The following is a 144179-nucleotide window of genomic DNA, read 5'->3' on the forward strand; positions in this document are numbered from 1 at the left end:
CCTGTGGGAAGTCCAAGGACCTCCCACCTCCTTCCAGGTCTAGGAAGGTGAGCATCCAAACTGCCTAGGCTCCCACAAAGCCAGTACGTGCAGTAGGATCAAAACCCAGTGCCATTGTTCTTGACTTCTCAGCAGTCCTCATTGTCCGCTATGTTCAGCGAGTCCGGTTTTATCCCATGCTTATTCAGACCCAGTCCAGCTGGCCTTGGTGAGTTCCCGATAGATCATTCCCATTGTCTCAGTGTGTGGGTGCACCCCTCACGGTCCTGAGTTCCTTGCTCGTGCTCTCTCTCCTTCTGCTCCTGATTTGGACCTTGGGATTTCAGTCCGGTGCTCCAATGTGGGTCTCTGTCTCTGTCTCCTTTCATTGCCTGATGAAGGTTAATATCCAGGAGGATGACTATATGTTTTTCTTTGGGTTCACCTTCTTATTTAGCTTCTCTAGGATCACGAATTATAGGCTCAATGTCCTTTATTTATGGCTAGAAACCAATTATGAGTGAGTACATCCCATGTTCCTCCATTATTATATCTCTTCATTGTCATTCAAGAATAATAACAAACAACCTGCCAAGTATCATGCTGATGGGGTAGAATTTAAAAAGGCATTAAGGGGCGTGCTCCGGAGCTACTCCTGTGTGGAGGGTACGCTTATACTACTCTTAGACGACGTCAGCTTACTTCCCCAGTGAGAAATTACCGGGATTTTAAAACATAGACTCAATTATTTTGTCTAGAGTTCAGTTGCTTCCAATCCACCTAGCCAATGAATTAACTCATTAAAGATCTAATGCGTTGAGAATAGCTGAAGTGGTTAGTGTCTCAAGAGATTCTCAGCCCCAGGCCAGGGCATTTTCTCTGAAAATATAACCATAATCATGCACATGTCAAAACTCATTTTACCATGAAATTGATAGTGGTTTTGAAATTGGTTAGTACTTGTTGAAGAAAAGGTATTGAAAATCTTTCCAAGAGCCCCCCCCCCCACCCCCTTTCTCTGCTTACCTTTAAGTGCCTGGTGTCTGAAGTGCTTTGAAATCACATCGCTACATTCTATCTTGAAATAGTTAATGTGAACTTTAAAAAAAAAGGGGTTTTGTTCCAAAACTGACCTAGAATGGAAACTTAGAAGACATCCCACATTACAAAACTGTAACCAGGTCTCATGTTAGACTTGAAAGGACCAGGACATTTAATCTTATTTACATTAAACAATGGAATAAAAAAAAATCTAACAAAGCCTCGAGCATTTTAAAGATTGTTTTTGGAAATAAGAAAAGCTTAATTTAAGCGGTAAAGATAATTATCACGCTTAAAGAAAAATAGGTAGCAGTGAATCACCAAGGGCCATTTTACTATGAGTCATAATGGTATGTGGTCAGAGGTATACTTAAAAAAAAAAAAAGAATATCCTTTGGTGGTTTTCTTCTGCCTCCAGATTGTTCATAAATTGGCATTACTTTCTGGGGCTGGGACTTTCATCTCTGGAAGATTCACTACATTACAAATATAGCCCTTGTGGTCTGTCTAGTACCCAGGGTTGATCATACACGAGTCCCCTGCCCTGTCACCTACTCGGCTCCTTTCCCCACTCCATCCTGTTTGACGAGCAGACACATAAAATGTTAGGTGCATAAACAGGATGGCATAGTGTGAAAAGCAAGGAGAAGTCAGTCTAACGTGTGGTGAGGGCAGGTTATTGCACCTTTGCGTTCTCCCTTTGACTATAATAAGAAGCCAGTACCAATTTTCTCACTGAGAGAATAAATGATTGACCCTTGGGAATGGTTTGCAGCATCTCACTGCTCACATTTGAGAAAACAAGGAATTAAAGCAAGGTTGTGAACAGGGACTTTTGAATAAGCAAATAATCATAACGTGTTCTAAAACATTTAACAGTGCATATAAAATGTATTCACATGGCTTATCTCCTATGCACCTCCCGAAGTCCTTGTTAAAGAGGCAGGTGTTATTATGTGTAGCGTGTAAAGGTCAGAGATGAGATGGCAGCATTTTCCTTCAGTATCTCAGTAACAAAGCAGCAGCGTGTGGGGGTGTCTGTCAAATGGATAGCATATCATTAGCTGTGGTCATTGTGGTGAGCAACAAACCAGTCCAAAGATTAGAATGACACCAGCTTAGGGCTGAAATAATTAATGTAACAAGCAGCCTTTTATGTACATGCGGACAGAGTGGCGGGGACTGGATGGGATCAAAGCTTCTAAACGACTGTTACGTAAACAATAAACATTTCATAAGAACTTACTTCTTGTTGGGCACTTTCCTCATAATCCCCTTCTCATGCATATTCTTTTCTACATTTTACAAATGAGGAAATGGAAGGTTCTCGGCTACCGAATGACTTCTTTGAGACCCCACAGCCATGCAGGCATAGAACTCCAATGCTCAAAACCTATGATGAAAAGTCTTAACGAATTTGAAGTGTGAAGAAGAAAACCCATGAGTTTTACAGATCAAGTAGGCTGAGGTAAAGTCCAGAAGAAATGCAGATTAGAAATTTGAACAGTGTATACAGCAGGGCGGGAGTTCTGAAGAGAGCAGAGAGCTCGAGCTGACCTCGAGAGGCCAGCAGTACAAGGGTGAGCGTGACGCCATCGTATGAACCACAGAAGACTTTCACAGCCACTAGGAAGAGCTGTCTGCTGTGGCTTAAGGAACGAAGCTATCTATATATGTGAGAAAATTGGGAGAGACATTAGCATGAGGCACAGTGAGTTAGAGGTGCCCATTGAGGACCGGATTTGCTGATAAAGGAGATGCCTAATCTCACAGTCACTTCTAATAGACTATTAGAACTTAGGTATGTGTCAAGGAAGAAAGATCAGTCAGGGTAAAAACACTACGAGTTAATGGTGTGTTTTAGCAGTCAAAGCATCGATATGGGGTTTGCAAAATGAGTCTTCAGAGAGCGCCAGGACCTGTTAAACACAGGTAAAGAAGGCGAGGACAAAGACATAGGAGGGACCAAGACACTAATGGTGAGGCTGTGGGAGGATGTTGTTTTTCTATCTACAAAGGAAGAAGCCTACTGGTTAAGCCAGAGCACCTAAAGTAAAGCCACTGAGCACAGGAAGTGGGAGAGAGTGCCCAGTGGAAGTGGACATGGAAGGCCTAATGTCTATCTTCCCCTTGCCATAGATGCTGTTCGCTCACATTTTAGGACTTCTAAAATTGGAGTGCATTTATAATCCTAAAGTCATCGGCAGGGAGGAAACAATCATAATGCCTTTGCTACTGCTTGAGCAAACATTAACTGGTCGTAGCTACTTAGACTGTGGCTGATTCCATCTAATTTACCCGAGTTGCTGATGATAATCGATTTAATTGTAATAGGAGATGATATTTTAAAAATGTATGCTAGCTGGGTGGCGGTGGCGCACACCTTTAATCCCAGAGCTTGGGAGGCAGAGGCAGGTGGATCTCTGTGAGTTTGAGGCCAGTCTGGTCTATAGAGCAAGTTCCAGGACAGGCTCCAGAAAGCTATAGAGAAACCCTGTCTAGAAAAATGAAAAAAAGTATGCTATTATTTAGCATTGAAAATAAAGGGAAGTGTGTATAAAGAGAGAATGTAAACCAGCCAGCAGAGAATACACCCAATATGGATTGCATTTCTTTTCTATGGCTTGAATGACAAATTTATACAAACTTTGTGGTTTAAGACAACACTTGTTCTTTATCATACACTCTTATAGGTCTAAGAGGCTTCATGAGGCTACAACTTAAGTTGTTGATATGACTGTGAACAGCTTCCTGAAGACCTGGAGGAGAGTCCGTTTCTTTGCCTTTTGCTACTTCTAGGGTCCGTCCACATTCCCTGGTCACAGTTTCTTCCTCCTTCTTTAAACCCACAGTAGTAGCCTGACTCCTTGAGTCATACCTTTCCAACATTTCTGCTGTCTGCTGGTTAAATACCTCCCTCCGATTCTGACATTAGCTTGGGAAAGTTTTCTGCTTTTATGATCCCATGTAATTGGAGCTCATGTGATAGATTAAGAACTCCTGAAATCACCTAACGAAAAGCAAAACCAAAGAACAAAGCCAATGCTAACCAAACAAACAACTAACCAACCAATCAACTAACCAACCAACCAACTAGCCAACTAACCAATCAACTAACCAAACAAACAACTAACCAACCAATCAACAAACCAACCAAAACCAGGACAGTCTCCACATCTCAAAGTTCTTAATCTTAACCACACAGGCAAAGTCTCTTTCTCTACATAAACAAATGTGTTCTTACATCTGGAAGTCAGAAACTGGACATCCAGGGAAGCTGTTACTGAATTCAACATGTTGTAAAGCAAAGTTCTTCTGAAGAAGAGCAGTCCACGTTTTCTTTCAAAGCAGTGACCAACACTTTATGCAACCTCAAAATAGTTTATCACGAACATCATGCACATGAATTACATTTTATTAGAGATGTATGCAGAAGATTTTATTGCAAACTGGGCAGTATAATAAGGTGAAGCAGTAATGACATCATCCTTGAGAAAGAAGATAAGCTGTTTCAAATCCAGGGGCTTCTCATAGGGCGAACAACTTTCGGTGCTGTTTATCTCGTCAATTGGGGTCTGAATGAGTCCATTTGTGCCCACTTCAGCATTAATACATTTCAGTTTTGCTTTCATAAAACTCCCTTTGCCTCTTGACCTCTTGCTATTATGAGACTCAAACAACAAGACAAACTTTACAAGTCTGGGTATGTGTTATTCCTGGGCCAGAGTACGTTAGTGACAATTTCCAGTGTGGGTGGATCTGAGGTTCTAAAGGATGAATGAATCTTTCCAGTTTGCTTTTCTATCAACATCAAAGGCTCTCTTGTCACATCTGCCCCACTTACTTCGGTCTCATGCCTGTTATATAAGAAGTTCTCAACCCTAAGATCTTTTACAGAGGTCTTCTTTCAAGCATTCACGTCTGCAGTTAATTAAAGGAAGGCTTTTCTACTAACTACCCATGTCAGATCTGCACAAGAGGCTTCAATATGTGTTGACACATTGCATTTAATCCCCAGAGTGCATCCTGGGGCCACAGATGTCAGTCCTAGGGGCTGAGTCTCATTTGTCCCAGCCATACCCTCCAGGGTATCACTCACACACGCTACAGGCGAGACTTAGTTCTCAAATTGAGAGTGTAATGTTGGCCATGGTTAGCATTATCAGATCTCCTTCAGTTGTCAAAGATATGTCCAAATGAAGATGCCTAGGCTGAGGTAGACATTACAATGCTTGCAGAGCCCCTAAGGCCACCACTGTACATGACAGTCATTTACACAACTGGCTTTCTTACTTTTACTAACCAAGGAAGCTATTTCTTAGTTACATAGCATAGAAATTGTAGCTAAAACTACCAACTCTTTATATCTAATTCTCTAGTCCCTTTTCATTTTCTCAAAAAAGCTAATAAACTCCATAAAGAAGCATGACTAAAGATAAAATGCTAGGCATTGAAAAAATGTGAATTAGCTACTTAGATTGTACTTAGGAAAATAAAATAATATGAAACTGGTAACTTGTTTATACAAATTTCCAATTTCTCTCCCAGAATATGTGTTCACATTTTCTGTTTGTACTAACCCTTTCCTTACATACAGGAGGTATTGGCTGATGAGGGATTAAAAGACACGGGGCTAGAGGCTTTAAAGTTCAACCAAGGTTTCACAACAAATCAAAGAACTGGACTTATACTAGTGGAATACCAGAACTAGAGAGACCAGAGCGGGTATCTCCTGCTTGCGGGCTGGGGGGGGGTGTGACCCAGTGGCTGGTACTCACCTGGATGTGCAAGGCCCTGGGTTCCACCAGGAGCACAACAAACAACAAACAGAAAATAAAAACAAATTCCTAATTGAAGTTCTTTAAGTCCTCATTTTGGAACTGTTTCTCTTACTTTTAGCCATATATTGGTCTAGACAACAGAAGTAAACTTCACATTTTTTAAAATTTATTTTATAGGCAAGCATTTTGTGTCTATGTGTATTGTGTGTGTGTGTATGGGTGAGTATGTTTTTGCTTTTTTTTTTTTTTTGGCCTGTTTGTTTTCTAAAGAGAGGGGGAAAGAAGGCACGAGCTGGATACAGAGAAGCAGAGAAGCAGAGAAGATCTGGGAAAAGGCAAGGGAGGGGAGACAGCCATCAGAATATACTGTATAAAAGTTATTTTGCCGGGCAATGGTAGTGCAGGCCTTTAAGCCCAGCACTCAGGAGGCATAGGCAGACAGATCTCTGTGAGTTCAGGGCTAGCCTGGTCTATGGATCAAGTTTCAGGACAGGCTCCAAAGCTACACAGAGAAACCTTGTCTCAAAAACAACAACAGCAAAAATTATTTCAATTAAAAAGAAAATAATAATATAAAAAAAAAAGATGCCAGGTAGTGGTGCACAAGCCTTTAATCCCAACACTCAGGAGGCAGAGGCTGGTGAGTCTTAGTAAATTTGAGGCCAACCTGGTCTACAAAAGCTAGTTCTAGAAGAGGCTCCAAAGCTACAGAGAAACCCTGTCTCAGGAAAAAAAAAAAAAAACTAAGTCAGTTTCTTCTGGAGAACCGTTTGTGTAAGATCTTATTCCATGAGGTCTCTGATGACATGCAACCTTGTGCAAAGAGGTTCTCCTCTGTGCCTCCCATTACGATAGGCAAGAGTGGTGAGGCATTATTTAAGAAAATCTGTGGGTATGAAGCTATGATATGCTAGTGCCTACCAGTCCAGACTGGCCACGAGATCTGATGGGAGCCCTTCCTCCCAGTTCAGGATCAGGGACTTGATCTTGGTAGCATGAGTTGGACATGGTGATATGGCAGGAGGAATATATTCTTTACCGAATTACCATTTAGCTGTTATCTCAGTAGGCTTTAGGCTAGATCCGCTGCAAAAATAAAATCTCCAGAACATGTCAAGATTACACACAAAACAAGAATCTGAACAAATATCTGAGTGCATTCCAGGAAGGAAGGAAGGAACTGCTTTTCTAAGAAAGCACTCGTGGCCTGAAGTTTAAAGGGACAGTGAGGTTTTAAACAGGGAAGGCTGTGAGGGGTTCACTGGCATGGCGCACAGTAGGTGGTCAGGGAAAATCAATGGGGGAGAGGGTCAGTCACGTTCTGCTTCTGTGCATGGATCTCCATTGAACAGTGTCCTGGACAACCTGGGCTTCTTTGATTTCGAAAGCCTGTTCCCCTGGGATGACAGCTGGCGGCATCTTCCTGGCCCCTCTCAGTTCTCTCTTAAAGGCTGGTTTTCAGGGACCGTTGGCACCTGCTGGCTGCAAGAGCGCCAGCTCTATGTGAAATCACATGGCCGGAGAGCCGAGGTCTGTAGCTGCACACCAACCACACAAGTAGCTGTGGTTTGCCTAGTGGTGGTGATGGTGGGGGGCAGGGGTGATGATCCTCTAACAGCCCAGACACTGGCAGGCTGTGGAGCTGTGACACGGTCTGTATTTGTGACTCATGCTACATCTTGTCCCTTTGCTGTACAGTTTACAAAAGTGAAATATTCTCACTGAATAAAGAACACAGGCATATGATCATGTTTAAAGTAGTAGAACTAAGGGATGGCTCAGTGGTTAAAAACAATGACTGAGCCGGGCAATGGCTTTAATCCTAGCACAAGGGAGGCAGAGACAGGCTGATCTCTGTGAGTTCAAGGCCAGCCTGTCTACAGAATGAGTTCCAGCACAGGCTCCAAAGCTACAGAGAAATCCCATCTTAAAAAACAAAAACAAGCAAACAAACAAAAGCCCCAGGTGATCTTCCAGAGAGCCTACATTCTATTCCCAGCACCCTCATGCTCATAACCACCTTTAACTCCAATTCCAAGGGATCTAATGCCCTCTTCTGGCTTCCTTGGGTGCCAGGCATGCAAGTGGTGCACAAACATATATGTAGGCAAAGCATCCATACCCATAAAATAAATAATGAAAATGGAGAAATAATAATATTTTTTTTAAAAAATCTAAAATAGTCAAACTTGGCCTTTGAATGCAATGTCAGTGCACTTTGCTTTCAGCAGTACAGACTAACTCTAATACATATTAAAGGGGCTTCTTAGCCTTGCTGATGGGAAGAGGCAAGGGGAAGGAGGCAAGACGCAGTTGAACTTCTGCGGGTCTGTTGTGTAAAGCTGGAGCACATCTGGGAGGATAATCTCTAGGTTGGATATGGATGGAGAAAAGTTGTCCTCGCCCATCTGGTATTTTATGACCCAGCTGTGCTAACCTAGCCATCTTGGTCCTCTTAGCTCTCAACTTCTCTAGCTTTTTCTTTTTAATTGAGTTTCACAAAAGGATAAGAATTTCCAATGTTGCCAGGCGGTGGTGGCGCACGCCTTTAATCCCAGCACTGGGGAAGCAGAGGCAGGCGGATCTCTGTGAGTTTGAGGCCAGCCTGGTCTACAAGAGCTAGTTCCAGGACAAGCACCAAAGCTACAGAGAAACCCTGTCTCGAAAAACCAAAAAAAAAAAAACGAATTTCCCATGTTAGCAGGGCGTGGTGTCACAAGCCTTTAATCCCAGCAGAGGCAGGCAGATCTCAGGAAGTGTGAGGCCAGCCTAATCTATATAGTGACTTCCAGGACAGCCAGAGTTACATAGTGAGACCCTGTCTCAAAAGAAATAAAAAGTGTTGCTTAAATATATTTTTTAAAAAGAGATTTGTATTTGTTTTCTATCGTTCTTGTCTTCATTTTGCCGAATGGCTTAACCCTGGAAGCTATAGACAGTCTTTGATGGCAAGCTGACCACTCCAATCTTTATTAGGGACTTACTGCACAAGCACAGTTCCTGTCTGCCTTCAGACAAGTCTCTGAGCTCAGGGAAAAGGGAGCTTGGCATAGAGGAGTCCACTCACCTTGACATTCCTCCTTGGTACGGACTACTCTTCCTTTCTAATCTCTTCACGATCTTTGAAGTAGAGATCAGGCAGAAACTTTCTGGGTGCTCACGTGAGTTGATGCCATGAATGGAGATTCCAGGAGCGAAGAAGCCAGCAGTAGAAGTGACTCTGATGACAGCCGTCAAGTGAGGCACAGCTTGCCTGCCAGGATTCCTCTGGGAAGACACACTGACAGCAAAGCTTCTCCAGGTCTTCTTAGGCCAATGGTGTAGACATTACTTCCTGTTCTTTTATAGATGTACAGTTTCTTGCTATGGCCGCCTCTTGCTTATTTCGTAACTTTCCCAGGTCATTCTGTAAAGTCTGCAGGTTTTTTTCATATAGGGCTCAGCTCGGTTAGCTTAGTGGTCAGCTAATTAATGGCCAGCGAACAGTAGGTATTCTACCCTTTGCTGATTGACTCTGTGTGTGTGTTTGTGTGTGTGTGTGTCCCTGAGCCTCACTTACAACTCCAGAGGTTTTTTTCCATGTAAATTTCACGCCACAAATCTTCCATGTCTCTAATTCACAGCATTTTTTTGAATCCTCAAGACACTTTGAAACAGCGAAACTCAGTATTTCTTTTCTCTAGTTTTTGCAGACTTTTTTTTTCAATAAAAAAGCAACAGCCTCCCCCTTTCTGTGCTCAGGCATCCTGAGGACCATGCAGCAATGCTTACTAAAAGCTTCCCACAGAAAAACATTGCTGTTCATGGCAGATGTATCAGGCTTACATTAGACTGAGAGTGTAAATAATTGAACAGATGGGTCAGTTAAATATTGTTCTTGATACCAAACATGTTGTTGTGAACTATGCTTGCACGAATATACTATAGTATTGCAGGGTGCCCTCAGACATATGGAGCAATGGTTTTCAAAGCACTTAAAAAGTACTCTCCTGTGTTTGACATCATTTTGTGTGTACCCTGAGGCATGATTAGACAATTAATGTTTTTTAGTATCAATAAAACTTCTAAAGGCTGTAACTATGAGGAGTATCCACAAAAGGATATTTAATCTAATCTAAGATAAAAGGTTTTTAAGTGAAATTTATGGATAGAATTTGATGACCCAGCTTCTGTACTTACTTTTAGACATCTCGCTTTTTTTGTTTTGTTTTTCTTTTTTTCAAGACAGGGTTTTTGTGTGTAGTCCTGGCTGTCCTGTAACTCACTTTGTAGACCAGGCTGGCCTCGAACTCAGAGACCCACCTGTCTCTGCCTCTCAAGTGCTAGGATTAAAGATGCGCTCCACCAATGCCTGGCAGCATTTTTTTAAAAATAGCAAACCACGAATTGAATGGCTAATTTTCATAATTCCCTACTCAAGAGATTGAGTGAGAGAATGATCTTTATAAAGAGCATTTTGGATACATGCATAATTAGTTTCAATATTTGTGACTTGTGTTTCCCACACGCCACACAACTAGCAATGCCTAGTTAAATCAGCACATACTTTAACAGAACTGAATTTTCTACCAAGGGTATGTATTGTCTTAAGTTTCTGAATCACTTAAGAGCTTGTATTATAATCTGAAGATATCAATAGCTAGTTAATAAGCAGCCTCATGAAAACAAAATGCAGCCTCTAGGGCTGGGGATACAACTCAATGTTAAGGTGCCTGACTTGCAAGCACAAAGGCCCTAGGTTCAATCTCTAGTATGACCACACACACACACATAGACACACACACATAGACATACACACACAGTAACTTTAGAGTTCACTTGTCTGGTAAAGTATTTGTGGAAGATGGTCTTCTAAGCTATGTCTTTAGTCCTGCCACACTGACTTTATCCCACCGAGTATGAACCACAACCATTCACAGCAAGTTTTCATTGTAACGTGGTAACAATGTGTGTATATATGTATGTATGTATATATGTGTATATATATATAAACAATGTGTGTGTATGTGTGTGTATGTATGTATTTATCTCAGTGATAGCAAGGATAATCTATTCTACAGCTTGTGAGCCACCTTGACTTATAGGATCAAAGAAATAACCCCTACGGCCCTGAACTCTACAACAACCTCATGAAGATGATGTCTTAACCCTGTTTCTAGTTTCTGTCTTTTCTTAGGCTAAGAATTAAATATCATGGATGACTTTTTTATCTTCAGTCTTTCTGAGTTGGTACTTGATCACCTATTTCCTCTGTTTTGATCAGAGAGAGAAAAGGAGACAGAAAGAGACAGGCAGAGGTTGAGAAAGAGGAGGATACGAGGGTAAAGGAGAGGGGAGGAGAGTGGAAAGAAGGGGAGGGAAAGAGAGAGGAGGGAAGGGGAAAGAAAAGGAGAGGGAGGAAGAGACCTAATAGACCAAGAACTAAAATACTAAAATAATGGCTGTATCCACTGATAAACAATGGCTTTCTTGATCATCTCACAGGCTCAGTAAACATACTGTGTACTTATTTCTGAGACAGTCATAAGCACAGACCAAGATGAGGCTGAGTTCTTTATGGACATGCCTACCAGCCAGGCAGCACTTCTGCCTTAAGTCCTGAGTCCCAGTTCCATGAGCCCTTGAGCTCCTAGGGTCTGTACTAGCCAAGTGGGGTCTCTGCTGAGACCTGAGACACAGCCATGCCAGGCTTCAAGGCTCTGGCAAGCCTGGAATCTTTTTGGCTTTTGGGTGGTGTCTTCTGTGGCTACTCTTCTCTGTGTGGTTTCCTTGTTTTCTTTTGATTTTTTTCAAACATCTCTCATATCTGACCAGTTTCTTTTATTAATGGTCTTCATTGACACCCTAATTTTCCTGACTGAGCATTCATGTTGCCAATATAGAGCCCCCAAGAAACTGACCCCAGGGGAGCTTGAAAAGGCAAGAAAAACCACTCTCTTAGGCTGAGAACGTGGTGGATGCAGAAAATAAACAAGAGCCCGTGTGGTCTTTAGTTGTAAGCCTTTAAATCCAGCACTCAGGAGGCAGAGACAGATAGATCTCTGTGAATTTTCATAGTGAGTATTGAACCAAGCAGGGATGAATAGTGTGACCCTGTCAAGGAAGGAAGGAAGGAAGGAAGGAAAGAAAGAAGGAAGGAGGAAGGTTTTTTTTCAACCCTAGCCTTTCTTTGTCCTTCTAGCATCTTCTATTAGTTGAGACTTAGTAGGGAGCCAGATGGCAAAGGTGTAATGTGCTTCATTGTCTCCATCCCAGCATACAAAGGGTGGTGTTGGAGCTGAGCCCTGATGGTGTCTGTGGACTTTGAATGATGGGCAGTCAAGTTCCACCACTGCAGTCAAAGTGCTGTCATATTCCTAGCTTTCTTTCAATTGATTCAGCTATAAAGAACTTGTAGAGAACCTGCTAAAGCCTTGGCTTCATATGGAAGACATTAGGGATGTGGTAGCCAATAACAATCAAAATGTTTATTGCTTTCAAATTCCCTAGGATAGGCAGCAAGCAAGAAGTGCAAAGGGCCTTTGGGTGTTATTATATGGATACATATCTGGGTTATAGCTAAGGTATTAATCCAAGTGTGCGGAGTTAGAAACGGTATTCCTGGGCCAGCCCACCACAGCTCAAAAGGACCAATTTCAATAGAGATGACTTCAGTCTCCAACTAGCACCTGCCCTGAGACTTACAAGGACCCTGCTGAGAGGGCAGCACAAAGACATTCCTCCATTGGAGCCACTCCCACTATTGGGGGGTTCCTTCCTTAACAAACCTACATTTGCCCCGACTTCTCTTTGTATCTATTTTCTTGCTTGGGGTGGTGAGAAAATACATTTGAAAACCATTGATTTAGGGTGGCTTTGATGACCATGATTGCCCAAATTCTAGTTTGCCAAGTTAAGCCCACCAAGAGTTGAGAAAGGCCCTGTCACACTTCAAGAACACAAATCTCTAGAAACCAAAATAAAGTCAAGCTTAATCTTTAAACCCAGTTGTTATGATTTTGCCTCTGACACTAAAGGCAGAGAGAAAAAGTAAGTGTATTTCAATATCTTAATCAAATACAAGGTGAAAAGTAAGACAAATATAAATTGATGGACAATTTATATTAGGAATAAAGACAATTATAAAGAATTCTATATTAGGATTAAAGAATAAAGTAGATGAGCTGCTTCTACTATGTGGGCATCACTAAGATCATCATTATCCATTGTCCTTGATTCCTATGATGTCATTCTCTTTGTCATTCTCAAGATGCGTACTGCCAAAAAGAAGAGCAAAGGGCTCTCTCCATGCGGAGCTCCTCACCTCACTTGAGTGTTCATCCATCCTGGAGTCATCATCTTCATGTATGTGAGACCTAGTTCCAGCTATGCTGTGGAGCATGACATGATAGGGGTCCACATTTTACATCACTATTTTTTCATGCTCAACCTCATCAATCTACAGTCTAAGGAGCAAAGACGTAAAAGGTTCAATGAGAAAGTTCTTTGAGAGAAATTGGTTTCTGGAAAAGTTACATTTTTAATATTAACTCAAAAAAATAAGGCTTATTGTAAGTCAATATGTTTATGATCAAAAATTAGGGAAATACTTCTGATTTTAGTTAATAATAGATTTTTAAAAACGTGTTTCAACAAAGCAGAAATGGGCTCCTTGGCACTGAACATTAAAATTGTCAGCACACAGTATCATTATTATAACCATAATTATGTTCACACAGGTTTTTAAAATAATATTTGAATATATGGCATTTTATTGCTTGCTTTTCAGTTGTGATTATGTACACAATATCCCATGATTTGGAACATCATCATATTCAATCATTGCAATAAAGATTTTTCACTCACTGTAAAAAATAACCATACTATCTTAGTCTATATAATTTAAGACAAACTCGGGTTCCAGGAACAAAAAAATCCCACGAGCAATCTGTCAAATAACTAATATACTCCTTTGACTCTGTGTGCTTTCTAATGTAGGGGACCCGGGGTTTCCAGGTTCTTGGCCTCTTATCCAAAGTATTGAAAGCAAGAGCTCACACAGCTTTGCAAAAGTGGTAACTAACTATTCAGAAAAAAGTAGTAAATTACAGACAGATAAACTATAAAGAGCAAAAGGAGTGAGTATTCAAGAACCCCAATTATTGCTCAGGACTTCCTTAAACTTACACGGTTTAAGAGGAGGGGATTTCTACAAATACCATAGTTTGGGTAAATCTCTGTTTTGGTTAAGGGACTCAGTTTTTTTCCTACCACACATGTCCCTTCCTATAATGATTTTGATTTTAATAATATGCACAACCAACTACACACAAGTGTAAAATGATAAATAGGGATTCTTCTTAAAAATTTGTTAGAGAGAGAATGCAGGTTCACCTTACTGTATATGGACCCCAAACCATTTCAGGCTTGATCAGCCCTTCTATTCTTCCTAAGGTGTACAATGGGAATATACTTACCTGAAATTTCTAAAATTTGACTGTTACTGAGGAGGTGGATCTTACACTGTTCTTCAGAGGTGGAAATATGTGTAACCTGACACAGCTGGGTGTTAGGGAGTCTGAGGGTGCTAGGTGCATTGTTTGACGAGCAAGGTGTCTGCATAGTCCATGTCAGTGAAGGAACTAGACTGCTAAGTGTGAGATGCATGCATGTGTGCACGTGTCTGCATAACCAAAACAAAATAACCAAACTAATCTATCTCTTACACTTGCCTGCCTCAGAGGGAGGATATGGTGGTTTGAATCAGAATCATTCCCATAGGCTCATATATTTGAATGTTTGGTAACCAGGGAGTGGAACTATTTGAAAAGGATTATAAAGAGTGTCTTCGTTGGAGGAAGTATGTCCCTAGGGGTGGGATTTGAGGTTTCAAACACCCATGCGAGACCCATTTGCTCTCTCTCTCTCTCTCTCTCTCTCTCTCTCTCTCTCTCTCTCTCTCTCTCTCTCTACCAGAATATAGCCTTCCTTCGTGCGCTCATGTTCCCCACTATAAGGTAATGGATGGAACCTCTGAAATTTCAAGGAAGCTCCCAATGAAATGTTTTCTTTTTATGAGAATTGCCGTGGTCATGGTGTCTTTTCCTATTAGCAGAACAGTCGTTAAGACAGAGGTATTCATTAAATATTTTCAATGAAGTTTAGTTTTTAAGATGGGCCTGTCAGAAACTCACTGTATAGGCCAGGTTGGCCAAGACCTTGAGCTCATTTGCTCCAGTTTCCCGAGTATGAGGATTACAGGTCTGTGTATTTCTCTGCCCAGCTGAGGGGCTAGATAAATTAAGAAAGCCTGCTTTCTAAAGGGAAGGACTTAATAAAAATTTCCAAACATTCCTACCTCAGTATTATTTGATTAGATTTCAAGGGAAGTTTCTCACATGGAAATGTATACAGCCAGAGCATCTTAACAAGTTATTAAAGAAGGTATAAATTGTAACCTTCACCTTCAGTTAGAGTCTACTGTGCTTGGACAGTAATTTATTTAAGTAAAGTCATATCACATATAAATCGTACTCACAAGCAATGAACATATCTGGGGCAAGAAAAGAAGAAGAATCTGGGGTAAGTGAGGAGGCCAGCATTGAAGAACTGAAGGTGCATTGAAGAACTAGCCCTCACTTCCTGCCATTACACAATCACAATACTGGAAACATGGAAGAGGTATAGTCCCAGTTTAAAACTTTATCCTTCCAGCTGCAATGTGAGAATGTAGCAGAACAAAATGTGTAGCCTCAACTTAAAAAAAAAAAAATCATGATCACAGCAAGAGCAAGGGAAATATTTCTTAAGATTAAATTTATCTAATTTTTCAGGCCAGCTTATAGCTTGTCTTCTCGGTTACACGCCACAAGGACTGAAAAAGACACACAAGACAGCGTTCTGTGTGGACCTTTAGAAAAGTTTCTTTCTGTCATTTTTTTTGCTAATATTTTCTTATTATCAAGACTGTGCATGCTTTTAACTCCCACCCGCCCCATCACACTTCTCTTCTTGGTTGAGGTCTGAGTGACAAGTTCATTGATACAACTGAATCATCCCTCTGCAGGCATGCCTTTGTTATCAGGTTGGTGCTCGAGTAGATTTGGGGCATTTTAAAAGAGCATCCGTTGAACAAGATTAGGCTTTGTATGATATGACATCCATCCTAGCAATGGCTGATAGGATTTTACATTTTCAGCACATGAAGCAAGCGAGATAGCGAGCTGACACGCTGCTGAGCACTTCCTTTCTTCCTGGTTTATCAGGTTAAGCTACCAGAATGGAGTCGAAAGAATACAGTCCTGAAAGTTTGTTGGGCCAGGGCCAAAGTCTCAACTTCTCATGATGCCAGGATTTTCTAACAAGGAAGCCAAGTTAGGTCTTGTCTCAATAGAAAGAGAAGACAGAAAAAAGCCTGACACCTAAGAGGTGAAGTGAAGAAACAAGATGAGACGGACGTTCGCTTCTTCTCTTTTCCACTCTTCCCCCTCCCTTCCCATCCTTCTTTTCTTCTTTTCCTCTTTTGATTTTTCTTTCTTTGTTTGTACCTAGGTATTTATTTATCTAAGTGGTGATGAATTTTGAACTCAGGGCTTCACACGTGCTAGACAGACGCTCTACTTCTCAGTTATATATCCCATCCCTCCCATCCCTCCCGGTTTTGAGATGAAGTGCCATGATGTTACCTATGCTGGCCTTGAACTCAGCTTCCCAAGAACTTGGATGACAGGCATGTGCCACTAACTTCACGGTGCTTCTACTGTGAACCTAAATAGTATCCCACAGAAAACCATGTAAAATATGAGGAAATTTGAAAAGATGTTTTACCAATCTAACTTTAGAAAAGAAAACATAATGCTATATAAAAAATGATTATGTTATATCCCCTAGTCATGATAATTCATAAATACAGAACAGTAACAAAATAGGTATCCAAAATATTACTGCTGGGAAAAGGGCAAGCAGACACAATTTAAAGAGACTTTATTTTAGAGATGCAGGGAGTTCTGTAACCATTTTTTAAAAGGTTAAGAATCACACTCTACCATATAGTGCCACTACACAAACAACTCTAGACATGTTTTATTAGCTTTTAAGGAAGTGAAGCATGACTTCCTTCAGTCATACAGCAGAGGACTTGGGAAGGTAGAGTGCAGCTGTTTGGGTTGGAATTTAACTAAGATGTGAGGATATTGTTAGCACACCATCTTCTTGAAATAGATTGTAATCGTTAACATGTGCACATGTGTGCCTGTCTTACGTACTTTCCAGAGAGGGGTTCCCTTTGGATTGATGACTAGGAATATCACATGAAAACCTTGTATGTAAACTCTGCAGGCTGTTTGGAGAGTTAACGTCCTCATCCTCCTGATAATCCACACATCACCTTTTCTACTCACATTTCCAACGTCTCAGCTTTGTTTTCCTTCTCTACCACTCCTCCCATTGGCATAAGTCACAAAATATAGAGAAGACAATGACCAGCGATTTATTCCATGTCCTAGTCTTCTTCCATCTAGATTCCTATCACATCGAAGTCCCTGCAAGCCTGTCTTCACCCTTTCTCCCCAGCGATGAGGATCAAGCAAAGTGTAGTCTCCTGTGTGCTGGTGATCAGCTCTGTCTCTGAGCTGTTCCCCCAACCCCAACGACATGTTTGAAAGCTCAATAGTTACACTCCTCTGCCACCACAGCAATTTTCTGATTTGTCTGCCTTCCATTCTGGTTGAACTGATCATTTCTAGTTGTATTTTGGAACAAGGCACCGATACTCAAAGTGAAGGTCAGAGAGCTTTGCTTTTCCTGGGTAAATGTCCTTACTGATCTTATCTTTCCCTATTACACCTTTTCTGCTTATTCTTCTGCACATTCTATTAACCTCTTTCTCTCTTTGTTTCATACTTTAAATCTCTTCCTGTCTTCGATTATTATTTTTAAAGATTTACTTTACCTATTTATTTATTGTGTGGTGTGTGTGTGTGCGCGCATGTGCGGCTTTCCCTGGATGACAGAGAAGAGCTGTGTGGAGTCCCTGGAGCTGGAGTTGCAGGTGATTGTGAGCCACCTAGTGTGAGTGCCAAACACCAAAATAGGGTCCTATGAGAGAGCAGGGAGTAGCCTCTAGTTAGCCATCCAAAGATAGAACCACAGAATAATCGCGCTTAAAAGAACAGCTAGCTTAACCCTGACCCTAAATCTAAAATGCTTACATTGTTAACAGAAAGTTTTTCATAATGGGCAATTCACTGTTTCCTAAGACTCTTTATTTCATTGCTGGAAAACTTTACTTACATTGTCCTCATTTTGACAGAGACCATCCCCTAAAAAACGTTCGCCCTTCTGCAATTACACAGAATAAAGTGACCCATTAACTACAGGGCAGTTCTTAAAGTACGGGTCTCTGTGTTTTCACCTGCTTTTGGCTTCCTCATCTCTTGGTGAATTAGTTTCAAGGCATTCATTTTTTTCCTTCAGCATGATGGTCGCTATCTCATACTTGGTTCCTAACTCAGTCTCAGTGAGTTTGTGCTTAATCGCACAATTCCCATGGCTTCTTGTTTTGTTTAGTTGGGCTATTATAGTAGCAAACAATGATTCAGTCTTTAGGGAGAAAGCACTTCCTAGTTTGTAGATATCCATCTTTTCCTGAGTCTTCATATGGAGAAAAGAGAGCTTGGTCCCTTTGATAAGAGTTCCATCATTATTAGTTAATTATCTTGCGAAGTCTTTAGCATCAACTACCTGTCTGAGATCAGACTTTCAGCATACTAGTTTGAAGGACACATAAACACTCTATGTAATATGATCTTTCATGGTCTTCCAGTCATTCAGTGTGAACATTTATCTGGTTATTTAATTTTTAAATATTTTAAAGTGTCCACATTTGTATACATTGCTTATAAACACTCTTGGAGCAGAGATTCCATTGTCCCTTATATTTCTCTCTTTTGTGCCTGTGTTCTGGCTATTTTTGTGTCAACTTGACACAAGCTAGAGTCATCTGAGAAAGGAGCCTCAATTAAAAAAAATACCTTCATGAGCCGGGCGGTGGCGGCGCACGCCTTTAATCCCAGTACTCAGGAGGCAGAGGCAGGCGGATCTCTGTGAGTTCGAGGCCAGCCTGGTCTACAAGAGCTAGTTCCAGGACAGGAACCAAACGCTACGGAGAAACCCTGTCTCGAAAATCCAAAAAAAAAAAATACCTTCATAAGATTGGGCTGCAATCAACTATGGAGGGCATTTTATAAGTTAGTGATATATATGTGGGAGGGCCCAACCCTCTGTGGGCCGTGCTATCGCTGGGCTGATGATCCTGAGTTCTTTAAGAAAGTAGTCTGAGTAAGCCAGGGGAGAAAGTCAGTAAGCAGCATTTCTCCATGGTGTCTGCATCATCTCCTGCCTCCAGGATCCTGTCCTGGCTTCCCTCAGTGGTAAACATCAATGTGGAAGTGTTAGTTGAATAAACCGTTTCTTCCCAACTTGCTTTTTGGTCATGGTGTTTTGTTGCAGTAATAGAAACCTTAACTAAGACAGAGAACAGTGCTCAACCTCACATGTGATTTCTCAGGCACTGTCCACCTTGGTTTTTGAGACAGGGTTTCACAGTCTTACTGGTTTGTCTAGGCTCACAGGCCACTAGGCCTCAGGACCTGCCTGGATTCCCCTCCTTAGTGCTGCAGTCACATGGACACATTGATGTCCCAGCTTTTTAAGTGAGTAGTGCTGGCACTCAAACTCAGGTCCCCACCCCTGTCCAGGAGCACTTTAGTACCGTAGCTCACAAGAGCTACTGAGTCATTTTCCCAGTCCCCAAACCCCTCTATCTCACAATCGTGACATATTAAAAGATGAGAAAAAATGGGAAAGCATTCACTTCTAAAATAATTGTAGAGATAGATATCAAAATGAGGCATTTTTAAACAACTTCTTCAGGGGAAATTAACATCTGTAATTGTCTATAGTTTATCATTTGTTGTAATCTATAATGGTCTTTGTACAGATGATATGAGATTATCTTGAGCAGTGAAGCTTGAACTATATTTGTATTTTCAGAGTTAGTGAAGAACTCCACGCATGCACGTGCTACTTTGGTTCTACTAGTGTGACAAAAGTAGAGACAAGGAGGCACCTTTGATGCCAACCCTCTGCAGACAGAGACAGGCTGATCTCTGTGAGTCTGAGCCAGCCTGGTCCACAGAGCAAGGCCTAGGATTGTCAAGGATGTACAAAGCACACAAACAAGAGGAATCAACGCGAAGAGCAGTGGTACAGTTTGGATCATGGTTCTTAAGTCAGCTGCTTTTGGAACTGAGGCGAGGCCCATGTGGTAGGGAAGATCTGATGATGCGGGGTGCTCACCTCATGGCAGAGCTTGGGAGGGGCCGGAGACATGATACCCATTCAGGGCCATGCACAAGGGATCTGCTTTCTTTAAGTAGGCCACACCTCCTAATTGTTAACTCAGTTGTGAATTTATGGATGGACTCAGTTGGTGAAATCAAAGCCCTTGTGATGCCATCCCTGAATGCTACGGAAGTGCCACATAACACAACTGCTTGGGGGAGCACTTTAGATCCAGATTATAATGGTGTATTTGCTGCTTTTACATTCAAAGACAATGGATGCTAGTATTGCTGCAATTCCAGGATCACATACATGTTATCGGGACACACATTAAGTACTAGACATTTGTCATGACTTGAAGAGGGCCATAGACTCACAACAATGGATTCTTCCTAAATCTCTTGTTTACCCATTGTGCTACACTGCCTCCTATGGCATCTGAGGAACATTTCCAGGTTTTCTCCTCTGGGTCACTTCCTTTCTAAACATTAGCACACCCCTGAAAGGTTGGGTTTTGTTGTTGTTGTTGTTTTGGGGTTTTTTGTTTGCCAAAGTCAAATGAGTTAGTCAGAAGATATATATTCTTGATATAAACGATTCCGATTTTATCAAGCCAACACTCCTGAATTCAGGGTTCAGAATAAAGCAGGTTGAGATAAAGAAAGGCAGTGGATGACTGGATCTTTCAATCACATGGTCCAATATCATAGTGTCTGTTAGACTTTTCCTGATAAGCACTTTACTGTTTCTCACGGAATTGCAACAAGCTACAATTAGAGGGTAAGGCAATTCTTACCTGCCCACTTAGCACATCCGTGAATTCTAGGCTGTCTTAAGCATGGGAACAAAATCACTTCGGTCTTTGCTTGTTCTGAAATACCTGGAAGGGAATAATTAATTCTTTGGAATTTTCCAGAACATTTGAAAACATTCTCATGGAGAATTGCCGTGTTTATTAAATTCGATCGGGACTGCCCTGGTGACATGATGAGTCACCTGTTATTTAATTTCCTGCTCTTTCTCAATCTCTAATCAAAAGGTAGCCTAAGGAACAGGCAGTCCTTGAGGTAGATCGGAATCAATTATCATCAGCGCCATCGAAACGAAGAAAGCCTATAGTCATTCAGAAAATCATAAACAACCCCCATTACCATCACTTGGGAATGAGAAACTTCATCAAAAGTTTCATTGTTGAGCTGTGACTTTTTTTAAAAGCATAAATCCATTTCTTAAAACTTTCAGGCAATTGATGTGTTGGGAAACGTGAAAGAGCAGGGACTACAGAATTTCATAATGTGTGTTTTCTAGTCAGCAAACCAAGTCCTTGTTACACATTCACCTTCCTGGGTCACGTCAGTATTGCATGTCAGTAGGGATGGAATAAAAAGTCCCTTTGTGAGCCTTCGTGGTACACCCAGGAGGCAGCTCTGAGAACCTGGCTTGTGTCTGAAGCTCATGAAAAGCCACACTTCCTACCCTTGGATTCTTGCCCCACAAGTGATCACAGTCAGTTGTATTTATTAAACCATTGAATCAATCGATGTTTATAAATTATGAGTCTATAGGCATGGAGCCTTTCGTTGACATATGTAGGTACTCATCTAATTTTTTTCTGTATTAATAATTATTCAAGTTATATATTACCACGTAACAAATCACCGTAGAAGCCAGTATTTTGAAATAAAGAGCACAACTGTGCTTGTTCCTAACTTCATTGTAGAGGATTGGAGAATATTGACTGTCTCTCTTGAGTTGACATCAGTTGGAAAGCTGGGAGCTGTGACATCTGAAGCCTTGTCATGGTTGCATCTGGTCATAGGTGTTAGTTGTCATCTGGACCCTCAGCTGAGGCACCACTAGAACGCCACATGTAATTCCAGGAAGTTGTTCAGTTTCCTTCTAATATGGTGACTTGCTTTCTACAGAGAGTTTTCCCAAGATGCCCCGGTGGAAAAGATATCATCTTTTGTTGCTTAGCCTTAGCAGGTGCATGATACCTCTGCCGCTGTCATCACAGGTTGACCGAGCTTTAGCAGAAGGAGGTGTCTCTCAAGAGAGGAATGCTCCCATTCTTTTCCGTGCAGGAGTACCAGCCTCACATGATAGGAACATTCTGGATGGGATATACTGAAGGGTCATCTTAGGAGAAGATAATCGACCACATGGTGGCAGGGAATCATAAGGCTAATTGCTGCCGGGTGTTCTGCGACAGAAGGACCAGTGCCCCTTCTATTTATTTATCTTTCAACATGGACATAAACCTTTTAGTTACATCAGTTTAGTGACTGACTCCTAACTAGGGTCCTAACTAGGGTCAGAAATCGTTCTTCCCTGGTTAACTGTAGAATCAAAACTTGTGAAATAAGAAGAGGTCTTTTTTAAAGAAATTGATAAAGGTTGTGTAATCACATTGAAAACTATCTGTTGTGTGGGGCTGTGGCGGGGCTGTGTCCCGTCACCCGGCTAGCTTTACCCGAAATAATTACACGGAAGCTGTATTCTTTTAAACACTGCGTGGCCCATTAGTTCTAGCCTCTTATTGGCTAGCTCTTACATATTGATCTAACCCATTTCTAATATTCTGTGTAGCACCATGAGCTGGCTTACCAGAAAAGATCTTAACTTGCGTCTGTCTGGAGTGGGAGAATCATGGCGACTCACTCACTCGGCTTCTTTCTCCCAGCATTCTGTTCTGTCTACTCCACCCACCTAAGGGTTGGCCTATCAACCTTTGGGCCAAAGCAATTTCTTTATTAATTAACCAATGAAAGCAACAGATAGAAAGATGACCCTCCTCCATCAACTATCTTGAGAGAGAGAGAGAAATTAGCGAAGTCTTCTAAATGAGCCCTATCGCATATATCAGTATCACATAACATCGGTGTCGAGTAACCTCTTTGTACTATGACCGTTTGGGGGAGAGTTTGCAAATCTACGGTCAGTACACAGGCTACATGGCTGAGTGAATGACCCATGTCTTGTTTTCAAGATGAGCAACACCTCGACTCTACATACATTTTCCACTGTGTTCCTCTTAAGAAAATCTAGACAGAGGCATCTCCAGAGGCTGAGGTGGTTTTGATTGACACCGTCCTTTATCTTACCTCTTCAGAGTTTCTCTAGATTTCAGCTCCAAACAACGCACTGACAATATATGTCACCCACTTTTCAAAGGCACAGAGCAAGACAGGGCAAGGAGGGGAAATTCCTCCAACAGCTCACTGTCCTAAATGACTTCTAAAGAGAGCAGAGGCTCTTTTCACCTTCCAAACCCTATCTTTTCTCACTTTAAATTGATTTATAAATTTTCTTTGCTTTGTATTTTTTCCCTTGGGATTTAAAAATGCTTTTCCCTTTGATTTTCCTGGTTAATATTCTGTTTGTGCCTTGAAGCATTTTGCCCTGTGGCTATAACTCTTTCTCATTGCTAAAGGATCATGTGGGTCCCTAAATGATGCATACACAGAAAGAGTTCACAACGACACCCACAAATGGGAAGTTGTGTATACACCAATAAGGGGTGTGCAACAAGTGTGGATAGAGCAAGATAAACACCAAGTTTATGTTTTTTATATTGGCTTTTACTGAGGTATTTTTTTTTTTTAAGAATTTTATACTCATAAAGAACAGTTCTCTCTAACCTGAGTAGTAGCTGCTAAGATGTCCAGGCGGAGCAGGCCACTGTGGTGGATGTCTGTAGTCTCAACTACTCAAGAGGATGTGTCAAGAGATGACTTGCGCCTAGAAGTTTGAGACCAGTCAAGACTACACAGCAAGATCTGAGAGGAGCGGGGGGGGGGGAGATTGATTTCTAGATGGGTTAGATACATCCTGGAGTTTTGAATGGTGGTTTTGTTTGCCTAACCTCCTTTGTACAAGCATGAAGTTCCTTACCAAAGCCCCCACTTGCCGTAGTGCAGAAGTGATGCTGAGAGCTAGACAGGAGAATGTGTGGTCCCTGGCTGAAGACTCTCATCAGTGAAGAATGGCAGGTGCACTAAATGTTACATCTGCCCCCAGAGAGCTGAGAAAGCCATGGAGAGCCATCAGTAGGCCTACAAAGGTAGTATACAAGTGAAGGGCCTCCCAGGTGACTCAAGCACCAAGTACCAGCCCAGAACCAACAGGGTCCGTCCTACTGCTGTGGAAATTAGGATGAGGGGGTGCTGGGAACAAGGAGCAAGTACACAGCTGGGCTACTTACATGACTGGAGCTGTTCTACATGTTTCCACGGATCCTCACTACCAATTAAGACATCTCAATTTCTACATTTTCCCCCTGGGGGATGATAATGAAGGCAGCTGATGGAGAAACAACTGACTCAGGATTATGACTGGCAAATGACAGAATGTGGTGTGTGACTTGGATGGCCTCTAAGCTCTTCAGTTATGGCCACTGTACTGGACAGGTCCGCTCTGCCTCCAAGTTAGAGAGGCTGCTCACTTCACTCCAGCAGACAGCAGAGACTCCTCCTTCCAACAGACTGAATGTTCCTTCAGCTTATGGAAAAGTACTTTTTTTTTTCATTTAAGGAACAATACTATTGCTAAGTAACAAATGCACTCCAGATACCATGTTAAGTGTAGAGTTTTAAAAGCAGCTCTTGTAAGGATAGTGTTGAATGCCCCCCGGCAGGACTGCTTGCAGAATGTTTTTGGCCAGCCCCGAAGCAGGCTTTGCTTATTAACTGTCATTCTCTATTCCCTCCCACACCCGAGAGCTCTACCCTTGCACAATCTCTTCAGCCCTGGGCAGTGAGCCTATACTTTTCTGTCTCTACAGCTTTGGTCATGTTGGATATTCCTTATCAATGGAATCATGCCATATGCAGTCTTTGTTAACTGGTTTCCTTCTTTAATGTATTGCTTTTGAGGTTTATACGTATTACAACTTACCATCATAACGTGAGCCCTTTTCACTTTCAAATGCTATAGTCTATTGTATGAATATCCAACATTTTATTTATTTAGTCATTGGTTAATGGAGGTTTCAAACCTACTTTTTGACTATTGTGGGTAATGATTCCATGAATATCAATGTACAACTTTTACATGGACTTACATTTTCATTTTGTGAGGCCATACACATAAAACTCTTTAAGCTTTCATCCTCCCCCAAATCCAGCCAGTAATATTGAAAACTTTCACATGTCTCAAATTTATATGAAAACATCCCTTCAGAAGTATTTGTTAGTGCCAACCTAGAATTCAGGAGAGTCACTGTGAGACACTAACAATGGAACAGCCTCTATTCTTGGGTTATTCACTTTCTTATTTTTTGCAAATGGTTTCTTTTTTCAGACTTATTTATATTAATGTTTACGAGTTATAAATTTTAATACCTCACGAAGCGTACTTATTTCCATCTTATGCACACATTCAAGTGCCATTTTGTTTGCATTCTGACACTCTTGAGACTGACAATAAAGTTTGCTTTGAATCAGAGGGCAGAGGTAACTAACTAGCTGACCAAAATTAGCCATAGAGGTTTTGGAGGACTGAGGACAGACTGATCCTTTTTACAAAGGAAGTAGTAGGGTGGAGATTAGAGAGGGTCTGGGCCTCTCTAGATTGAGGAACAAAAGAGAGCTGAGGTCAGAGGGTGGGGAGGTCATTGGTTGCTTTTCCACCACTTCTCTGGTCATTCAGGTTCTTGGCCCCATATCCGACTCCCGAGTTTTTTACTGATAAAGAATAATTGGATAAATGCTTCATTCGAGTCACTCAGCACGTTTTAGTTTATTTAGCCCAGTTTTGCAACAGTCAAGGTAATGGCTGCTGGAGGGACAAGGAGCTAAAGACCAGCCCTGTCTCTGAGGAACTCCTGTCCAGTTAGGAGGTTGACGGGGACACAAGCACAGCTGGAATACTTCTGATACACGCTCTAGCAGAGACAGACAGAGGGTAGTGGCGGGCACAGAAGAGACGTTCTTATTCTCACGGGATGTATCTCAGTACAGTAGTGTGACACTGAAGGCACTATCTTGAGCAATAAAGAGGACATGGCGAGGACAGGCTGAAGAAACACATCCTAATGCCCTGGGACAGAACGCACAACCAGACTTGAAACCTTCAGAGTAGGATCTGTGACCTGGAGTGCCACTGGCAGGGTTATAGAAGTGAGGTGAGGAACCAGGCTGTGATGGAGACATCATGGAAATCCTGTCTCTCTAGGGGTTTGAACTGAAAATGTTTTCAGTGAAAGGTTTTAATCTGGAGAATTAACGCTTACTCGAGCATTCAGGACAACATGAACTTTTGAAAAGTGAGTCTTGTAAAGAACTTGTGAAGTAGCTTTACGATTCTCTTTCGTGATAACATGATTGACAGGTGGATAGCGCGGGGTTGCGGCTTGAAAGCAGCCTGTAGAGGTTGGCGCGCAGGTGTTGCCGCTCTTCGGTCATCCCCCTGCAAAGTCGTGTCTCTCCATGGAACTCAGAGTTCTGTTTTGTTCTTGCAGGGATCACTCTGCTTGATACGTTCATGACTCACCGGCCCCTTCCCACCCTCTTAATACATTCCACATTCAGTCCATAAAGCCACACAGAAGTGAAGAGCACCACGGAGCCTTCTTTGAAGGTCTCTTTCAGCTTCCTTGGACGCCCCCATGTTTGTGTCTGTCCGCTGTCAGCACTTTTGTCAAGCGCCAGTCCGTGGGAAGCAGATCTTGGCCTTGCTCTAAGGACCTAGTCCTCCGGAGAGTGCCTGATTTTTACTCAGCTACGTTTCTGCCCTTCAAAAAACAAAAGGCAAAATAGAGAAACGCTGTTAGAAAAAGAAAAGGTAGTAATATAAGGGAAACGAGGAAAAGCCTCATGGAAGACAAGAATATCACTAGCTTTGACAGAAGGTTGAGGGAATAACTCGGAAGCTCAGTAAGAGAAAAGCTATTTGTTTATAGATTTTATAGATACTTAGCAACAATAGTACAGGCAAATAGATTTTTAGTTATGGCGTAATTAGTAGTCCTAAAATAATCAGCAAAGAACTACAAAAGTCTCAAAGAACTTAGGACAGTGTCAGTGTGTGTGTGTGTGTGTGTGTGTGTGTGTGTGTGTGTGTGTTTGGGTGTAGGTATGTGTGGCTGCCTGTTCACATTGGGAGGTCAGAGGCTGACTTTGGTGTCTTTCTCAGTCACTCTCCACCTTGCTTTTGAGACAAGGCCTCTCATGGAACCAGAGCTTACCGACTTAACTCTTTGCTGCCCAGACGGCTCTAAGGGGCCCCCCTGTCTCCACCTCCCTGGTGCTGGGATTATAGACACCTGCGGCACCAGACTTTTAATGTAGGTGCTGGGGATCTGAACTCAGGTCCTCAGGCTTGTACAGCAAATCCTTTACAGATTTAGTTATCTCCCCAGGCTCAAGACTCAGGACATTTTAGTTTGTAGTGCGCGCTAAACATTCCCTCGTGTTTAATTACAAAACTCTAGAACCTTGGGGAACTGTCATGTCTAATGTCATAATTATTAACTATCATCCCACCCACTTCCTTTCTAATGATAAAGATCACTTCCTTCATTTCACTTTAATAATTACAGAGTACAGAAATCACTATAATTTATTTTTAAAAAAGCATATTGGTATTTAAGCACCTGCCAAGAATTTCAGCCATAGAAAAGTCATTTTAATTTAAATTCCATGGATCAATACTGTTTATTTCGGAGTAGAAAAGAGAAACAGAAAGTAGAATAGACTGTTAAGAAAGAGAATAGACTGTTAAGTGACTTAAGTTTGCCTATCTCAAATGGTATGCTGGGAGGCATAAGCAAAACATTTAAAATAAATACATAATTGAAATGGATAAAACAGACAGGCATGGCGACACAGGCCTTTAATCCCACCACTTGAGAGGCAGAGACAGGTGGATCTCTGAGTTTGAGGCCAGTCTGGTCCACAAAGTGAGCTCCAGGACAGTCAGGACTGTTACACAGAAAAACCCTGTCTCGAAAAACCAAAAATAAAATAAAATAAAATAAAATAAAAAAGTTGTGCAAAAATTCTGTTTTCTGTCACTATAGAATAGTTAGTTGATCTTCCTCTACAAGGCTCTACAGGGATCCAGTGGTTGAATCCTTGCTCATAATATGTCTCGGAGATGTGTACATTTTTGCTTTGTTTGTATATCTGTAGTATCTAATTATTAATGTAATTCATCCAGCTCCATTCTTTGTTCTGAATATCTTGGTTATTTCAGGAATTTTACATCTAAATTACATTTTTTTAATTTAGGAGAGAGAGAGAGAGAGAGAGATCCAGAGATCAATGTCGGATGTATTTTTCAGTTACTATCCATCTTATTCTTTGAAGCACAGTCTCTCACTAAACCTGGAGCTTGCCCACTGGGGTGGCTGGCCAGTGAGCACTAGAGATTCCTTGTCCTTACCCTCTCAGCATTGAGATTACAGATGCACTTGGCTATTCTTGCCTGGATTTCTATGTATGTTCTGGGGATCCAAATAGTGGTCTGGCAAGCAGTTTACTCACTAGATCATCTTCCAAGCCCCCCTAAATTACATTTAAATTATGAAATGTAAGACTCAGAATCTGATTGCTAACTTGGGTAGATAGAGTAGTTAAATATAATGCTCAGGGCTCTGCATGCAGTCCCCAATACTGAAACAAACAGTGCAGAATCTGATGGATAATTCCCAACAAAGACTTGATTTTGTTTGGAATAGCAATAAATAGGGATCAATTTTGGGGGACGTAACATTCTATTATTTAACAAAATAATACTTTCAAGTCATTGACATGGTCCATTTGTCTTATTATTATTATTATCTGTTATCATTATCATTATTAACTTTGTATGTGTGCGTGTCTGAGTGAGAGTGCTTTCAGAGGCCAGATGAAGGGATGGGATCCCATGAACTGGAGTTCCAGGAAGGTTGGAGCCACACAACTTCGGTGCTGGGAAACCTAGTTGGTCCTCTCCAAAGCAGCAAGTGCTCTTGACCCGAACTACCTTTCCAGTCTCCATCTCTTCATTTAGCAGATTTTATTTTCTTCAGCAATGCTTCCGAGCTTTAGCTTAAATCTTTTACATCTTTCCTTATATTTATCTAGGTATCTCAGAATGCTATTTTATGCTAATGTGGCATATTTGGAAATGATAAATGCTTAACTTGGCTAAAAGAACTTAGGAAAAGTAGGACAAAGCTGGAATATGTTAATTGCATGCAGTGATGCACACCTTAAGCCTAGCACCCAGGAGGCAGAGGCAGGTGGATCTCTGTGAGTTCGAGGCCAGCCTGGTCTACAGAGCAAATTCTAGGCCAGCCAGTGCTACACAGTGAGGAGCTGCCTAAAACCAAGGGAAAGAAAAAAAGATTATTTTGTTTCAGAACTGATTAGGCTACAGTATTTTTGTTAAGCTGGGGTAACACTGGGGATCAATGGAACACAACCCAGCATCGGGAATGACACCCCACACAGAACCACTTTTGTGATGACCATGCAGAGGGGAGTCAGTGGAGAGTTCATTCAACAAATGGTGCGGGAACAACAAACAGCCATTTTTCAAGAAATGGGCTGTGATCTCAGCCTGCACCATACCCACCATTCAATTGAAAATGTATCATAAACCTAAATGTAAAGCCTCAAACTATCAACCATAAAAATAGGGAAAAAAATTTATGTGAGCTTTGCTTTGGTGAAGATCTCTTAGATGGAAGTCAAGAGCACAATCCATGAAAGCCTAAATAAATAAATAAATAAATAAATAAGTAAGTAAATAAATAAATAGTGGGACTTCATCAAAACAAAAAAAATATTTCCAAATGATCATATTAAAAGAATGAAAAGGGCTGGAGATACAGCTCGGTGGTGAAGCACCTGCCCAGCATCACAAGGCCCTGAGTTCCGTCTCCCACCCTAACAGAAGGAAAGAAAAGATGAGTTACGCACCAGGAGAAGTATTGCCAAATTATGCATCTGATAAAAGAACTGTATTCAGGATATAAAAATATTCTCCAGACTCAGAAATAAGAAAATAAACACCTCATTATCAACCAACCAAAAAGCCCAAATAACACTTCATTGAAGAACTCATCAGAACATCAAATACCTTCAGCTGCTGAGAAGATCTTGAGGGCTGTGAAAAAGTGCACCTTCATTGCTCAAGGGTGTTGACAATGGTCCAACCATGCTTGGAAACTGTTGGTTGCCTTCTGTTCTCTTCCTTTTTGTGGGGCTGGAAATCATAAGCATGGTTTTGTGTACACCAGGCGAGTGTTCTGTCATTGAGTTCTATCTTTAGCGTTGGCGTTTTTTCAAAAGGTGTCTCTCACATCATTTTTAAAAAGTAGACGTTATTTTTATACACATATTTGTAATGAATATTTATAGCAGTCTTATTTGCGGTAGTTCACACTGGAAATAAACAAAGTAGGTATCAATAGATTAATGGAAGATTTCAGCTGGCCCTTCTATGCCATTGTTACGGGGGTGTCCCCAGACGAGACAGCAATGCCCGCTGGTTGGTAAAGGGCATGGAGCTAAACCACTCTGGAGACAGTTTCTGAGAAGTGTCTGATTTGCTGCACGTGAGTAACCACTTACACAGTGAAAGCCTATGGCCTGTGATTGGTTAGCACATTAGTTCAGACTGGGTAGTGAGAACTCATTAGAGTCTCTGTGAGGAAGAGACACATTAGAGACACAGGAAGAGTCCAGGCTCTCTATGGGCCAGCAACCAACTATGCAGGCGACTTCAGAATTCAGTGTTCTGACTTCGGGGCAAGGTGTGCCATACTTCTTCTTTAGAAGCACCTTGTGCCAAGTAGGCTGGCCACGGGGCGATGCTTGCATTTTCTCTTAGTTTCTATACAATGGAACTCTTTCTGAAAGAAAGAGGAATAGACTGTTGACCCAAGCACCTATGTGACTGAATCTCACAATAGTTACGCTAATAAAAGAAGGCATAAAAAAAGAACACATACTTCCAGGTTTCGGCTACAAGAGATTTTTAAAAAATATAAACAGGTATTTAGTAACAGAAAGTCCATCATCAGCTGTTGCCAAAGGCTATGTCGGGCAGCCATGAAGGACAGAAGTATCCCTGGTAATTTTATATTCTGCATATAAACGTTTGAGAGTCTGCATATATTCATTGTCTTGACTGGGTTGGTGGCATTGCTGGAATTTACATGTATGTAAATATTTTTCATTATAGACTTTATGTATCGTTTATTGTTTTCAATGTTACTTCAATATCACTGTCAACAGGTGGCCTTGCAGCTTCGTTCTGTTACTGTGTTAAAAGACTGTAATCAAAAGCAGCTTAAGTGAAGGAAAGGGCTTACACTTTCAAGTTTCAGTCCATCACTGAGGAAAGCCAGAACGGACCACTCAGGCAGAAAGGGAAGCAGAACCTGGAGAATACTTCTTACTGACTCCCTCCTTGGCTCATGCTGGGCCAGCCTTCTGATATAGCCCAGGCCCACCCACCTAGGGAGAGTGCTCTCCAGAGGAGGCTGGAACCTCCCACATCAACCAGCCAGCAAGACAACGCCTCAGCAGGACAATCTGATAAGGCAATCTCCAGGTGACTCTAACTTTAATCGTGCTACAAATGGCACTCAAATGTTTGGGAAGAATTTCCACTTAAAGTCTGAGAAACTTTTTTTTTTTTTTTTTTTTAAGGACTCTAGCCTGACAAAAACAAAGTCAAGTGCAGCTTCTCGATAACCGTATTTTCTCTGGTAGACTATGTTTGCTGGTGGCAAGTTAGGTCAACTTGACGACACTAACAAAGAGTGTGCTATTTTCATTGATATTTTTCACAAATCAACCCAAAATGAACTGGTCCACAGAACCAAATACGTAGTCTCTTAGGCAGGACTGTTTTCTTATTCACTGCCCTGTATGACTTATGTGGTCAGTTCATAACTCATTTGCTCCAAGTGCTGCGTCAGTAAGTTCTAGTTAGCAGCGCTGACGATTCTGTGGGACAGGAGCTTCATTTGTGTTTAAGTTTTACAACTTCCTGTGAAACAGGATCTCAGATAGTGTGGGCTGGCCTGGACCTCACAGCGTAGCTGAGGATGACCTTGAACTCCTGATCCGTTTTGCTTCCACTCACCAAGTACTGAGATTAAAGGGATGAGCCACCATGTCCAGGGCATTTAATATTTTTTAGTGCTTTCATGTTCTGGGCTAAGTACTCTTACATGGGCAAATGTCGTTTACAACTTCACGAGTTAGATAATATATAAGTAAGATAATATCCTTACTTACAAAGAGATAGGCTTCAATGTAGAAATTACTTAAAGGTGTAAAATAAAACTCTTAAAAATCATATAAAACTAGCATCTACTTTTTTTGCATAAAATTTTGCCTTGGAGCCATGTTAAAGAATGATAGTTAAGAAGAACCATTCGGTAGTCAGAACTCAAACCTGAGCCATTTACAAATATTAATTTAATTTGTGTTTTCTCATTGTTGTGGATAAGAAAAGCTGAGTAAGGTAGAATTTTACGCCTGCCTTTTGATACAAGGTCTTGGCATTGCAAAAACAAGCTACAACAAAGCGGTTTGTTCATGATGATAATGAGGCTGTCTTTACACAGCACTATTAGCCTTGTGTTTTACGAAACGAGGATGTTTAATAACAGGTTATAGATTTATGTATTATGTATTACATCATGAGCCCCCCAGGCTAGTGCTGTGTCTGAAATGCTGTACTAAATGCTCTTAGCAAGTTCACATGTTTATGTACTCAATCAACGCCTAAGGCATCTTTCTTAATTAATCCACGTTAATGAAAATAGTTTACATAGCTCAAGCCAGACAGTTGTTTACTGGAGTTGTTAATGGAGGATGGAGCCCATACCTAAAGCCATGAATTACCACAAAACAAAGTGACCCGGTGCGGCGATATTTTAATTACTTGTTCAAAATGTCTTTCTTCCTCTAAAGCTTGGACTAATTACCATACCAGAGTCACACACGTTTGTGGATTGCCTGTCGTGTTTACCTATAGCCTAAAAGCTGAAACAGAGTCCTTGCTCTTACTGAGCAAAACAGGCAGCTTTTCAGACGATCAAAAACCAGATTTGGAAAATAATCCTGAACGCTGGTGTAGGTCAAAGATCACAGTTCGTCACCTTCACTGCAACAGCGTGGAAAGAGCTGAGAGAATTTCCAGCATTGAAATCCACGTCAGTCAACTCTCTGGTGGGCGGGGCCTCGCGCCGCCCGCCGAGTGCGCACGCGCTATCGGGAGGCCGGCTGTGACCCTGAGAGCTTGCCGTCGCGTAGCGCGCACGTAGGACGTCGCGTCTGCGCAGACGCTTGGCGCAGAGGCCTGGCGGAAGCCAAGATGGCGCGGAAGGGGTCTGCAGGCCGCGCTTGGCGCTTTCTCCGCGTCTGAGCCGAGTTCTTTGGAAGGGACTGTGGCAGACGCCCTTCGTGCCGCGATGGCTCGGCATCGGAACGTCCGAGGATATAACTACGATGAAGGTGGGTGGCAGGGCCGCGCTGGGAAGTCGTCTCAGCTGTTCCAGCTGGGATCCTGGCCTGTACGTACGCCTGGATGGGAGTGCGGACCCCGGAGCCACACTAGAAGTGGTGTTTGTGGTGAGGAGAGAAGGAAGGGGAAAGGGTAGGACATCAGAGTCCCAGGGAAGGAAGACAGCGTGGTTGCTGCCTTCTGGATTGACCTGGAGAATGTGGCAGCTCACGGGCCTACGGATGTTTGGCGACGTTGGGATTCGATGCTCTTTGGTATCCAAACGTTACCTCTTTTCTCATTGTTTCATTTGGGGACCCAGGTATCAGTTTCTAACTTCTGTCTCATAAGCCCTTCTTCAGACATGCCGCCGAGGCGTTACTTATTTTTAAACCCAGGCTGGCTTAATGCTTACGTTCAACCGACCTGCTAAAACTTTTTTTTTTTTTTTTTAAATTTTTGCCTGTGTTCGTGTGTTTTGACTGCAGAATTCTTGCTTGACCCGAATTTCCAGCGAATTTCAAAATTGGGGACGTAGGAAACAGAAAAGATTCACGTTTATAAGGATCAAGAAATTAAGTCGATTTGCTGATCTTCAAGCATATATTCAGTTAATGACCAATAATGTTAATGTATTTTAAAATGGAAATGAAAAACAACACTAGAGGGAAAGTCCTAGAAAAGGACTCGTTGGGTTTTTTTTTTTAAATTAAAAAAAAAATCTGTTTTCAAGGAGATAAGTTCAAAGTGGTTTTAGGAAGACTATATGCCTTGCAATGAATGCATAATAATAGGTATCATCAAGCATCCTAGAAGCTGAAAATAAAGACAGTGTGAGCTAATGCAAAAGGAGTAAGACCTACAGCTTTGTCAACTGGAGAGCATGCACTGTTGAAGGAGTCGGTTGTTATTGACAGCCCTGGGAGACTATGAGCATCGTTGTGTTCGGATAGGGTTGGACAGCTAACACCCTGTGCTGCCTTTGGAGACTGGGACCCAGTCTGCCTGGAATGTCTTCCTTTGCTGACATCCACTGTCTTGTAGCGGAAGTATAAAATGCCTTGCGGCCACGGCCACTGAGGAATGACTTTAGACTGGGAGAGATTTTGTAGATACGAAGCGAAGGACACTCTTCTCTTTAGTACCTTATTTCCTCCTTCAGTGATAACTGAGTACTGGGTACTACTTAAGATGTTAAAGACTGTCTAAAAGGAGCAGCTGGTTAACGTGAGAGGTTCCCCAAAGTGTAAGGCCAGTGTGGCTGGAGCCATGTAAAAGACAGCATCCAAATCAGAGAGGATCAGGATTTCTGTGTGAAGTATTTGACAAGAGTTGTGTGTCCTCTGAGACTCAGTGCTGAATACTTCCTTGCCTTGATACAACCCAAGGTCAGGTTATATTTCTTTGTAACAGTTGGTGACATCATCTTGTCTTGGCTACCTGAGGTCAGGTTATACTTCTTTGTAACAATTGGTGACATCATAACCACGCCTGTCCTGCCCTGTCATGGGATGCTTCTCCCTCCCTGCTTACAAAAGTATAATTTGTTTTCAATGTCTAGTTTTCTTCTCCCCAGTTAGGCATCCCTTTGGACTTTGAATAATTAAAAATTCATAAAAGTATTTTAACGTCCTTAGTCTGAGGTCTAAAACCTATTGGTTCCTCTTTGTAACACCTGCTTCTTTTTTTCTGTGTCCTTTGGAGTATTTTTCATGACTGCCTCAACTAGTGTTTTTGCTTGTTTTGAGACATTTTCAAGTAGCCTGTATTGGACTTGAATCCACTGTCTAGCCAAGGAGATGAACTCCTAATCCTCCTGCCTCTGATTCTGTTTCCCAGTTGATAGATGACAGCCATGGGCTTTCAGGTCTGGCTTATGTAGTACCGCCATGTGGAACCTAGGACTTTGTGCATAACGGGCAAGCAACTCTTCTGCATGTGCAGCCCGACTCAGCTTGTTTAAAAGCCCTGCTTAATCCTATGTGTAGTCCAGTGGCTGTTGCGATGCCGTGCGTATAGGAAACCACACCAATATTTTGTTTAAAATAAATGAACCACTTTAGGAAGATGGCAGGAAGAGTTTTCTCCCTATTTTTAATATTGTAGCTCTTTAGGTCACCTGAACTAGTAAAAGTGATTTGTTATATCAGAAAATATATTTTGGGGGGTTGTGAATAACATTTTTAAATTTGGGATTAAAGTCTTTTTTTTTTTTAACCTCACATTTTTATTCAATACTAGCAGTCATACAAATTTTAATTGCCATGATTTTTGGTCTTAGCCTTTAAGTATGCTGCTCCTGCAGCATGAGTGCCCTAGAAAGCTGGCTACTCTCTCCTGTGGAATTGGTTTGAATGTTCTATTCCTGGAGAAGTTCACATGTATGTTCCCAGATCACTTTATTTCTCTGTTGAGCACTCGTCATACAGCTTTGTAATCACTCTCTTCTGGGCTGCTAGGCTTTTGGCATTGACAGAGCTGGAAATGTGCTCACTTTGTCCTGAAAATGTCTCTTTAAGAGTCTCAGGTATAAATTTATGTTCCTTGCAGGGTTTTAAATAATTTGACTCATTAACTTGTGAATACATTAATCTAGTGTCCCACGTATGCCAGGTACTTGACGGAACTAAGTTTTTCCTAGAAGGAACAATAATTTCTTATGCATTGAAGACAAGAAGTCAGAGGTAAAGGGGCAGCTGGAGCCTTCCTAGAGAACATGCTCCGCCAAGGCTGACTTGCTCCACTTACATACTTCACTTGAAGACTCAGAGTCACGAAAGTTAGGTTTCCTGGTTCTCACAGAGAGTGACTTCGGTTGGATTGTACCCTACACTCCCTTTTTTGTAAAGATGTTTGCTTAGGGAGAGCAGCGGGTGGCTTACCTTACATTTTGTGATCAATTAGACAATTCATTTATAAATCTACTGGATTATTACTGAGTTTGATGTAGGAGAATTAAATAAAACCCAGTCAGCTTAAAAAACAGAAGGTACGTATGCTTTTAAAGAATAGACTGTCAGTAATTTAGGTTAAGTGGATGTCTGCTTTGTGGGTAGAATTCTTGGAATTTATGGAAAAGTAGACATTTAGGTTCCTTGGCAGTTGCTATTTTAATTTATTTTGTAGATAATTCAGGTGTTTCCTCATTAATATAGAAGACTGATTGAACTTGTCAATGAATCTGTTTTGTGTTTTAGATTTCGAAGAAGATGATTTGTATGGCCAGTCTGTGGAGGATGATTATTGTATTTCACCATCAACAGGTAAGTTGTAAAACAAACAAACAAACAAAAAAAACAAAAAACTATTTCTTTGATTTGGCTGTTTAAAAGGATCAAGTAAGTATGATTGTCATCCTGGACTAGACTCATAAGACTATAATACATAAGTCTTAAAAAGATAAGAAGCTGGTCAGTGGTGGCGTACACCTTTAATTCCAGCACTCGGGAGGCAGAGGTAGGCAGACCTCTGTGAGTTCGAGGCCAGCCTGGTGTCCAGAGCGAGTTCTGGACAGCCAGGACTACACAGAGAAAGCCTGTCTCAAAACAGACAAAACAAAACAAGATATGTGTATGTGTGTATTTATTTATATACTCACATTTTAAAATGTAAAGTTTTTATAATGGTTTATTTGAAAACAGAAAATAGATTTTATATATATAGTTCAGGGTGGCCCTGAATTCTTGGTGGTCCTCCAGCTTTGGCCATACTTAGATGGGTTTGTAAGTATGCCCCACCAAGTTTACCTGTAAGAGTTTCTTACTCATGAATAATTTTTATGAGTTTTGTATGTGTGTGTGATCTGTGTTTGTGTAGGTGCATGCTTGTGTGCATGCATGGGGAGTGTGGGAGAGCCTCAGGTACCTTGTGTCACTCTTCATATTAGTTCTTTGAGACAGTATCTCTCATAGGCTGGTAGCCAGCAAGCCTCAGGGATCCTGCTATCTCTGCCACCCAAAGCACTGGGGTTACAGACATGTACATGGCCACGCCTGGTTTTCATGGGTACTAGGGATTTGAACTCAGACCCTCATGCTTGTGTAGTAAGAGTTCTTACCCACTTACCCATTTTAAACAAAAATGAAGCAGTTTAAGGAAAGCTTTGAAGACTTATTTTTCTAATAGTCTCTGTATTACACAGTTGTATAAATTCATTAAAATGTCAGTTGCTCATAGTGAAATCCTAAGATCTCTGAAGGCAGATAGTAGTAAATTTTGATCAGGGGTATTTGGAGTATTAGACTGACATTTGGGAACCATTTATTTAGGGAAAGAGCAGTAGTGCTTAGTTATGGATTTGAGAGGCTTATAGAGTCAAGGTCTGCTAGGTGTGGTGGCATATGTCTTTAATCCCAGCACTCGAGTAAGAAGCAGGCTGATCTCTGAGTTTGAAGCCAGCCTGGTGTATATGGCAAGTTCTAGGCCAGTCAGGACTACAGAGACTTTGTCTCAAAGGCAAGTTGAGATCTACAAGGTTTGTTGAATATGTTTTCCATGAAAGTGGACTCTTCATACAGCAGTGATTGCTCACAATTGGTGCAAATTAATAGTTACTCTCTAGGTAGTACCTAGTGTGCTAACAGTACAAAAGTTACTCTTTCAGAAGTTGTTTTCTGGAGACTTACATGTACGGGCCTGGCTTACTTGATGCCTTGATCAGAGACTTCTGTGTGTCTCTCATGGCTTCATGTGAATCCTGCATTGTTCAGATTCTGGACACCCAGGCTGTGAGTTGTTTTTGTAGTTAAATAGTTTTGCTTCTTTGATAACTCACTTTTAACAAAAAAGCATGAGAATATGAATTTTTTTATTTTCTAGCACATTTACAGGGTGTGAAATATAGCTTAGTAGGCATGCATGTAGCTTAGTAGGCATGTGTGAGACCCAACACCACCTTGTAGGAAGACAGCAATAACCAAAACACTCCACCACAAACAGTCAAGAAGGGAAAGTGTGTGGCGTAGCAGTAGCATTAGACCAGAACACACTCTAGCCTTTGCTGGCTTGGATCCCAGTGCGCACCACAGGCTAACCTGCAGTCTGGAATTTGTAAATGGACGTTTCCTGTCCCCACTGCCCAGTCCCAGATAACCGACTCAGAAGCTTACTATTGCTTATAAATGCTTTGCCAGTAGCTCAGGCTTGTTATTGGCTAACTCTTATTCTTAAATTAACCCATATTTCTATTTATGCTTTTCCATGTGACTCATGACTCATTTTCTTCACTTGCTGCTTGCTGGGCAGCAGCTGACCTCTCCTGACTTCGCCTCTTTTTTCTCATCATTACCAGTGCTTTCCCGCCTAACTTCCTGCCCAGCTACGCCCTGTCAGCTTTTCGTTAACCAATGAGAGTAATACATATTCATAGTGTAGAAAAGCATTGTCCCACATCAGGGATTCCCTGTTTCAGAGTCTCAGAAGTTAGGATAGCAGGCCTGAGCACCATGTGCTGGGCCTAGGTTATTTTTTAATGTGTGTTTTCAGGTAATTTCCAATGAGAAATGAGTAGTTTTAGAATAGTTTCTGATATTTAAAGCAGCAGCCTGTGGCAGAGCTGTGGGCTTTTGGCTGCTCTGTGAAGCAGAACCGCCTCTTCATTACTGCTGTCATGGTTGCTGTCTGCCCCAGTTTGCTCCCTTGTGGCTGTAATAAAACACCAGGACAGAAAGCCACTCGGGGAGGAAAGGGTTCATGCAAACAAATGCCCCACAGACATGCTCGCGGGCCATCCTGGGTGGTAATTCCTCAGGTGAGAAGATCAGGCTTCTCAGTATCTAAATACCCTTTAGACAGTATGTCTCGTTTAGGGAATTAATGAACAAATGATGTATTGAGTAGCTCAGGGAATAAAACTCTAACCTTTTGTTCATTCAAGAGGTGAGCATACTGTACTCATGGTCTAATAAAAAGCCTTTAATTGAGTTGCTTTGCCAATTAATAGAAACTTCTAAACTTTAGTCACAAATATTTTGATTTCTAAGCATATTTTTCTTGATAAAAGGTGATTTTAAAATGTAACTCTTAAAAATTTCCTTTAAAAAGATTTTTCATACTGATTGTTGAATGATTGTCAGGGCACTAATAACAAGAGAACCAGGAAAAACAATTTGAATAATGTATTTTGTTTCAGTTAATGTGAGTTGAAAATATCCCTTTGATATATTTTAGTTCAAAATCAATACCCAGTATCAGTTTGTGTGTAAGACGAACACCCTTCTTCCTTCCCCCCTCTTTCTGGTCTTTTTACTGAAAAGCAGTGGTGTGAGGTCCTGTTCAGATAGTTAACTGCTGAATTCTGATGGGTGAAGAACATGCCTCAGCATGCTTGACAGGAGAGGTGCGTGGGCTGGGAAACTGGGGATGTGTGGGTAGAGTGGTGACTACTGAGTGCTGTCTGCTCTGGGAGATTCAGAGTTCATGCAAGTTATAGTATGGAAGAAGCCTGGGATGACTAGGAACCAGAACAGAAAATGGGAACCAGATTGTGAAAGATCTTTTTCATTTTATATCTGTCCCTTTTGACTGGAGGCATTTGAACAGGGAGGGAGTTTAACAGGTGACGGAGGATCTACAGTAGACTAGCAGACTACACTGGGCAGATTGGAGGTGGGGCTTGTAGGACAGTTTCTTTTCTTTCTCTGTTTTTTATCTGTTTGTCTGTTAGTTTGGCTTTTTCAAGACAGAGTCTCACTATGTTGCTCTGGGTGTCTTGGAACATACTATGCAGACCAGGCTGGCCTCAAACTCACAAAGATCAGCCTGCCTCGCCTCCCAAGTGCTGGGATTAAAGATGTGCCCATGTCCCGCAGGGCAGTGTTTCTCTTAAGCTTCCCTGCTGGTATGAAAGAAAGAGTAATTGTTAAATACAATTTTCCTGCCTTTTTTTCAGGGAGGATGCTGAGAGCTGTGTCTTTAATACGCACACAAATGTGTAGGAAATAGTTGTGGACAGTTTCAGGACTTAGAATTGGAATTCCTTGGACTTTCATGTATGTCAAATGGCTTGAATTTAAAAATTGCCATGAATAACTTTCAAAAAAATGCACTGAAGCTTAAGATTTAAAATTAAAAAAAATTCTCACTTTTATTATATTTTCACCCTTGTTTTGATTTATTTATTTATTTATTTTTGGTTTTTCGAGACAGGGTTTCTCTGTAGCTTTGGTGCCCGTCCTGGAACTAGCTCTTGTAGACCAGGCTGGTCTCGAACTCCCAGAGATCTGCCTGCCTCTGCCTCCCGAGTGCTGGGATTAAAGGCGTGCGCCACCACCGTCCGGCTCCTTGTTTTGATTTTTATTTGTACTAGTTGCCTTTTAGGCTTTGATTTCAACTTCAAAGTTTGGACTACCTTCTGTCTGCTGTGTCCTACCCTTTCTGTCTCCTCCTGACCTCAGCCTCTATGGTTCCTTATTCTGTTGGCCTCTGTTGCAATCCCAACCACTAGCAAGGGCTTCAATGGCTATAGTATGAGTTTGGAAATTGGAAGTTTTTGTTTGAGAAGGTGTAACAATAAGGAATACCCCCAGAAATAGAAGCTTCTAGCAGTTGGCATAGGAGCTTATAAGTAAGAACTTCTGCTTTGCTATGCAAATCTCTAGAGTGAAGTTTGTTGAAGGAAGTGTCCAATTTCTTATCCCAGTCAGCATTGAACTGATCTTCGATTTCTTGGACCACAGTAGTTTGAGACATAGTTGGAGAAATTGCACAGTTAATGTTGGACTAAGCAGAAAAGAGTTTAGGAAAGTCTGAAAAACAATTTGTAAATCTCTAGGCAGAAAATGACACCCTTTTTTTATTATAGCTGATAGAGTAAATCTAAAATGTCACAGATTTTAAGGATTTATTTTAGATCACTAGAAATAAAAGATTATCAATCTAAGTATTACATGATGTTAAGGTGCCCTCTGGTTATAAGACTCATCTCTATGAGATTTTTAACAGTGGAAAAGGAACTACAGAATCTAAAACAGGATGTTTCTTCAGTCTTTTATCTGTAATACTAATTTATCTCCTTGAATAAGTTACAGAAGGATATACATAGATGTAAATCATACGTGTGCCTTTCTAAAATACTTTGTGGTATTCAAAAGTAAGACTAATTGCAGGGATAATAAGATTAGTACAGGTCATTCAACCTAAGAAACCTAACAAAACCGTTAACCATTTTAGTGAAAGTGCTGGCAGGTCTAGAGAGATGCATTAGCTTCCAGTGAATACAGGTGCAGGACTCTATAGTTTACAAAGGCAGAAGCTTGGCTGATCGAGGTATAAAGTAATGGTGCAAAGGCAAATATTCACATTAAGCATCGTGGGACAAGGCTGTGGCTGAGAGTGTAGGAGTTAGTCCCAGTGTATTACACGGCAGTAGAAATCAGACTTCCCAAGGAATGCTGGCTTGTCAGAGTGGCCTTATTTATTTATTTTTATTTTTTGGTTTTTTGAGACAGGGTTTCTCTGTGGTTTTGGAGCCTGTCCTGGAACTAGCTCTTGTAGACCAGGCTGGTCTTGAACTCTCAGAGATCCGCCTGTCTCTGCCTCCCGAGTGCTGGGATTAAAGGCGTGCGCCACCACCTCCTGGCAAGAGTGGCCTTTTTTAAACTAAAGCATCTTTCGAGTATCCCCTCCTCATTTTTTTATATATCAATTTTGATGACCTAATCTGAGGAAAGGAAACATGCATTTAGTTCTCAGTTTTTCTGCATGTGTTGAATTTTCCCCTTGTTGAGTCTTTAGTTTTTTTATTATGTCCTTAACGTCCTTTATCGTAACTGCTCCCGTCTGTGATTAATTTGTTTCGCTAATACTTGGTAACTGTTACTCATTTGGATTTTAAAGTGTGACGCTACAGTTGTTTTCTTACCTGCTTTTGTGCCTTCAATGGGATTTCTCAGTTTCAGTATTGAGAATCAAACCCAGGGCCTTATGCACACTAGGGAAGCTTTCACCAATGAACTATAGTCTCATCTCCTTTATCTTAATTTTTGTTAAAAAATGAGAAAAAAATTAGGAACTAGCTATATAAATAGACCTGTTAGTCGCGAAGAATTAGAAACAGCTATCAAAAATCTCCCTTCCAAAAAAAGCCCAGTACCAGATGGTTTCAATGCAGAATTCTACCAGAACTTCCAAGAATAGTTAATACCTATACTCCTTAATGTATTTCACAATATAGAAACAGAAGAGTCATTGCCAAATTCCTTTTATGAAGCTACAGTTACCCTGATACCAAAACCACACAAAGACCCAACCAAGAAAGAGAATTACAGGCCTATCTCACTCATGAACATCAACGCAAAAATTCTCAATAAAATACTGGCAAACCGAATCCAAGAACACATTAGAAAAATTATCCATTATGATCAAGTAGGCTTCATCCCAGAGATTGCAGGCTGGTTCAACATACGCAAATCTATCAATATAATCAACCATATAAATAAACTGAAAGAAAAAAACCATATGATCATTTCATTAGATGCCGAAAAAGCATTCGACAAAATTCAACACCCCTTTATGATAAAGGTCTTGGAGAGATTAGGGATACAAGGGTCATACCTAAATATAATAAAAGCTATTTACAGCAAGCCGACAGCTAACATTAAATTAAACGGAGAAAAACTCAAAGCCATCCCACTAAAGTCAGGAACACGACAAGGATGTCCACTCTCTCCATACCTCTTCAATATAGTGCTTGAAGTTCTAGCAATAGCAATAAGACAACATAAGGGGATCAAAGGGATTCATATTGGAAAGGAAGAAGTTAAGCTTTCATTATTTGCAGATGATATGATAGTGTACATAAGCGACCCAAAAAACTCTACCAAAGAACTCCTACAGCTGATAAACACCTTTGGTAATGTGGCAGGTTACAAAATCAACTCCAAAAAATCAGTTGCCTTCCTATACACTAAGGATAAGGAAGCAGAGAGGGAAATCAGAGAAGCATCACTTTTCATGATAGCCACAAATAGCATAAAATATCTTGGGGTAACTCTGACCAAGGAAGTGAAAGATCTATTTGACAAGAACTTTAAGTCTTTGAAGAAGGAAATTGAAGAGGATAACAGAAAATGGAAGGATCTCCCTTGCTCTTGGATTGGGAGGATTAACATAGTAAAAATGGCAATTCTACCAAAAGCAATCTATAGATTCAACGCAATCCCCATCAAAACCCCATCAAAATTCTTCACAGATCTGGAGAAGACAATAATCAACTTTATATGGAAAAACAAAAAACCCAGGATAGCCAGAACAATCTTATACAATAAAGGATCGTCTGGAGGCATTACCATCCCTGACTTCAAACTCTATTACAGAGCTACAGTATTGAAAACAGCTTGGTATTGGCATAAAAACAGAGAAGTCGACCAATGGAATCGAATAGAAGACCCGGACTTTAGCCCACAAACCTACGAACACCTGATTTTCGATAAAGGAGCTAAAAGTATACAATGGAAAAAAGAGAGCATCTTCAACAAATTGTGCTGGCAAAACTGGATGTCAATCTGTAGAAGAATGAAAATAGATCCATATCTATCGCCATGCACAAAACTCAAGTCCAAATGGATTAAAGACCTCAATATCAGTCCGAACACACTGAACCTGATAGAAGAGAAAGTGGGAAGTACTCTACAACACATGGGCACAGGAGACCACTTCCTACATATAACCCCAGCAGCACAAACACTAAGGACATCATTGAATAAATGGGACCTCCTGAGACTGAGAAGCTTCTGTAAAGCAAAGGACACTGTCACTAAGACAGAAAGGCAACTCACTGACTGGGAGAAGATCTTCACCAACCCCGCAACTGACAAAGGTCTGATCTCCAAAATATATAAAGAACTCAAGAAACTAGACCATAAAAGGTTAATCAATCCAATTATAAAATGGGGCACTGAGCTGAATAGAGAATTCTCAACAGAAGAAGTTCAGATGGCCAAAAGACACTTAAGATCATGCTCAACTTCCTTAGCGATCAGGGAAATGCAAGTCAAGACAACATTAAGATACCATCTTACATCTGTCAGAACGGCTAAAATAAAAAACACCAATGACAGCCTCTGCTGGAGAGGTTGTGGAGAAAGGTGTACACTCATCCATTGCTGGTGGGAATGCAAACTTGTGCAACCACTTTGGAAAGCAGTGTGGCGGTTTCTCAGGAAAGTCGGGATCAACCTACCCCTGGACCCAGCAATACCACTCTTGGGAATATACCCAAAAGATGCCCTATCATACAACAAAAGTATATGCTCAACTATGTTCATAGCAGCATTGTTTGTAATATCCAGAACCTGGAACCAACCTAGATGCCCTTCAATGGAAGAATGGATGAAGAAAGTATGGAATATATACATATTAGAGTACTACTCAGCAGTAAAAAACAATGACTTCTTGAATTTTGCATACAAATGGACGGAAATTGAAAACACTATCCTGAGTGAGGTAAGCCAGACCCAAAAAGAGGAACATGGAATGTACTCACTCATAATTGGTTTCTAGCCATAAATAAAGGACATTGAGCCTATAATTCGTGATCCTAGAGAAGCTAAATAAGAAGGTGAACCCAAAGAAAAACATATAAGCATCCTCCTGAATATTAACCTTCATCAGGCGATGAAAGAAGACAGAGACAGAGACCCACATTGGAGCACCGGACTGAAATCTTACGATCCAAAGGAGGAGCAGAAGGAGAGAGAGCACGAGCAAGGAACTCAGGACCGTGAGGGGTGCACCCACACACTGAGACAATGGGGATGTTCTATTGGGAACTCACCAAGGCCAGCTGGCCGGGGTCTGAAAAAGCATGGGACAAAACCGGACTCGCTGAACATAGCAGACAATGAGGACTACTGAGAACTCAAGAACAATGGCAATGGGTTTTTGATCCTACTGCACGTACTGGCTTTGTGGGAGCCTAGGTAGTTTGGATGCTCACCTTACTAGACCTGGATGGAGGTGGGTGGTCCTTGGACCTCCCACAGGGCAGGGAACCCTGATTGCTCTTTGGGCTGATGAGGGAGGAAGACTTGATTGGGGGAGGAGGAGGGAAATGGGAGGTGGTGGTGGGGAAGAGGCAGAAATCTTTAAGAAATAAATTAATTAATTAAAAAAAAAAAGAAGTGGGAGGACCTTGATCTTCCCACAGGGCAGGGAATTTGGACTGCTCTTCAGTATCGAGAGGGAGGGGGAATGGAGTGGGGGGAGAAGAGGAGTGGGGATGGGGCAGGGGAGCGGCGGGGGGGGGGGGGAGGGAGCAATATGTGAGAGGAGAAGGAGGGAAATGGGAAACGGGGAAGAGGTAGAAATTTTAATTGAAAAAGAATAAAATAAAAGAAAAGAAAAAAATGAGAAAAAATTAGGAACTGGCTATATTACAGCATTCTTCATTTTGTATTCTAGCTGCTCAGTTTATTTACTCACGACGTGACAACCCTGTAGAAGAATATGGTTATGAAGATCTGAAAGAGTCTTCTAATTCTCTTTTGAATCACCAATTAAGTGAACTTGACCAAGGTATGGCTTTTTAAAAATAACATATCTTCATTAGCTGAAAATGATTAATCACCAAGTAAGAATTTATAGTTTTTTGAGATTATTCATAGTAATGAATATGAACAGTAATGATACAAACATATCTTATTCTTTGAAGGAAAATTTGCATCTTATTTAATGTGTCTATTGAGAAGTCTGTTGAATTGTATGAATGAGAATTTGATTCTATTAAGCCTATCAGCTGTTGAATAACTGGGCTTTTTGACAGAGTTTTCTCATTCTTTCATGTTTTACAAGAAAGAGAAATTCCAGTGATTTGTTGAAACAATTTGTAAAGAACTGTGGTCCATGAGGTTTTAGAAAGCTGATGACTAAAGGACAGGAATTGCTCTATGTACAAGAAGGGTAGCTTCCAAGCCGGGCGGTGGTGGCGCACACCTTTCATCCCAGCACTTGGGAGGCAGAGGCAGGTGGATCTCTGAGTTCGAGACCAGCCTGGTCTACAAGAGCTAGTTCCAAGACAGGCTCCAAAGCCACAGAGAAACCCTGTCTCGAAAAACCAAAAAAAAAAAAAAAAAAAGTATAGCTTCCAAGAAGTTTAAGGAAGAAACCTCTGAAAAACAGAGTAACCCAGAGTAACAACCGCAGCTGTTATGTCTGTGAGTGAAGACAAGATGGAACCTGTAAGGAGTAGCAGCACTGATTGTTTGCTTACTTTTAACTCTTTTAAAGACTTGAAAAGAATAGCTATGTTTCGACTTCCTTTTACTAATACGTTTCACATGTGACATTGCTTCAAGCATTTCTCAAACCATAGATTGATAGAGTAAGCTGGCCAGGTACGTGAGTAAGGCTGTCTGGAGAGTGAGTGAGGCTGAGCTCTGCCCCCCTTTGCAGTTGTACTTTTTCTATACATGTTGTTAATGTAAAGTTTATAATTGATTTGGAAACAGAAAGAAATGGGAGAAGATCTGTAAACTGATCTTTGAATATGTTAATAAAACAATTACTGGGGCCAGAAAGGAGGCTCAGTGGTTAAGAGCACTTGCTGCTCTTCTAGGAGACCTGGATTCAGTTCCCTGCATCCACATGGTGGTCCACAGAGCATCCATTTCTCCAGTTCCATGGGATCAGATACTTGCTTCTGACCTCTGGGGCAGTAGACTTGGGCATGATGCACATACATACATGAAGGCAAAACACTCAGATATAGGGAATAAATATTTTCTTAAATGCCAGGAGCTAACAAAATCAGGGTAAATAGAAGAAAGGCATAACTACATAAATCAGAAAACAGGAGAAATTAAATTTTGTCAACTCTGTAGATTGACTTGGACATCTGGTGTTAGTGACTTGGACAGAGGTAGTGCTGTCTGTACTCAGGAGTGTTAGCTTAGTCATGAGGGATAAGAAGGCAGTAGAGTAGAGGTCCTTTTTCTGCCACCTGTGCTTCTGTGGTCAGTGATTAAGTCCAAATTATTTGAGAAAGGAGGCTAACTTTCCATCCTGACATGTAACTACTTACATAGCAGGGATAATTGTGACCCATGTTAACTACCTGCTTAGCAGGCTCTCTAGTAACACACTGAATCTGCCTGGTTTTATTGGTAAGTTTTATTTCATAGGAACACGAATAGGCTATGGATTAATTAGGCCAGCCTGACTGTAGTCTGTACTTTTCACCTCCTTACTACTTTTCCTCTTTATGAATGTGTAGGGATAGATACTATGATTAATGATTAGACGTTCTGATACCTGTTCTGTTAAAGTATTGCCATCGAATTTCAGTGATTCATGTATTAGTTCAGTACATAATTCTTTCCTAGTAACAGGGAAAGCCTCTGTAAATCTTACACAAGCCAAAGCAGAATTGTCTTGGTATTTAAGAAATTTGTTTTTGTAATTAGAAAGTGCAGTATAGCTTTTACTATGGGAAGTATTGATAGTAGATGCCTTATCATGTTCAATACAGAAACTTATGGGGTGAATTACATTCTGTGACGTGTCTGGCATACAGAGTTTCTGTGAGGATTGAATATTATCAGTGTGAAAATTGCCAAGTGCATATACACAAATGAGTATCTGATTTGATTCTTTAGCCTCTAGGCACCTGGTCCCGTTTTAGCTCTTAAGGATGTAAGACTGATTATGTTATACTAAATTTTTATCATAGCTTAGTTATAAGAAAAATGAAAATCTTTAAGCAGTGCAATCCTAGGTTTAATTATGGTTTTAAACATGAACGTTCCTTTCCTTTTTTATTTCTTAGATTTGATTATTTTGGTCTTAAATTATTTTGATAATTTTAAAGGATGATATTTGTTGGTAATGGAGAGAGCTCAGTTAGTTTGGAAAAAAAATAGTGGTTCGTGACATGTAAGAAATATAGTTAGTGGTTGCCTGGGATTACCAGCAAGTTTATAATAGTCTCCACAATCCCCTTTCCTGTCTAGTCATGCTGGAAGTGATTGGGAGAAATTTCACCATGACAGTCTCAAAATGTTAGTGTGTCATTTGTATTTTCTTAGATATTTGTTATTTTTGATTGTGTGTATATGTGTATGCCTGTGTGTTGGCATGTGCACATGAGTGAAGATGTCTGGAGACCTCAAAAGAGGGTATTAGATCATCTGGAGTTGGAGTTACAGGCTGATCTGATTGACCCAATGTTGGTGCTTGGGAACCAAATTTGGGTCCCTCTGTAAGAATAGTACCTATCTGCTTTACCCTCCGAGCCTTCTGTCCAGCTCCATCCATTTGTATTTTTTAAGCAATTGGGAACATATAACCTTATCCTGTACTGAGAATATGTATTGTTGTATACAATTGATATGTATTTTTTCAAGTATTATTTAGAAACATTCATTACATTGATTTCTTCATTTATGAGATGTGAGACGACAGTGCATAGTAGATAAAATATAACCATTGTAAGTAATTTCTGCTGAAGGAAAGCAGAGTTTGACTTGCTAGTATAATTTAAAAGTCTCTGTTCACATGTGAAGATCTTTCACGATGAGAGCTCTTTGAAGATGCTGTATAGTACAGCTCTTTCTCTCTGTTGTGTGTTCTAGCTCGTCTGTACTCATGCCTTGATCACATGCGAGAGGTGCTGGGAGATGCTGTGCCTGATGACATACTGATTGAAGCAATTCTGAAAAACAAGTTTGATGTCCAGAAGGCTTTGTCAGTGGTTCTGGAACGAGACAATGTGCAGAATATGAAGGAGAAGAGCGAAAGAGCAGTGTCTGCAGGAAAGGCATCGAAAGGTATGCTTTCACTCCTCCTAGCTCTTCTGCGTGCTGAGCAAAAAGTTAATTTGCTTGAGTTGTTAGTTGGCTACGTCAGTAATCTCAGTTATTATCAGTTGGCTTTCTAGTTTGCACTTTTGTCAACGCGTTTCTATTTTATGTATGTGAGTGATTTGCCTACATTTTTATCTGTGCCCCACGTGTATGCAGTGTCTTAGGAGGTCAGAACGTGTTGGATCCCCTGAACTGGAGTTAAGGATGGTTGTGAGCCACTGCGAGGGTGCTGGGAACCAAACCATGGTCCTTGGTAAGAGAAGATTGACAATGCTCTTGACTAGCCAGCGCTAGCATCAGTTTAGGGATTTTTAATTTGAGTTTTGTGTTTGCTTCCATAACCAACAGCACAAAGGAAAGAAAATCAGATAAAAGAAGACATTTTCCTTCTTGTTAGTTTCTTATTGAACTTTATAAAATCCTAATGAAATGAGACAGAAATGAGTATCTAGCCATTAATGATAAAAAATTCCTCTGTGCGCCGGGCGTGGTGGCGCACGCCTTTAATCCCAGCACTGGAGGCAGAGGCAGGCGGATCTCTGTGAGTTCGGGACCAGCCTGGTCTACAGAGCTAGTTCCAGGACAGGCTCCAAAGCCACAGAGAAACCCTGGCTCGAAAAACCAAAAAAAAAAAAAAAAATTCCTCTGTACTTAGGTCTTAGATAATTATAATTTCATGTTATTTGAGTATCATTAAATAATATAAAGTATTAAAATTATACTCTTCATATTTCATTTTTAGCTAATGCATAAGAAAACAAGAATAGGTTTTTAATTTTAAATTTGTGGGTTTGGGGTTTAGAATTTTGTGGACATGAGAACTGAGGTACAGTTGTATTAATTGGCGTGATTCTGTTAGTGGGAATGTGGTCATTTGTTAACTGGATTGATATGTCCTTTAATCTTTGGGTTAGGCCTCTGTGAAATTGCATGCAACCTACCCCTGTGAAATCAGTATGTTTCTGCATGTGGGGATTGGGACTCAGGTGCACTTTTTTTTTTTAAGGTTTTTCGAGGCAGGGTTTCTCTGTAGCTTTTGGAGTTTGTCCTGGAATTAGTTCTGGTAGACCAGGATGGCCTTGAACTCACAGAGATCCTGCCTCTGCTTCCCGAGTGCTGGGATCAAAGGCGTACACCGTAGCTACCCAGCTCAGGCGTACTTTTATTTATTTATTTATTTATTTTGATTGATTGATTTATTTATTTTTTTGAGACAGGGTTTCTCTGTAGCTTTTTGGTTCCTGTCCTGGAACTAGCTCTTGTAGACCAGGCTGGCCTCGAACTCACAGAGATCCGCCTGTCTCCGCCTCCCGAGTGCTGGGATTAAAGGCGTGCGCCACCACCGCCCGGCTCAGGCGTACTTTTAATTGATTGTAATGATAATGTCTTCTCTATTAATAAAGTGTCCCTAGAACAAAGGAAATCACAGATGGTGTTTGCTTGTTGTTTTTAATGTATTAAAATACAGAGAAAAATGAACCCAGTTTTTTACTTTTTAAAAGAAGTTTTAAAAGTTTTAAAATTTAAAGTTTTAAAAGTTTAAAAAGTTTTAAAATGGTAATCATGGCAATTTCATTGTGATAGAGCTTCACATTCATGAAATCTATGATTCCATGCTAAGTTCATGGAAATTAGAATGTTTATTCACACACAGCAGTGAAAATAGTGTGAAGGTCATCTTAGGTTGTTAGAGGTAATATTCCTCTTTTGTTTTCCTCATTGTCCCTGTTGCTAAATAATGAACATGTATCGCTTTAGTTGTAATCAAAGGAAGCACTTAGTAATTAAATGCCTTATTTCATGTCTCCTTTTGGTTGCTGTGTCTGTCTTCTGCAAATGTCAACTCGCTCATCTGAACATTAATGGCTCTTGTAAGGTAAGGAGTCTTATTTTCTTCTAATGAAGTTTCAGTTGAAAATGTTCAAAATTCTTGCCCTCAATCAGAAAATCATTTGGATAGCAGTAGCAAATCTTTTGATTGTTCTAGTGCAATAGCAAAATATGGATCACATAATTCTTCACTTGTGCCAAGTCACTATTTACTTCATAGAAAAAAGAAACTTGACAGACCCCAAAGTGAAAAGGAATTAGAATCATGTAAGTTAACAAAGGAGCTGTCCCTGACGCCCCTGACTGATGATGTGCCAAGAGATCCTTGTGCACGGCAGCCGTCAGTCAGTCTGTCCCCCACAGTCAGTCTGCAGAGTGGGCCTTGTAAGACTGCAGATGCTCCTGCATCTGACTGTGCTCCCGAGGAGGATTTCACTCTGAAAGGAATACCAGACTTAAAGTCCTTGATGAGAGGGAACATGGCAGCCAGTGCTTCTCGGGGTGTTCAAAGCAGTGTGCTACCTGATTTTCAAAGCATGCCAGTGCAGACCATCTTGGGAAGTTTAAATAACCCGTTGCACTTACCTGTCTCATTGGAAAATAATTTTAATCCCAGTATAAACACTGAAGCTGGACAAAGTGCCAAGAATGTTGTAAAGAATAGCAGTTTACCATTTTTCCAGTGTGAAAGTCTATCCCTAGCTGAACTGGTTGAGGAACACAGAGAAAACTCTCCCAGCCAGTGCTTTACTTTATCCGACCCATGTAACCAGTCATCTGTTAGCTTGGGGTCCCTTCCCCTGTCACAACTGGCAAACCGCTCTCCGTCTTCTAATGAAGTATCAGAGTTAACAGGATCTCTGTCATCGTTGGCATTTTCCAAAACTTCTCCCACAAGAGACCTGGAGAATTTGTCCCTTTCTGATTTGATCGCAAAAACAATTGAACTAGACAAGTCTCCGATTAAGAGAGATTCCTTTGAGCTCAGTTTATCTGAATTGAGAAATCCTGGAATTGATTCAAATATTGATCTTAGTGTTCTGATAAAAACTCCAGAGTTTGTTTCAAAGCCTGTAGCTGACCCATCAGTTGTTCCAACAGCAGACACTAAAGTTCTAACTTCAAAGTTAGGGAAAAATTCCAGTTCTACTAAGGATAGTAAGAAAACTAAAAGAGGCTCCCTTACTAAGAAAGCACCGTTGTCTCTGGCGTGGACCAAGGCTCTTGCCGCTAGGCCTTCAGCTTTTGCTTCGACGCTGTGTCTTCGTTACCCGCTGAAGAGCTGCAAGAGGCGCACTCTCGACCTCTACAAGACTTTCCTTTATAGCAGACAAGTTCAAGGTGTATCGGACAAAGAAACGAGTCCTCTTGTAGCAATAACGCCATTTGACTTCAAATCAGCATCCCCAGATGACATTGTAAAAGCCAATCAAAAGAAAGCATTTACTAGAGAATAGTAATGAGAGGAAAACTCAGTTACTGTTGCAAGCTTTTAAATCTTAATGTAAAGTCTCTGTAGGATCATTTTCGATTATGGGATCAAATTGTGATTTTTATTAAAATTGTCTTAAGTCCATTTTAACAACTTAAGTTGGTAAGGATTTTTGCACTGAGAGTTTTTTTTTTTTTTTTTTTAACAATGTCTTTTTGGAGTAATGACTGGTTTCATTTGAATGCTAGCTCATAGGGTATGTTTACAATGTGCGTATGGAAACATTGTGAATTGAACATCAGATGTTTCATTTGACAAACAACTTTCTTAAGTTTTATGAGGAGATATTTTTTCTATGAACTATTTTGTGCTCTTTTTTTGTAAATGAATGTGCAACTATTTGGGCTTATAGTATGAAATTGGTTCTTAGGATGCATAGCATAGTTGAGATATGCTTATATTTTCAAGTATTATTGGCATCATTCCTAGTTTTATTATTTTTCTTAGGTGACCACTAACACTTTCCTATTAGAAACTTTTGAAATTCTTGATTTCTGAAAGTACTATGAATTATGGTTGAGGTGCATTTTTAATGATAAGATGAAAATCTTTTAAGGGACCATGTATATATTGCAGCTGAACTAATACATAAATTATTTTTATACATTATTTTATAGATTTTGAAGGCATCTTCTTTAAAATAAACATATAGAAAGTATTTGGAAGTATGTTTGCATGTTATTTTAATAGGTTTTTGCCAGATTTCTTTAATAGTTTCTTTACAGTAAATAATGAGATATGGACCCTTTTTGCTCCTGATGACTGTATGCCTGGTAGTGACCCATCAGAGGTGGCAGATCCCATGAGAGTGCTTGTAGTCAGTAGGAGAAGGCTATGTCTTCAGTAGTGCTGGTCCTAGAATTTGGGAATCACCCGGAGAAGATTTTTCTAAATACAGCCACTGTTACTGCTTTTCAGATGTCTGAGTTGGTTTCTGAGGATCCCTTGGGAATGTGGTTCTAGAAGGTCTCCAAGTGGTACTTATGTCTGCTTTTCCTGGAGAATTGTATAGTAAAATTTTAGTGCCAAATATATCTGACCAACTTAATTTCTAATAATCAGGAATATCAAGGAAAATTACTTATCAGGGATAATGACCTTTTGCCTAGAATAATAAAAAGTAGTGTTTATATTTCTTGCATAAAGCTATTTCTTAGTGAACATTGAGTAGCTGCCATCTAAGTAGAAATATTTTTTTTGGAAGCTATTTCGTTATTCCTTGAATTTTTTTTTTGTGTGTGTTGTATTCAATTTTTTCCAGTAGTTTTAGCTGTACATGATACTGCCATATCCAGTATTCTTCTGAGCCACAGCATGAGTCCCACATAGTATTTGTAACTGAGTATATCATTGTTTATAATGTCTAGGAGATTATAAAAATGAGAACATACATTTTAGGATTAGCATTAACATTGGGTTACCCCCAGCTACTCTTTGGTTGTCTAGTCTTTCACTAGTCTTTCACCATCAGTTCAGTAGCTGACTTCTGTATGTGACTAACCAGTTAGAGTTGTATAGGCAGTGTCCTGTTTAGAGTGGAATTGTATTCTGAGAGTTTGTGACACATCATTACTCCGGATAGAGTAAGCCTTATGCAAGTGGTTCTCTTTGCACATAAAGCCACAATTCTCACTTAATCCACACTGAAGAGTGTGATAGATAGTATTATTTTACTTTTTAATGACAGTGATTTTCAAGAAGAAAAACAATACTTTGAGAACTATACTGTTTTAAGTGAACCGTGTGTCTCTTTGTTGGCTGATTAGGATTGAAACTACCACTTGTCTTGGCTACTGGACTGTCAGACATGTGCTTGACAAGGCCTTGCCCTTTTGACTGTGGGAATGTCACAGTTTCTGAGACTCAGAGGGTGAAGCCAAGAAACCTCTTTGCTGCTTCCACTTGTGGCCATGGTCCTTGGCAAAGAGGTGTGCTCATTGATAAACTGCTGTTAGGGTGTTTACACCTAATGTATACTGGCTGCTGCTCATTGACCAATTGCTGTCTTTGTAGCTCAGGGATGTTGAGTGTGTAAGGCTTACTTTATTTTCTATTTCAGATATTCATGGTGACAAACAAAGCCATTTCTGTTTGTGTTATGATCAGATGTCTCTATTTACATAGGAATACAATAAAATTAGTCCTAAATTATGAGAAAAATGTTCAAAATTTTTGCTTTTTGCTCTTTTTGTTCTATTGTGTGCATGGGTGTTTTGTCCTGACATTGTAAAGGACAGAATTCTTAAAATTGACTGTCCAGAACCAGGAATTCATTCAGTACAGAACACTTTTTACTTTTTTCCCATTTGTGTTCTCACCTGTTTATCTCCTTGGCTTTCAACCTTTCTTTCCTGCGGTATCTGGGCCATCCTGCATCTAGTTGTCACCCCAATGATAATGTCAGAAAGGTGCTTTGGATATAAAAGGAAGCACTAAAGATGATACAGTGCAGAGAAAAAGAACAAGTTTGTAAATGGCTGCTATTTTTTAGATTGGCCTTGAACCTATATTTGGATGATTAAATTTTGGAAAAATGATGTATCATCAATTTTCTCTTATGTCCACAAATATATATATATATATATATATATACACATACACAATATATATATATATATATTTGTTGATAAAATTTATTTATAGTAAATGCATAAATATTTGTTTTTAAAATGAGTTCTGTAGTTATAAATTGTTTTCTGTTATTTTAATAATGGAATGTGTGTAAACAAAGATAATGTTGGCTAGAAAGGGAAGAATTAATAGGAATTTCTATTACGTTTGTACCTATAATTATATAAAACTTGGTAATTGTGTAAGTGATTTTCAGGCTGTTGGAAACAGGTCACATTCTGAGTGTATATGTACATTTTTATAAAAGCTATGTTGAAAGAAATTGCAACATAGGTTTTCTTACCCCTGAGAAGTTTCTGTAGAAATTTGATACTTCAGAATGTTATTTTGTAATTAATGTGGAAAGTACTACTGTTTCATGTCTCTATAAATGAACTAAAAACAGTCCGTCTTGGTGTGAAGAATTTCTTCTAATATTTTCATCATTTGTAGTTCTTCTTTTCTGTAGGATGTGTGTGCGTGCATGCATGTATATGTGTGTTATTTGATATTTTATGAGTCATATAGAAACATAATTAGCCATACAGGTTAGGAGTTAGGGTGAATATTGATTTCAGAGATTATGGTGGAAGGAGTAAGAATTGAGTACACATTTCCTGCCTTATCATGCTTGGGTTATATTGTGCTATTTAAAGCAGAACATTTTAGATGCAGGCGACATGCCAGGGTAACAGTGTGAGGATTCTTACTTCAAAGAGGTGGGTAGATGTAGACATGTATTTATAGCAAGTTGTAGCACATGTAATCCTGAAACTGGTGTCTTTCTTTTCCCCATCTGAACTGCTGCTTCCTTGCTTTTTTCCTGTCTTATCAGTCTCACCCTCTGTCTCTCAGATCAGAAACCTACCGTCATCTTTGATTCCTCTCTCACTGACCTGCTACTTATAACTGATTGCCACACTTATGTCTAATGTATGAGGAAGCATTTATATATGCATGCAGATAGTGTCAGTTCTTCTTATTTGGGGTAATCATTTCACTGAGTGATGGCAAATACTGAATTAGGATTTACTGAGACATTCTTTCTATATGACATATGTGATCACTGTGTCCTGTAATTGATAAGCCACTGGTTGCATGTCCATCAACCACTCAGCATATAACTTTGTTTTACACGTGCCTCTATTAAAGATACATTATTTAGTATATATTACTGTATCTCATTAATACATTGACCTTGAGCTCACAGAGATTCATAAAGTACTACTTCATCTAACACTCACTTTGTATTCATAAAGTATCTCATAGCTTTCTTATGCCTAGGGGTTTTAGGGATATCAATATTCTTCCAAGAAGGCAAAAATAGAAAAGCATGAGAGCAAATGAACCCTGAAAAGCACATGTTTACAGTACTAGAGCTGAAACAAGAGAATAGTGTTGCTGTGTTTGCCCTCACCTAGGAATTTATCTGTTGATGGCTCTAATTGTTCAGTGTTCCATGCAGGTTTGAAAGTGATGTCCGCGGTGCCCTGAGTAGTGATTTCTGGTTGCAGATATATGGTAGTGAAAATTTGAATACCCAGATTTGGGGTCCATGAATCGAGGGGATCTGATTCACTATTCCCCATCTTTAGTCATTTCTTTCAGGACTTCTAGCTTTTGAAGAACTACACTAACATCTAAGTAGTCTCTTGATTCAGTGCATTTTCTCTTAAAGTATTTCATACACTAGACCCAGAGTAAATTTTCTGAAGTGTTCATGTATTCTTTTTTTCTGCCTAATTTTTCTGCTTTTCTTTCTTAAGCTCTTCTTCTAACTGATATGTTTAGTGTTACACTGTGCAGTCTCGTGGGCACACCTCCTTGAGCCTCTTCTCCCTTCCCCTTCCCTCTTGTACCTGACTATGTTCTCTTCAGACTAGAGTTCATAAAGAGTTTTATAATATCCTGGGTCATGGTGTCTTCGTATGCATCTGTACCTCACTGTATTCTCTTATTTCCACCCCATAGGAAATTGTTATCACACCTGCAGATACGTACTTTTTCTATTGCCTTTCCATATTTTTAAGTTATTTGTATTCTTTTTAAAGCTGTTATTTCTTAATTTTCATCTACTTTTTTTCTGCTTTAATTTTAGTAAGTTTTAGGGATATGTGTATATGTATAAATGTATCTATAAATACACATATATATATATACACATATATATGTATGTATATATGCTACATAGATTAGACCTTATAATAATTGTTACTTCTGATTCCTATTTTGCCATGTGTTAAATTTTGGCTTTGTTTAGACAGTTTTATTCTATTGTCCATGTTGGCCTAGATTCACTGTGTAGCCCGTGCTGGCTCTAGCTCATAACCATTCTTGCCTCAGCCTCCCAGGTGCTGGGATAACAAGGTGTGTACCTTTACTTTCTGCTCTTAGGGTATATCTTAGAAGATAAACTTTTTTCAGTTTTCAAATCAAATTTTTTCTTTTTTTCTTAAGACCTTTTGTTTGAAAGTTTGATTCGTTATATTAATTAATATAGAGTAATTCAGTATTTTAATACCTTTAACAGATTCTTTTATTTTTAACTTTTGTGTCTTTGATTCAGTGACATTGAGGGCTAACAAAGTAAATTTGGTTTCCCTACCAGCATCTTTCCTCTTTATAGACAGGTAGGTTTCTTATAGACCTGTTGTGACATATACTATCTTGGGGCTCTACTAATACATTTTTAGGTCCTGTGGCTTTGAATTTCTCTTCAGTATTTTGTAGACTGGCTGACTTTCTTTCCTTTCTCTTCTCCCCTCCCTTTCCCTCTTCTCCTCTCCCCTCTTTCCCTCCTTTCCTCCCTTTCTTTTGTTGTCCCTCCCTCCCTCCTTTCCTTGTTTTTACAAGGTTTCTCTATATAACCGCTCTGGCTGTTCAGGAACTCACTCTATAGACCAGGATGGCTTCAAACTCAAAGAGATCCACCTGCCTCTGCCTCCCAGGTGCTGGGATTAAAGGTGTGTGCCATCACGCCTAGCAATAGTTTTTTCTGTGTTATCTTTCAAATAGCTTTCTTCCCGTTTTAAGTTTTTGAGAAAGATTGTTTAATGATTACAAAATGCCCTTGGAGACAAGAAAACGCTGTCTCCATGGATACAGATGGCTTTAGATAACATTAAGTATTACATTATTTAAGATGATATCCATTCATAAAATTAGTTTACAGTTGTTGGTTTCTAACTTGCTGTGTAGCTGAGGATGGCTCTCTTAAACTCAGATCCCCCTGCTTCAACCTTCTCAGTGGTGGAATTACAGGTCTCTATCACCATACCCAGCCCTCAGTTATTTTTTAAGTGGGTTGATGTCTTAATATTAGACCCTCTTTGTCTTTTCACATTGAATCCCTTTTCTTATCTTCCTTTCAGAATACTGCAAAACGTTTTTTGAGTTAGTAGTACATGATCATGATTTTATGGCTTATATTTTTCATGATAAATAGGAGATGGAGCCCCTTGTTTGCCTGGACTAACTCCCAGATGTTCTGCTCTTGTGTGTTTTTAGTGAATTAGTTAGTGTTTTTGTTGCTGTGATGAACTTACTAAGCAGCTTAGCGAGTATTTGGTTTCATGGTTTGTGGGTTAAATCCACAAGGCTAGCAGCACAGGTTATAAACCCTGTTTCTGTCCTCTTACGACCCACTTTCAGTGATGCTCCATCTCTGAGAAGTTCCAAAACCTTCCAAAGCACTGCCATCGGCAGGGGACCTGTTCTTTAAATGGACAAATCTGTGGGAATATTTCACATTTGCACAGCTAGCTAGTCTGAGTCTGTTCTGGCCTTTATTTCTGTAGCACTGTTCTACCCTTCCTCTCTTCCCGTGAGCTGTCTTTCGGATCTTCTTCCGTCTCTTTGATTTTATTTTCTTCGGTATGTTTGAGTCCTTGGCTGTACTGTATATGTGGGTGCATGGGGCCTGCTGAGAGCAGGAGAAGGCATCAGAACCCCTGGAATGAGGTGCAGGTGGTTGTCTGCCCCAATGGATACTGGGAAGCAGGTCCTGTGGAGATGAGGAGTGCTCAGTAACTGCTACTCCAGCCTCCTTTCTCTTGTTTTAAAAACCTTTTCTTCCATTTTTAAACTCTTCTTAGCCATAGTATTTTTACTATATTACGTATGGTAGACTATAAAAACAATTTCTTCTCTCATTCATGTTCTATATTCTTCATGTGCTTTTAAGTTGTTTTTTATTTTTTATTTTTCTTAGAGTTTCTTCCTATAACCTCTGTCTTGGCATGTTTGAATATTTTCTATTTGAGAAAGAGGGAGTTTAGTTTAAAAATATATTTATTTCATATTTTAAATGATGAGGGGTTGCATGTGCATATGGATGCAGGTGCACATGGAGACAAGAAGATGGCGTCAGATTCCCCTGGAGCTAATTTACAGTGGTTTATTCAACATGTGCTCAGAATAGAACTTGAGTTCATGCAGGAGCAGGACACGCTCTTAACTGCTGAACCATCTGTCCAGCCACTGGAATTTTACATTTCAACAGCGCCGTTGAAGAATGGAGAGCATGTAAGGCTGAACTGGGGCCATCTTGTATTCTTGACCTTGCTGTATTCTGTTCTTGGCTCATACCTAGTACAGCTTTGTAAGTATTTCATTTCTTTCTTGGAGGCAGAGCATAAAACTTTTACCTTTTTTTTTTTCTTGGTTCTTCAAGGCAGGGTTTCTCTGTAGCTTTGGAGCCTGTCTTGGAACTAGCTTTTGTAGACCAGGCTGGCCTTGAACTCACAGAGATCCACCTGCCTCTGCCTTCTGGGTGCTGGGATTAAAGGTGTGTCACCACTACCACCTGGCTCACCTTTTATCTTTTATAGTAATAAGTATAAATTCTAAGATAGTGTGCTAAATGCTAACATCTTTCTTAATTTTGATAATTGTGTTATCATGTATGTTAAATCATATTAGTAGCAAACACACATAGCCTAAGAATGGGTTCTCGATACAATTCTGTTACCGCTTATATGAGTGAGCTGTTAAAAGAGCATGTGGGAGAAGGCATTAAATCATGGGATAATCTTTCCTGATGTATTTTCCTCCTCTCATTTGTGGTGGCGCACACCCTTAATTCCAACACTCTGGAGGCAGAGTAAGACAGATCTCTCTGAGATCTCAGCCAGTCTGGTCTACATAGTCAGATAACCTGGCTTATGTAGAGAGTCCCTACCTCAAAATAAGTAAATAAATGCCGTGTTTTGGTAGTAGCTCTGTTTATTAGCAGACTTCATGTAATGTGTCTGTATTCCCTGCTGTGACTGCGTCGGCTGTGTTATTTAAAATAGTCTTAGAGCATAGCTGTCAGGATTTTCCTTAGAGGTGTCAAGAAATTGGAAGAAGCAAGCAGAACCAGAAGGGAGCACATGGCAGTAAGACCCTTTGTTTTCCTTGACTTTTCTACCTTGGACTGCAGGGTGATGGGGGAGCTAGGAGTGGTGTTAGGCATGCAGCCTCTCTTCTTTTTTCCCACCCCATCCTGTGATTGATGGAAAGACTGCTGTAATGAAGGGTTATTAATATGAGAGTCTATATAACCTTTCAGATATGCACTTAAATAATATTTTGTTTTACTGTAGTTCTTGTTTTGTAGTTTGTTAAAATAAGTATATCTAAATGACTTCTAATTTTCCATTGGAAATGTATTTTCTTGGAAAAATGTCACCAGTTTATCCATTACTATTTTTATTTAAACAACAATAATTTTATACATCTTGTAAAGATAACTTAAGAATGGCTCTGGGCTTAATATGTGGGAATTTTGAGAGGAAGTGGTTGAATATGGTGAAGCAATTTAAGTAGTTTGTAATGTTCTCAGATGTTTTAAGATTCTCTTTATATATACACCTACACTGGAAAACTTGAAGCATGAATTTCTTAATTTAAAAGTAATATACTTTAGACTCTTAAAGCTTTTTACTTAATGGTTATTTGGTTGTAAGTTGCTTGAATATTATGTAGTATTTTTTAATTGTAATTAATTTTGCTTTTTAAATATTGCCAATATTATAATTAGATCATATATTTACATATAATTTTTTAATTCTTTTGCAATAGGTGTTTAATAGAATAACTTTTGAATGCTTGTTTGATACTACTTATTACTGAGTTCTTTAGTGAAGGACACAGGGAAGGAAAGGACTAATTAGATTCAGTTCAGCCAACGTTTGATTATTTTATATTCCTTTTATAGGAAAAAAATCAGGAAATGTGTTAGCATTAGGGATCTATAAAAGATTATGCACAGGCTCTCTTTCTCTTAAGGTTTGAGAGCCTTGGAGGAGCCTGGGCTTGCTTCTCAACCCTCCCGTCTCCGCCTTGCAAATGCTGTAATTACAGGCATGTAGCACTTTATCTAGCTTCCTTAGAATTTTTCTAAGATTTTATTTTTATATGTGTGTGTTTGCTCGTGTACACATGCCTGAATGCAACACTTACAGAGGCCAGAAGAGAACATCGGATCCCCTGTAATTGGAGTTATAAGCAGTTGTGTGCTACCTTACGTGAGTGCTGAGACTTGAACTCATGTCCTCTGAGAGAACTATCTGTGCTCTTAACGCTGTCTCCAACCCCCTTAAGAGTTTTGTAGTATTCCATTGTTAAGTGTCTGGTTTAATTAACCCAGATGCCTCATGAATTGAAGTTGCTCATTTATTTACTACTGTAAGATTTGTGCAGTCTCAGTTATTTGCTGAAAGGTAGGATTCTGTAGTGCAACTGCTGAATGGAAGGGTTGGCTGCTGTGAGCGCTTAGGACATACTGAGGTTACCCTTCAGAAGTGCTACACTCATTTACTCCTTATATTTAATTTTGAATCTTAACAGCATCTCTGAAGCTTTTTAGTAAAGAATTTCATGCTACACTGATGGGTTTGAGTTTGTATGGAGGCTCTTGTGAATGAGTGGCCAAGACAGTTATGTGGCACTTCTTGGACTGTTGTGATGCCACTTGTATGCTCCCGAGAACTGTTTTTGTGGTACCTGGAGCTTTTTGTGAGGGATTAGCATTGCCAATGCCCCACTCTGCCGTTTCTGTGAGAAGTAGGCTTCCGTATGAATCTGCAAGCGTAGCATCTTGCAGATAGACAGTGCCGGAGACAGGTAACTGAACTTGGTTCTCATTCCAGTCTAGAACCGAGACGCTTGCATTACTAAGCTGGCTGCTGTGGAGGGTTTGTTTAGTTCAATTGCCTATAGGCTTTCGCCACTTGGCTCTTCTTTAGCATTCTAATATGCATTCTTTAAAGCATTCACATAAAAACATACGGGGAGTTTTTCCTAAAAAGAGTACACTAAGATATACTCAGTTTCCTACCTTTTATAACCTATTTTTAGTAGAGTGATTATTCCATTTTTTAAATGGAATTTTCATTTTAAAATGAAAATTTTTTTAAAAATGGAGTCATAATATTCTATGATTTGGAGGTACTGTAGTTCATTTAAGTCTTCTACATAGAAGCTCATTCATTTTATGTCATATGCCTATTTCCAGTTTTACCTCTGTTTGTAGAATATCCTTCAACATACTGTTACCAAATAGGGCTTTTATTTCTCCGTAGGGAAGCTCTAGGCTGGAAGGTATATTGCTTTCAATATGTATAGGCTGTGCTTTGATCTCTGAGCACTGTGGAAAAAAGTGAGGTTGAGTTTGTGAAAGTCTCTCTCTCTCTCTCTCTCTCTCTCTCTCTCTCTCTCTCTCTCTCTCACTCATCCTGTGTGTGTGTGTGTGTGTGTGTGAGGGGGGCGGGTTTCATGTCAAGAAAACTTAAATGGCATCGTGGCATATAAATAAAATGTTAATGAAATTAACACTTTGCAAAGCATCATTAAAATAGTTTGGGCGCTTGTTGGTTTGAACTGTGAACCTTTTTGCTGGTTTCTAGCTTTGTATACCTTGAGATTTTTATTTCTCCTCAGACTTTTTCTTTATCCAGATGGTCAGTATTCCTGAATTTGTGACTGGAAGTTGCTAATTCTCACTCATGTTTGGTCCATTGGAACTGGACTTATGGATGGTTGTGAGCCGCCATGTGGGTGCTGGACATTGGACCCAGATCCTGTAGGTCAATGCTGTTAACCACCGAGTCGTTTCTCCAGCCACAAGTTCACTTTCATCTTAGAAGCAGGCTACTAACAGTTCTTAGGGTAGTTGCGATGTTTAATGGTATCATTTATTAAGTCATCACAGCATTTCTTGACACACAAAATGAGCTTATCAACCTGGCTTCTATATTGTTGAGGTAGTTTTCAAATATGCCTTCTTGATGTTGCTCATACCTACTGTGCCTGGGCAGATCCGTATGAATTGCTAGGGAGAGGTTTCTAGCAGGTAATTCACGGGGATATGCAAGAAAATCTGCCAGAGTTTAGAAGAAATGAAACAAAAGCCTAAGCTAGAATGCGGAAGGGCAGCAGTGTACTTATCTAGAGGGCTGTTTTGGGAGGGGGATAAGGACTTTTATTTAGGCTCTTGTGCTTTTGGCCTAACAAACAAAATTTTTAGTCACAATAATAATAATAATGATATAAATATAAATAAAATTTATATTTATTTCTAACATTAATAAATAAATATATTTATAAATAAAATGTAATTTTTGTTCAGGTGTGTGTATGTTTTGTGTATGTTTGTGCAATATGACACTTTGGTGTCACTCCTCAGGAGCTGTCCACCTTCTGCTTTGAAGCATGCTCTCTCAATAAGACCCAGGGGCTTGCCCGTTAGGCTAGGCTGGCTGCCAGGTGAGCTCCTGCGGTTCACCCCTGTCCTGGCTTGGCTTTTCTGTGAGTCCTGAGGATTCATGGCAGATCTCCCTGCTTGTGCAGTGAGCACTCTGCTCGCTCTGTCTCCCCAAACCCAACTGTATTTGTTGAAGGATAATTGTTAGTGTACACTATCAAAGTTATTTCCTAAATGACCAGTAGAAATTGTTATTGCTGTAATGATTATAATTTTTATTTTGTGTATTAGAGTTTGTATCAAGACTTATGAAGCACAGATTGAAATTTATTTGCTGTATGTGTGTGAATGAATGTGAGTGTAATATGCTTGTGTGTATGCATGTTTTTGCATGTGTGTGTGTTTACAAGTGGGTGAACATGCACCTGTGTGCTCTATATGTGGATGCCCAAGGGCGATGTAAGGAATCCACCATCATTTTGTCCCCCTTACTCACTGAGCTGCGGTCGCAGTCAAACCGGAACTACTTATTGTTGATCTTGTTACCCAGCTTGTATAGGACCCCCTGTGCCAGCTCTCTGAAGCCATAATTACAGGTGCTTGGTCATACCCACTGGGCGTCTAGATAGATTTCTAGGGATCTGAAGTTTGGTCCTCAGGCTTTTGAAGGAAGCACTTAAACCTCTGAACCATTTCCCTGGATGTTGAAGTTTCTGTTTTCGCCAGTTAATGGATTCAATGGTACGTCCATAAAATTGAAACCTGGTCCCAGCAATTCTTTTTTGTTTATTCCCTTCTCGTTGTTGGAGATGGGTACTGAGTGACGATTTGATGGGGGTTTGTGCTCTGTAGCTCTCTTGAAATGAATAGTTCAGACCAAAGTGCAACTGCACTGTTAAAGGAAGTGGTCTAGTCTCTAGCTTTGTTGATGTGCTTTCTTAATGTACCTCTGATAACCAGAATTTCAATGTTTGCTTAGATTCAGTGAAATGACTTATTTGAAATAGTTTTTCTTTTGAAAATCAATACCAATTTCTTGAAATTTTGAAAATCTTAATGTGTGAATTATTATGGACTGGTATGTTGAAATGAGCTTTCAGGAAAGTGATTGGTGACAAAAAAAAGTACCTGGAAAACCCTATTGTTGCTTTTAATCTTAAATGTTTTTGAACTTACGGTGTTTTGATATGAAAAACTTAAAGTTCAGAATTTGTTTCACCTGAAAGGAGTTTAATTATGAATTTAATTCAAATGTTTCTGAAGCATAAAAATAGAAAAAAGCATTTCTTCTTTTGAAATTCCCAAGTCACCCTTCTGTGATGTGAAAGCAAAATATTTTTAATGTAGACAAAAGTGGGTGCTCTGGCACACCCCCAACCCCAGGAGTGTCCTGGGCTGCATCAGTGAGGCCTAGTCTCAGTTAAGAAGGTGACAGGTTGGGTCGGGGAAGAGTTGTCACTTAGCGTTTCGGAAAACAGTCACAGTCTGTACGTGTGTGTTCTTTCAGATCTAAGGTCATACTAACCATACAGTTTTGCATCCTGTTTTCTCTCTTTCCACGTGTGTTTTAAAATAAGGAATTAGCTTTTAGAACCTAGTTACTATTTTTTGAAAACGTTAAGTAGTGTAAATGCATTTTAAACCCCTTTCAGTATTTATTGGTGTGGGACTGGGTACTACATGGGAGGGGACAGTTTTCAGGGACCAGTTCTCTTCTCCCGTGGTGGATCCCAGGGATGGAACTCAGGTCCTCATGTTTAGCAGCAGGTGCCTTTGTGACCAGATCATTTCACTGACCTACATTATTAAATTAAAGCACAAATTAGTGTTCTTGCATCTTTCTGTGCACTCTATACATCTTAATCAATCCTCCCTCCCTCCCTCCCTGTCTGTCTTTCCTTGTATCTCTTTCCTGGTGGTGCTGGTAGCAAACCCAGGGTTTTCACCGATGGTTGAGAACCAGTCTAGGTTAAAATTACTCTGATACTATAGGTTTATATATAAAAACTGCCTTGTATTTCTTGCATTTTATTGTGGGTTTTATATAGAGGTGGGCAAAAGCTCCTTGGTTGTTTTTTTTCCCCTTAAATAGCAGTTTTTATTGTTTTGTACTTCATAGTGATAGTGTATGTTCAAGCATTTTTTTATGTTCAAGCATTTTGCAGTCATGTGAAGATTAATGTCTGCATGGAGGAAAGATTCCCATTGAACAGGCTAGGTAGTTATTTTTAAAAGAAAACTCTAAAGGCACAGACTTAAAAGGTCATCTAGCTGGATGGTGGTGGTGCACGCCTTTAGTTTCAGTACTCGGGAGGCAGAGGCAGGCAGATTGTTCTGAGTTTCAGGACAGTCAGGGCTACATAGCACAGTAAAACCCTGTCTTGATCTCCCCACCCCCCCAAAAGTCTCCTGATTTCAGTAGATCTGCATATACCTGTGGTAAAGCTGAAACCACTCAGTGGGAGGGTAGGTACCTCTGTTTGGCAAAGGTTATTAAATCAACCTGCAGATTAATCGGCACTGGTTTCTACTCATCAGTGAGAACAGTTTTCAGAGTGGAGGGAGCAGGGCGCCAGTGCGTGTGTGCACGCATGTGTATGTGCACGAAGATGCACAGCTAAGGCTTTTCACGTTGCTTAGAAATTATTCAGATAGTCACTTTTAGGATTTTGTTTTACCTGTGACCTAAAGTTGACAGCATCTCATTGGACCTGGATGCCTCTTTTCTACCTCCAAAAATTCAGAATGAACAGAAGACTGTCCAAGTATTTCCTAGAGGAACAACGGCTTATGTATCTAGTTTCCCAGTAGAAATTAAAATCATTTTATACTAAAACTTTATCTGTTTGGGTAGAGAGGGATCTAACTGCTAGACTAACCTCATTCAGTATATTCTTAAGAGACTTTGAAATTTAAACATTGAACCTAATAGTATAGTTAAATAATAATTTTAAGACAAATTCTCTCTGTGTAGCCCCGGATGTCCTTGAACTTGATTTATAACCAGGCTGGCCTAGAGCTCACTTACCTTTGCCTCCCAAGAGCTGGATTTAAAGGCATGTACCACCATGCCTTGCAGAAAGATTGATTTTAGCATTACTTTTTCAGAGTATCTCAGTAATTTATGATGTGCCTCAATAAATTCACAGGATCAAGATGTGAACAACACATTTTCATTTCCTCTAGGTTCTTGACTCAAGATTATTTTTGTGACTACTTTAAAATGACCCTGATTTAGCTTGGGAACATAAGTCCCTCATTCTGAGGAGATAGAATCAGAAGACACAGTGGAACAAGGGAAGATGCCTTGGGGGGAAATGAGGAAAAGTTACATTAACCATGTGTGTGATCTTGGATAGTCATTTAATATTTGTCTAAAATGAGGGATTTGACCAAATCGGCTTGAACAGATTTGATCCACAGTTCATGTTTGGGAAACTTGGCTCCGTTGAAGAAGTCGTTGGTCCGCAAGGAAAGTGAGTGAACTCTCTCTGCTGCCCTCTCGAGCATTCACATTTTCACTCGGCTGCTGTCTTGCCCTTCATGTTTTGTTCACTGTATGAGTCTTGAGTGACTTCAAGTGTTTTAATGGCTTGTGCACTAATTCTGCTCTGTAGCCATATAATCGAGTGTTTTTTGTGGATTTCCATTCATAAAGGAGTCTCAGCCGCCATGCATCTGTTCATTCACAGCATTTTGGTTAGTCTTAGCAGTCACTGAGGTTCCTGTTTGGTTCCCCCCTTCTACCACTTAACTTATCACCATATTCTATTAATGTATTTCCTTAGGATCTTAGCAGTCACAGGTTCCTATTGCTTCCCCCAGTGACATGCAATTCACCCCACAGTTTAGTGGTGCATTTGACTAGAGTCTTAGCGGTCACTGTTCTTCTGTTTTCATGTATGTGCTAGTACTTGCCCATATGGAACTTGTTTCTGTCTCTCAGAATTCTCTTAATTGCCCTATTTCTTTCCCTCTCATTTATCTTGATGTCAGGTACATCTCTTAGAGTGAACTGTCTGCAAACAGACTGTTGCTCCTGTTTTTTGTTCCCCACATCAGGACACTATCATAATTTAACCTGCAGAGCTCTGAAAGACTCAGTATGTAAACACTGTCTTATAAGATAAACTCTTTGGTGTCTTCATCATCTTTTTAGGTGGGAATCCTCTGTGGACTGCAGTCAGGTTCCCTCATCCCCTTTTATTCTCGTTGTTTTCCTTCAAGGTTGGGTAGAATCTCAAAACCCACCTTCCCTAATCTTTTCATCCTGGATCAATGCACCTCAGTGTTAACTCTGAAGCACATCCTGGCAGTTCCTTTTGCATTAGAATCATGTCTTACTCTTTGATTTGTGTACACAGTGTCACACACTTGGTGTTTTCATCTTTCCGTCATGAATGACTTGTTCCTGTGGCTGTCAGGCTATATGCTTTCTCTTGGGAGTGAACTTTTTTTTTTTTAAAGCACTGCTTGTAAATGGATTCATTGAGTTCCTTAGAAATCCCCATCACGTAGGTATTACTGCTTTCCTGAGACAATGTAGTAACACGGCTGGCTTCAAACTTGGGGTATGTGGTTAGCAGAGCTCCTATTTATTGATGTTACTAACCTCTAAGTGACTGGTAACTTGGAGTCTTTGACATGGGATAGACTTAGTACTCTCACAGGATAGCAGAAGTTTGCATAAACTTATGTACTATGTTTTATTACCTGTTACCTAGGGGAGACAGTTTTGTGGTCTTTACTTTAGAAGCTCAGCAAATCTCTATAGAGTGAATCCAAAGATGTTTCCTCATACAGTGCAGAAGTTGGCCTCCATGATTCATGCGCTGTTAAGAAGTATTGGTTTACTTGATTTCAAATTCAGGAATCTTTAATTTTAAATAAAAGAAGCCAATGTTTAGCAGCGCATGAATCATTTCAGTAATGAAACTACAGTTTTTTGTCAAAGTTAAGACACTTGCACAGAGCACAGATATGGTATAGTCATTGCTGTGTATATGAGGAAATAAATAGAGAACTAGTCTTCATACAGGAATTGGGGCTATGTTGCCAAGGACCACGGTTACAGACAGAGACACTGAATATATTTGAGTGTGTAAATGAGGGTGAAAAGATCCTGGTGACAGGAAGGAAATAGTTTGTTGAACAAGGGATAAAGGTAGCACCCTGTCAGACACCATAGGCACTTGGCCCTAACGATCTGAGTAGTTAATAAAGTAAGGGACAAATCTGAGTCATATCCATGAGAAGAAAAGGAAAGGACCGTATAGAAAAATTCTGAAGGAAGGAATTCTCAATAAATGAAAAGTTTCATGGTTGGAAGCTAGGAAAAGATTATTAAGGATTACTGGTTTGTGAGGAGTGGATTTAGATAATGGACGTGCTCTGCACTTTGCTAATTACTGTCTACTAAAGGAATTCTGCCCCACAGTCTGGAAAGATTTGGGCCGTGTTGCCAAGTATCTTATAGTGCTGAGGACAGTCCCTTCACACCAGCAAATGACAGCGTTCAAAATGTCAGTAACGCTGACGAATCCTTCTTCTGGAGGATTTGATGAGTCCAGAATGGATTTTCCTTTGTAATACTTGTCTGTAGGAGAAGAAGTCACACTTAAAATTCCCACGATCCTTCATCCCTCAGCCGCTTCTCAGAACATTGAAAGCTGGCAGGAAATGATTTGCTGGTTTGTGTGTTCTAGTCCCATGTTTTTCTGTGTTTGCTTCTTACTGGTTACTGTAGATAACAAACATACCAATATATCCCCACTGATGGTGTAGTTCAGATTCTCTAATTTATTGAGCTTTTCTTGTGACAGTCCCTGATTTTAATCACTCCAGCTGTTTTATAGAAAGTCATGATAGCTGCAAGTTCAGGTTTCATATCATTGTTCCCAATTTTGAAATGTTACTGCTCATTTTCTCACATTCACTTCCAAATGAACTTCAGCAAAACCATGCTTTTCTTCCAGCATAGTTTGACTGGATTTATACTACCAGGTTTATACTATTTTTCTTATGTATTCTAGAAACTTAATTGCATAATACTTAAGCAAATAAAAAAAATTGGGTTGAAGACAAGGTGTGTGCCCTGTTATTCTAGTGTTTCTTAATCCTATCATTGCAGTTACTTAGAAATCAAGGAAGATAAATGAACTAGAAATGTCCAAATCAAATACTGTAAAGATGAACTTCACTGACCACAAGCTTCAATAATTCTTTTCTTTTCTTTCTTTTTTTTTTTTTTTTTTTTGATTTTTCGAGACAGGGTTTCTCCGTAGCTTTTGGTTCCTGTCCTGGAACTAGCTCTTGTAGACCAGGCTGGCCTCGAACTTACAGAGATCCGCCTGCCTCTGCCTCCCGAGTGCTGGGATTAAAGGCGTGCGCCACCACCGCCCGGCCAATAATTATTTTCTAACTAAAGATTTTCTTCTAAAACAGCACTTAATGATAAATTAATAATGAAAGTCTGATTTGGGAATTTTTTTTTTGTGTGTGTGTGTGCTCTTGCAAATACATACCTTTCCACTTCATCCTGAAGTAGATACTCATTTTGTGGGCATGACAAACTCAGTTTTTGATAAGGCTTTTCCCTATGTATTTTCTGATAGCATATCCTTAGATTTCTATCCATATGAAACTTGTTTAAATTAATGGCTACTGGAGAGAAGCAGTATATCTGTGAGGTGTAAATGGAATTCTCAGGCAGAAACTTGAAAAGTCTGTTATAAGTGTGTAGATAAAAGAATTAATAGAATGTCAAGACGTAGCTTTTTAATGGGTACGTCACCATTGTCACATGTGGTTTCTATCGTTTTTCTCTTGCCTAGTTTTAATTGAACTTCTCATTTAAAAATTACCAGTTTTAGTAATTGTAAGAATTTTTAATACTACTTATTTTACTTTATATGTACTAAATGGAAAAGTTCTTTAGTATAAGTCTGCAAAAGTTCTTGTGTGTTTGTGTGAGAGAGGGAGAGGAAGGAGAGAGAAGGGAGAGGAGTATATATACATACATATACATATTTCTTAAAAGTTCATTTGATCTGTTTGATCAGTGTCTTTAGAGTTTTAGTTCTGTTGTTGCTCTCCCCTCTGCACCCCCCACACCTTTTTTTTCTTCTTCAGTTTTGGGCCAGATCAAAACTGAAGCCTTATGTACTCAGGCACACACTTTTAGTTTATCTTATATATTGCGTTCGTTTCAAATTTTTAGATTTTGTGTCTCAGAGTGGTTTATAAGCTTTTGAGAATAAGCACCATTAAATCTAGCAGAAATCGATAATGCTCTGTGCTGCTGTGGTGGTCTGCCTTTGCATCCTTTACAGAAGTACACGTTGAAGAAGAGCCTTCTGGGTAAGAGGCCCACAGTTTAGCTAGCAGGGAAGCAGGGGGAGCCACGAGGAAGCATCAGCTAAAGAGACAGAAGGTGCCATTTTTTAAGAATGCTTTGTTGCAGGGGTAACTGTAGCATGAAGAAGGTGAACAGGGTAGGCAGGCAGGTGATTTGATTTAGGATATAGACCCTGTCATTATAGTGAAATCATTTAACTTGTATGTTTTTTATTTATAAAGTGGAAAGCAATTTGATAAACTGAATAACATGTTTTAATGAAGGATGGACTACATAAGCAGTTTTTTCCTATTTTACTAGGGACTGAGTGCTATCATCAAATATGAACCTTCAGAATGTGTACCTTTAGATGACCTTGGTGTGGTCGGTGGTGGATCTTGCATGGTTTGGGCAAGGGTCTTGATAATCCTTTGGAGGGACACATTTTCCTTTCAGCTCTTAATCTGAGTTAAAGTAATGTTTGGAAGTCATACATACATTCACAGAGCTGAGTACCAATTTTTTGACCTCTTTGTGTAGAAACTTGTCATAACCATATCAGATTTCAGAGAATCAGCTTGTCCAGTTCTGGAGGAGTGCAACTGTGACTACGGAGGAAAATTTCAGAGGAAAGTTGAGTGACGGTAGCAAAGCACCAGCTGGTTAGGAGAAGGGCGGGCTGTGGGTTCAAGACCTGTCTGCTATCCAGAACCCACTGCCTGCTGTTGTTGCATTTTGTGTTTCCTGAAAATGTACTCCTTAATTCCTTGGGATTGTCTCAGGGTGAGTGGATTTTTATTTGCTTGGGGAGGATATGATTTTGTGTGTGTGTATGATTTGAACATTATTCTGTTGATCCATGACCAGCTCTTAGTTGTTGATGTGACCTCAGTAGAATTTGCTTCACATTCAGCCTGTTACTAAAGATGAGGATGACTTTGTATGTGAACACTTTGAAGTAGCACACAAAATCTTATGTGTATTTGCATATTTTTTAAAGTTAAGAATGGCCTGTAGTTTTTCTGGTTTTCTAAAGGAATGTCTTGAAGAAGGGAGAAGGAAGGGAGGGAGGAAGGGAGGGAGGGAGGGAGGGAGGGAGGGAGGGAGGGAGGGAGGGAGGGAGGGAGGCGAATAAAGTACTTTGATGAGTTTGGTATTGCTATCTATAGTACTGGCATCTTTGTGTTTATTTTTAATAAAAAAAATGTTTAAATGTTGAATCTTGAGTCTTACAGGTAAAACAGACCAAAGTAATATTTACTATAAGACCACACTGACTTTTCTCTGTGCTTACAAGGCCTTTAAAAGTAAAAATTACAGTATTTTAGTATACTCACTGTGTGAGTGAATCAAAAAAACCGTAGAAGATACTAAAATTAGCGTTAATGGGAGTGTGTAATTCTTCTCATAGGCTTTTTATTGGCACTTTCATCATGTACTTTTTATTGTTCTTACAACAGAAGTCAAAGTCCACCTTGTTTCCTTTTGTTTTACTCAGGTGTCTTCTCCCTCTTTTAGCACCTAACACCATTACTACTGTATCACAACCATCACAACCATCAGCGTCACTATCACTGTCATCACCACTATCATCACCAGCATCTCCACCACAGTACCATCATTACCACTATCATCACCAGCATCACTATCATTACCACTATCATCACCAGCATCTCCATCACAGTACCATCATTACCACTATCATCACCAGCATCACCATCACAGCACCACCATCGTCACTATTCATCACCAGCAGCATCACTATCAAAACACCATCATCACTGTTATCACCAGCAGCATCACTATCATCACCAGCATCATCACTGCCGTCACCGTCACTATCATAATGCATGAAGTATCTCTCACCTCCTCTGACACTTCTCTTCTGCTGAACACTTAATTGCTTTTCTCACCAGAAGCCAGCCCCTCTAGTTTTGCCACTAGTGTTTCTTGCTGTTATGCACTTTTGTGTTTCACTTTATTTGTAGCCATTTGGCCCCAGGGTCTAAGAATTAACTTGACCCATTTTCCTGCCCTTTCAGCATCTTGTTTCCTGTGCCTTCTGTCCCTCTGTCCCTCTGTCGGAGGGTCTTGTCTGTGGCCTGTTCTGCAGTCATCACTTGACACCTGGGCCTTGCGTTAAGTCTTCATCGTCCTGCACTGCTCCTGCATCCCCAAGTCCAGCACTCACATCTCATTTGTTTGTGGTGGCATTCACTTTGAAGAAGCAATTCAGTCTCATTTTTCCCCTCAAAATAACAGCTTACCCTGTTTTGACCGTTGCTACCAAGACCTTTTGACCTACAGACCCTTCTCTTCAGTATCTTCCATTTCTCATTTTATATGCCCAGATTAGATTTCCTGGTCTCTAAACAATTCAGTTTTTAGTTTTCAGAGAGCAGTATCTTAACTTAGGTTTTCCTTCCTCCTGGCATCTGTTGGGTAGAACCTTCACTTGGCATACAGCAGTCAGTACCTTTTCTGTTAATGTCTCATTCATTACCACAAAGTCTAAAAGGGGTCTAAATACTATGCCTAGTTTTTGTTGTTTGAATCTTTATTTGAAATGTTTTTAAAATGAAACAAGCGCATAACTTTTTCTGTCTCTCACAGCTATTCATCCTTGAACCAATCCCATGCACCCCCAAGTTGATAGCACCCTCCTCTTTATTACTGTGTATCTGTGCATGCACAAATATATATTTTAACACAACGTACTGAGTCTGCTTTTGTTGTTTGTGTATATATGGTTTTTTACTGACTACTTTACACTGAACAACCAAAAAGGGGGGGCTCATTCCTGGAAGAGACTAATTATTCTCGGCAGTCATTAGTGCCTGTTGGTCTGTGTTTAGGGGTAACACCTTCCCCCATAGATTCCCCCCTTCACATTAACATATCCATTGATATTGTGATTGTTCTGCTCTTGTTCATGCAGCCTTTTCTAAGAGTAGACTTAGACTTCCTGGTATTTGGCCTCTTACAGTCTTTCCACCCTCTTCCACAAAGTTCCCTGAAGCATAGATGCAGGAGCTATGATGTAAAAGTATCTGTTGGGGCTGGGCTCCCATGGTCTGGTGGTCTCTGCATTGTGTCCAGTTGTGGTTTCCTTGCTGGTCTCCATTTCCTGTAAAGAGGCTTTTATGGTGGGGGTAGTAGCTGCACTTATTTGTAGGCCTAAGGATAAGGATTAGAATGTAGTAAGGAAGGACTTAAGCTAGTTTGAGCCCCGGGTAGCTAAGTTTTCAGTACCAGACATGATTTCTCTCTCCTGTTGAGTAGGCTTTATATCTATTAGATATTGATTGCAACCAGCATGTGTGTGCTGCCTTTTGCACCTTTATGCATTTCTTGCCGTGCTGATCTTTGTTATGGTCCATAGGTATTTAAAGCTGGGTAGGACTGTTTAATTGTTCCCCTCTACCCTTTGGCAGCTTGCATGGAATTTTCTGGTCAGATCTTCAATCAACTGAGTTTTGTGTTCCAAAGTGTGTGGTGTCTTCAGCAAGAGGGGCCCACCTTTAATCCTTGAGAAGCATCCAGGGGCTGCATTTGTAATTTATACTGCTTTAGGAGTCATTTGGAATACCCTGACCAACCATTTGAAAGGTTTCTTGTGCCTAATACTGTTTTTGGTTAGTCTGTGGTTCTTGATGGGAGCATAGCCCAAGTGGCTTAGCCTTCTTTAAGATATGTGTGTGTCCATCCATATACACTTATGTATTGTGTTTAATTTCAGGTAAGCATAAAATATGGTTCCTTGAGGCTGTATCCAACAACCTTGGTGTTCACTTGCCCCTTGTCCCTCCTGTACTGACCACCCTTCTGTTACTCTGTTTTCTATTTCATATCTCCTGTATCCTGAGGCCCCTGCCTTCACCTCTTTGGTTTCTTTATAATGTATTAGTTTCTATGGTTACCATGCGTTATATGCTGACATTTGAGGATAGGGAGCTTCAAGGCTAAGGAAATAGTCAAATGAATAAGAAAGTTAAAGAATTGGAGAGAATCTTTGCCTGAATCAGAGAGAATTAATATCCAGAATATACAAAGAATAAAAAACACAAGGCTGAAAGGAAACAAATTATTCACTTTAAAAATGGGTTAGAAATCTAAATTGAGTATACTTGCTAGAGGAAATAAAAATGGCTAGTAACTATCAAAAAATGGAATTTGAGACAGCTTTGAGATTTCATCTCATCCTTGTGAGAATAGCTAAGATAAACAAAGCTGGATAGGACTGGGTAGCCGCAGATGGACAACAAATGCTGGTGAGGTGTGGAGAAAGAAAATACTGGTTCATTATTGTTGGGACTGTAAGTTGGAGTAGTTACTCTAGAACTCAGTACGGAGAATCTTCAAGAAACTAAATAAATCTACCACTTTACCCAGCTATGCCATGCCTTCATCTCCTGCTCAGCTGTGCACATAGCCACTCTGGTTATAATAGCCAGGAAATGCAAACAAACTAAATGTCTTGCAACAGATGAATGGACATGTCTGAATGTTTGCAATGAAATATTATTCAGCTGTAAAATATGTATATGTCATGACAGCTGCATGGATGCAATGAGTGGACCTAGAAAAGATTAGACTGAGGGAGGTAAGGCAGACCCAGAAAGGCAAATGCTTTGTGTTCCCTCTTCGTCTGCAGTTCTTAGCTCCTGATTTGTTTTATTTTATTTTATTTTATTTTATTTTATTTTATTTTATTTTATTTTATTGTCTTGGAACTCGCCGTGTTGCCTAGGCTGGCCTCAACTTCACAGAGCTCTTCCTGCATCCGCTGGGATTAAAATTGCATGCACCATGCCCAGCTGCACCTACTTTCTTTTTAAGTCTATTCTTTTGTTATTAAAAATCCTTTCAATTATTCATTATTTTTGTTGTTGTTGTTGTTCAGTCTCCGGAAGGAGTTAGTTATGAGAAAGTTTCATCTTTTAGTTCCAAAACATCAAAATCTGCCTTCTGTTCCTTTTCACCTCCAGCCCAGTGCCTGCTGTCCTTTGGTTCCTGATCCTTCTGCCTTCTTAGACGTGTTAATGTGAGCGCTCTCATTTTCCTTTTGAGTCCACACCATTCTACCGCTCTTCTGTTTCCAGCCAAGCATTCTTAGTCACTCTGCACACCTATGATGTTCGTCTCAAGTCCATGTGGCCAGATTGGCTTCTGAACCTTAGACGCTTGGATTGACAGCAACCTTTACATGTGCACACATGGGACTGCCAGTCTGATACCTTTACATGTGCACACATGGGGCTGCCAGCCTGATACCTTTACATGTGCACACATGGGGCTGCTAGCCTGATACCTTTACATGTGCACACACAGGGCTGTCAACCTGATACCTTTACATGTGCACACACGGGGCTGCTAGCCTGATACCTTTACATGTGCACACACGGGGCTGCTAGCCTGATACCTTTACATGTGCACACACGGGGCTGTCAGCCTGATACCTTTACATGTGCACACACGGGGCTGCTAGCCTGATACCTTTACATGTGCACACACGGGGCTGCTAGCCCTGCCTTTTGATTGTAACAGATGAGCTCCGTCATCCAGCACAGTGCTACCCCACTCTGAAATGGAGCTGTCTGACATCAGGGCTGCAGATAAACAAATAGCTTCATGTTAGTTCATGTCAGATGAGTTACTAAAACTTGGAAACTGCCCGTGACGGCGACTTTGCAGTTACAGGTGGAAAGAGAGAGCATGCACTTCTGCTTTCCCACTCTCCTGCTTCTTAACTCGCTCTGGCCTTTTCTTCTTTCCCCACTAAAGGGCTCCTATAAACTGCCAGTGACCTTTATCTAAAGTTAGCATGTCCCACTGAGTTTTCAGCCTCTTGTCATCTGATTGGTCAGCAGCCCCAGCTCCTGTGGACACCCAGCTCTATGCCACAGGCTTCTCTGTTGCCTTCCTTGGTGTCAACCTTTCGCTGGCTCCCCATCTCTGGCAAGTACATCTTCTGGCATTAAATGCTGAAGTACTTCCAGGTTTGTTCCTTCTCTGGCAATCACGTGTCTTTGTTTTCAACTTTCCAGTTCATTCCAGTTATGTACTCCTGAGTCACAAATGTGTACTCCAGTACTACAAGCCTTACATGGGTTTGGTAGCATGCCCACTTGTCGGTACTCACATGGTCTGGTTTCTGAATGCATCTTCTTGTCATCAGAAGGAATGTGTTCACATATTGTCCCTTAGTCTCCTCATATTCTCCTTCCTGCTATTTGGTGACATATTGTGGTAGTGTCCACTTCTATAGAGTAAGCATGAGGGTCTTGTGTGTGACCCTCTTCAGCTTCACGTGGTCCATTTGTTCTCTTAGAATGCCTGCTGCAGCAGTGTCAGTATATAGCCTGTCTTCTGGAGTGTCTTTGCTTTAATGGCAGTAGGCTTCTACAATTTTTCTATGTATGAGTGTATGTATGTATTTATTTACTTGATCATCTACCTCTGCTTCCTACTTTCCTAGAGATCTTGTGGCACCATGTATGGACTCTAATAAATTTTAAAAATCATTTTATGTTCCCCCCTCTAGACTACAAGCACAAACATTTTCTTCTTGTTCACCTTTTCATTTCTGGCAAGACTGGCCTAGAGTGGACAAATAGGAAGCATTTGTAGTAAATTCTGCACATTCAATTTTCTTTCCTAATTAACTTGGTACTCTCTGTGTATTTGCTAGTGTGACATACAGTTTTTTTGTTTTTGTGAATCTAATACTGTTGGTACTCCTTGAAAGTTAAAAAAATACATTTTAAATGTAGAGAGTATAAAATGTATAAAGAGTCAAATGCATGAAATCTTCGTTTGATCTGGCTCATAGCTTCTCCTTAATGGTTTTTCTACATTGTCCTGTCTCCTGTATTTATGGCTATCTTAGAGCTCACAGATTCTAGTACTGCATGCAAGTAAAGCACATGAAGTGTTCTAGCAAAATTCATCAAACTTTCAACTTGTTCATCAGTTGATAAATCTCAGGGGATCAAAAATAGTTAGCCATCTGCTAACTGTCCAGACAATTTTAGTATTGTGAAAGGGTGTGGTCAGAGAGGTAGGTAGAGGATCTAGGTAGAATGTCAGAATAAGGCCCCATGCAGAAACCACCTTAGCTCTTAATACTGAAACTCAACAGTCAGCTCAAAATTAGAAAGAGATTTTGGTGAGGTTAAACATGAATGTCCAGACAGTCGGGGATTTCCCAAAATAGGCGATAGTCTTTCTGCATCTTCATCTCACTGTTTGAAGACATGTTTACAAAGACATGAATTCTCTGTAAATTAATCACGATTTTCTAATTGATAACATGCCATTCATTTCTGGAAATTAATTGTCCTTTTATATTTTACTCCTTAATTAGGAAAATCAGTTGGATCTCGGTCATCTCAGAGTGAGTCTGAAATTGTGCCAAAAGTTGCTAAAATGACTGTATCTGGGAAGAAGCAAACTATGGGATTTGAAGTGCCTGGGTAAGACTCAGTCCCTCAGCCCTGACTCCTATGAATTGATGAGAACATCTTTTTCAATTTCCTATACTAAACTGATATCATTAAAGTGTCTCATGCCTTGTGTATAGCAAAGGACAGAGACGGAGTGAGAACTTAGTTTTGATTCTAGCTTTATCATTGTATGACTCACTATGAGTTTCCTCACATCAGTGATAGTTACTCTAACACCAAACAAAACCAAACTGCTTTGTAGTCTCTAGTACTATGAACTAAGACATTCTGAGCACCTCTGGGTGGTGCAGACAAGCAGCACTTGAGAGTCAGTGAATCATACTCGCTGATTTTTTAATAACTTGCCATGGGATGGAGATATGACTCAGTGGTGAATAACACTGACTATTTTTCCATAGTGCTCAGGTTCAAGTCCTTCAATTCCCAGTACCTACATGGCAACTCACAACCATTATGTAACGCCAGTTCCAGGGGATAATGGCACCCTCTGCTGGTTTTTGCAGTCATTGAACATACTTGCAGCGCATAAATGCAGGCAAAATATCTATACATACAAAATAAAATTAAAGGAAAAAATTGAAAACATAAAAATACTGCCTTAAGGCTCTTTTAACTCTTGTGTGTTTGCATATTTGTATGTTTGGATATAGTGTGTATGTGTGCGTGCATGTTTTGTTTGCACATTTGTGGATGTAGTGAGTGTATGTGTGAATATATATGTTTACACACTTGTGTATGTGGATATAGTGAATGTGTGTGTTTTCATATTTGTGGTTGGATGTAGTATGCATGAGTGTGTGTTTGAATATATTGAGTGTATATATGTGTTTGCACACTTGTGTATGTGAATATAGTGAATTTGTGTGTATATAGTGTATGTGTGTTTGCATATTTGTGTGGATGTAGTGTGTATGTGTTTGCACATTTGTGTGTAGATATAGTATGTATTTGTGTGTGTATTTGCATATTTGTGTGTATGGATGCAGAGTGTGTATATGTGTATGCATTTACCCATGCACACATGCAGAGGCTAGTGATTATTGGGTGTTATCCTTGCTTGCTCTTCACACCTTACTATTTTTTTATTTTCAAAGATTTACTTTTTAGATTATTGGTAAGTGTGTCTTTGTGGGGTGTGTGCCCATGAATGCAGGTACATGAGGAGGCTGGATTGAGCCACCCTTAGTTGCTGCTGGGAACTGAACTTGGGTCCTCTGAAAGCTTTATGTACTCTTAACCATTGTCTTACCATTTGGGCTAGACAACCTGCCAGGGTAGCCTGGGTCCACATGTTTCCTCTACCGGCACTGAGAATATGTGACACCATGCCAGCTTTTATGTGGGTGCTGGGGATCTGAACTCAGACCCTCATGATTGCACAGTAAGCTATCTCTCTAGCCCCTCTTAATTTTTTTGCTGAATAAGATGTCATTGTATCAAAAACACATGCAGTTAAGTCCTAGAATTTAGAATATCAAAAAAAATTACTGAGTCAACATTGGTAGTACTTGCTATTTTAAAATCAGTCTCTAGAATTCTAGGAGTTTTTACTAGAGACATGTTTCAAATTATGAAAGATTAATATTTAACATCTTTAAGACTGTTGACAATTTTTATTCTCTAAATAACACTTTTGCACTGTGTGGTAACAACACTTGTTGTTCTGACGTGGGGGTGACGGATCAGGAGTTCAGGGTCATCCTCAGCTGCACACAGTTATGGAGTAGCCTAGGCTACACCAGTCTCTGTCTTACAGAACAAAGCAAACAAGAAGTATTCTTTGTAAGCTGTGTATGCTTCAAGCACCAAAGCATGGAGGGAGCCATCAGATTTTTGCAAGGATGACTTTTATTTTCAGCATTTAAAAAGGAGTCCCGGGTGCCTTATTTTGTCTTTTTATAAAAATCTGTGGTAATGGTAGCATATGTCCCCTTGCTAGATGGGGAAAAATTTTAATGGTCTCCCACCAAAGTGTTTGAATTTGAAAGCAAGGTTTTATTCACTCAGTTTCAGGTTCAATGTGGAAAAGATCTCAGGCTGAGGAGACACAATTCCTCCAGTGTGTATTAGTTCAGGGATAGGTGAGATGGCACTTTGGTTGTCATCTGGTTGTGACTCAGTTATAAAGTTACTAATGTCCTTTCTCTCTTAATTAGGGTTGAACTAATGCACATACTCTTTATTTGTAATGTATTGTGTTATATTTAACTCTGTTATGGGAACCTTGTTTTGTTTTGTTTGAGAGAGGGTCTCACTGTGTAGACCAGGCAGGCCACAGACACACAAAGATCTACCTGCCTCTAACTCCTGAATGCTGGAATTAAAGGCATTTGCCACTATGTCCAGCTAGGGAGACTTTGAACAAAATAAATAAAATACACAACCCTTATGTTAAGTACATTACAGTCTAAATGTGGAAAGTTTCAGAAGTTATAACAGTCAGCCAATATGCTTAAGGCAATATATTGTATTGGAAATACACACAGACCTCCTAAACAAGTAACTAAAATACTGGATAACGTGATGAAGAAATAGAAGTATTCATACCCAAGGAACTGGTAAAGATCAGTGTCAATAAAGTATTCCTTTTATAAAGTCCAAACATTGAGCTAGGTGATCACACAATAGTTAATACACCATCACACATATACTCAGCCCTGACCATACCATCGCAGATACACCCAACCCTGACCATACCATCGCAGATACACCCAATCCCGACCATACCTTCAAAGATAACACCCAATCCTGACCATACCTTCGAAGATACACCCAATCCTGACCATACCATTGCAGATACACCCAATCCTGACCATACCTTCGAAGATACACCCAACCCTGATCATACCATCGCAGATACACCCAGCCCTGACCACACCATCGCAGATACACCCAATCCTGACCATACCATTGCAGATACACCCAACCCTCATCATATCATCACAGATACACCCAATCCTGACCATACCATCACAGATACACCCAATCCTGACCATACTATCACAGATACACCCATCCTGATCATACCATCACAGATACACCCAATCCTGAACATACCATTGCAGATACACCCAGTCCTGATTGAAGCTAAACAAGGTCAGTACTTGAATGAGAGAATATAAAATATACACTGACAATTCATTTCTCCATTTGTTTGTACACATGTATTCATTGTTTGGAAGGCACTCTGTTTTATCTACATTGAGAATTGTAGCAGTACCTATAGAATACAGGTAAATAGAACTGATTGAAACATCAAATGTAAGACAGATACTCTGTACTCAATCAATAGTATAAATTAGTGTCTAAGTACCCAATTCAAGGAGAAAAATTAAACCTGTAGATTTACAAAATAATGGTTTCACTTTTGGAAATTTGTTTAGAAATAAGAAATCCCATTAATTAGTTAAGATCATAAAATTACATGAGAAAGTGTCTGAAAAAAATTGTCCCCAATTTATTCTTTCAGTCATAATAGTCAATGTAGGCCGAGGTCCAGAATGGTCATTTTCATATCTCAGAGGCACTTGAAAGTTTAAAACAACATCTCTTACCTCATAGGATGCAGAGGTGTTGCTGACTGCAGCCTGACAGTGCACACCACCCTACCTGACTGCATCTTAATGTTGGTAGATGTCTCTCCTAGGATTCCAGGTCTGCAATTGTGTAGATTGGCTCTGGCCTCTCTCCATTTCCACCTTAACAGACTTGAATCACTTAGCTGAGATCCAAAATGTAAGGAATTACAAAAAGAGGCATCTCTGTGCTCTGATACAGTAGGACAGCAGTTGAAAAGGTTTCCTGACATTTCCTTCTGATCTTCTTTTTGTAGTTTAACCTCTGAGGAAAATGGAGATAGTCTGCATACTCCTCACAAAAGACCTCCTGGTGACGATGGCAGCGGTGCTTCTAACGTTCTTGAGACCAGCACTCATAAATCTGCACTCCTACCTCCCTCCATTCAAGCATCAGAAGAGCTGAGTTCAACTCCCACATCAGTCAAAAAGTCTGGCAAGCTGAGGCAGCAGATAGACGTGAAGGCAGAGCTGGAGAAGCGGCAGGGCGGGAAGCAGCTCCTCAACTTAGTGGTCATTGGTATGCCCTTGTTCTGCCGTGTCTGGAGGACCTGCTCCAGGCTTACAGCCCCTGGGGGCAGCATAGACTTCAGGCAAAGAGGCATTGCATCATAATGCATCCTAGCCACCCTGGGTGAAATGATGCCCTGTGACCAAGGGGGCATCAGACTTGGCTTATGACATTTTCATTTGGTGAATATATTGAAAATGGGAAGTATTTTTTTAAAAAATGGGGAAAATTGCCCTTTTTTAAAACAATGTGCACAACACCCCCCCCACATACACCCTGTTGAGATGTTTTAACCTTGATAAAAATTGGTATTTATTACTCCAAATACTTCCCTAAGCTATTGAATTACAATCATGCAATGCCTCAGTGTGAACAATCTGAAAATGAACCTGGTATTAATCCTGAATCAATCTTCCTTAGGTCATGTTGATGCTGGGAAAAGTACTCTGATGGGCCATTTGCTTTATCTGCTGGGTAATGTAAACAAAAGAACTATGCATAAATATGAGCAAGAATCTAAAAAGGCTGGCAAGGCTTCCTTTGCATATGCATGGGTCTTGGATGAGACTGGAGAAGAAAGGGAAAGGTAGTCATTATATTTCAAAATTTTCAGTTTAAATTGATAACAGTCCTTTAAAATAAATATGCAATGTGTGTTGAATATGTAAAACATACAAAATGTGTTAGAGAAAACTTAAAAAAATTCTTTTGTTTTGTACATTGTTCTGTGAGAATAGGTTAATATTTATCTAAAACCAAACAACAAAGACCAGAACCACCCACCACATTTCCTGCAGATTCCCTGCGATGATTTGTACAGAAGAGCTGGCAGTTGTCACTCCCTCAGGGTATCACACGCTCTGACTGGAGTTAACGTTGATTTGACTCAGTCTTGTATCAGGGTATAGATGCAGGTGAAGGGTAACACTGTCTTCTGCTACACTCAGAATTCCCAGTGGGTCCAGAACAGAGGCCTCCACAGCTTTCTAATTCGTGTTCTATGTTCTCATGAGACGGTCTAAAAGAAGCAATTGAGTGTAGTCAGTTTATCCTTTCTTGGGACTTAGTGCTCATTTGGATGGATGCTTACAGAAGGATGAAGATAATCACATATTTCTGGCCAGAGAGTCAGTGTTTCTTTTGAAGTAATTTAAAGCATAAGTGTATATCATATTTAAGTCTTATCAGAGATGGAGAAGTGGAGGCCACTTACGTAAAGTGAAATGACAGATAGGAACTACTGAGTCAAAAGAACAACTAACACCCATGAGGCCCTGTGAAAGCTCTTCTAAGTTAACAGTTGGGACATCTCTGATGGCTTTAATCAGAGTGTGGTTAGAGAGTGTACCTGGAGTTGCAGGCTTTGCTGCGTGTGTTCATTTCCCTGCAGTCCTCTCTAATGATCATGAGTCAGCTCTCAGTAAAGCAGGTTACATTAATGTTTAGTGCTCCTCATAACTGGTATTGGGATCATCGTGGCCTTTCTCCCTCATGTGGTTATCTTTTTCTCTCTATTATTGCAAAGCTGCTTTCTACCCTTTAACCTGTTATTTGCCATATTTTGAAAAACAGTGGAACTGTATGTGATGTCAGTATCAGAAGCCCGAGTAATTCTCACCTGCTTAACAGATTATTAAAGAATATGGCTTTTGTTTTCTTTGTGTATCCTGATTATGTGGATTAATAGACTGAGAAGAGTGAAATTGAAGCTAAAAGGGCTTAGTAAAATGTGCCAATTGTGTGTCAGCGTTGAGCTGCAAGTGAGCTATAATTCACTCATTCCTATAATGGCCAGGCATTGGAGATGTCCAGCTGTAACAGCTGCTTATTCGGTAATATTGTGGTTGCTAGCTTTCTTTCTCACCATGTTATGATTTAGACTATTCCTCCGTTCTGTAGACAGCGGAAATTTCTGAGTACATATTAGAAGGTTTCTTCTTTATGTTGCCAGATGACATTTTAAAAACTGACATGTTCTTTACTCCACCATGTTAAATATTTGGAAATTAATAAGCTGCATGATATTTTCATTTTCTTATGAAAGGCTATAAACCTCTAGGTGTGGGAGAACATTAAGCAGAATTAGGCATCACTTTGGCAAGCTCAAATGGCTTGACTAAGGAGACCCACATCCCTTTGCCATGGCAGACCTCTAGTTTATTATTGTAGTGTTGGACACTTGCTATGGAAGAAAGGCTGATCTTTTTCAGTTTGAATGGTCTAGAGCAGTGGTTCTCTACTGTGACCCTTTAATATAGTGACTCCCAACCATGGAATTATGTCATTGCTACTCCTGTTATAAACTGTAATATATGCAGCCCCTGTGGGGGTTGTGACTCATAGATTGAGAACCACTGGTCTAGAGCAAACCTTTTATGTTTCCGAGGTCACATGACTCAGGGCTCTTCTAGCCATTTCTAAGGATTTCTTCTAATTGAAAAAAGGATAAAGTGGAATATGAAAAAACCCTGCCATTTATCTCTCCTGATTTTGTTAAAAATTGGGCATCTGTTTTTTTTTCTTGTTTTCAAATTTTAACTTGACAAATTTGCAAGTGAAAGTTTTCTGTATTTATTTCTTTAATAGTGGACACAAACACTAGAACATTAGAAAAGCTAATTCCTCAAAAGTATAATTTGCCACATTATCTTTTCTCTATGTATTTTTCTTTCATCTAGAGATGCGTGTATATAACTTCCTTTGTTCACAATTATAGATTCTTGCAAAACATTGGGAAATGGGAAATAGCTATCATTTTGATTGAGTTTGCTATATATACAACCTTGGTTTCAAAGCATACAGGGATAATGGGTTATAGCTGATATTTCAATCCTGTACTTTATTATACAAGATAAATATGTAAAAGAGTTCCTATTATTATGAAGAATTTAGGTTGTCATTTAGTTTATTATTAAGAGGTCTAGCCCACATCAGTACTTATATAATAGATTTTAACCATCTCGTGTTTTGTTTAAGGGGAGTAACAATGGATGTTGGCATGACGAAGTTTGAAACCACAACCAAAGTTATTACATTAATGGATGCTCCAGGCCATAAAGACTTCATTCCTAACATGATCACAGGAGCAGCCCAGGTACCACTATCTCAACTGAGGGTGCCACACTGATCTTCAGTTCTTGACACCACCAAGCTAACAATTATGGGATTTTAACTCATAAAATATTTTCAAATTGAAAGTTTTACTTTTAGGAGGTTAAAAAAATGAGATACATTTTTCATGATCTACTTCTGTGTATCATCTAAGCTTCCTGCCATGTTTCAGCTGCAGAGGTATCAGAGATAGGAACTCTGGTGTCAAAATTAGGGTATGTAAGTGTAGATTTCTTGAACATCCCTCCACCCCATTTATTGCTAAAATTAAAGTCTAGCATGATAACGAACCCTTTGAAGTAGAATTAAGCTAGAAAGAGTATTTGAGTAAGTAAAAGATGAAAATATATAGGTTGTCCCTTCAGTGCCTGAATACTATTTTTGTTGTTTTGTTTTCTTGAGACTAGAGCTTGCTGTGAGTTTAAACTAACCTAGAATTTTCTATGTAGTCCAGACTCTCGATGTGACCTCCAACTCTGAGATCCGTTTCTACCTTCCGCAAGCAGGGTTTATAGGTGTAGGCTACCATGCCGAGCTTATGAGTGCTAAGTGTAATTTACATGATAAAGTTCTGTAAAGAATGTGGTATTTTGTGTAGCTTCTAGACTTACTTTATGATCGTTTCATATCATATAAGGATTATGTGATAATCTTTGTGAAATTCTTATAAACTACACAGTACAGAAAACGACAATAAAACCTGTCAAACAACTAAAAGGCTATTGTGAACTGTACCAAGAGGCCAGAGCACTTAATGGAATATCAACAGACCTTTGAGAGACAGTATTACCAGCCACAGATGGTTCATTAATTATTGTAATCTGAGTATCTCTGAGGACAGTTGTAACTCTAAGCAAAATCTGTGTAAGGGAAAATGAGCAGCATTCTTCGAAAAATATCCAGACAAAACATTGACAGAAATAATTGATAAGAACGGGCCTGGAAGAAGCGCAGTGGGGCATTTTTTTTCTTTTTTTCTTTTTGAAAAATTTTGTAAGCTATTTCCCCAAGATGGAAGTAGAATTGGATGAAGAATGGCTAAGCCAGGAGTTGTGGGAACCAGAAGGCTGACAGGGAACATGAACTTTTTCTTTCTGTCTTCTGGATTTGTATAGGAAAGGAGAAATGTCTAAGTCACAGGGCGGAGAATTTTGTGATACTGCAGCAAGCTTTCGTCAGCAGCCAGCTCGCAAATAGCGGCGTGGAGACTATTCATTATGAAGTCTGGCCTTTAGCTTAGGCTTGTTTCAGCTAGCTCTTATAGCCTATTTTATACTAATCTACATTCCGCCATGTATATAGAGTTACTCTTTTCCTGTTGCACCTCCTGCTTCCTCTCTATGTCTGTCTGGTTGGTGACTTGCCCTTCCTTCTCAGAGTTCTCTGTCTGTCCAGAAGTCCCACCTATACCTCCTGCCTGGCTATTGGCTATTTAGCTTTTTATTACACCAGTCACAGAAATGCAACTTCATCCAGTGTGCATAATCCACAAGGTTCTGTTTTAGTAGCTGCCGAAGATGAACTGCGACCTTTGGTGATTTGTGTCATAATTTGTCTTACTTTAGATAATATTCTGATATCTGAATATCTTTGTAGCATATTTGTTTTTGTAAGATAAATTCTTAAATATGGAATTGATAGGAAGTAAAATGTACAGTTTTAGGGCTATTGCTACTTTGAAAATGCCCTTTGGGAGGCTGTTTAGTCCCATAACAAATGTGTTCAAGAACACTTCCCTGTTGCCTCCAGTGAATCATTTTGTCTTTTAAATCACTAACCTGTAACATCTAAAAATAGGATCTGGGAATATGTAGTTTTGATTTTTTTTTTAAATGAGGGACTTTTTAAATTTAAACATTTTGGCTGTTTGCTTTTTTTTTTTTTTAGCAAATCTCTGGCTTATATCTTACCTAATTTTCTATAGGACTCTGTATCCCTTTTTTTCTTCATCTTTTTTGGTAAAGATGACACTTGAAATTATTGGTCATCTTTATGTCTTAATTTTATGTTCTCTTCCCCCCTTTTGCTAAACATTTTAATTTTTACTAATCAAGTATAGACTTTCTTATTGTTCTTTTTTAGTGTGTGTGTGTGTGTGTGTGTGTGTGTGTGTGTGTGTGTGTGTGTGACTGTGCTTGGGAGACGTCATTTGTATGAGGTCAGAGAACACATTGTGGGAATCAGTTCTCTCCTGCCACCGTGTGGATTGAGGACATTGAACTCATCTTGAGGACATTGAACTCATCTAGTTAGGCTCGGCAGCAAGTAGCTTTACCTACTGAGCCATCTTGCCCACTCTGTTCCTCTTGTTTATGCCATTATTATTGGTGTCACACAAGTCTATAATAGGTATTGAATTTTTTAAGCCATCATGGTATTCTCCCATTTGCTTTGGTGTTTGGTTTCAGGTTGGGGTCATGTTATAACCTGCTTTTCAATCTGACCAAGTAGTTCATTGAGTAACCTGTCCTTCGCATGAAAGGAGTGTGGTATTATTTCTGTCTTTGATTCTCTCTCCTTCCTCAGGCTGATGTAGCTGTGTTAGTTGTTGATGCGAGCAGGGGAGAGTTTGAAGCTGGATTTGAGACTGGTGGACAGACGCGGGAGCATGGCCTTTTGGTCCGTTCTCTTGGAGTGACACAGCTTGCTGTGGCTGTCAATAAAATGGATCAGGTAGCTAAAGGACTCTGTGAGAATTTGTTTCAGATATTGATTAAAATGATATTCTAGTGGCTGAAGCGATGACTCTGGGGTTAAGAGCATATGTTGCTCTTTCAGAGGACCTGGGTTTGTGTCCCAGAACACACATAGTAGCTCACAACCATCTGTAACTCCAGTTCCAAGGATACACTGTCTTCTGGCTTCTACAGGCATTAGATAGTCACGTGGTACACACATACATGAGGCTAAGCATTCATGCACATAAACAAATTAAAAAAATTCAAATGGGTAATATTTTGCCTATGTATAGTCCCACAGATATAAGTCAGGGATTTACTCCAGAAATACAAATTTGCTATCTTTTAATTAATGGAACACGGTATTATTAATTTTTAAGCAACAGTATCTTATTTTCAAAATGACTTTTTGGAAATTAAAACTTTTCAATTACCATTTCATTATACATCCATTGTACATTATATATACATACATTGTACATAGAAAAATACAATTTCATTTTTATAGATAAGGGTTTTCATTTTTTCTTTCTCCATCACAACCATTGGATTATAATGTTTTCTTGGATAAAGAAATTTTTATGGCTTTATTGTAGGCTATGTTAATGATATGATTCATTTAAACAATCTAATTTTGAAGACTTATAGTTGTTTTATGGGTATATATGAGTGTATATTTTAAAATGGCTTGTTCTCTGGGTCTTGGGCCATATTGCTTTTGAAACTTGCCAAATATGATGTGAGTGCCTTTGAGAAATGTGCTGGTTATGTACTCTTAGCACATGTGGTATGGTATATTTATGACCCTAAACTGGAAAATCAACTATTACGAAAAAATTATTTTTGAATTTAATATACAGAACATATTCATTTGTTAGCATCATTGTTTTATGTATAGTAATAATATTTAAGTATATTTTTCCTTTTGAAATTATTTGTGCAGTTTGCTCATTTTCCATTTTGATCACTTGGACATAAAAATATCTATTTTGCTTATTTTTATGTTTAGGTACTTTCCTTACCCTAGCTTCTGATAATATTCACCAATATTCCTTGTTAGTTTTTCTGTAGTTTATTATTACCTATAGTATTAATTTTTCTCTAGCATTTTTGTATGAAAAATTTCAAACGTAGAGAAAACTAGAAAAGCTTTTTCATATGTACTTGTATTTTACCCACCACATAAGAGTCAGAACTTCATTGCTCACACTCCTCTTGTGGTATGTATTTCCACATAATTGTAGGCACTGATGTACATAGTCATAAATTCTGCATATAACCTAGAGTTGACTCTCCATACTTGGTTAGGATGATTGGCAGAGGTGGGTGTTAGTCCTTATATTTTAGTCTAATGCTTGTTCAAAGCACTATTTAATAAATCAAATTCTCTCCTAATTTTAAATCACTTTTAGCATAACTAGTAGATTCTAACTGTTAGAAATTGTTGGCTTCCTGTTTTAGGAAAAGTTAATCTTAGATTATTAAAAGTTAAATAAAATATTAATGGTAAGATTTTTTCTGAGGTTTAAATTTAGCTTATATTTTATATATTTGGTTATGTACATTTTATTATAGAAATTTTGATTTTATGTGTCATATTCTCATGCATAATTCTAAGTATAAATTGAATCTTTGTCAGGTAAATTGGCAACAAGAAAGATTTCAAGAGATTACTGGAAAACTTGGGCATTTTCTTAAGCAAGCAGGTTTTAAGGTATGATAATTTTAAATTAAATTGGCTTAGTTATATCTCTAAGTTATTTTACTGATATAAGAAAACAAGTTATTATGTTAATATTCTTTTTTGGTCTTTAAAATTTTTATATATTATAATTTTTAATTAAAATATTTTATCATTTCCCTCACCCTCTACCTCCTCCAATCCCTGCCCCCTCCATTCACTCTCAAATTCAAGTCGTGGCCTCTTTTTTTGTCAGGTGTTATTATTTTGAGATATGTGTCATTTTGATATATATGCGTAGATATATAAGTAAAACCTGCTGAGTCCATTTAATGTTGCTTGTATGTATATGATTCCAGGGCTGTCTCTTTGGTACTGGTTACTCAATTAGGGGACTCTTCCTTGGGGAAGACCTCTTTTCCCTCTCAGCATTCCTTAGGTTGACTATTCTTCGTCTAAGGGTGTTAGTGTGGACATTGGTTTTATCATTGCTTGGGTCTTACTCAGCATACATATTACTGAGGTATCATGGACGTAATTTCCCTATCATGTCTAGGGGACAATCTTGCAGCAGACTTCCTGGTCCTCTGGCTCTTTGTTACAGTCTTTCTGTCCCGTCCTCCACCACGTTTCTTGCGCCTTAGGTGTGTGGGATTGTGTTGTGGGTGTATCAGTTGGCGCTTACAAATGGCACCCTACAACCATTTGTTCTCTTCATTTGGATCATTTATAACTTTTGTAATGGGCTCTATCTGCAGCAATGCAAAGCTTCTTTCATGAGGTTGAGAAGCTGCAGTTTTCTATGGATAAAAGAATAAGTATTTTGAATGCACTTAGGAGATATGCTGGTTCAGTAAAGTGGCAATGTTCTCTAAGATCCATAACCTCACTAACCGTGGTGGGTGGATAGTTCCAGTAGCAGACATGATTTCTCTCCTGTTAAGCAGGCCTTGAATCTAGTTAAACAGCTGTTGGTTACTGGTGAGATGGAAGTACCTCTGTTGGACCTTAATGTACGGTTATCGTCCACGCTGCTCAGCACAGTGGTTCAGAGGCGTCTCAGCTGGATAGGACTGTTGATTGCTCCCCTTCCTTGGGTGCTAGCTAGTTCACAGGGAGGAGGCTTTAAGGACAAATCCAGTTCAATCCCTCCTAGCCCCATGTCTGAAATTTGTGGGTCTTACCTGCAACTTCTTGGAGGCAGGTCAGTGGCAATGGGAAGCCCCTCTATTGTTTGGGGAATCTCTTGGCCTCCTGTTACCAACACTTGAAATGTTTTTTATGTCTAGTACTGGGGTTTTTGTTAGTCTATTGCTCTTAGGGTAGTATTATTACCCAAGTGGCATAATGTCATTAAAACTATACATATACACATACATTTACATATATTATATGTAATTTTAGAAAAATATAAAATAATATGATACCTCATGGTTTATCTATAAACCCTTAGTGTTATTATTTATACCTATTCCCACCCTTTCCTTCTGTATTGATATTATCTTGTTAAATATATTTAATTTTATTTTTTTCTTTCTCTTCTGGTGTATATATATAATATATTCTTTAAGATGCCTGACTTTTAAAATGTGCATGTATTGAGTATTTGGCCTGAGCTTTCTGTAAATAAGAGATTTCCTCCCACCTACCAGCTTAGGTAGTAAAGTTTAAGGATGTCATGGAGGCATGTTGGTAGAAAAGAATTTATCCAGCAAAAATCTGCAATATGCCTACATCACTAAGTAAATATGCTTTAATGGTGAGAAGAAAAACTTCGAATTTCCTCCAAATTGAAAAATACTGACTGAGATAACCTCAGGGCTAGCTTCGCTGGTTCCTGTTACCTTTTGACAAGTCTGCTGCTGTTCATTTTGCAAACTTGATTCAGTTGTAGTCATGATGAGTCTGCATTTTTTGCTTATGTAATGTGGTAATTAAGTTTCTATCTCCCATCTTGTTAATAGGAGAGTGATGTAGCTTTCATCCCCACGAGTGGTCTCAGTGGTGAAAATTTAATCACAAGATCACAGTCGAGTGAGCTCACGACATGGTATAAAGGTTCCTGTTTATTAGAACAGATTGGTAAGAACACTGCTGCCACGCTGTTTTGATGTGCTATAAACCTGATATTATTTAGAGTTCTTTATGAGAGACACAGTGTATATGAAAAAGCATAGAATTTGTAATCAGAGAAACTAGGCTCTCAGTTTTGAAATCATGTGTTCTATTTAAAGTAATTCTCAGTGCTTTGAAGCCATGTTATGAGGTTTGAGGTAGCCCTCCCTGTCTGATAGACTAGTTAGAATTAAATGAAGTGATATGAAGGAAATATGGTTTATAGATGTTAAGTATATCAATCACAGTCTTTACAAAATAATTTTTTTTAGAAGCAGACAATAATGGGCACTCTTGAGATAGTGGGAAAATAGTTCCTTTTTTGGGTTTGAAGGTGTTGGGAATCAAAACCAGGCCACTGTGCAAGCTGCGCTCATCCACTGAGCAATGTCCATGTTCCATAGTTTAAATTCAAATGTTTGTTATTTTCTGCCAGATTCCTTCAAGCCCCCTCAACGCTCCATCGACAAGCCTTTTAGATTGTGTGTGTCGGACGTCTTCAAAGGTGAGTGCTGTGCTGTAGAGTGGCTGTGTCGTGCTGCCCGTCTACTCTTTGTGTCTCGTTTCCTTATTCTGTCGTCTTCTGGTCCATCCTCTCTGCATGAGTGCAGGATGATCATCACGCTGTCACTAATACCTCACACGGCGCAGTCCTAGAGCCCCGAACACCCTTCAGTTTACACACCACTTCCCACTTTGCATTCACCTGTCAGGGACAAAGAAACCTAAGCGTTATCTTCCTGTCTATAAACAAAGTGGACAACTCATCATTTCCTATGGCTCACTGTGTACAGGCACCTGCCACCAAGCCTGACAGCCTGAGTCCTGTCCCTTGGTCCCTCATGGCAGAAGGAGACAATCAACTCCTGATGGTTTTCTTCCAAGCATCAAACACTTGAACTGTGGTGATTTCAGTCACCACACTCAGAGACACTAAATAAATATAATTTTAAAATTGATAAAATATATAAATATTTAAGATCCCATTGGCGCTGTCTCCCCATTTCCATACTTTAATATCCCTTCCTTTCTTTGCCTGTTTCCTATCCACCTGTGTCAGTCTGAGTGAGACAGTATCACATAGACAACGGGTAATTTAATATGAGAAATCAGAGCCATTAACTGTGAGAAAAGACTAGTGATTAAGAAACTAGGAAATCTGTACCCTAGAACTGAGGGAGGCAAAAGTTCAGACTGATGGAGGTGTTATACTAAGTACCTAAGAATATGTCTAGCTTAAAAATATGTAGAAGACCCTATCTAGAAATCTATAGAAATGTAATAGAATAAAAGATACAAACTAAGCTGGGCGGTGGTGGCGCACGCCTTTAATCCCAGCACTCGAGGAGCAGAGGCAAGTGAATCTCTGTGAGTTCGAGGCCAGCCAGGTCTACAAGAGCTTAGTTCCAGGACTGGCTCAAAAAACCAAAAAAAAAGATATGAAGTATATAATATTGTTAATATTCAGTAGTCTCCTGAATCTCCATTATCACACAGAAGTAGAGTGCATTTGCACTGAACTAGTTTTGCAGATTACTCTATGCCCACCCATAAGGCACCCACTGTATTCCTTCCTCTACTCTGCATGGCATTCATTATTACAGTGCTGTCTCTGCAGTTGTTTGGTGAACCCTTGAAGGCAAGCAGAGTCTAGTCCGGTACCTGGCACAGTGCACGCTTAGTAAATGAGTAAGAAATGAATGTGAGCAGAGGGGTGGGAGGGAATCCAGATTAGTCTCCAGAGAGGTGGTGCTAGCGGGAATATGATAGTGCTTCTCAAATGCCCGTTATCTCTTAGAAACACCGGAAGCAGTTGCTTTCTTCCTGCTGCTCTTTGTGCAGCTTCCCAGCTTCTTCCTTGCTTGCTCCTTTTAGCGTGTCCTGAGGTGACACACACTCTCTAGTTCTGACTCCTGCTGTACTTAAATTTGCATTCTTTTTGATGATGGTTGTTGTCATAGCCATTGTGAGACTCTTTTCTTCCTGGTTTTCTTTGACCCACTTTCTCCTGCCACCTCATTTTTGTGACCTGGGTGTGTGGGCTTCATTTTCAGATTCCGAAATAGTGTTCTCATGTCTCCTTTCTCTTACTTTCCATGCTTTTCATAAAGGAATGTCCATAAGTTCCCCTACTGCCCACTTTTATGTCTCCCATGAGCCTGTTACCTCAGCCTCAGAGTAGAGACTATGGGTTGGCCACCTGACTCCACAGACATTTGAAGTTAACCAAAGCTATTAATAACACCTTAGTGCTTAGCTCTCTGCCTCCCACCCTCTCACCCAGAGCCTTGCATGTGCTGGGCCAGTGAGCTACACCCCAGTGTGCCACCATGAATTCTTGGATGCACAGTTTTTCTGTTTATTTTAAATCACACTTGTGGCCCTTGAGTTCACTTGGTTTTGTCTTTCTCTTCACTGGGTTAAGTTTCTTATGGAACATGGCCTATTTCCTTCTCTTACCCTGGAGCTTAGTAGAGTGCCTGCTGTTTACTAATCATTCATAAACATTTGGAAAGGAATGAACCTCTTTTTTATAATATGAATAATTTTATTTGTAAGAAAAACTGGAATGTGAAGTGAGTGTGAATATTTAGAAGAGGCAATAAGTTTCCAGGATGACATTGGCTGGTGTTTAACTCCTGGCCTTTTGTACCTATGTAGGAAAGCAATGTCATAGTATTAATTTTCAGATAGCATTACTGTATGCTTCATATGATGTTGGTATGTTTTTCAGATCAAGGATCTGGCTTTTGTGTGACTGGTAAAATTGAAGCTGGTTATGTCCAGACTGGTGACCGACTGTTAGCAATGCCACCCAATGAGACTTGTACTGCAAAAGGTATGACCAGTGTGCAGTGCGCTTTTGCCAACAGGTCTTGAGACAGCAGATCTCTTCTTCAGTAGTCTAGTTCTAACTCCAGAGTAAATATCCTCTTACTGAAATTGTAACTCACTGTCAAAATGATACTGACTGTTGAACACTAACATGTGAAAACATTAAACGATTTTTCTTCTGTTGTGGCACACGACTGTGTGTACATCTGACATTCTAACCCTGGTAGTATTCTGTTTGGGGCACTGAGTCATAAAATCTGGTGTAAGACTGAGCCAGCTGTATACATACCAGACAGATACTTATAAAATTATAATTTGTAGAAGAAACTAAAGAATCCAGCCTGATAGTGTAGCTGGTCAGTAGCAGGCAGCTTGTCACCATGGAGTCTACATCTCAGAATCAAATGACAGCTTTGACCACATTTATACCTAGACATGACACCCTTTGCTCTATAAGGTAAATATAAGAGACCAACACAGAAAAGATTAGTATTAAAGAGAAGTGGAGCTAACTTAAGTTGCCACCTCCACTGCTTTTTCAGAGGTGTGCTGTGTGAGTTGATGAGTGTTGATAACTATTTCCGTCCAAGTTTAGGCTTTTGTGTGTATATATTCTTATCTAAATTTAGCGTACAAAGTTCTCAGTTCTACTTAACCTTAATCTGACTTCTAGCTAATTCTGTGACTTCTGGGTAAAATGGAAGCTGTTTTATAATAGAATACTACTATTTATAGTAAGTATAAGCTGAAGTATAACCTTTTGGAAAGGTTAACATTTTAGTACACCCCTCTATTGCTCTTCATATACTTTGTGTTCATAGTTGTTAAGTTTATAGTTGGGAACTTTATAACTTGGAGTGTACATTTTTAAAACTTTAAGTTTTAAAACTCTGCTGCCACTCTTTGCCCTGTCTTCCTACCCCCACTCCCTCAGTGGTAGAGGTTGAATCTAATACCTGCTGGGCAGAAATACCACTGAGTCACATCCTCCATTCTTGGTGTTTGGATAAGCAGTCTTGCTATGCTGCTCAGGCACTCCATCACAGATTTAAGGCCTAGGCTATGTGATCTTCCTGCCATAGCCCCTCATGTGCTGAGATTCCTTCCATGTGTGAGGTATTTTAAGAAATTGATAGATAACCTATTTAGGTAATATGCTCAACCTATATTTAAAGATTTTATGGGAACGACAGATTCCTTTTCCGTTTGACCCTATTCTTGCATGCCAGAGGCCATGGCGTACCCCGCTAGCTGAAAAATAATGTCTACTTTAAGAAGAGCCACTTTCCGTAGCTCTGTTGTTTGCGTGTGCAGCTCTCTGCTCCTGCTTTTGAGGGGATTAAGGCCTACAGCATGGCTGGCTGCAGAGGTGACTCAGCTGCTCAAGTTCACCTTGCCAACAAGAAGAGCTGTGTGTAGTTCCTAGAGCCCACATACGGGCTGCCATGGGCATTTGGAATTCCAGTCTGGAGAGGCAGGAAAGCCGGTCTCAGATTTTCACTGGGAGCCAAACTGCTCAGCGAAGTCCTGCGTTAAAACAAAACAACAGAACAGAATGAGATTGTTGGTGCCTGAGGAACAGCACCTGAGCTTGACCTCTGTTCTCCCTGTGAATATACTCATTTGAATGTACGTATGCGCACACACTCACCAAAAACTAAAACACTTTGGAAATACTAATTTCTGCTAATGAGCTTTTTTTTAAAGAATAAACTAAAAAAATTATTTTAAATAACCAGCAGCTGAGAGTTAAGAACATGGTCCCAAAATTACCACAGGCCTTAATATTGAGTCCCTGTGGTCACCTGTGAGAGCTGCACATTGCTTCCTGCTGTGTGTCTGTTCTCGCTGTGGAGACTCTGAGCTTTCCCTCTAGTCTGCAGTTCAGAGGCGCTCCTGCTCTAAGACGTTCCTTGGTCTCTGGGCAGTCCCAGCCCTTGGCTCTGCCCACTGTTTTCACTAGGTTTGCCAGAGGGAACTGTGTGCTCTTTGCTCTAAATATGTGAGGTACACTTGTGATGCCCTGTTACCCCCAGAACGGAGGTGTGTGACTGCCATTGGGAAGCAGCAACTCTAGTGACAGCAAATTTAAGCCAGCCTTGGGAAGCTAGGGAAGGAGGATTGCAGTTTTTTCCGGGCCTTTTTAGACTACAGTGTGAGTTGGTGACCAGCCTGGGATGTCTGAATAAAGCGCTAAAACACAAATGACAAAAACGTATCAAGTGTCTGGAGTATTCAAAGAAAAAAAAAAAAAAGCAAAGAAAGCCCCCTTTATAATGTCTGACCAAGGAGAAAGCCTGCAGAAAATAGGTGTGGGACAAGAATGTGGTTGGGAGGAAGAAGAAACAATGCTAAGTATTTTGGAAAATTGGCCATTAAATATGAAAAGCCCTTTAAAAATATTAAGACAAAGACAGTTTCTATTTTATTACATCAACTACTTCATATTTTTAAGTCTCCATTTCCTAGTAGACACATATAGCCATTTTTGATTACATTTAAAAATTAAATGTAATTAGTTGATATTTGACTGATATTTAAATTAATCAATTTTGTATTTAAATTTACAATTTAAATTACTAATTTTCGAAGCCAAAAATATTGTTCTAAAAGAGCATCTCACATAAGGCCGAAAAATATGATTTTATGAAGAAATAAAGGGATTATATTTTATTAAAAATATATCAGTCCAGAACAGTTCTACCATGACTGGCCTGCACACCGTCTTCGTTGGAAGGCACAACTTCCAGCAAAAAAGTAATTTAACCTATAAGTCTAACCCATAAAATGAAATAACATAGGATTTGTTTCAAAAGCCATGGAATAAGGAAACTTATTCCTAAATACAGCCCTGAGGATTTGCTCTCAGGGCTGTTCTGAGGTGATTGGGTATACCTATATAATATATTAGGAATGTGGTGATTTTTAAGTTAGGTTTTATTGCTGTTTTCTTACTCTGTCTCTCCTGTAGTGAATCATGGTGCACAGACTCTGGGAAGAAGTTGTCTTTGAGCAAGAATAGTTAAGGGCTAGATGAATGGATTCTCAAAGGCTCTGACTGAACACGGGCTTCATTTAGGTCATTCTCTAATTGAAAACAAAGTTTTCCCAGTATGAGGACACACTTTTAGAATCCAGAATCTACGACTGAAAGACAGGAGGATCAAAGAGTTCAAGGCCAGGCTAGGATATGCCTTGGGACTTCCTTGGGGGAAAAGATGAGAGGGAGAGAAGACAGCTCAAGAGAATAAGATATTCCAGCCACCTTTGCCAGTCCTGTCTTTTATGTCACTAGGCATAAGTTAATAATTTGGACTACTTAACTGTGCCTGCACCCATGAATATAGTAGCAGTGTTTGAATGAAGTCTGCTGGGAGACTGTTGCTTAATCGTGAGAGTGAGTTTGAAATATTTGATAGATTTGCCCAGCATGCTGTGGACAAATACCAGCCATTGTGTTTAGGGTGGTGCTCTAGAGCATCAAGTCTAGGGGAACTGTGCTTCCTCCACGCCTGGTCCACTTCTCACTCCTAACCCATTCAAATTGAAAATGACGAGTACAGTGATGAGCACACAGCACCACACTCCCTGGGCTGTTATGGCTTCGTGCAGAGGTATTTCACTGTAGGCTTTGGTTTTTACTCATTTCCAGGAATCACTCTGCATGATGAACCTGTTGACTGGGCAGCAGCGGGCGATCACGTTAGTCTTACTGTGGTTGGGATGGATATCATCAAAATCAAGTGAGTAAGGAAATGAGTTTAGACGGCCATTGTATCAGACACAGGATACATGTATCAGAGTATATAAGTTTAAACAGCCATTGTATCAGACACAGGATACATGAGGATACATGTATCAGAGTACATGAGCTTTGTGATCCAAATTAGCCAGAATTTTATTTGGCCAAACATAATTTTAGCAAATGCCATCTAAAATGGAGTTAATTCATGTTGACACACACGCCTCCTGTGCTGAGGTGAACGCTGTAATGCATGGAGCTGTGCTTTAGTTTGGGGATGGGCGGTCCTTAGAACACATTCTTATTTGCTTAATTGTTTTAGTTTTTTTCCAAGTGATCTTCTTCGTGCTCATCCATTCATACTCTCTTTCTCTGTTATAGTGTTGGCTGCATATTTTGTGGCCCCAAAGAACCTATCAAAGCTTGCACTCGCTTCAGAGCCCGGATCCTCATCTTCAATATTGAAGTTCCTATAACCAAAGGATTTCCTGTAAGTTTCCTGTATGAGGTCCTTGCTTGTGAACTCAGAAAAGTCCTAACTCACCTTAACATGTGCCAGTTGTTTCAAAGTAACATCTTTTCTAATTAAAAAAAATAGTTACACTTTGAAAAGACTTTTGTTTCTTATTTTTCTATTATTTATTTTCCGTGTATGGTGTTTGTCCACACGTATGTCTGCACACCGTGTGTATGCCCGCAGAGCCCAAAAGAGCATCAGATCCCCTGGTACCGAGTTACAGGCGATTATGGGAATCAAACCCAGGTCCTCTGGAAAAGCAGCCAGTGTTTTTAACCTGAGGCACCTCTCCAGCCCTTATTTTGATTCTTGAGTCTGAGAACTTTTTCAAGAGAGAATACATCATAATCAGTTGATTCAAACTGATAATAGCATAGTTTTTCTGGGGAAAATGATAGACTTTTTACTGAGTAGTAAAGTTTATGTAGCATTTTTAATTTAGGTACTTCTGTTTTGTTTAATATACTTATTTTTGGTATTTCTAAGTATCAAGGTGATAGATTAGTTTTAAAGGTTAGAAATTCACACAAATACAGAAAATAAGAGTATTCTGTATTTGCAAATCCTTAGATGTCTGCTGTTTTGACTTCATGGTGTTTTCATGCTCGCGCACTATCCACCTGACGTGTGCACACCGAGACTGCAGGTGTGTCCCGAGCTCTGCCACATTGGTGAACTTTGACTGCTCTGCAGGGTGCCGTTGGCCAGCCCACTGCTGCTTCACTGTGGGATGGGGACCTTTCCATGGTGCTTTTTATCCCAGAGAGACGTTACTTGAGGATTTCTTATTTCATGTGTAATTTTCTTCTCAGAGACTTAAGGCCACACTCTCATGTTGTTACAGACAGGCAGTTCTTTCCCCATGTAGTACATGTAGTACAGATACTTGTGACAGCAAACGTGTGTCTCAGTGGATTTGAACACTTACCTTTTGAAGGTGAAAGTCACTTTTACCATGCAGTTCTTGTTTTTATAAATTCACAAAAACCGTTACTTACATAAATATACACTATTTGTTTCAAATCGACATCTTATTCTAACCTAGAAAGATATACACCAGAATTTAATAATCACATTTATTTTCTTTATATTTTGATTCTGAGCCTGGGTGCTCAGAAAAAAAAAATGAAGTAAGCAGGAATAGTAATTGATCTCTCAAGTTTTTAAAGTCCATGATAGTGTTTGAGAAACCAGGAAAAAATTTAAATTCAAAGAAATTCAAATTCATTTTATGATTATATATGTATAAGGTCATCATATGTTTTGTGATTCTTATTTCTATATCAATGTAGTCCCTTCTTACCTATAGCAGTTTTTTAAAAATAAGCATCAAATGAAGCTTTTCAACTGCTATACAAGACTCTGCTGCATATCAGAGTGTGATTGGGAAACATGGTTATATCTACCCACTTGGGTAGAAGGAAATTAACAAAGTCCTTCTTAAACAATTAAAATTACTAGTTAGCAATTCTGATAATAGTACATACAGAGGTAAATATAAATTTTACTTAGTTGTTATGACAGCTTTATACTTTTAAAGAAGACATTGTAAAATTGATTAAATTTTAATTCGTATTTTATTTTAATTATAGTTACATCACTAAGTATGTAACTCAGTATATTGTCGGTATGGGATAACCATCACTGCTGTCTATCTCAAGAGCACCATCACCCCAAACTAACCCTGCAGGCATTGTTTTGAGTGAACTGAGAAGTATGGCCTATTCAGTGTTTATTTTCTCATTCTCTTAGTGTCCTACAATGTAATAACTTTTTAATTTTGGAGAAATCCAGTTTATTTTTCTAATCTGTACCTTTGGTGTCATGTCCATGAGCTCAGGGCCAAAGCGAACATCATGAAGCCTTTGTGTTTTCTTTAAGAGCCTTGCAGTTTACCTGATGTGGTTGTTAGTTTCATATATGATGTTCGACAAAACTTGGTTGTCATTCCATTACATTTACTCATCCAGTTTCCTAGCAACATCTGTTGAAAACAAAGCCTGTTATATCCCCAGTAACCAACATAGGCACCTTTATTGAATATCAAATCACATATATTCACTGATATTTTTAGCAGGCTACTTAAGGAAAATTTTTATTTGTTGCATAACATTATAGTTTAATGAGACACTAGATGATTTGGCTCAATCCCTGCCACCCTTAGATCACTAGGTAAACAATAACAGTGAAGCCAGGACCCAGGCTTTCATTACTTCTGCTGTGAAACATGATAGCTTCCCGTTGGCACAGTGCTGTAGATTTAGATTAGGAATGAGTTTGATTTTACATATGCTATTCATTAAGACATCAAGATATTATACAGTGATTCTCTTGATTGTAAATAGATTGTTTTAGTTAATATATGGTGCTGTGGAGAGAAAAGGAAAAATCAAATGTAGCCCCATATTTCCACAACCCACTTGTTAGTCCTGATGTTACAGCTCAGCAAATAGTAGGAGAAACTCAGTGAGGTTCATGTGCCCCTTTTCTTTGATATGTGTTAGGCCATAAAGACCTTGTGTGTGAGGTGAGTGTGGGAATCTGGTCCTGAAGAGGTTTCTTACATACTTACGTTACAGTGAATAGTTTAGGACCTGCAGCCATTGACTATGGAATTGTTTCTCACCACTACAGCTGTGACCTCCCTCTGCTCAGGACTTCCTTATATTGAAATCTTTGCATTTCACATCATTGAGTGTCACTGAAAAAGAAGACCAGTTGACCTTTTTGAAGTACTGGAGTTTCAGTGTGCCATTACTGCTGTAACACCATCTTCCTTTGCGATGGAGCCCTGACCTAGTGCACGCTGTGCAGGCACTTTACCTCTGAGCCACAGCCCGGGCCTGCTTTTCTCTTTTCGTCAAGTGCAAACTATTTCGGTTAGAAGTTCTAGATAGGAAGTATCTGTTTCTACAACTGAATGGCTCAAACTAATGTTTGCAAACCTTTAAAGTAGGGCAGCCTCCTGGGAACGTGGTCTGCTGTTCTCACTGTAGACGTACTGGGAGCACTCGAGGCTTATTATTTGAATAAGAATATCAGTCTGCATTCTGACTTTGATTGCTATCCACCAAAGCTTCTCCCTTTCTTCATAAAAGCTTCTCTTGTAAAACAGAAGATTGCATCCATGTGGTTTCTGGAGGACTCTTGGTAATAGATATGTGAAGAGACAGCGATTTATAGCTTTCACTGATTGAGGCGTGAAATTCAAGCTTCTATGAAGCTGCATTGCTATATTACCTGGCAGAACTTTTTGCTCTTTCTTTCATGTGAAAACATAGTCGACAGTACTTAGTGTATGATCTGCTGATCTAGCGTCAGGCCAGACCAGGAATGTTGAGGGTGGGATGGCCATAGAGAACGTGATGTATCAAATCATCCGTTATCTCATGGATACTGTTAATACAAGGTGACATGGGATCATTCTCATTGTAGTGTGTGGAGCTTCAGTAAGGGACTTTGCAGGTAGACAAGTCAAGGAGCTTGGCCCAGGTAAAAGTGATCTGAATGTATGTCTGTTAGACTTTAAACCCAGTCTAATCTCCTATAGAAATAAAACTACTACCTGTAAAATCTGTCACACAATGTTCGGTACTCAGGTATGCTTACAAATGTTGCTGCTTTCCCCTTTATCTCTCTCGGTATATAAGAGCTTTTATTCTTTTTGCCCAAGAGTGGATGTAGTGGTCACTGCTGAACATGACAGATCCCCTCCCTCATGATTCATGATGAAACAGTTCACTTGTTGAACTTCTGTGCTTCTGAGCACTTTATCTCATCCCGTTGATTTCTCATCACAATGCTCTGAAGTCTGTTTTACTACCAAGGAAGCTGACCTACAGACAGATAAAATAAAAGGCTTGGAATTCAGGCTTAGATGCTTTCCCTGCTGCTCCTTATGATGTCAACATGGCTGTAAGTGTTGTAAACAAGAGCTGCTTTTTAGCCTTTGCAATAATCCCAAGGTACTGTTCTCTTCGCCCTTGCAGTGGAGAAGGGAACAGAAGGCTCTGCAGCCTGCTAAAGTTTACCCTGAATGCAGGGTAAATGCTAAGGAGCACCTCGCTAGTGGAGGCTGGGTGGGGGCTTCTGGAGAGCCACGGTGATGGATTGAGTGTAATGAATTGTGTGTCGAAAGGAAAGGCTGCAGTAATCACAGCAAATAGTTCTCAGTGTGACCTTCTTTGGTTTGCTTCAGGTGCTGTTACACTACCAAACCGTCAGCGAGCCTGCTGTGATTAAGCGATTGATCAGTGTCCTAAACAAAAGTACTGGCGAAGTCACAAAGAAAAAGCCTAAGTAAGTGTTTTAATGGAGAAATCATAAACACTAACAATGTAAGCAAATTCTTTACAGATAAGCTCATGTGTGTACTGAGGGAAATGGAGTCCAGTTTTTCTACCAGTTACCTTTTAGTGACTAGATTGTGTGTGTGTGTGTGTGTGTGTGTGTGTGTGTATTAATAAACATTTAAGGGATGGAGACATAGTTCAGTTGGTAAAGTGGGTGCTTGCTGTTCAAGGATGAGGAAGAAAGCTAGGTGACCTGGTACCCACTTGTAATGGCAGCAGCCAGGAGGCAGAGCCAAGTTCACTAAGGTTCACCGGCCTACCAGCCTAGCACAATTGACAAGTTCGTTGAGAGCCCATGTCAAAGAACAAGATGAATAGTGCTAAGGAATGTCATCCAAGACTGACCTGCACCTTCCCGTGCCTGAACACCCATGTGTACATTCACCTACACACGTGTGCATCATACAAACGCCTACATAAACGTTAAACTCTAGTTTAGGAATAAATGTTAGATGTGATTAAAGTTATGTATGATGGTGATATGAATTATAAATAAAAATGTAAGTACAAATGTATATGTATGTTTCAAGCACAGATATTGATGGACCAAAGGCAAAAGCTAGTCCTGTGTTCTTAAAGAGAATTTTAACTTGCCTGCCACTTGTTCCAGATTTCAGCCTCGTGCTTTTCTAACTTTGTCACCTGCTCAATGAGCTTGTCCCCTAGCCTAAGAAAAAAGTTTCTGCATGTTCTCTAGCACCTTCCTTTTTCCAACCTGTGATGTAACTGTGTTCCTGTCTACATGGTAGGTGATCATGTTGGTTTTCTGATTATCCTTAGTGTCCAGGCTGAGGTCTGCACAGCTTTTCTTTGCCTGACACAGGAAGTACTGTCTGAGAAACTAAGCATACTATAAATAAAATAAAATAAAATAATGCAAGTGTGTATTGCAGAATACAGATCTAATTCGGTAGAATTGAAGGCTGTCCTAGTTTGGTTGGCTGCCAGCACTTTGGGATTTCCCTCATCTTGAGCCCCATGGGGAATCCCACCCAAAATCCCCTTCTTTGCCGTTGAGTATTCTCACCGTTTGCACCTGTGTAAGAGCCCAGGGTGCTCAATGGGTTAATGGGATGAGTGCCAGCTAAGAGAACTGAAGGCAGTCTGTTCCTCAGGAGGAAAGGACTGCCTGCAAGTCTCTTGAAGGAGGCACATTGCTGGAGGCCTTAGCTTCTCCCGTCAGCGTTTGCCGTGATGCTCTGGGAAACACCACAGAACTATAAGGATGGCATTTCTCAAGATCCATATTTTCTAGTCTTTGTCATGAGTGTTTTCCCATGACTTATCCCTCGGCAGTCACATGAGTCAGCAAAGGGACACAAAGCTTGCAAGTGGCAGAGACAAGACTCTACGCAACTCAATGGCTCTCATAAATGCTCATCTCTGTGGGATTGTTTGTGTCTGGGTTGTATGACAGTTATTTGGAGAACTTTTCAGTTGAAATGGACTCATCTTATCTTCTTGAATTTTCCCTCCCTGTGCCTGCTGCTGAATCCTGGTGTAATATATGCAGCGTGTATGAAGGCCAAGGTTGACTCATTAGAACTGTGAAAATAAATAACGACATTTTAATAGAGGATTAGATTTAGTATCCTGATAAACTGTGTATTATTCCCTTTATTAGATAACTAAACTTCTAGATTTCTTTAGGGAATGGTTAGAATGGGTGTTTGAGCATTTAGAGGATAGGATGTGTTTTATATTGGTTCACATGCATGCAGGCTCGGCACGTGAGTGAGCGCGTGCATACACACACACACACGAGTGCACACACATACACACCCCTACTCCTACCTGACATCTCCCTAATGGTTCTTAAATCTAGAATTACCCTTGTTTATTTTAACCCAGAAAATTTCAAAGGCATATCCTTGAATTTAAAGCATACACACATGCAACTTTTTCTCCTGGATTGGAAGACTGAGTTGATATGCAGCTTGGGTGTGGACTGCTCACTTCTCAGGGGCTCATTCATCTGTACTGCGTATCCATTGGTCCCTTCTCTTTCCTCCACTCCTAACAGGCTGCTGACCAAGGGCCAGAATGCACTGGTAGAGCTGCAGACGCAGAGACCAGTGGCTCTGGAGCTCTACAAAGACTTCAAGGAGCTGGGGAGGTTTATGCTGCGGTATAGCGGCTCCACCATCGCTGCTGGTGTTGTCACCGAGGTACGGAAGCCACTGACTTTGTCCATAGTTAATCTTGTCTTTTTCACCTTTCCCGGGGATTGCAGAGATCTTATGGCTTAAGGGAACACATGATATTGGAACAAGAAATTAAAATTTATACTACAATAGTATCTAAATGATGAGAGGAGAAAAGTATTATATATGTGGGGTCAAATAAATTGGGGGGGGTCTTGTTTAATAGAAGAAACTATTATTTTTCTTTAAATTACTGGCTTTCAGTGTATTTGAAATAATTTATTCAAAAATTTGAATTAATGTAGTTGTAACATTTTCTTAAGCATAACTTTTTTTTTTTTCATTTTTTGAGACAGGGTTTCTCTGGAAACAGTCCCTGGCTATCCTGGAACTCGCTTTGTAGACCAGGCTGGCCTCAGACTCACAGAGATCTGCCTGCCTCTGCCTCCCAAGTGCTGGGATTAAAGTCATGTGTCACTACCACCGCCTGGTTTATATATGATAAAGTGTATTGACATTTTGAAGGAAATAGCCAGAACTGAACCAGGAAATTTCAGTAATTTGGATTTTCTTCTGTATGCCCATAACTAATATGAATAATTTATCTTAGAAAACAAATGAGTAGCATGACAGGGAAAGGGGAAAATAGTGAAGGAAAAAGAAAAGCTTATTTCACTGTCCCTTGCTTTTGTTGTTGTTATTTTTGTAAAGGATCTGAAATGATAGCGGCACTTTTTTCTTTCTTTTGCAGATAAAAGAGTGATGGGTCTGCCATGTTCCAAATGCAGAGACAGTCAGCCATGGAGGCGTCTAGTGTCAGCTGTGGAAACAGTGTGCAGTTGATAATGTCTTGTAGGCCAGAGAAATTAAAGCTATAATTAGCTGCCAAGAAGTATTAGTAATCACTCCTGCAAAAGTTTCAAGTTGCCACCTGACAAAGAAAGACCAATATTATACTTCCATTTCAAAAGTTTTTCCTTTGGGGGGAGGGTAGTAAAATGTATCTGTTTTCCTGAGACTTGTGGGATTGTAGGAGGATACTTAAATTATGAAACGGACTCAACTTCCGGCCAAACCAAAACAGTCTTTCTCTTTTCAATCTCATGTGAATGTGTTAAGGAAGGGCATCTAACTGGGGCTTTTGATGTAGTCAGTCTCTGACCTGGTGCTTTTTCACGTAACACAAAGAAAAGATTTGCTGATGGTAAATCGACTTGCCATCTCTTCTGTGTTGAAAAATGCGAATGTCCCTCCCGTTCAACAAGTCTACTTCAGAAGTGTGATTGAGGGGACTGAAAGCTGTCCTTAGGTCACTAAGGTATTATTTAAGTTGACAAACCAGCTAATAAAACGCCTTAGCAAAAATGTGTTGTATTCCTTAAGCATTCACGAGGGAGTCTACCCCATCACCAGATGAGACCCAGGTGCTGTGTGGGATCTTTTCACCTAAGCATCTTCTGACTGACATGGTTTTAGCTTTTTATGCTAATGGTAAATCAAGCTGAGTCTTAGTCACTTCAACCCTACCTTGGGTTTGCTCTTCTATGGAATTAGTTACTGACTACATCTGGTCTTCTCTGCTCCGTCTGAAAGACTCAGGCTTTTCTTCAGCGTTTCAACAACAAACTTGAAGGTTTATCGACTTAATAAGGATTTGTTGGGCCATTTCCTGAGTCTAACGAAATTAGGTTTGATGTTGTTCTTAAGCAAGCCTGGAATTGAAGGACTCTCTACCATAGACTTCAGAAACGCATAATGAAAATTTATTAAGTGATATAATTACAGTTGTTCAAATTCTCATACTGACTTATCAATCATGTGAGCAAACTTTGTAGAGGAATCCCATACAGAAGTTGAAGGAATGAACATATGTGCAGGAAGAGCACACTGTTAACCTCATGAGTAAATGCTAGCAGCAGCGAAGAGTTAAGTGCTGCAGAATCAGCTCTGGGCTTTAAAGTGCCTTAAATGGTTTTTAACTTCCTTCCTTGGACTGCAGTAATGGAAATATTGGCTGGAGAATTGAAATAGATGGTGAAAATGTCATAAGCCTTTGTTTATTTACAAGGTAGGGATGCGAGCAAGAAGTTATTTTTTAAAAAATGCCAGGCACGTTTAACATGCCTTAAATTGGGACATTTGAAAGAGAAACTTAATTCTTAACTCTTTAGAACCGGGAAACCAAGATGAGGGTACTAGTAGATTGGGTGTATGGTAAACATTCCCTGCTTCCAGATGCCTCTTGCAGCCCCCTCACCAGGCAGAGCAACACTGCTCCAGTGACAGAGGGCACAAAGGGTGACTGTCCCCTCTTGTCCATTGCAAGGGCACTGACAGAGCCATGAGAAGTCTTAATGCCCAGAGTTCCCTCCTAAATACTGTTTGGAGTGTTAAACTTGAACCTGGGTTTTGAAGGGATGTAAGCACTCAAACCATAGCACGCTTGGTTGAAAAGAAAGACTCCCTGGCTCCCGTGGCTAGTTCCTACAAAAACACGGATATGTCTTGCTGCAGTAAACTCAGATACTATTAGGTATTAGTTAAAGTCTCTCATTTCTTGTTAGTGCTTTAGTGTTTTAGTCTTTATCAGTTTCCTAAGTTGCTTTGCTTGAGACCAAAAGTGCCAATATGTGGACTTTGCATGTTTAGTTTCCAGGTTTAATGTAATTATAATTTGGTCAGATAAGGGAATGTTCCAGAAATGACTCGTGAATGTGGGATTTCTAATTTTCATAGTTCGTCAATAAGTAGGGAAACTAATATTAAAATAGTAGTCTCATGCATTCATTAAATGGGCTTGTTGTTGCACATCAGACGGCTGAGCACATAAGCCAGAACATATCAAGAGAATGGATAATCCTATGGCATGTTATAGCTGCCCTGTGGGTGACTACGTACTGACATCTTCATCGAAGTTGCTGTTCCTGTGCTTATGTTTATCTTCTGAAACATAATATAAGTGTATATTTCTATCTTAGTAATGAAGGAAACCTTGGATTGTCTGCAGCGTCATCTCCACACATTCCATGTAACAAAAGTTAATCTTGATGATATGAACTTTAAGTAACTGAGCACTGTGGGCTGAGTGGGGGCTGTAGAGGAGTGGGGATGCAGATTGAAGAGGAGCACACCTCCAGTGCACTGTTCACTTCTCCAGTTCCAATCAGCTGCTGTACTGGGACTCTAATCAACCCAGTACCCCCTGCCTCTACACAGTCTGCAGCAACTCCACTCTCCGGGTGGCCAGACTGAAGTTGCAGACCAGTAGTGTCTTCTGGGACATTGACATAGGACATAGCATCCAAATTGACTGGAGCTGGGACCTCTGCAGTTGGTGTGACTACATCAGGGTCTGGCCTTCGAACTGTGTTTGACAGCTTGATTATTGGTCATGCCAGGAACCCACCTGTCCCTAAAGCCTTGGGTGAGGCCCTGGGGCTCTCCTGTTGATGACCCTTCCTCATCTTCTTTTCCATAGAGGGTCAACCAGCCAGCCCCACTGCTTTGACTGCCAGTCCCCAGTGCTGGGGTGAGCTAAGCTTCACCACTAGAACATTTCTTTACATACAGATAGAGCATTTAGACATAAACAAGGAGGCTCCCATAGTACCTGCTATTGGTGATGGCTTCTTGGGCTGCTAGGACGCTCATACCAAATTCAAGGCTCAGCTCTCAAACTCTACAAGGTCTTAAGCTAATATTTTATAAATGACTAGCCCTCACCACTTGAAGTTTGGGCTAAGCATGTGACCTTTTTCTAGCGAATGCATTTTGAAAAAATAGTTGAGCGATATTACTTCTAACTGGAGAGACCTGTTGAATACTACCTTAGCCAGGTGGTCAAGATGAACAGCAGTGATATCTTGTTGACCACAGGTACTGGCATGTGTAATATAACGGTGACCTTCATGGGCTTCCTCTCAAATATCCGCAGTACTCATCTAATCTTATGGAAAACATCAAATTCCATTAGAAGGCTGTTGTACAAAATTCTTGACCCCCAAAATGAGGTCATTGAACAAGAAGAATGAAGCTCATTGCTACGAATAGCACATGTAATGTGAGGTCATGAATGGGATCCTACAGAAGAATAACATAAGGTAAAAACTATGAATGAGCTGGATTTTTGTTAATAGTTCCTAAACATTGGCAAATCCATTTTGATGTAAGCTGTTAATGGTAGACTCAAATTGTAATGGCATGCTCTTTACAAATAATAACAGTAAATAATAATAGTAGTAGTAATGTCTGAAACAAAACTACATGGGATGAAAAAAAAAGGAGCACATATTGGAAAACAAAACTAGTTAGAGTTAAATAACATGTCTCTGGGTAAAGTCTCATGATCTGAATTAGATCACAGGAAAGGAGACTGGATGCAGGGACACTGTCTTAGAGTTCCTGTGGCTGTAATAAAATACTATAATCATAAGCAACTTGCGGGGGGGGGTAGTTATTTCAGTCTTCTGGTTCCACATAGCCCGCCATTGGGGAAGTCAGGGCAGGGACTGAGGCGGAATCCATGGAGGAGTGCTGCTTACTGATTTGTTCCTCATTGCGCAGCCTGCTTTCTTATAGCACCGAGGACCCTCACACATCAATCACTAATGTAGAAAATCCCCTTCAGTCTTGCCTACAACTCAATCTTGTGGAGCCATTTTCTCGATTGAGATTCCTTCCTCTCAGATGACTCCGTTCATAGCAAGTTAACATAAGACTAGCCAACTGACCCCTTGTCAACTTCTTACACAAACATCACTTTTCAACTAGAACATTTCCTATCTCATTTGTCTCTAAGGTGGCAAATTGTGTCAGTATAAAATATTACAAATAGCCAAGTCTAAAATATCCAATTTTCTCTAAAATCTCCAGTATCTCTAAAACTTCAATGTCTCTTTAAAAGTATAAAGTCTCAACTGTGGACTCCTAAAAAATCAACAACTAGTTATTTATTCCCAAGAGGGAAGAACCAAGGCAAAGTTAAACCAAAGTTCAAATGTATAGAGTTAAGTGCTTGATTCCTGGGACCCACTCATCTTCCAGGCTCCAAAGGCCCTCCACTCCTCTGACTGTGCCATCCATAGTACATGTATCTTGTCTCAGACGCTCAGGCCAGCTGGACTACATGGCTGAGACTGTGCTTGGTAGTCAGATACCACATAATGCCTTTGGAATTCATCCAAGTTGTATTTGTTGATAATCAGTCTTGCCTATTCCTGAGTGGTATACCATATGTGTGTTTAATTACTCTTAGGATATTTTGATTATTTTTTCTGAAAGACTTTTATGCCCACACATAACAAAAAAATAATCACAACAGTTCCCAGAGCTTTTTCTGATCTCTAACATCTATTCATCTGTTCAAACATTTCTTTGTCTTCAACTTTGAAAAACCAACCATGGTGTCTTAGGTCCAGAATGGGCCCTGACTGTGTGTCTATTACCACACTCATTTAAACATGGATGGTTATATTTATTTATGTAAATATGACCAATGTAATGTCTAAAAGAAAAATATCAGTGGTGTGGGAAGTCCTTTTGTATATGTGTTTCTTTTAGTGGTTAATAAAGGAGCTGCTTTAGGCTAATGGCTTAACAGAATATAGCCAAGCTGGAAGATTTTATATATATATATATATATATATATATATATATATATATATATATATAGAGAGAGAGAGAGAGAGAGAGAGAGAGAGAGAGAGAGAGAGTAGGTGGAGTCAGGGAGAAGTCATGTAGCCACCACCAGGGACTGATTCCTCCACTGGAGCCTGCCAAAACTTTTCTAGTAGACCACGATTTTGTGGTGATTCACAGACTGATGGAGATGGGTTAGTTTAAGATATAAGAACTAGCTAGCAATATACTTAAGCTATTGGGCAAACAGTATTGCAAATAGTATAGTTTCGTGTGATTACTTTGAGTCAGGGTGGTTGGGAAATGAATGAGCAGTCTCTGCTAACAATTGGCACCTAACATGGACAACTACATCCACATTAAACTTGAGAGGACTTGGAAAGTAATTACAGACACAAAAGAACAGAGTTAAGCATGGCTTCTTGGTAGCAGCATTTTCTTGGGTGGGTTCTGTTTGCTAGAGGCAAGCAAGTCTCATTTAAGAGAGGCTTCCTGACTCAGCTTTAGCTGCAAAAACCTTGCAGCTCTTTTAAGATGCCCCACTACCAAACACTTAAATAGTGTTTATGAATAGCTGACAGCATGCTTCTTGGTGGTAGCAGGGACCTTTAAACTCCATAGAGTTGTGACATTAAACATGACTCTCGCCCATACCTCCACCATGAAGTTAGACTCTTAGAAAGCTAAGAAATGGGGTGGATCCAGCCTTCAAAGCCACAGCTTTAATCCTAACTATATTGCTTGGCAAATTAGACTCGTGTGGTCAGAAAAAGAAAGATACACAGTAAAGATGGATTCAGACAAAAAAAAAGCCTCGAAATGTTTTACAGTGTGTTTTAAAATATATGCAGGCTTGGGAGAAAAAAATAAAAAGCACAAAATCTTTAAAAAAAAGGGGGAGGAGAGAGAGAGAGAGAGAGAGAGAGAGAGAGAGAGAGAGAGAGAGAGAGAGAAGTTGGGTGTGCTGGCACACACCTTTAATCCCAGCACTTGGGAGGCAGAGGCAGGTGGTGCTCTGTGAGTTCAAGGAGTGAGTTCCAGGACAGCTAAAGATACACAGAGAAACCCTGTCTCAAAAAACCAAAAATTAAAAAAAAAAATAGAGTTTAAAATAAAGCCACATAAAGATAAAAAATACACAGAGATTCTGGATACTGTATGTTATTGTGTTGTGTTTGAATTGTTGATGGCTGAGGAAGGAGCAGCAGCTGCTAAAACATTTAATTATAAATGCTGCTGGATTAATCCAACATATATAGTTTAAAAATGTCTTGACTTCAAAATTTAAGTCAAAAGATATGTTACTTTTGAGAAGAGGTTTTGCTTTTGTTTCCACAGGAAATGAGAGACTGTGGATTCATTCTGGGTTAAGAAAAATCAGGTTTGATTAAGGAAGATCCCCTGAAAAATCTTCAATAGGAGTGGATGGCCCAGATGATCCAATATTTCAGAAGACCTCTGTTGGAGTTTCCTCTGAGTTCTACATCCAGAACAGACTCTAGACTGTTGGCTGAGATGATCAAGCTTCACAGTCAGGACTTGACCATAATCCTAAATTTTCTTTAGGTCCCCATAAGATTTTCAGAGCTCCCAATCAGCAGGAAGTAGACTGCAAATCTATGCACACTTTCCCCCCAAAATGGATTATAAATGTTTGTTTAGAGTTTTGCTTACAAGTTGTTATGGATAATAGTCAGGGGAAAAAGCTAAACAAAGGAAATTGGATTCACAGTTCTTATTTTAAAAAGAAGAAGAAAGGGAAATACCGTGGAGCAATGCTCTTGTACCCTGTAAAGATTGGTCACTTATATTGGCTTAATAAAACACTGGTTGGCCAGTAGCCAGACAGGAAGCACAGTTGGGGCGACCAGAAATAGAGTTCTGGGAAGAGGATAGGCTTAGTCTGCAGTTGTTACCTAGACATAGAGAAAACAAGATGAGAATACATCACTAATAAAAGGTATTAAGCCATGTGGCTAACACAGACAAGAATTATGAGTTAATATAAGATATAAGAGTTAATAAGAAGCCCAAGTTAATAGACCAACCAGTTTATAATTAATATAGACTTCTGTGTGTTTCTTTAGGACTGAACTGTGGGACTGGGTGGGACAGAAACCTCTGCCAACAACTTTCCCTCAAGTTACAAATTCATTATGTTTTTTTTTCCTAGTTTTGGTCTTTTGGCAGTTGTACTCTTTTGAGCATTCTTGCAAATGCCACTTACATATGTATGTGTATTTCTGTAATCTATATAGTTAGTGATACAACATATATGTTTTAAAAGTATCTTGACTTCAAAATTTGGGTTTAAAAATTTGTTGCTTTAAAAAAGAGGTTCTTCTTTCCACAAAAGATGAGAACCTGTGGATTCCTTCCAGACTAATGTGGTTTGATGTCCCCCGAAAGGTCACCATGAACACCCCCAAAAATTACTTTGCCCAACAAAAAGCAAGAAGCAGTTTGGATAAAACTACACCCAAATTCCCAAATATTGTTTATAAATGTTTGTTACATTTAAAGGGATATGCTATAGAGATTTGCATTGGTATGGATCTTAGTTTATTGATACAGATTTAAGGTTAGTTTTGTTATATGTATATTTCTGCTCTTGATTAAGGTATTGTGTTTATGTAGCTCATTTAAAAATGTAATGTATAATTAAGAAATATAGGTTGCTAGATATCTTCTATAATAGTCAAGCTTGTAGTCAGTTAGGTTTTCTAGAGATATAGAGATATATTTCAGTTAGATATGTATCTTTCAAATCGTTCAGAAACCTTCAGAATATGGCATTTAAAATGTTTTAAAAACTGAGGATTTTTTATGGCAGTGAGACTCATCTGCTCCTGGCAGCACCAGTCTACTTCAAGAGGATGATGGGCACCGAAGAAGTTCTTTATGGAGTTCATTGGTCATTTGGGCAAGAAATTGCTCTTGACTGAACTGTTTGATACTATACTGTGTGAGCTGGACATGCAGGACCCATGGAGAGATGACTGCTGAACTTGCCTAAAGGTGAGATGTGTTGAGGGAGCTGCAGGCCTCTTCCCACAGCCCGGCTTCCACATGGTTAGCTTTATACCCAAAATAACAACACATGCATTGTATTCTTTTAAACACTGCTTGGCCCATTTCTATTTATGTGTGTAGCACCCCAAGGTGTGCTTACCGGGAAGATTTTAGCCTACGTCCATCCTGGGTCGGAGCTTTATTGCGTCTGCCGGGGAGAGGGGAGCATGGCGTCTGCTCCAGAGAGCAGAGCTGTCGAGTCTGAGCTCACTTCCTCTTCCTTCCAGCATTCTGTTCTGTTTACTCCACCCACCTATGTTTTAACCTATGAGGGCCAAGCAGTTTCTTTATTACTTAACCAATGAAATCAACAGATTGATATATGACACTCCCACATCACTTCCCCTTTTTCTGTTTAAACAAAAAAAAAAAAAGGGAAGGCTTTAACTTTAACATAGCAAAATCACATATAACAAAACAGTTATCAAGTAAAAATTACAGTTACAATATTTATATCTATTTTATCTTTTATCATAACAATGGAAAACTATAACTGTAACTAACCATTCTTTAACTCCATCAAAAACTCCAGAAAGATATAATATTACCTAAGTAAACAAGAAATCCAAAACTCTAGAAATGACAGAGACATCTCACTGCCTGGACAGTCACCCAAAGTTCCTCTGTACCGTTGGGGCATCCATCTTCAGCCTTCAGGCCCATAGTATCCAGCAGACGTTGGGCGCCATTCTGTTGAGGGAGCTGCGGGCCTCTTCCCACAGCCCGGCTCCCGCATGGTTAGCTTTATACCCAAAATAACAACACATGCATTGTATTCTTTTAAACACTGCTTGGCCCATTTCTATTTATGTGTGTAGCATTCCAAGGTGTGCTTACCGGGAAGATTTTAGCCTACGTCCATCCTGGGTCGGAGCTTTATTGCATCTGCCGGGGAGAGGGGAGCATGGCATCTGCTCCAGAGAGCAAAGCTGTCGAGTCTGAGCTCACTTCCTCTTCCTCCCAGCATTCTGTTCTGTTTACTCCACCCACCTATGTTTTAACCTATGAGGGCCAAGCAGTTTCTTTATTACTTAACCAATGAAATCAACAGATTGATATATGACACTCCCACATCACTGATGGTCCTTTGAGGTTCCTGCTTCATGAAAGTATCTGCCAGACATTATGCAGAACATAGAAAAAAAGTGACTGACAAACTGCCAATATAGGTAAAACTGTTTTAGAATTTCCTGCTTCATAAAAAAGTCTGCCAGATACTATGGGCCTGTAGGCTGAAGATGGATGCCCCAATGGTACAGAAGAACTTTGAGTGACTGTCCAAGCAGCAAAATGTCTCTGTCATTTCTAAAGTTTTGGAAGTTGCTTACAATGCACTTCCTGTTTACTTAGGTATTATTATATCCTTCTGGAGTCTTTTATGGAGTTGAAGAACAGATAGTTATAGTTTTCCTTAGTTATGATAAAAGATAAAATAGATATAAATATTGTAACTTTAATTCTTGCTTGATACCTGTTTTTGTTATATGTTAAAGGTAAAACCTTCCTTTTCATTTAGATAGGAAAGGGGAAATGGTGTGGGAAGTCCTTCTGTATATGTGTTGCTTTTATTGGTTAATAAAGAAGCTGCTTTAGGCCAATGGCTTAGCGGAATATATATATATATATATATATATATATATATATATATATATATATAGAGAGAGAGAGAGAGAGAGAGAGAGAGACAGAGAGAGAGACAGAGAGAGACAGAGAGAGAGACAGAGAGAGAGAGTAGGTGGAGTCAGGGAGAAGCCATGTAGCCACCACCAGGGACAGATGCCTTTTCTGGAGCCTGCCGACCTGGTAGGCCACTGATGTGGGAGGGTCATATATCAATCTGTTGATTTCATTGGTTAAGTAATAAAGAAACTGCTTGGCCCTCATAGGTTAAAACATAGGTGGGTGGAGTAAACAGAACAGAATGCTGGGAGGAAGAGGAAGTGAGCTCAGACTCGACAGCTCTGCTCTCTGGAGCAGACGCCATGCTCTCCTCTCCAGAGTAGATGCAATGAAGCTCTGACCCAGGATGGACGTAGGCTAGAATCTTCCCGGTAAGCGCACCTTGGGGTGCTACACAAATGAATAGAAATGGGCCAAGCAGTGCTTAAAAGGATACCGTTTGTGTGTCGTTATTTTGGGGCATAAGCTAGCCAGGTAGCCATGAGCCGGGCTGTGGGAAGAGGCCCGCAGCTCCCTACTACAGGCCACGACCTCGCGGTGGTGCACAGACTAATGAAGATAGCTTAGTTTAGGATATAAGAGCAAGTTAGAAATATGCTTTGACTTATAGGCCAAACAATATTGCAAATAACATAGTTTCTGTGTGATTATTTTGAGTTTGGGCAGTCGGGAAACCAACAAGCAATAGACAACAAATCAACAGAGAGTGTCAGCAAAAAGACAGCAATATGACAAAAACCCATTAACATGAGATGAAAGAGAAAAAGGTAACCTGGAAAAGGAAATGTGAAGATTTTCAGACTGAGAAGAAAAAAAAAAACTATCTTATTCTGTTTTGTTGTTTTCCTGAATGGGAGGAGCTTTTCTAGAGAATACGATCATATTAAGGAAAATAAATCCTGCTCCCAAAGCTTCTTCAGGAAGCAAATGGAGGCCAGTCCTTTGCACAGGGTGACCTGTAGCTCCTAAGCACCAGGAGTAAGAGCAGAATTTGCAGAACAGAGAGCAAAGCCAGAAAGAGACTGGGGAGCTGCATGGCCAGCTAATGCTGATCAATGAACCTTGGAACATTGATTTCTACCACCCAGCCACACAATTCCTGATGTAGCAGCTGAGCTCAGGCTTATCACAAATATTAGGTCATTTTAAAGTATGTGGAATAAAAATAAGAAAACTTTCCTCTACCTCATGCCCTCAGCTGTACAGCCACACACAGCCTGTACCACACACATTGGTCAGTAAGTTTTCTCTCACCAACACATATTTTCAGTTTTGTTTGTTTCCTTCTTCTTCTTCTTCTTCTTCTTCTTCTTCTTCTTCTTCTTCTTCTTCTTCTTCTTCTTCTTCTTCTTCTTTTCTTCTTTTCTTCTTTTCTTCTTCTTTCTTCTTGTTCGATAGGTAGGGTCTTGCAATGGTTCCCAGGATGACCTCAACTTCTTGGGATTAAGGGAACCTCCTGCTTCATCCTGGGACTATGTGCCACACTGAACCTTCCAGCAACACATCCTTCTAAGGTCTACATAATATTCCTTATTCCGATGAACTGTTATATTAATCAAGTAATGGTCATATTTTTGCTCTTAGTTCTTTTCCAGTAGCAAATATTTTTAGAGAGATTTGTTGAAGGGGGATCAGGAGACAAAATAGGCATGGTGACATGGTCACATATTGATCTGGCAAGGTGCTCCAAGAAGTGTTCTGTGCACCTGCATGGGGGAAGGAACATGTGTGCTTTCACACCTTGAATCTGATATTAAAGTCTGTAGTCCAATTACCCAAGGGGTAGACTTTCTGAGTGCCCCCTTCTTATTAACAATGAGTCCAACACCTGTTGACACATGCATGGCCAAATGTTCTCTTAGAGATAAATTGCTTTCAGTACAGACTTATCTTCTCTCCTGGGTTCCTTTGTCTTACCAATATGTAGAACTGGGCAAGAGTCTATGGTTTGTTGTCTATGTTGTATAACTTTTGGCTTGTATCTTTATTTTCATGGCTTATATAGAGTTTGTAATCTATCATTGTAGCCCTGGTTTGGGATGGAAGGTACATTTGAGGGAGAAGGCAGCCCAGATGAAAACAGATAAAGATGAGCAATGCACACAGGAATTCTGTCCTCCTTATCTGTCTGGAGGTCAAGGTCACCACCAAAGGCCAAAGGTTCATCCCTCTAGTTTATGTGTGACTTTGGACACTGACTAACCTCTCAGAGGCTTAGTTTCTTCTCTAGAAAGGGGGAAATAATGAGAACCACGTCATAGAAAATTATTCTGTGGGACTAGAGAAAAGGCTCAAGGGTTAAAAACATTGACTGCTCTTCTAAAGGTCCTGAGTTCAATTCCCAGTAACTACATGGAGGCTCAAAACCACTGTAATGAAATCTTGTGCCCTCTTCTGACCTACAGGCATACATGCAGGCAAAACACAGTATACATAATAAATAAATCTTTAAAAAAAGAAAGAAAGAAAATTATTCTGTGGAACCAACTTCCTCACGCTGCTTTGCACCTAGTGTTTAGACAGTGGACACGGTGTGACTCCCGTGAAATCATCATCTGCATTGCTGACTAGAGAAACGGGTGGCTCCGAGAGCCCTTGAAGACATGATGATGTCAGTTTAGCACATTATCTGTTTCTCATAATGCATCAGCAGTTGCCTTCAAGACCTCTCCTGAGTTTGGAATCTGAAATGTTTTGGAGAGCAGCAGGACTCCTGATCCATGGTATGCAAATGAGGACACTGGGGCTTGGTGAGTGTCAGCAAAGTCCTGAGGACAGGGGCAGTGAGCTCCCGGACAGGCTGAAGAGCATTCCCCTTGACATGGCTGCTGGGAAAAAGGAGCTTTTGATGTTGGAAAACTTCATAGGTGGAAAGTTTTTACCCTGTAACTCATATATAGATTCTTATGATCCGTCAACAGGGGAAGTATATTGCAAAGTACCAAACAGCGGGAAAGAAGAGGTGAGTGCATTTACTTAGAAAATGGAAATGTATTTACTGTGTTGACAAACTGTGGAATTATGTGGGGGGGAGGTGAAGAACAATATAGAATTTCATAAGGTCATTTATCTTGTGACTGGACATACAGGTATGAGGCAGAGTGGCTCGGCTTACTACGAACAGAAGAAAGTTATTGCCAACTTAACAGCTCTGAGCACAGTTGGTTTTAATTTTTGTAGTTCTCAGGCTATGATAGGTGTCTGGTGCAATGTATTGTTCTTAAGAACTATTGCCATATTAAATGCATCCTTTTCCACAAAGTGTCTGCTAGCTCCATGGATTTATAAAAATACATTTTAAAAACTTCAGTTGAGAACAATATAAAAAGCCCAGTACTTTATTTTAAACCACCATCTAATAATTCCTCGTATCTCCACAAATACCCAGTGAGGCAAAATCAGTCATTTGAGTAACGGAGCTGAAAATTAGATTCTTGTGTTTTCACCATACTTAACAATTAAAAAAATAGTTAATGACTTAAATTCTGTTCTTGTCTTTTCCTTTGCATTTTCCTTTCTTTTTTAGTTTTGAGGAATTAAGATTCTTTGGGGAATTTGGTAAAATATCGAATTCATTTGATTAGTTAACTTATTGCATGGAGAATAAAAAGTACCTACCGTGGTAAGTGTGGCTGATATGTGTATAGTTATCAAGTGAATGCTGTTTTATTCTTTTTTGGCACAGAGAACTAGATTATAATATCATTTCAGCCTTCCTATACTCAAAGCCTATTTTCTTAAAAAATTCAACTCTTTTCTTCATTGTTAAACTTTAAATCGATCTTCTAGAGTCTAAATATCACTTTAGACTTCTGTACTAAAGTTTACAAATATTGGATATCTTGTTAGTTAAATTGTAACCGGCAATTTTGTTTGCTTCCAATGACAGCAAGCATCTGCTCTTCTGCTCTTCCCAGTCCCAAGGTCCAAAGTGATGCTAAAAGTAACAAATCTAACAAAGGCAGGTGGAGTGTGGTAACTGCTGGCACTTCTTCAGGAAGTAGAAGAAAACAGATCTTCTCACTTCCTACTACATATAGCAGTCCAGTTTGCAAATATTGTGTGTTCCACAAATGCTGTGTCTTTGATGACTTTACAAGATATTTGCAAAATTGTGTGTGTGTTTGTCCATGTGCGTGAGAAAGAGCAGTGAGATATTAACACTTACAGATGCATTTCACACTTTGGCCACAAGAGGGCCTATCTGTTTTCACGTATTTATCCTTTGGAGCTCCCTACTCTTCGCCTTTCCAACAGAGGCCTCTAATCCGTGGGCCCGGCAAAGCCACCAGTTCTGCCACAGAAAGGGTTCTCAGCCCATGTGTGTCAAACACAGGGGTCTCATATCAATATCCTGCCTATCAGATATTTACATTACGGTTCATAAGAGTAGCAAAATTACAGTTATGAAGTAGCAACAAAAATACATTTATGCAACATTAGGAAAGTTGAGAACCACAGTGCTATATGGTGTCAGTTAACGGTCTTGGGGCCCACACAGATTGGGTCTGTATTCCCACACTGCCTGTGACTTCCGGCAAGTCACACATGATCTTTCTGTGCTTCAGCCTTCTTACTACAAAATAGCACACAATACTCTAGGTGTGAAGCTTTAAGAAGCGTTAAGTACTTTGTGATTTTGGTTAGAGTTCCTCAGATACGCAAGTCAGCCAGTGAGTGACTGGGTTAGTCGCTCCGCGCGCCTGTAACAGCCCTAGGAAGCAATCACATTGAGAACGTGAGACTGGACAAACTGTTAGCGCTGAATTAAGAGCTTTAGAGATTCGACACATCGCTGCACATTTCCTTTTCCACACTAGATCCAACACCGTGCATTCTTTGGAAAATGAATGAAAACTTTCACCTTTTAAAGTGAAAACCACGTCTTCCAAGTTGCTTGATGGCCGACTTTTACATACCTTGGTAGAGGTGGCAAGGTGGCGCTTGTTCCTTTCCCCTCCCCCAGCACTTGTCTTTGCATTTACCTCTGAACGGGAAGCTGGAGCATGGGACCCGCCTTCGATCTGCATGCTGTGGGAGACAATGGCTATGCTCAGTCCCTTTGTGAGGCAGCCTTAACCTCTCCTAGATCCCCATTCTGCCTGGCTGGCTTAGGCCTCGGGGCTGTTAGTGCTTTATCTGTGAAATGAAAGGCTGCGGTGGTGAAGGTAGCCAGTTGCATTTCTGTCCCTCAGCTTAGCTCTGTGGATCCCTCGGGGGTGTTGCCTGGAGCTTGCTCCTTTTAATGCAGAGAAGTGTGCGTTAAAAGCATGGGTGTGCCAAAGTGGGCCACCATTCACCTACACAGAGAGCTGGTAACTTGCAGTTTGGGGATGCTACAACTATCACTGCTGTAAACACGCCTGCATACATTTTCTTTGCATGAAGATAAGTATTGGTTTCTCTGGGATGAATGCCCAGGAGGGTGTTCCTGACTAAGAGTCAAGGCCCTGTCATGTTCTGCCCAGGTGCCCGTCTTTCTCATCCCCGTCAGCAGTGGATGACAGGGCTCTTTTATTTTTTTTATTTTTAATTTTTGCTTCCTCCCTAGCGCTTGGTATTGGCACTGTTTTATTTTGTTCCTCCCCCCCTTTTCTTGGTTCTGGGGGTCAAACTGAGGGCATTGGGCATGCTAGGAAAATGCTGTACCACCGAGTCTCACTCTCAACCCAGAATCTTTTTTTTTTTAAGATTTTTTATATTTTTATTATGTATAGTGTTCTGCCTGCGTGTATGCCTGAGGGCCGGAAGGAGGCGCCAAATCTCATTACAGATGGTTGTGAGCCACCATGTGGTTGCTGGGAATTGAACTCAGGACTCTGGAAGAGCAGCCAGTGCTCTTAACCACTGAGCCATCTCTCCAGCCCCCCAGAATCTTTTGATTGTTGAAACTGACTTCATGAGCATTTCCCTATGGCATATTTCCAAGTCCTTATTTATCTTTGGCATACATCTTCTGTCCCTTTTGCTCACATCTTTGTCCATTGCCTAATTAACTTGCTTGTGAATTTGCTGTTGAGTGTTGTAGCTTCTTTATATGGGGCATACCAGAAGCATCTGCCAGCTCTATGATGAGCAGGTCCTCAGGCTGCCCTTTGAAACTGCTGACTAGTCCTGTCTCTTCACCATGAAAGGTGCCAGCAGCCCAGATACTCCTGAGATCCTCCATTCCATCCCTGGTGCCACTTGGGCTGCTTTATTCGCAGAAGCTGGGGGCATCCTTGGGCTTATCTTTGGGCTTCTAGAAATTCATGCTTGAGTCTGGTCTAGTCCCTGTGCCACGGCATGTGAGTTGGCCTGAGACCAAATCCCTCAGGGGACCAGCAGATAGGAGAGGCTTTGGCACATGGTGTCACATGGTCTGCAGATCACTATGAACCCATGGTGGCAATGACTCAGAACTCAGGTGGTTGGATTTGCCTGAGCACAGCAGAAGGCAGAGAGCAAATGGCCCTTCCTTTGTCCTTATGCTGCTTGTTGGTTACATAAACACCTGTGCTGTCTATTTTGTGGGTAGTTTAGCATGAGGACATGTTGAGTAGCCAAACTTGGGCAGAATGACCACCAGGGATGAAGGGAGCCAAGGATTCCGGATGCTGCCGGCTGCTCGGGAGCAGGAGTGCTAAAGTGACCATCTCTGGTTTGCTCCTCAAAGATCGAAGCTGCAGTGGAGGCTGCCAGAGAGGCCTTCCCTGCCTGGTCGTCCCGGAGCCCCCAGGAACGTTCTCTGGTCCTGAACCGACTGGCTGATTTAGTGGAGCAGTCCCTGGAGGAGTTAGCCCAGGCTGAATCTAAAGACCAAGGTGAGGGGGGCTCCCTGGCAGGATCTGCCTGCCTTCCAAGCTCTTTTACCAACTGAGACAGGTGTGTCTTACTAAATGCTTACGAAACTGCAGTTCATGGGCTGCTAGCATCCCCACTCTACTTTGTCGGGTAACCTCTTGCCTTTTGGTAGACGGTTTACACTCAGGGCAAGTTAGTCATATCATCCTGTCTGAGGCGCCAAGCTGACCTACATATTGCTTATCAAGACAAAAGTAGAGATGGAGGCAAAAACATGCAGGATGCAGAAGGCCAAGTTTTGTGGCTGATATGCTCTGCCCCATTGAAACGAGACAGTGGCTGGACCCAAAGCTAAGTGATGGGGGATGCATCCTGCCAATTTAGTTAAAGGAGCTGCAAGGATCCACAGCAGAAAGTGGCGATAGGGAGACAGGAGGAACTCGGGGTGGCCATGGCATCTCCCTGTTCTGTTCTGAGGATCCCAGAGTAAAGACCATTTGGAGACCGGCTAGTTTTCTCATCTATTGTCACCATTCTACTCCCGTGTTTTCCTAAAGGCCTTGGGGATAGGGTGAATATGTAAAATTTATAATGTCTTTTAGTCATGTGGGGTTAAAATATACCTGCTATAAGCCAACCAACCTAAAGTTAGGAGGCAGCAGACAGGCACTCAGAAAGAGCAGGTTTCTTCCAGGTTAAGGTGGTGGTGCCCACCTGTGATGGCAGCATGTGGGGGGCTGAGGCTGAGGCAGGAGGATTGGGAGTTCCTGACCATGTGGGGTACACACACACACACACACACACACACACACACACACACACACACTTTTGCTCCTGTTCTGGGGGGAGTCCGTCTCCCTTGGCCACTGAAGGGCATCTGGGAGAAGTTTAAATAGACTCCCTCCTACCCCACCCAGAAACCAGAATCCTGGGCTGAGGGTCTCACTAGCTCTTCCGATGACTCCTCTGTGTGTGTGGAGGATGTTTAAGATATCTCCCACATTCATACGTGATGTTCGCCTTAAGCTGTTTTAACCCTGTTTCAACCACGTCGTTTCGAAGCTGCTGGCACCCCAGAGCCAGTGTGTGTGAAATGGCGTCATCTGGTAGCTTCACGATGAAAGCGAGGAGGTGTTCGCGGGACAAAGATGCTCTGGCTCTATTTTAGGTCCTCCGCACCTCATTCTATAACCTCACACCTAAATATTTCATCGCTTGAGCCAACCAGAGTCAACTCTGCGAGGGAAAGAGGAGCCTCCCACGAGCTGGAAATGAGCAGGGGGACAGATGAGGAGCGGCAGAGGCCAGCGCTAACTCCGTGGGAAACACAGGCAGCGTTTTATGGTGTCCATTTCCTACAGGGAAAACTCTCACCCTGGCAAGGACCATGGACATCCCTCGGTCTGCTCAGAACTTCCGGTTCTTTGCCTCCTCTATCCTGCACCACATGACGGAGTGCACACAGATGGACCACCTGAGCTGTATGCACTACACTGTCCGTACCCCTGTGGGAATTGGTAGGTAATGTTCCAGGAAAACCTGTGTCAGAATGCACAGAAAATTCTGGACAAGCACTTACTAGGGACAGAATATGGAAACGCAAGGGTTTGATTTTTCTTTTTGTTGAAAATTCGTTGACTTTAAAAATGATTTCTAGTTCATCCTCATTGTATCAAATTCTCCGCCTTTTCTAGAATCGTTGTCTTGGAGGGTCACAGGGAAAGGGGATGATATCAGGAGCGTTTTGTTTCTTATGATTGAAATAAGAACACACCAAATCCAGACAGTGCCAGGAAGGGACTGCAGGATTGCATCTTCTTCACGCTTCCGGATTCCGAAAAGCTGGGACAATAGGTCAATTTTCTCCTTATAGGATTCAATAATGTGAGAAATTTGGGTCAATAAATAAATGTGTAGTTCAGCTGGATGTACGAACTGGCGTGTTCCCAGCGCTTGGACAGGGGAGGCAGGAGGATAAGAACAAGGTTTTCCTTGGCTACACAGTGAGTGTGGGGCTAGCCTGGACTGCACAAGGCCCTCTCTTCAAAAACAAAGAAGCAATAAATAAATGAGTACATGCTCCTTCAAGTAATGCCTGTTGTCTGGTAAAGAAGAGTTAACCTTTTTGCCCCTTGCCCCTTGACTAAAGTGTAAGGTGTCAGAAATGACTGAGTGTAATCAGTAGATGTCGCTGTTTCCCTGAGAAGAAACACCATGCTTTACCCGCTGCAAACAGCAGGACAAGAAAAGAAAGCAAGTGCAAACATTTCACTGTCTAAGCCTCTAGAAAACATTTTCCAAGGAGCTGTAGGAAGCTCTAATCTCCTACTGAGAAACATATGAAAATATTTTGTTGCAAACACGTTCTGTAACTCTTAAAGAACAGATTTTTCTATGAGAAATTTAGTAGTATAAAATATACTTACTTACATAGGACAAAATTTAAAATAAAGTGATTTTTTTTTTTTGAGACAGGATTTCTCTGTGTATCCCTGCCTGTCCTGGAACTTATCTGTAGATCAGGCTGCCTATCCTGGAACTCGCTCTGTGGACCAGGCTGGCCTGTTCTGGAACTCCCTCTGTAGATCAGGCTGGCCTGTCCTGGAACTCCCTCTGTAGATCAGGCTGGCCTGTCCTGGAACTCCCTCTGTAGACCAGGCTGGCCTGTGCTGGAACTCTCTCTGTAGACCAGGCTGGCCTGTCCTGGAACTCCCTCCGTAGACCAGGCTGGCCTGTCCTGGAACTCCCTCTGTAGACCAGGCTGGCCTGTGCTGGAACTCTCTCTGTAGACCAAGCTGGCCTGTCCTGGAACTGGCTCTGTAGACCAGGCTGGCCTGTCCTGGAACTCCCTCTGTAGACCAGGCTGGCCTGTCCTGGAACTCCCTCTGTAGACCAGGCTGGCCTTGCACTCTCAGCATGTTTCATTCATAAGGGAGAACTTATATATGTGCAGGCTGTGACAGAAAATGGATAGTTTAAGACTAGCGCATAGAGATACATCCAGTCACACCCAACCTGTGAATGGGACAATTATTTAAAATTATTTAAATAATTTAATAAATTTAAATTGAATGCACAATTATTTAAAATTATTTAAAATATCCTGGGAGTCTTTGGGCTGCTTTTTAAAGTTAACTGATTGCATGTTCTTGAGGGTGAACTTGGCAGACAACCACATTTTGTCACAAAGTCCAGAGACTGGATGTCCCTTCTGAAAGCCAGGGGTGTTGCTCCCCAGCAAACCGCCATGGTCAGAGTACAGCTGAGCATGTAGAAAGAATTTGATTTTAAGAGCTTCTGCTGCCAGGCTGGATTTCGCAGCTTGTGCGTCAGAGTCCATCAGCATAACTGTTCCCTAGAGGAACATCAAAATCATCTTGTGCCTGCTGCACTCACAGTTTAGCAAGGCCTGGCCTTGAGTGTCTCGGTAACAGCTGGTTAGAGACAGAGGAGGGAAACCCGTCCGGAACCAGCGACCTCGCTGCCTAATACTGCACTGCTCCCAGGCTTTCTTTAAAAAAGAAAGGTCAGCCGGGGCAGTGGTGTGTGCGCCTTTAATCTCCCAGTACTTGGGGGGCAGAGGCAGGTGGATCTTTGTGAGTTCAAGGCCAACCTGGTCTACAAAGTGAGTTCCAGGACAGTCAAGACTATTACACAGAAAACTCCTGTATTAAAAAAAACAAAAATAGCCGGGCGTTGGTGGCGCACGCCTTTAATCCCAGCACTCGGGAGGCAGAGGCAGGCGGATCTCTGTGAGTTTGAGACCAGCCTGGTCTACAAGAGCTAGTTCCAGGACAGGCTCCAAAACCACAGAGAAACCCTGTCTCGAAAAAACCAAAAAAAAAAAAAAACCAAAAATAAAATAAAAATAGAAAGTAAAGCTCAATCTACAAACTTCAATATGCACTCTCTTCAGACCGCTTTGACAAGTCGTCAATAGCCTTTAGCCCTGGAGCTTCTGTTGCCCTGGTTCCTAATTATAGTCATGGCTTACCAAGAGGATGGTACATGTATTGACTTTGCTATTGTAAGGAGCGAATTGCCTGTAAGGGTTTTAGAATAGCCTTTCCTGAAGCTGGCTACCAGTAAGTGACATTTGAGTTTCCGGGCAGCAGGGAATCCTGCTAGAAACACCACCTAGCTGGTCTGAGGCATGGCCCTGCTTTTGCTCTTGTCCCTTAGCTGGTTTAATCAGCCCTTGGAATTTGCCACTGTACCTGCTGACCTGGAAGATAGCTCCGGCCATCGCTGCTGGGAATACCGTAATAGCCAAACCCAGCGAACTGACTTCTGTGACTGCGTGGATGTTGTGTAAATTCTTGGATAAAGCAGGTACCAGGGTGTGGTGGGGGCAGGGAGGAGGCACGGAGTTAGGGCAAAACTGCCAGAAGCCACCTTCACTCAGCGCCGACTCCAAAGATGTCTTTTGATTTTGTAACCCTGATACTTTCTGGCCATGTCTTCATCCACAACAGGGTTCTCTCCTACTGTCCCTTCCTTCCCTCTTTAACTCTAGCAGGATGTTACTCACGAATAGCATCACCCCATGGGGTGAAGGCTGTGCAGTAAATATTGCAGGCTTAGGGAGTCCTGATAACATCAAAGACACCAACCAGTTCAAGTTATTATCATCAACAGTCACGTTAGATTTAAGTCTGAGCTACCAGTCAATCTTGGAAGTTGAGTACCACTAGATTTGTACTGGTTACAATGACCTCTAGATTCAGCCATTTCCAAGGGATTTAATATACACCCGCCAGCTTCGCCGTATTTGGGGCAGAAGTGGATAGGCCATAACACCCACTAGTTTGTTCCTCATTTTCTTTCAGCTCACTTAGGCTGCCTTCCTGGTTTCATTTGGGATATAATTCTGCGTGGAAAAGCCTGACATTTAAATCTCAGCAAGTGGCCTTCGAAGAGGTCTCTTTCTGTTAGAATCCTTATCTTGTGAACCCCTACAGCTAGGGTGGGAATGGTGACTGGGTCGTTGGAACAAATTTATCACCCTCTGTCTGGGCCAATATGCTACGTGCTTACTGCCTTTCGGCACAAAGAAGCCCCAGTAGGCTCTCCTGACTCCTTAGGATGGGCAGCAAGTAGAAGCCTCTTTCTCCCTTTCTTTTTCCTTCCTTCTCAACCTCTGTCCCTCCCTCCCTCCCTCCCTCCCTCCCTCCCTCCCTCCCTCCCTCCCTCCCTCCCTCCCTCCCTCCCCACTCCCTCCCCACTCCCTCCCCACTCCCTCCTTCTGGATGCTTCAGAAGAAGAAGCATGCACATTAACTTCCAGTGGAGTTTAGCCAGCTCTTTGGGATTTTAATGATAGGCTAAACCTGGGCTTGTTTGGAGAATAGCGCCGGTCCTTGTTGGGAGGAATGAGGCCTCCCAACCAGTCTTCGAGATGACCTATATAGATGCCCCAGGCCCCTAGAAGATGGAGACCATGCCCACCCTCCCATTTCCCAGATGCACCCATTCTTCGTTATAAGCAGGCCACCTTCTAATTCCATCCTTTGCAAAGCCAAGTCTTTGGTGTGCACATGGGCATCAGTCATTTCTTGCCAGCTTGGTGACTGCAGGTTCTTAGAGTGGAGCAGGAGCGGCCCTCCTTCTAGACTTTTCTTTGCTCTTCTACGTGGTACACAGCGCTCCTCTAGCTGTGATGTATAAACCAAGGTTGGCCTAAACTAGACTGGATAAATGTACATACTGTATAGTGGTAGAGTGCACTTGACGGCTATCCTTTTACACACGTGTGCATCCACGTGAATACACATTCAGGCACCTGCATAGCCTTTCACCCCCACAAAGAATTTAATCCCCAAAAGAGGTAAACGTATACATGTAAATTTAGGTCTCAAGGGTCTTGCTGTAGAAACAATCGAGGCACCTATTTTTGGATGTTCTTGGTATTTGTTTCATGATTTGGGGTGGCGGTGATGCTATAGGGAATCATGGGCGCCGGACCTTAAGTCAAAAATTACCCCGTCTGGGACAAGGACCCCTCCTGCTTCTCTGGGCCAAGACAGTTGATGTCTTCACATCTCTGCAGGTCCATACAGCTGTTTACTGAACACTGTTACTCTGCTTTGCAACTTCTAAGTATCAAGTTGGAGCGAGTGCCCGCAGCACGGGACGATGCTCAGATTGCCTGACAGTGCCTGCAAGTCAGCCTCTGGAGCTTAGTCAGTTTTATAGAAGGAGTTTCTCAGCAAGTCCTTTACCCTGCATCTTTCCAGGCCAGCAGGCAGATTCTCTAAGAGGAGATGACTCTGCAGCATTGGCTTTGCTGTTATACATCAGCCAGTATAAAATCTCCAGCGGCTGTCAAACCCACTCCCCACCCTCCCAGCTTTTGGAGTCCCAAAGGAGAACCTCTATGTCTCTTCAGCTGTCCTCCATAAACCCAGGAAAATCCGCTGATTTTATTTCCCATCCAGGTGTTCCACCGGGTGTGATCAATATTGTGTTTGGAACGGGGCCCAGGGTTGGTGAGGCCCTGGTGTCCCACCCAGAGGTTCCCTTGATTTCCTTCACTGGGAGCCAGCCCACAGCTGAGCGTATTACCCAGCTCAGTGCCCCCCACTGCAAGAAGCTCTCCCTGGAGCTGGGAGGCAAGAATCCTGCCATCATCTTCGAGGATGCCAATCTGGAGGAGTGTATCCCAGCAACCGTTCGGTCCAGCTTTGCTAACCAGGTATGAGTCCCGCTCACACAGGCCCTGTCAGGTGGGATCTATTTCGACACAATGCCAAGTCCAGGGAGTTTGGTGATGGTCCTGCTATTTTTTTCTGCAAGTAAGATCAGTTATAGTGTTATCCTGACACCCAGGAGTGGCCTGGTACAGTCACAGCTTCTTTTTGTCAAGTTCCTCCTCTTGAGTCACACAACTTTTATCAAGTACCAGTCATGGGCAGAATGATGGATTCTGCAACTCTAAGCATCTCCATTTCTTTATTTACACAGTCATCTGTCTCCCCTTTGCACCCACAATTCCTACTAGTAGATTTTCTTCTCTCCCCAAAGTATCCCTGGTGCCTTTACACTCCGAGTTCCTGTTTCTCGTAACATTCCAAAGCAAGTTTCACCTCAGGCCACCACCATTGCCACTTCTATTATGATTACATCACAGATATTTCTGAGGCCTCCATCATTTCCGTCAGGTTCTTCAAAGTCACAGCCTCCCAGAGGAGTAAGAACCCTAGACCAGAGTCACTGGGCAACACCTTTTCCCACAGATGGAAACGATGTCTCCATTTCTTTACCTTTACGGTAATTTGAATGATGCTACCTTCCAAAGGGCTTCTGGGGATGCTTAGTGACTTTCAATTAATGTTTTCATAATAATGGTAAATAGTTATTTACCATAATTTCCAAAGAAGATAGCTAGAAATGTAGTGTTTGGGTATTGGTAGACAATTCGATATTCTAACAAAAATGATTTAATCATTAAAATTAGCAAACGTCCAGTAAACACTTAAACTAGTGATCACGCACTTCAAGACATCGAGAGAGGCACACACTCTGAGAACTGAGATGAGGGGAAGTGGGCTGACAGGTTGTATAAGGTAGCCGCCTGCTAAGCAAAGGGACACAGACAAAGATGAGGGTCCTTTTAGGATTTGGCTCAGCCCACCAAACCTCTCTTGGGGGAGAGGGGTATGTTAAGGTATCAATGAGGAAAAAGATACGGCTAAGCCAAGGCAACAGATGGATTTTAAGCAAACTATAATAGCTTGCTTATTTGCTTTAGCTGATTGACGAGTTCCAAACGGAGTCTATTTTCCCCTTAATTGAAGATAATTGGCTTCAGGGAAGGGAGGGGTAAACTCTCAGCGTGACCTTGGGTGTATATTAATTCAAAACTCCGTATCCTAACTGTGAACTGAGAATACTAACACACTGCAGAACTTTTATGGAGAAAGTAGTCAAATCAGTGCTTGGCATGGCGTCGAGATTCAGTGAATGAGCTCTTTCTCTGCTCATTCCCTTTGGAGTCGTCCTTTCTGCGATCTCAGTGTGAACTATGTCTTCCTAGCATGAAGTGATGGGAAACTTGGTGAAACTCTCAAGTCTCTCCACCTTCTGCATAAAGAACTTATGCAAATGAACCCAACAGGTGTCTGGCCATCTTCCAAGTCACATAGGCAGATGGGATAGTGGTGCTATTGGGAAAAGAATGTATTATTTCAGAACATTAACTGCTTAATTTGGACAATAAACCTTTGTGCAAATACCAAGATAATTAGATGCATTCTGTTCCCTAGGATTGTTGTAAACACCAAATATAAATGTGATAAAAATGTTATTAATATTTGTGCATTCATATACTTTCATACATTCTCCTTTGAAATGTTTAGATGTGGTTTATAAACTATTTCGTATTTAAATGACAGTTAGAATTGTTTTTCTCCCCAAAGTGTACCAGGACATATCCCTGAACACTCAGCATCTCTCTTTAGGTATGCAGTGGGCATCGGAACTTAACAAGCCCACGGCACAACTCTTGCTCTTCCTCTCTCCCCACGCACTGGAAAATGACTCTTCTCTTTGCCTCCCGTTTGTCCTTTCATGGAGAGGCATACTGTCCAAAGTGGTGCAAAGCCCAAAGCTTGGAACAGCCTTTTCTTGCTTTTTTCCTTGTACCTATGTGTGATCTATAAACGGATCTGTTGGCTCTATGTTTAACACATATTCTAAAACATTACCGTTCTAGTGTATCCATGCAAATCTTCTACACTTTAGGGGTCTCACACCAATTAAGAATCCTGAATTTGGTGGAAACATACATCTTTGCTCCCCTTCCACTGATACCTGTCCAGTAGAAGCTACTTACATTGATTTCAGCCTTTGGAATATTCCCCACACTCCTCACTCGAGCTTCCTTCTGTTTTAGTTTTGCACACAATGTTGTGAATGATCATCTAGAAATGTAACTCTCAGGGTCAGGGAAGATAGCTCAACTGGTAAAGCACTTGCCATGCAAGTATGAGAGCCTGATTTAACCCCCCTAGAACCCACTTAAGAAAACCAACCACACAGTGTAGTCCTAGGGTTTAGGAGATGAAGATGGGTGGGTCTTCTGGTGCAGGAATTACTCAGCCTGGCCTTCTCAGAGAGCTCTGTGTCACTGAAATGACCCTGTTCTAAAAAAACAAAGCACCCAAACAAGCAACCACAAGAAGAAAACACAAGGCAAACTGCTCCTGAGTAATGACACCTGAGGTGGTTCTCCAACTTCCACATGAACACACACACTACACAAACCCCCCACATGCACACTCATACTCACATTATGTATGTGATGTGGGATGTCCTTCTGTATATGTGTTGCTTTTATTGGTTAATGAATAAATCTGCTTTGGCCTATGGCAGGGCAGAATTTAATCTGGCTGGAAGATATATATATATATATATATATATATATATATATATATATATATAGAGAGAGAGAGAGAGAGAGAGAGAGAGAGAGAAAGAGAGAGAGAGAGAGAGAGAGAGTAGGTGAGGAGACAGATGCCAGATTCTTACCTGTAAGCCACAACCTCATGTTGATTAAGAGAAATGGATTAATTTAAGATGTAAGAGTTATATAATAAAAAGCCTGAGCTAACAGGCCAATCAGTATTGTAATTAATAGTTTCTGTATGATTATTCATGTTTGGGCAGCCAGGAATGAATGAGCAGTCTCTCCCTACAAATGGCGCCCAATGTGGGCCAGTATCTTAAAGGTTATTGGCTAAAGGAGTTCCCACAGCACATGTTTCACATATATACATATGTAGAAGAAGTGGCGGGCCGCTTCCTGCCATCCAGCTCCTGACCGCCTGGCTAGCTTATGCCCCGAAATAACAACAGACAAATTGTATTCATTTAAACACTGCCTGACCCATTAGTTCTAGCCTCTTATTGGCTAGTTCTCACATCTTGATCAACCCATTTCCAATAATCTGTGTAACACCACGATGTGGTAGCTTACCAGGAAAGATTCAGCATGTCTGACCTGGCGGCTGGCTCTATCACATCTGAGTCACTTCCCTTCTTCCTAGCAGTCTGTTCTGTCTACTCCACCCACCTATGTTCTGACCTATCAAGCCAAGCAGTTTCTTTATTAACCAATGAAAGCAACAGATAGATATTAGACACTTCCACATCATAAATATACACACATGCACATATATACAACACATATATATATAATAAATACACATGCATACACACATGCATTCACATATCATACATATACCCATACATACATACAATCATATACACACAGACACAATATAAATCTGATCACATTACTCTGTGGTTTCCTTTCCATGATGCTGAGAGTGAAGCAAAGTCCTTCTGAGATTTTAAGACTTTATTTCACAGTCTTCCCTTCACTCCCATCCTCAGCCCACTCATCTGCTTGTCACCTACACCAGCTTCAGCCCCACAGTAGGTTCCCCACTCTAACCACTGGAACCTCTCTCCTCCCAGTCTTTACTTATACACCTTCTTCATATCAACCAAGAGTCCCTTCAAATATCTCCTCTGTAAGTGCTGCTCACCGGTTCCTTCACCAAAATCCTTAATGTTATCATTTGCCTAGCAATCCTCTATTGTTCTGATAAGTCTCTGAAGTCGTATCATGTAGTGGATGTTTATTTCTGCTCTTGTCTGTCTTCCTGTGAGATTATGTGTTCCGTGTGGTAGGAACTAGTCCTGCTGACAGCTGGATCTCATTGCCTGGACCAGTGCCTGATACATGGCAGATAATCAAAAACATGAGGCATCTATCCATGAAAAAGAATGTCCCCATCTTTATCATTGTCTTCACTCTTGGCAGGGGGAGATCTGCCTCTGTACCAGCAGGATCTTCGTCCAGAGGAGCATCTATAGTGAATTTCTGAAGAGGTTTGTAGAAGCTACCAGAAAGTGGAAAGTTGGGATGCCCTCTGACCCGTCAGCCAATATGGGTGCTTTGATAAGTAAAGCACATTTGGAGAAAGTAAGTGATCTCCATCATGTATGGTCCAGAAAGTTCTTATTTAAAAAGACACTGAGAGGCTGGGGATGGTGGTGCATACCTTTAATCTAGCACTTGAAAGGCAAAGGCAGGTGGATCTCTGAATTCCAGTCCACCCTTGTGTACATAGTGGGTTCCAGGACAGCCAGAGCTGCATAGTGATCTTCTAAGCCACATAGGCAGAGGAGAAACTCAGGGGGGCTGGAGAAGTGGCTCAGTGGGATTTAGATTCTAGCACCCACATTGGGAAGTTTTAAATGTTTGTAACTCCAGCTCCAAGGGATCCAACTCTCCCTTCTGGTATACATGGTCACATGCACACACATACACACATACATAGAATAAATCAAGTCTTAAAGAAAAACTTGGTATAAGCAGAGGACACATCAGGCTTTGAAATATTACTTTTGAGAAATTATCAGCTATGGAAAATTGTTTCTCATGGACCAAGAGTAGAAGGGAACCCTTCAGACACTTACTTGAGCCTCTCTTCCCCCTCCCTAGAGCAAATAATTCCCTCTGAATGAGATCTTTTCAGCCCATCCTATATAAAACTACACTCCCTAGAATGTCCCCTAACTCTCCAATGCTTTATTTTCCCCATGTTTCTCTTTTAGGTCTGTTTTATACGTATTAGTGTTTTGCCTGCATGTGAGTCTGTGTACCATGTGTATGCCTGTTACCTGAGAAGGTCAGAAGAGGTCATTGGCTATTTAGGGATGGTTGTGAGCCATCATGAGGGTTCTGGGAACTGAACCCAGGCTCTTGTCAAGATCTTCAGGTGCTCTTAACTACTGAGCCATCTCTCCAGCTGGCTCCACTATTAAGACTGTCAACACATAACCTGTACTTCTTCCCTTAGTGTCTGTCTTCCCTCAAGCAGAATGTGGTCAAGTTCATTCACTGCTGTGTCCTGAGACTAGAAAATCTCAAGAAGCACAGTGGTGCACAGTATTCATTGGAAGAGGGATTATAACAATGTGTTCTGGGTTTCAGAACTTTATGCCACAAACTCAAAGTTCCAATTTTCCTTGAATAGTCTCCTTTTGGTGGTTGGCTTAAAGTACTTGGAATCAGATCTAGACCCATGGGTTATGGACATCTCTCTTGCTGGGATGACTCAGCGTGGCCTCCAAATGGAAAATAAACTCAATTACCCAGCCTCCATTCAAGAAAGTATTCATGTCATTATCTCTGAGTCACTGGGATAACTTATGAAATAATTTATTTTACATTATAATCAGCTATACTGTATTGCCTAAATTTGTTTTTATAGTGTAATCAGCACTAAGACTAGAAACATTTTTTTTCCAGAATCTCAGATACCGAAGGCTTTTGGGCCTTTAAGTCTTACATATCATTTGTTTTCCACTTCCTTTGAAACACTTTGATTATGTCTTTGAGAAATGCATACATTGTATTCTCATCATATTCACCTGTCCCCCAATTCCTCCAAGTTTCATCCCACACCCACCCACATTTGTGTCTTCAGTTTTTACCCGATTAAGTCCAGAGTGCTGCCTATGTACTCTTGGAGGCGTGGCCATCCCTTGTAGTGCCCTCAATCTACCAGGAACTATACCTTTAAGAAAGCTAACTCTCCCTGTCCCAGCAGACATCAGTTACTATAGCTACTCAGCTGGGGGTGGGACTTCCTCCCTCCATGCTGGAATGTTGATTGGCTAGAGCTAGGGCTGGTCTTGTGTGTGACCTCACATGAGCAATTGCTGTGCTTTGTCCAGAATGTACTGTTTCATGTAGTCAGCCTCTGGCTCTGGCTCTTCCCGTCTTTCTGTTTCCCCCCTCTGCAAAGATCCCTAAGGAGGTGGTGTGGTATGGATGGTCCATGTATTCTCTGCCCTAAAACAAGCTGTGGACCTGTGTGTTTATTACCATCTTCTGAAAAAAAAGAAAAAAAGCTTTTCTGATGAGGATTGAGAGATGTACTGATCTATGGTTAACAATAAACCATTAAGAGTCATTTAATACTATGTTATGCCTCCTTAACAAAATAATAATAGTAGATTCTCCCCTGGGGCCAACGGCCTCTCTAGCCACAGGTTCTTGGAACTGATACTAGTACCAGATAAAGGATTCCTTTTTGTAGAGCAGATCTCAAATCCAACCAGAAGATGGTTGGTTACTCCCATGATATGTATGTTAATATTGCACCAATGAACATATCTGTGTGAGTATTGTTATTGTAGCCTACAGCGTTTACAGATGGGCAAGAGAGATGATTATTTTTCTCCTCTTGAAGTGTGTGCAGCACTTTCCTTCGCTATGAAAGCTAGCCAGTAGGGATGAAGCTTTCACATCAAAAATAGCTTCATTTCTCCATGTTATATAACTTGAGTATAGGATGTTTTCAGTAAGACAGTAACCAAAAGTAAAGGCAATGGTCCATAATATTTGGGGGTTTATGAGACCTGACTGGTCAGTAACTTCAATATAGGTAATTTATTTCTGGCATTGCACATTTTACTTGTTAGCCTGTGGTGTCTAGTATGAGCATTGTCAGCCCATTATAGGGAATTTCCAACTTCTTACAATGAACACACTTCTATCCCCTGCAAACACACACACACACACACACACACACACACACACAGAGTTCTGTACCTAACTACACGGTATGTCTGAGTATGGATTAAGCTTATTGTTTATTGTTTACTAGATGCATGAACCTTGTATACTTCCTGAGGCACAAATGGGAGATAAAAATAGCTGATAGAATATAAAAAGAATTGAGTGACAATACATAATATTACTTATATTAGCGCCTGATATTTAGGCATGAGATAATCTCCCTGCCAATTACATGAGGGCTAAACATGTAAGTTTGGGGGAACTCCTCTGCCTTTAGGTTTTGCACCCGAGTGATGACATAACCCTAGCTCCCTAAGCACTGACCTTGTATTGCTTTTCAATTGATCATTAGAGAATACTGATTTTTCTGCTGATGTGTGTAAAACACCAAATGGCAAGAGGCTTGTAATTATGGTTTTCTTTATATCCTCAGGTCAGAAGCTACGTGATGAAAGCTCGTGCCGAAGGGGCCCAGATTCTGTGCGGTGAGGGTGTGGACCAGCTGAGTCTTCCCCTCAGGAACCAGGCAGGCTACTTCATGCTGCCCACGGTGATAACAGATATTAAGGATGAGTCCTGCTGCATGAAGGAAGAGATATTTGGTCCAGTGACGTGTGTTGTCCCTTTTGACAGCGAAGAGGAGGTGATTAAAAGAGCTAACAGTGTTAAGTACGGGCTGGCAGCTACAGTGTGGTCAAACAATGTGGGGCGTATCCACCGGGTGGCTAAGAAGCTCCAGTCGGGTTTGGTCTGGACCAACTGCTGGCTCATCAGGGAGCTGAACCTGCCCTTCGGAGGGATGAAGAGCTCTGGAATCGGAAGAGAAGGAGCCAAAGATTCATTCGACTTCTTCACTGAAATAAAAACCATCACCATTAAGCACTGACTACCCCTGTAGAGAAGCAGCTGCGGCCAATGCCGGACAACAGAGACTCACTGGTGGGCTGCAGTAGACAGAAATCCTAGTGTGTGTCCAGCCATGCCTTGACTTGCCAGGAGACTAGCTCTTACTGACCTTCACTAGCTGGTATTTTTACCATCTTGTAAATAAAAAAAAAAAAAAACTCAGTTTTTGATGTGGAATGAGAACAAGGTTTCTAAGGAGGAGACGTAGCAAGCTAAAAAGCTGGCTTGTCCTCATGTCGTGGCTGCATAGATGCCATCGTTTGACTGGATTCGAGATTTTCATTTACAAATAAATGGCAAAACAAAAATGAAGGCCTACAAAGCTGGAGACCAGAAAGTTGGCTTGCTGTCCAAGCACGAACAACTGAGTTCAGATCCCCAACATCGGTGTAAAAGCCTAACATGGTACCATATAATACCTGCCACATACATGTGCGCACGCACACACACATACAGACACAACCACCACCACCATCATAAACAACAACTGCAGCAAACCTGAAGAGGTCAGCCCCAACCCCCATGATTTTTTACACTGATGAAGCTGTGGAGATGGTCGCCTTAACCCCCTAGCCACTGGCAAACTGATTGAAGCTTGGCTGACCCCATTAATATCAGGAAGTGATGGTTGTGAGGAGCTTGTAAGTGTCATACGTGACACAGCAAAGTAGTGGTTGCTTTTTAGAGAAAACTAGGAGTACAAAACCTAGTTTGATCCTTTTCCACTGTCAAGCCCAGTCAACTTAAAGGAGCAATAAATTGTTCATCAGTTTGACATATGCCTGGAGGTGTCCATTACTTGTCTTATCCTCATTCCCTTAGAAGTATAGCTTTTCCTACTAGTAAATGTCAGTCTAATGCCCGATTCACACATCCTCTGAATGTTGTAATAAGAGCGGCGGCAGAGCTGCGTCCCACCACCCGGCTAGCTTTACCCGAAATAATTACAGGGAAACTGTATTCTTTTAAACACTGCCTGGCCGATTAGTTCCAGCCTCTTATTGGCTAGCTCTTACATTTTGATCTAACCCATTTCTAATATTCTGTGTAGCACCACAAGCTGGCTTACCAGGAAAGATCTTAACCTGCATCTGTCTGGAGTGGGAGAATCATGGCGACTGCCTGACTCAGCTTCTTTCTCCCAGCATTCTGTTCTGTCTACTCCGCCTACCTAATTTTCTGTCCTATTAAAGGGCCAAGACAGTCTCTTTATTTAACCAATGAAATCAACATAAAACAGAAGACTCTCCCACATCATTTCCCCCTTTTCTGTTTAAACAAAAAAGGAAGGTTTTCACTTTAACATAGTAAGATTACATATAACAAAACAGTTATCAAGCAAGAATTACAGTTGCAATATTTATATTTTATCTTTATCATAATATTGGAAAACTATAACTATCTATCTATTCTTCAACTCCATCAAAGACTCCAGATGGATATAATATTACCTAAGCAAACAAGAAATTCAAAACTCTAGAAATGACAGAGACATCTCGCTGCCTGTACAGTCACCCAAAGTTCTTTTGTACCATTGGGGCATCTGTCTTCGGCCTTCAGGCCCATAGTGTCCAGCAGACATTTCCATGAAGCAGGAAATTTCAAAGACAGTTCAGTCATTTTCTGCTGTGTCCTGCAGAATGTCTCGCAGACTCTTTCATGAGTCTGGAACCCCGAAAGACCATCTCACCTTTAGGCAAGTTCAGCAGTCCTCTCCCTGCAGGTTCTTTGTGTCCAGTTTATGCAACAATCCAGGCAAAAACAGTTTCTTGCCCAAATGGCTATCAAACTCCATAAGGAGCCTCTTCGATGCCCATCTTCCTCTTGAAGTAGCTGGTGCTGCCAGGAGCAGATGTGTCTCATTGCCATGAAAAACCCTAAGTTATTAAAACATTAAATGCCATGTTATGTAGTCATTGAAAGATATGAAGAATGCCTATCTAATTGAAATATATCTCTATATATTTATAAAATCTAACATGACTACAAGCCTAACTATTATCGATGATTATCCATTAACAACCTATATTTCCTAATTATACGTTACATTTTTAAATGAACTACACAAACAATACCTTAATCAAGAGCAGAAATACATATACATATAACAAAATTGACCTTAAAATTTATGTCAATAAAGGCAAATCCATACCAATGCAAATTATTCATATCTATATCATATCCCCCTTTAAATGTAAAAGAACATTTATAAACCATATTTGGGGACATGGGCGCAGTTATTTCTCTCCAAACTGCTTCCTGCTAAATGGGGGCATCGTTAATTAGGTCTTTCATGGTATAACCTGTGTGCCAGGGTCATCTCAGTTGGCAGTTGAGTGAAGTAATTTTTTGAGGGTGCTCACAGCAACCTTTCAGGAGGGCGTGATCTACCATACCATATTGGGATAGAAGCAATCCAAAGGGTGTCATCCTCTGTGAAAACAAAAGAAGACCCTTTTCAAAGCATCATATCCTTAGATCCAAATTCTGAAGTCATACCCTCATGATATCCATTCTTGTTCCACTTGGCAGCCCCTATAATGAAATGTCTCTCTGTACTTAGCTCCTTCATAGTCAAAAATTTTAAAGAAAACACAATGTACATAATCCAGACTCTTTGTAAATTTTCCATTGTTACGTGGCTTATTTTTCTTTATTTCTTTTAATCTACAACTATCTGTACTCTGTCTCTTTAAAGACTTTACCTTTTTTTTTAAACCATTAACTTTATTCTCTATTTTTTTTCTTCTCTCTCTCAAGCCTACGTACACTCATCCAACACTGTGGTCTTTTATGTCTGAATCTGTTTTATTGTGAATCTGTAATTTTTTTTACTGTCAAGGAGCATTTCTTAAAATGCTAAGCACATCTTAAAAACTTAAGTTGTACCATGTAGGGGTGATACAGTACTGCCTGTTTACTGCCAGTCTAAACCTTAATTGCGCTGTTGTTATGGTAATTATGATTGTTCCTGCCTGAGGTCAGCACAGTTCAGCATGGAGCAGCCACTCCTGCCTCAGATCCTTTTGGTGCCCCTGAGCTGTGCACAGTTCCAGGCACACAGCAAGTCCACATTGAAGCCACACTCAGCAGTTTAATTCTGAGACTGAGCATGCAGCACAGAAACTCTTTTTATCCAAGTTACAGCCAAATCTGACACGCAGAGCACTGCGCAGTCTGAAAACATCTCTGTGTACGGTGACAGGAATCTGCCATGCTCTCCTGCCTGACCAAGTCTGATTCCGTCATCTGCCCAGGCAGGAAGAGCTGAGCCAAGGGCATGGTCTCAGCTACTTTCCTCCCGATCCTGAGCGGGAACAGAAACATCCAGTCCCATAAAAGCCATTGAAATGCTTTAAAGCCAGAATTTGCACTGGCGGCACAACCCCAGGAAGCCGCGCTTTAAAATGACCGCGGCTTTTTTTCTGCCGCTATTGCTGAAACAGGCAATCTCTCTATGGCATGCCACCAACAAACAGCAAAAATCTGCGTTAAACTCTGTTTTTTTCTCTGTTTAAAATTAAGTTCTCTCAGGTTTTACATGGAGTACGTTACCACGTTGGGCGTCACTCTGTTGTAATAAGAGTGGTGGCAGGGTTGCATCCCGCCATTTGCCCGAAATAATTACACTGAAACTGTATTCTTTTAAACACTGCCTGGCCCATTAGTTCCAGCCTCTTATCGGCTAGCTCTTACATTTTGATCTAACCCATTTTTAATGATCTGTGTAGCACACGAGCTGGAGGCTTACCAAGGAGGATCTTAACCTGCGTCTGTGTCCAGCGTGAGAATCATGGTGACTGCCTGACTCAGCTTCTTTCTCCCAGCATTCTGTTCTGTCTACTCCGCCTACCTAATTTTCTGTCCTATTAAAGTGCCAAGGCAGTCTCTTTATTTAACCAATGAAATCAACACAAAACAGAAGACTCTCCCACATCATGTGAACATAACACTGAGGTTGACAGAAGTTCAGGAGCAGCCTCAGGGTCACACAGAAGGCAAGGGACACAGGTGGGATTTGAACCTCAACCTTTGAAGCTCAGGACTTCTGACCCCTTTGCTCCTGCGGGTTGTGCTCCAGAAGCAGGGAAGCACTGTGGTTCTGGTAGACATTCTCCTTTCCAGGTCTCCCTCCTTGCCTGCTCTCTCATTGGCTCCATTTCTCCTGAGTGAGGGGCCTGTACAGCAGCTGTGCAACCCAGATGCCTCCTCCAGTTCTCCCCTCTCCTCACTGACTGGGATTCTTAGCTGCCTGATTCCACAGCTGCCTGGACTCTTGAAGGCCTCAGCTCAGTTCCTTCCTTCTCAACTCTGAATTTATTGCATGATGCCTGGGACTCAATGGGCTTGTGGAAGGGAATGAGATCTTTCCGCTGCTCTGGTTGTATAGTGTGAAGCAGGAGTTTGCCGTGGTGGTAGTACTATTATGCTTCATTAGTATTTTTTTTCATGTACAAATGCTGTGAAATTTCGAGTGACCTTTTAAAGAGCAAGTGATGACATTGGGCTATATTGGTTTCTAGCTTTCACTTCCTCTCTTTTCTCTTTCCTTTGTCGATTTTCTTTCTTTCTTTCCTTCCCTCCCTCCCTGCCTTCTTCCTTCCTTCCTTCCTTCCTTCCTTCCTTCCTTCCTTCCTTCCTTCCTTCCTTCCTTCCTTCCCTCCCCCCTCCTTCCCTCCCTGCCTCTTTCCTTCCTTCCTTCCTTCCTTCCTTCCTTCCTTCCTTCCTTCCTTCCTTCCTTCCTTCCTTCCTTCCTTTTTTTCTTTCTTTCTTTCTTTTCTAGCTGAGACCCATAACCTACATTAGCTTAGCCCATGACCAGTTCTGAGTATCAGCAGAAGAGATTTCAGTAGCTCCAGTCATTAGGAATCTCTACCTTCAGGCTAGATATTGATCAGCTGGAGTTGGGAGGGAAGAGTGGAGGCTGATTGAGGTTCCTGGCTATGTACCTTTCCTTGTCTTATTGACTACAAATGTGTTGCACATGACAAACTCCAAAGAGTCAAGAACTGGATATTTAATATGTATTATTTAAAGCTATATGTCCAATTTTTTAGGTTACATTATTTATTTAAGATCTTAAAATAATAATGCAACCTAAAAAATTGGAAGGTGCAAAGCAGATGTGGAAGGGTAGGAAAAGGGTATCAGGTTAGAGCTCATTCATTGTAGGAAGCTATACTTGTTATTTGAAGTTGATAAAGCCAGAAATACAGGTGCAAACATTGGTTAGTTCAATGGTATTGAAGACCTAAAAGCAGAGCTACTAAGAATGATTCTTTCAGTTTAGTGACACATACCTATCTACAATCCTAGTCCTTGGGAAGCTGGGGCAGGAGGATTGCTATGAGTTCCAGACTAGTGAGAAAATATCTCAAAAAGATTTTTTTTTCCTCCTGAGGATAAAGAACAGGATGTTGGAAAGGAAACATCAGCTTCAGGGGTAGACCATCTTACTTCAATTTGTGAACAATGTGTCCTCTGTGATAGTTCTGGATCTTTATTTTAATGGGCTGTTGCTAGTCTGCTTTAAAAAGTGATACATATGTTTCCACACTCCTACCTGATGCTTTTCCAGAAAGTGGAGGTTGGGAACCGTGTGCTATGTTGTTGTAGAATATACCAGGCCTCGAACTCCTAGCTAAGCTGCTTTTAGGAGGCTGTGATAGCCTAACTTCTTGGAAGCCATCACAGGCTACTGGAAAGAGCCCTTTCCTCCATAGACACCTTGGAAGTCTGCCTTGGCTATGTTAAATGAGGACGGCATCCTCTGATGGGTCAGAGCTATCTTCTCTCTTGAGAGGACTTGGGAGACAGACCCGGCCACTCCTGTCTGGCCAGAGGTGGCAGGGGGACACTTTGGGACTCCAGACCTTTAAAACCAGATCTCAAAACTCAGTCTTTTTCACTCTGTGCCTGATTCTCTCCTGTGAGTTCTATTATTCTCCTGCTAGGGACCCCTGAAGCTGTCAGTGGCTATTTAAGTGGATAAATTTACTCCTCAAATGTTCCGAGGGCAAGTCTCTCCATTCAGGTCTCCCAGTGAGGGTTTAGGAGCCTGTCTTAGGATATATTTTTTTTAAATATTTATTTATTTATTTATTTATTTATTTATTTATTTATTTATTTATTTATTATGTACACAATATTCTGTCTGTGTGTATGCCTGCAGGCCAGAAGAGGGCACCAGACCGCATTACAGATGGTTGTGAGCCACCATGTAGTTGCTGGGAATTGAACTCAGGACCTTTAGAAGAGCAGGCAATACTCTTAACCACTGAACCATCTCTCCAGCCCCTGTCTTAGGATATTTTGATTGTGGATACTAAAAGGAAGCTTCTGGAACATATTCTGGCATTCATCATCTATCTGGTGAGTGGTCTGGAAAGTTCACGTCATTAGTCCTGGCTGCCAAGCTGAACTGCACCCAGGCATTGATAATTCACCCCAAA

At 40.6% G+C, this 144179-nt stretch overlaps 2 protein-coding genes across 4 annotated transcripts; both read left to right on the plus strand.

Annotated features, from left to right (window-relative positions):
* Nucleotides 1-33428: 33428 nt before the first annotated feature.
* Nucleotides 33429-108763, plus strand: Hbs1l (HBS1 like translational GTPase). Of its 3 annotated transcripts, XM_057754591.1 has the most exons (18): nt 33429-33586; nt 36773-36838; nt 45975-46088; nt 49142-49336; nt 78693-78801; nt 82625-82887; nt 83299-83464; nt 85855-85972; nt 88516-88662; nt 90307-90381; nt 92313-92430; nt 92900-92968; nt 95198-95302; nt 98951-99041; nt 99422-99530; nt 103756-103856; nt 105933-106077; nt 106805-108760. In XM_057754591.1, the coding sequence occupies exons 1-18, from the start codon at nt 33544-33546 to the stop codon at nt 106814-106816; spliced, it is 2046 nt and encodes a 681-aa protein (XP_057610574.1). In that variant the 5' UTR covers nt 33429-33543; the 3' UTR covers nt 106817-108760. The 3 variants fall into 3 exon arrangements, with proteins under 3 accessions (XP_057610574.1, XP_057610583.1, XP_057610590.1); XM_057754607.1 differs by lacking the exons at nt 33429-33586; nt 36773-36838; nt 45975-46088; nt 49142-49336 and adding an exon at nt 51381-51469 and having other exon boundaries at nt 106805-108763; XM_057754600.1 differs by lacking the exons at nt 78693-78801; nt 82625-82887; nt 83299-83464; ... (9 more) ...; nt 105933-106077; nt 106805-108760 and adding an exon at nt 51254-55605.
* A 10500-nt stretch (nt 108764-119263) lies between these two features.
* On the plus strand, nt 119264-137729 carry Aldh8a1 (aldehyde dehydrogenase 8 family member A1). The gene is made up of 7 exons (XM_057759578.1): nt 119264-119404; nt 123098-123245; nt 124587-124742; nt 127408-127557; nt 129662-129918; nt 134053-134214; nt 137255-137729. Exons 1-7 carry the CDS (start codon nt 119264-119266, stop codon nt 137705-137707), a joined length of 1467 nt encoding a protein of 488 aa, XP_057615561.1. The 3' UTR covers nt 137708-137729.
* Nucleotides 137730-144179: the final 6450 nt, after the last annotated feature.

This window comes from Chionomys nivalis, chromosome 2, assembly GCF_950005125.1.
Source record: "Chionomys nivalis chromosome 2, mChiNiv1.1, whole genome shotgun sequence".
NCBI lineage: Eukaryota > Metazoa > Chordata > Mammalia > Rodentia > Cricetidae > Chionomys > Chionomys nivalis.

Excerpts from the sequence above, each read along its gene's own strand:
- Aldh8a1 (XM_057759578.1), top strand. The coding sequence starts at position 119,264 with ATGGCTGCTGGGAAAAAGGAGCTTTTGATGTTGGAAAACTTCATAGGT. Across the intron at positions 123,246-124,586 it reads GGCTGAATCTAAAGACCAAG|GGAAAACTCTCACCCTGGCA; the intron begins GTGAGGGGGGCT and ends CATTTCCTACAG. Across the intron at positions 127,558-129,661 it reads TAAATTCTTGGATAAAGCAG|GTGTTCCACCGGGTGTGATC; the intron begins GTACCAGGGTGT and ends TTTCCCATCCAG.
- Hbs1l (XM_057754591.1), top strand. The coding sequence starts at position 33,544 with ATGGCTCGGCATCGGAACGTCCGAGGATATAACTACGATGAAG. Across the intron at positions 88,663-90,306 it reads CTGTCAATAAAATGGATCAG|GTAAATTGGCAACAAGAAAG; the intron begins GTAGCTAAAGGA and ends AATCTTTGTCAG. Across the intron at positions 92,969-95,197 it reads TGTGTCGGACGTCTTCAAAG|ATCAAGGATCTGGCTTTTGT; the intron begins GTGAGTGCTGTG and ends TATGTTTTTCAG.